The 144,179-nt window shown below is 39.2% G+C and overlaps 6 protein-coding genes across 7 annotated transcripts in view; 2 read left to right on the top strand and 4 right to left on the bottom strand.

The window, feature by feature from the left end:
- The window catches only part of ubtfl (upstream binding transcription factor, like), a 20,664-nt gene extending 8,085 nt beyond the window's left edge, over positions 1 to 12,579 (top strand). The window contains exons 8-20 of one of the 2 annotated variants that reach the window (XM_080777969.1): positions 1 to 59; positions 1,044 to 1,168; positions 1,593 to 1,734; positions 3,296 to 3,337; positions 4,184 to 4,288; positions 5,155 to 5,301; positions 6,516 to 6,626; positions 7,154 to 7,236; positions 7,867 to 8,056; positions 8,835 to 8,882; positions 10,524 to 10,658; positions 10,918 to 11,010; positions 11,997 to 12,579. The exon at positions 1 to 59 is cut by the window's left edge and continues 52 nt beyond it. In XM_080777969.1, the coding sequence (XP_080634095.1) occupies positions 1 to 59; positions 1,044 to 1,168; positions 1,593 to 1,734; positions 3,296 to 3,337; positions 4,184 to 4,288; positions 5,155 to 5,301; positions 6,516 to 6,626; positions 7,154 to 7,236; positions 7,867 to 8,056; positions 8,835 to 8,882; positions 10,524 to 10,658; positions 10,918 to 11,010; positions 11,997 to 12,092 (1,376 nt within the window). In that variant the 3' untranslated portion in view covers positions 12,093 to 12,579. Of the gene's footprint in view, positions 60 to 1,043; positions 1,169 to 1,592; positions 1,735 to 3,295; positions 3,338 to 4,183; positions 4,289 to 5,154; positions 5,302 to 6,515; positions 6,645 to 7,153; positions 7,237 to 7,866; positions 8,057 to 8,834; positions 8,883 to 10,523; positions 10,659 to 10,917; positions 11,011 to 11,996 lie in introns of both variants that reach the window. The other variant, XM_080777968.1, reaches the window with a different exon arrangement.
- A 53,988-nt stretch (positions 12,580 to 66,567) lies between these two features.
- riok1 (RIO kinase 1 (yeast)) lies at positions 66,568 to 89,583 on the bottom strand. The gene is made up of 17 exons (XM_080778832.1): positions 89,401 to 89,583; positions 88,610 to 88,790; positions 87,579 to 87,657; positions 86,706 to 86,775; positions 86,223 to 86,265; positions 86,047 to 86,139; positions 85,823 to 85,935; positions 85,588 to 85,668; positions 85,367 to 85,453; positions 84,982 to 85,119; positions 84,129 to 84,232; positions 83,174 to 83,280; positions 82,283 to 82,348; positions 79,466 to 79,585; positions 79,287 to 79,340; positions 68,996 to 69,118; positions 66,568 to 66,976 (listed from the first exon to the last, which is right to left on the bottom strand). The coding sequence occupies exons 1-17, from the start codon at positions 89,484 to 89,486 to the stop codon at positions 66,875 to 66,877; spliced, it is 1,647 nt and encodes a 548-aa protein (XP_080634958.1). The 5' UTR covers positions 89,487 to 89,583; the 3' UTR covers positions 66,568 to 66,874.
- A 717-nt stretch (positions 89,584 to 90,300) lies between these two features.
- On the top strand, positions 90,301 to 91,694 carry lyrm4a (LYR motif containing 4 a). The gene is made up of 3 exons (XM_080778061.1): positions 90,301 to 90,396; positions 91,181 to 91,301; positions 91,405 to 91,694. The coding sequence occupies exons 1-3, from the start codon at positions 90,311 to 90,313 to the stop codon at positions 91,453 to 91,455; spliced, it is 258 nt and encodes an 85-aa protein (XP_080634187.1). The 5' UTR covers positions 90,301 to 90,310; the 3' UTR covers positions 91,456 to 91,694.
- Positions 91,695 to 94,271: 2,577 nt separating this feature from the next.
- On the bottom strand, positions 94,272 to 99,841 carry rpp40 (ribonuclease P/MRP 40 subunit; the record flags this gene model as incomplete). The annotated part of the gene is made up of 8 exons (XM_080777802.1): positions 99,606 to 99,841; positions 98,017 to 98,161; positions 97,463 to 97,531; positions 97,026 to 97,121; positions 96,053 to 96,172; positions 95,703 to 95,928; positions 94,998 to 95,129; positions 94,272 to 94,470 (listed from the first exon to the last, which is right to left on the bottom strand). The coding sequence occupies exons 1-8, from the start codon at positions 99,720 to 99,722 to the stop codon at positions 94,272 to 94,274; spliced, it is 1,104 nt and encodes a 367-aa protein (XP_080633928.1). The 5' UTR covers positions 99,723 to 99,841.
- A 3,012-nt stretch (positions 99,842 to 102,853) lies between these two features.
- On the bottom strand, positions 102,854 to 121,511 carry cdyl (chromodomain protein, Y-like). Its single transcript, XM_080777517.1, has 10 exons — positions 121,316 to 121,511; positions 114,942 to 115,139; positions 114,241 to 114,574; positions 110,548 to 110,817; positions 109,761 to 109,892; positions 107,299 to 107,600; positions 106,356 to 106,528; positions 105,583 to 105,793; positions 105,076 to 105,219; positions 102,854 to 103,850 (listed from the first exon to the last, which is right to left on the bottom strand). Exons 1-10 carry the CDS (start codon positions 121,337 to 121,339, stop codon positions 103,692 to 103,694), a joined length of 1,947 nt encoding a protein of 648 aa, XP_080633643.1. The 5' UTR covers positions 121,340 to 121,511; the 3' UTR covers positions 102,854 to 103,691.
- Positions 121,512 to 123,278: 1,767 nt separating this feature from the next.
- Positions 123,279 to 136,427, bottom strand: LOC308326084 (protein disulfide-isomerase tmx3a-like; the record flags this gene model as incomplete). The annotated part of the gene is made up of 17 exons (XM_080778894.1): positions 123,279 to 123,497; positions 125,678 to 125,746; positions 125,962 to 126,091; positions 126,198 to 126,254; positions 126,991 to 127,044; positions 127,449 to 127,506; positions 127,627 to 127,725; positions 129,178 to 129,244; positions 129,765 to 129,842; positions 129,948 to 130,047; positions 131,187 to 131,267; positions 131,387 to 131,432; positions 133,153 to 133,206; positions 133,733 to 133,856; positions 134,128 to 134,170; positions 135,120 to 135,168; positions 136,238 to 136,427. 17 exons carry the CDS (start codon positions 136,425 to 136,427, stop codon positions 123,279 to 123,281), a joined length of 1,518 nt encoding a protein of 505 aa, XP_080635020.1.
- Between the last annotated feature and the right edge of the window lie 7,752 nt (positions 136,428 to 144,179).

Raw genomic sequence — 144,179 nt, 5'->3', positions numbered from 1 at the left:
CGGATAAGAGGCGTCTCAAATGGATCAGCAAAGCTCTGGAACTACAGAAATGCTTTGAGGTAAAAAAAAACCCTGATCCATAACAACTAACAGACCCTTCATTAAGAAGTGGTTTATGTCATGGCCTATGGTTGATGATGTCGGGCAGAGAAACCTCATGCGTTGTCTTAATCAACGCCATACTTTATCACACTACAGCGTCACAAAAGTATCAAAGGTAGGAGATCTACAAGCTCAAAACGCAGCGCGATACTTCAGAATTTGAATCCTGAAAAGTAACAGTTTTGGACATGAGGTTTCCACCCGACAGAGACGATTATGCTGCACAGCATATATGTTACACCCAAACTGGTGACCCCAGTGTCTGTTGTATTTCTCCGTTTGTGTTTGATTTAAGTGGTTAATAAAAAAAAAGTATTTTATCAAACTGGAATCTTCATCAGCAGGAAGAAGGAAACAAAATTATGAATCTGTCTCTCTCTCTCCCTCCCCCCACCTGTCTGTCTCTGTCCCTATCGCTCTCGTTCTCTCTCTCCCTCCCCCACCTGTCTGTCTTTGTCCCTATCTCTCTCGTTCTCTCTCTCCCTGCGTGTGTCTCTCTCTCCCTCCCCCCACCTGTCTGTCTCTGTCCCTATCGCTCTCGTTCTCTCTCTCCCTCCCCCACCTGTCTGTCTCTGTCCCTATCGCTCTCGTTCTCTCTCTCCCTCCCCCACCTGTCTGTCTCTGTCCCTATCGCTCTCGTTCTCTCTCTCCCTCCCCCCACCTGTCTGTCTCTGTCCCTATCTCTCTTGTTCTCTCTCTCCCTCCCCCACCTGTCTGTCTCTGTCCCTATCGCTCTCGTTCTCTCTCCCTCCCCCCACCTGTCTGTCTCTGTCCCTATCTCTCTCGTTCTCTCTCTCCCTGCGTGTGTCTCTCTCTCCCTCCCCCACCTGACTGTCTCTGTCCCTATCTCTCTCCCTGCGTGTGTCTCTCTCTCCCTCCCCACCTGACTGTCTCTGTCCCTATCTCTCTCGTTCTCTCTCTCCCTGCGTGTGTGTGTGTAGGAAAGTATGAGAGTGTATCATGAGGCTCACCCAGACGTGACCACGGATCCGGCCAAGTCGGTTCTCACTAAAGCTGAAAGACAACTGAAGGACAAGTTTGATGGACGGCCGACAAAACCACCTCCGTAAGAATAACGCACCCACACACGCACGCACACACACATGCACGCACGCATGCAAGGTGGGGGGGCCGCCAGTTGCCCATGCATGGCCTATATATCAATTTACCTATTTACAAGCTCACAATGCACAAAGGGCTAAGCATAGTAATTGTTTCTTTTGTCTTTATATCACTAATAATCACTCAGGTAACCAGTCAGACAGAATACATGTGAGCAGTGAGCAGAGTTGATTTGATTTCAACCATAGTTTGAGTCCTCTGTAGAACACATTAACATCCGTCTCTAGTTTTAGACCCGTAGGTAAAGGAGTTCCAAAAAAGGTTCCAAAGGTTTGCCCCCTTTACTGAGAAGGCAGACTCTCCGAAATAATTGTTACACCTGGGAACAATACAGTTAACACTTTGCTAAATGTGTTGTATTATTCTAGGAACGGCTACAGCCTGTACTGTGCAGAGCTCATGGTCAACATGAAAGACGTTCCGTCCACGGAGAGGATGGTTCTGTGTTCCAAACAGTGGAAGATGATGACCCAGAAAGAGAAAGACATGTTCCAGAAGCGATGCGAACAGGTACCCTGTCTCTGTCTGTCTGTCTGTCTGCAGGCTGATCTGTAGTAAGAGTGAGCGGATGCTGGTGAAGGGGACGGGCTTCCATCTGGACTTGTTGATAATCGTGATAGTGGGCGGGGTCTCTGCGCTAGGGCTGTCAGTTCACCTCTATAATCCAATTCGAATTTCATTGCTTCATTATTTGTAATTTTCGAATATATTCGAATATTTACATTGTTTATTTTAGTTCATATTTAGCCTATAATAATACACAGATTGACGATGCACGTTCTGTCCACTAGAGGGGCCCCCCTTCCAAACGACAAAGCAGCCCATGTAATAATGGTTTTCAGCACAAAATAGCGTTTAAACTGTTGTTTTATTGAGCACAGTGCACTCAGCACGGTAAGATTGTTGTCTGTCTATAGTGCAAATGCATTTTACAGTGAACGTTGTATACTTCTGATACAGTATAGTCTGAGTAGTGAGTAGGCTTAGGCTAGTCAGGAATCATGAACAGGACATTTTCTTTTTTCTTTTTAAACAGAATGCTGTCACGATGAACAGGCCATCATTAGTAAATAGCAATGAAGAAGAAGCCTATATTTTGCGCTAAAGTAATTGTTGAATAACACATAAATGTAGGTTTTAAGGCTAGAATGGCATTGTAGTGGACTATAGTGAGAGGCGAGATTGTCTTTCCTTCATTGCGGGACTGCAGGACTAGTCTGGAGATAGTCGTGGATGATCAGCTTCAGACAGTCAGTGTTTTGGTTCGTACCTGGAGTTTTGCATTATCTCCGCTGTGCACAGCAGCACAGGGGAACTGTCTTTAATATATCCATGGTCGTTTTCAGTTGCTTTCCCGTGTGCAACACAAAAGTAGGCTACCATGTGTTTGTTTTGGTAATAGCCTACTGCAGGCGCAGCCATGCTGATTCACGTAATCGCGTAGGACAAAATGAAACCAGCCGGACCAACGTTAATGGTTTAATGCACGTAGGACCCGCATTTTCAAACTGTCCACAATTTGCGACAGACTCGACGGTACTAATAAAACATGTGAGTGATTCTTCTTAGTTGCAGCGCGCTGTGCGACTGTGCGTGTGTGCATGCGTGCAGAGGAGGGAGGAGGTGACGAGGCGCGCGTGTGTGCGTGCGTGCAGATGGGAGATTTCACAGCGGTAGATTCGTTACTCAATACATTTAGTGAGCGGATAAAATAACATAAAACAAAATAAAAATATTAAATAGAATTAATAAATGATAAAAGCTCCATTCGAATGGCAATTTTAGCTTTCGAATATATATATATTTTTTAATATTCGAATTTCTTTCATATTATGAAATTCGTTCTGACAGCCCTACTCTGCGCTGTTCAACTTTGACAACCATTGACTCACTCACTGTTCTGTTCTATTTGTCCTTAACCAATGAGGCTTTAGTTCCGACATACTGACGGGTGATTTCCTTATGTTGGACCTTTGGTGTGTCGGATTTTGTGTATGATTTGGTATCAATGATGAATGGTATGCAATATGATCTTTATTATTGTATGTTCTTGTTTTATCCCGGTCATCAGAGGAAAAAACAATATGACATCGAGATTCAACGGTTTCTGGAGGTAAAACATTACATTACATTTGATGAATGTAGATCTATTTTAGAAATATAGTGAAAAGTTGAGTCAATCTTCTTATCAATATGCAATACTTATTTGTTTTATTTTAAACATGATACTGTATACTGACATCAAACTGGACTTTACTGAAAAGTTAACGTTATTGTCAATTTCTTGTTAGTAACATATCTTTGTCGGGTGGAAACATCATACTGTATGTAGGGATGGAGCTCGCTGATTGTTATTGATCATTTATCTAGCCCACTATTGAGCTTTTACTATTATTCTGTGGAAGGACGTGAGGGGACAAAGTCTGAACTCAACCAGTATCTTTTTTTATTGGCCAGTTGTTGACCAGAATTATGACTTTTCAGAATTCAAAAGAAAAAAAATAGCAGATCTACACGCTCAAAACACATCACTTCACGCCACGTTTTGAACTTGTGGATTTGTGTGACGCTGTAGTACTTCTCAACCTTTTCAGGCCACGGCCCCACCAAAAGAATCACAACCCCCTACCCTGACAAACTCTTGGAACTGTAGGAACTGTGGCATTACAATTAGTCTGACCCGGTTCCACAGATAAATATTGTGGAAAAGCCTCGCAGCGAGAGGCATTGTGAGCTTGTAGATCGGCTATTTTCATTTTGTTTGCCTCTTTCTTATATTATTTGACAATTTGTCCAATGTTTGTTGATTACTTTTGATGCAGTAATTCAATAAGTCCTTACAGTCCCTGTAATCTGGTGAAACTAAAGTTAGAATATGGAGATGGGAGGTTTCTACCCGACAGGAACAATAAAAAGATCCACTGTCCTAGATGATTGACAGGTGTTTTTCATCTTGCAGAGTCTTCCAGAGGAGGAGAGGGATCGCGTTCTGACCGAGGAGAAACTTGGCGGGAAACTAGGCGTGGGCGCAAGCCCTCACAGAGCCAAGAGCCCCTCCTCCAAGGTATGGCTCCGCTCTTTGTCATTGGTCCGTGTTCTGTGACAATAAAAATAAAATGTTGTTTTCTAAGAAAGCTTAACGATTATATTCATATATAATATGTTCATACGTATAATCGTATATATGCATTTACTAGTTCATATTTAATCTATAAGGTCATACATGTTTTATGGATCAAACATATTAGTTTATGTTTTTCACACTTTTAGAGTATGCATACCTAACAAATTACAAGTGATGTCAAAACAATGGGATATTTTCCAATGTTGTGTATTTTATATCAAAAGTCCATAAAAAGCCAATTTTAATTACTTTGAAATGAAAACAAGCTGCGTGATTACGTACCGCTAACACCTATGACTATAAATGTATCTTTATTGCATTCACCTGTTTGAATCCCATAGCTGTACGTTCAGCTGTACGTCCAAACACAACTGATTTTTATTACAGAACCACTCCGTTTGAAATCTCATTCAAGATGACATCCAGACAGTGTATTACTCATTTTAATCTTAATCAGCATGCTAAAATATGTAAAGCCACGTAGTAGCAAGCATACTTGGCTGGCTGTCTTCTCTCACTTGTAAACAAACGGTAGCGCTGCTACACACGGGAGAGATTCTAACGTCCCATAGCCTGAGGGTTGGTCTGCTCTTATTGGTTCAGAAGCATACAGGCTTCCGTTTTCCCAAAACAGCCATTGCAGTCCGACTAACTGTTACGTCTATGATCACTCAATACCAAACATTGCACGCATGGCCACAACAAACGTTCCTGACCTGGTGGAGACCTGTGCTCCGAGGAGTTGGATGTGTGCATTCTCATCGTGTGTGTGTGTGTGTGTGTGGGTCCGTGTGCTTGCGTTCCAGGCGTGTGTCACGGAAGTGGAGCAGTGGACGGCACTTCCCAATAACAAACGGGATGCCAAGAAGAAAAACAAGCTCCCTGAAACCCCAAAGACGGCAGAAGACATGTGGCAACAGAGTGTGATAGGAGACTACCTAGTCAAATTCAGAGTGAGTTGTAACACCCTTTAATAACTTTTAGTTACAACCATTACTATAAGCTACTTATAACATTAGTAATCTAGTGTAAAGTATAGTATTAATAACTTAGTTATAACCGTCTTATAAGAGATTACCTGGTCAAATTGTTAACCCGTTAAGACTTTAGGCTGGTTCTACAAATGCTTTCTAAATCGGTGTGACAGGTTCAGTTGTTGGACAGACGACAGCTATATTTAAAGATAACAAAGTCCCAGTAGCCATACAGGATTACACATGCTGCTTGTCATTCTGTGGTATGGATCTCACAATCCTGTAGCTACACACACTTTTCACAAGGGAGAGCAGATGGTAACTCTTCTGTCCGGACGAGTCTGGCACTCCCTGAATGTTTGTGGAGATGACCGAGTTATCCTGTTGTGCCTCGATCAACCCAGCCACACCCAGTTCTGAGGCCAGTTGTAGTTTGACTCAAGCCAGTTATCCTCCATCTCACAATTGGTATTGCTCAGGAGGACTCATTTGATAGGGCTGATAAAAAAATCAGCGATCCGATCCGATCCCGATACCACCATTTCTGTGTTAGCCAATACCGAATACCGATACCAGAGAATAATATTTATAATGATTTAAAAATAAAATATATTTATTACATCTCTTATTTTGAAGTCCACCGACTGGAAGTCAAGGGTTGACATTCGTCTAACTTGACACATACATACATACTGTACATACATACATACATACATGCTTTGACCGTTCAGCTGTGTTGTAGTTTTCACATATCTCGTGTTGTGTATCTAGCTATATCGTGTTGTGTTCATAGCAGACTTCTCAATCAAACGTGGACTTGCAGTTTGGGCAACTCTAAAACAAACTCCACATGCCCAAACATTTTATTTACCTGCCATAGTGTCAACCCCTTACCCCTGTGTCGGATCGGTGGTTAGACTGGAATATTCGTAGAGCCCGATATGGCCTGATATGGGCATATCGGGCAGTGTTCCATCTCTAATATGTAGCGACTTGTTCGAATGCCCCTGTCAAAAATAGCTACATTTGTTAAAATGAAAGAGAGCAGCAAATGAAACAATAACCTAAAACATGAACCTTGGTTGAAAAAAACAACAAAGTTGTCCGTTAACCTGGTTATAACCCTGGTAGCAGCATGGTACTGGAAGCAGTACCAGGTGTATTCATGTTGTGTGTGTTCGTTGGTATTTCAGAACGATAGGAAGCGTGCCCAGGCAGCCATGGTGACAGCATGGAAGGCCATGGACAAGAAGGAGAAGATTCCATGGATCAAGAAAGCGGCCGAGGACCAGAAGAGATATGAGGTTCTGTACCAGCCTGTGGTCAGTGAGAACCCCTCGTACTGACCTGCTAGTGAACACCCCCCCCCCCCCCTTAACCCCTCGTACTGACCTGCTAGTGAACACCCCCCCCCCCCCCCCGCTTAACCCCTCGTACTGACCTGCTAGTGAACACTAGCTAGTGGCAACGTAATGCGCAATAAACTAAGACAAAATACCCCATTGAAAGTCAATGGGGAGACCTGGCTCACATGTAACCAAATGGACCCTTCTGAGAGGCTAAATGTCATCAAATGGTGGTCCGTGGCTCAAATGCTGCACAGACTTGGCGAGCTTCAGGCACCCAGAAAAAAATCTTGAAATTTTGTTTCTAGTTCTTTTTTAATTCTGTATAAAAGTTTTAGGGTTCCTGCGACGTCATGTGGGTCAATACATCATCATCATAGCCTACATCATAATATTGTTTGTACTTATGCAAGACTCAAAGCTTGAAATTGTAAAATAAAATATGGTTTAACAGTGTTGTTGTAATGTATCTGTCTAACCTCTAGAGGGAGCTGGTGGAGATGAGGGCGCCTCCGGCAGGACCGCAGAGGAAACCCAAGTTTGAGGGAGAGCCCAAGAAACCTCCTGTGTGAGTACATTTGTCCTTCTATAAATGGCCTCCTGTGTGAGTCCATTTGTCCTTCTATAAATGGCCTCATGTGTGAGTCCATTTGTCCTTCTATAAATGGCCTCCTGTGTGAGTCCATTTGTCCTTCTATAAATGGCCTCATGTGTGAGTCCATTTGTCCTTCTATAAATGGCCTCCTGTGTGAGTCCATTTGTCCTTCTATAAATGGCCTCCTGTGTGAGTCCATTTGTCCTTCTATAAATGGCCTCCTGTGTGAGTCCATTTGTCCTTCTATAAATGGCCTCCTGTGTGAGTCCATTTTTCCTTCTATAAATGGAATTAGTTGAAGCACATATAGCTTAAGTTGTTGCTTGGCAGAAAAGGGTGCTTTTGAGAGGTCCACACTCTATATAGCATAAAGATTGTTGAATAGTTGTCCGGCTACGCGATAACATAATAATGACACAATTAGCATAATACACAATTGGCATCATATTCAGTGATATTATTCCAATAGCAACATTCAAAATAGTATGAATCATGTGAACAGATTTCTAGATTGTCTTCATGTTTCAGTTCTGAACACCTTGCACTACCCTACTATAAAACTAACTCTCTCTCTCTCTCTCTCTCTCTCTCTCTGACCAATAGGAGCGGCTACCAGATGTTTTCTCAGGAGCTGCTGACCAATGGGGAGCTGAATCACTTCAGCCTGAAAGAGCGCATGGTGGAGATCGGGAAGCGGTGGCACAAGCTGCCACAGAGCCACAAAGACAAGTACAAGAAGCAGGTGGAGGACGCCCAGCTGGAGTACAAGGCCGAGCTGGAGGCCTGGGTCAAGGTGAACGGCAACGGCAACACACCAACTAGGGATAGGATCATTAGGGATGGGACCTTAATCGCTGCATGTAGTTTATCGTGACACAATAGTTTAATACATTGTGAAATTGTCCTCCGTCATACACTGGGATCAATTCATCTTCGCCGAGCTGAATATACAGTACTACTTAAACCCTATTTATTTGGTAAAAAAAATGGACTTATAATAATACAGTAATACAGTCTTTCACCAAATCTTGTTGCCAAAAATAGGCAATTTATGGGCAAGCTCAAAACGCGTTGCAATCTGCTTGTAGATTTGCTATTTGGATTATCGTGATCATTTTGTAAATCGCAATATGTTTTTGTTACGTGGCATTTTCATATCGTCCCATCCAGGACAATAATTATTATCGTTTATAATAATTGTTATTATAGTTTATCGCGATAGAAACACTCACAATAATCATATGGCGGAGATTTAAATGTATCGTGAAATCGTGGACCTGAGTTGTCTGTACTTTCTTCTTCACCAAATCACTTCATAAAAAAAAGCTGATCTACAAGCTCACAACACGTCGCATTGTGAGCTTGTGGATCTGCTATGTTTGGCTAATGCTCCCCTTTTTTATAATTTTAAGCATTATTTTTATAGTCGCAATAATATTAACCACATTTTAGCCACAGTAATCGTGAATTTTCATACCGGTCCCTAACAACAAATAAATAAATGAATCTGCGTGTGACACAAAGATCAAACTATTGAACCTTCCATCTCTCCTCTTCTTTCCCTCCCACAGTCTCTTTCTCCTCAGGAGCGAGCCGTTTATAAAGAGTTCTCCTCCACAGTGAGTACACCTCCTCCTGACTCTTTATGCTTAACTAACAGGCCTGTTCACACCAGGGGGGCAGTCAGACAGATATTTCGTGAAGCCACTAAGGAAATCGGGACTTCCTGAAAGTTCATATAATGGCCTGTTGTGGCGCTGTCATTGGGCCCAAAAAAACCCATAGCTCCATAGAGGCCATGTATTTGGGCCCAACTTCACCTAGACTGTATTGCCTTAATAAACATGTTCATGAATACTTTCTGCTTCCAGAAAGTTTAAAGTCTCATTTCTCATGTCATAATATTCTTTTTGTAAAATTATGGTCCCATTTATCATCATCATACTATAATTCAGTCAATATTTGTCTGTCTGTCAGAAACACTGCCGTATCTCCTCATTGCCTGCACCAATCACTCCCACTTTTCACACAGGCATTGACCATATGAATATGGAGGTCTTAACGAAGCCCTTTTTTCGATTTGACACATTAATGATTAATAATGAATTTATTAGTGAATTAACCTCGCACCCTCACACACCTCCGCCCCTTAGCGACACTTGCATCACAGGCCACCGTTCTCACGTTACCCCACTGGCATGCTTCCTCTAGCTACCGCCGCAACACAACAAAGAGTGCCCTATACAATTTGGCACCGCTGACTGTGTGTGTGTGTGTGTGTGTGTGTGTTGCATCCTTTGGCCGTCTTCTCCTACTAAACTACACCGTTTGCACACATCTCACCATGCACAACAGCAACAGCTAGCCTGTTACTAGCCACTACTTTGCATTCATATTCATGTCATATTTACAGTACTACGGCCTTCACAGTGACCGGGATATTTCCAACCCCCTCAATGTCCAAACTTTTGTTTTTATTATTTATTTGCACGATTCACCAGTAGCCATTAGGGTTATCGCTTGGACACCCAGCAACATATCCATCCATCCATATCCATCCAACTTCCCAAGACCATCTGTAAACAATTCCCCACACTGAACATAATTTGCTGTTCATATTCTGAGGGGCGTGGCTACCGTTACAGTCTATGAACAGGAGCCACCCCCCGTCCTAAACTGAAAATTTCTGACTAGCCGAAATCATTTCGGCACTACAGCGCCGAAACAGCTGTAAAATAGGAGTATGAATCGGCCCTAACAGTGCAAGGAATTACAGGCTTCATTTTACGTCCATGTTAGACCCGGGGAACACTTTGTCCATATTTTTTACAGTCTATGGTTCACACTCAAGTTTTCCAATTATTTGGAGGCCTTATACATGTATATGCAATATCCCCATGGCCCACAGGTTGAGAATCGCTTGACTAAATCAGTGGTTCTCAACTGTGGTGCCTCCCCAGTCAACTAAATGTTGTGAAATGAGCTATTCTACAAGCTCACAATGCCTCGTGGTGCAAGCCGTTGTGTGCTTTTGATTGGCTATTTTCAAAAACTTTCTTATATTATTTGACAATTTGGCCAATGTTTGTTGATTACTTTTCATGCAGTAATGGTCTTTTTTTATTATTAAAAGGGTAATAAAAGTCCTTAAATTGTGATTTGGGGGACACCCCCAAATCACATGGGGACCCACAAGTTGAGACTGGACTAAATCATCAGTAACGTATTTGCTTCTGCCTCCTCCTCGTCCTCCCTGACAGAAACGTCGCAGTACGGCCAAAGTTCGCAGTCCGGTGTCTAAAGTCCGCGTGGTGGCGAAGGGCAAGGCGGTGGGATCCAGACCCACTGCGCCAGGGGTCGCGGTGGGCAAAAGGGCCATGGCGTACAGAGCCAAGGTAACACAACACTCCTGACTAGAACCTTTTAGCTCAGGACCCAAAAGATAAATTAGACGTTTGCCCATGAAATACTTTTGAAATGTATTTGTATTTATTTTAAATGGAAGACACAAAAAGGGGATATTTACTGCAACCCCAACGCGGGTACCGACCCACTGTTTGGGAAGCAGTGGACTAGAACACTGTGTGGAAAGTAGTAATCGTGTGTGTGTGTGTGTGTGTGTGTGTGCGTGTGCATGTGCGTGCGCGTTTCCAGCAGGACACATCAGAGTCGGACGACGAGGAGGAGAAGAGTGACTCTGACGATTCCGATGATGAGACGTCTGGAAGCACCGACAGTGAAGACGAGGTCACTGCTTTCTACATTAGACCTACAGCACTTTATTAGCCTGGTTTCCAGCCTGATTCGCTGTGTTCTATGAATTTTTTTGTCACTTCGCTAGTCACTACTCAGACAGGTCAGCCTCCTGTTTGACTTGTATTTCATAACGTCACCTGTTACGTAGGGGCGGTGTTTCTGATTGGACGTGGTTCCAACAAATCAGAGTAGGGTTAGTCCATGCTTTTCTCACTGTTAAAATTTGCGCCAGTTATACGCCTTTTCCACCGGTTGGTTCCCAAAAGAAAACGGTTCCATTGGGAACCAACTGGTGGAAAATGGGTCTTAGAGACTCGAGAGTAATACCTATGGTAAAAAGTAAAGTATGATTCAGTAGTCCACTATATCAGATTCAGTAGTACAAAAAACCTTCCGGCTGTGTGGGGTGAGTTTAGCGAATAATAAGTTGACGTTCAGGGCAAGCAGTTGCTGCGCATTGATATGACGTCAAACTGTTTTTTTTGTCCCAACCAGCACCGCAGACCAATCGGAAGCCTCAAGTGTATTCTCTCGGTTGGCATGTTCCGCCTCCTTTGGAGATAGGAGGCTGGCCAGACTGAGTAGTGAAGTGACAAAACAATTTTACAGAACGCAGCGAAGCAGGCTGGAAACTAACTAGCGCTTTACCATTGTGTTGGATTACATTACACACATACAGCACATTTTTATCACACGTTAGTAGGCATGTAACGATAGCAACTCGATTCAAACTAGTGACAATTTCAATTGCGATTATATCACAATGTGTAAAAAGAATGTAAAAGGAAGAAAATACAGGATCTTTGTAAGATAATTGATTAAAAAGAGTTTTCAGTCATTTGCTACTGTATTGAAAAGAGGATAAGAGAAACAAAATTAAGAGAAAGAAAATACTGGATTGATGTCTTAATTGCATATCATTATATTTTGTTTATTTTCAGAGATGTATAAATTGATTGTTTGTTTTTTCCGGTTAGGGTGAGGACGATGAAGATGATGAAGATGACGACGAGCACTCGGGCGACAGCAGCTCAGGATCATCGGACGACTCCACCGACTCGGAGTCTGACTAGCTCCGCCCCCTGCACACGGGGGAGACTTATGCGGGCCACGCCTCCTGTTCTGGCAGACCAATGGGGTTGTCAGACTGGCCCCGTCCACATCTTTCTAACGAAAACAAAAAAGAGGCTTCTCGCCTAATTTATGCTCCGTCGCCCACTGAAAATGTGCGACTTAACAAAATGTGCGACATAACAACCAAAAATCGGTGTCCTTACAAGCTCACAAAGCGCAGCATGTGGTGCTTTTTGAGCTTGTGGGAGGCCGATTTTTTCCGTGCGATTTTCGTAGGAATCGGGTGGGGCTTCAGAGCAAAGGAGAGGAGCGAATCAGATGGACGGATGTCATCGACAAAATAAGACGGACGCATTTAAAGGAACGGAGCGGCTAGTTTTTATCTTGCTACCAAACTCGCGATTTTGGTGTTGTTTTTTATCTTCGAGAAGGAAATTTGAACTGAGATTTTTAGTTGGGGATTTTTTGAGTGGAGGGGATTTATTTTGGAGCGGGGTCGGGTGGGTGGGGCTTGTACAGTTTGGCAGGGAGGAGCCTGTTGGCGCTCGCTGCTGATTGGTTGCTTGTTATTTTTTTGTTGGAGGGACTGGTGGTGTTGCCAGGCCACTAAACTAAAATAAAGATGCACTTTTCTCATCAAAGCTTCTTGTTGTCCTTGTGACTTTACAGCTGATCTGAGATCTGGTCCAATGGCAGTGGTTCTCAAAGTGTCTGGGGACCCCCAGGGGTCTTTAGGGGGGGTTCCAGGAGGTCCCCAGCACTGTGGTAATATTGCATCATAGAATCAGTTTTAACCACTTTAAGCCTATAACGCAGGGCTGTCCAAAGTGCGGCCCGGGGACAGATTTTACGGCCCTCTGCTTCATACCTGAATTGTATTACTCCAACATATTTAAAATATATATATATTGACCTGGGCATTTCCAGTATAACTTGTCAGGATTCCTTGTTCCTTGTCTCATTCTGAAGGGGTCAAATAAGGCTATTTTATTTCATGTTTTACCTTGCACGTCTGGCTACATTATTTTGTTAATGTGAAATAAGGCAGAGATATTTTTGTGTTTTGTTCACAGCACGCCTAACAAAAGACCATTGATATTGATGATAGTTATATAAAGTCGTTTAAATGAGATGCATATTTAATATGTGACTTTGTTAGGGTCGATTCATACTCCTATTTTAGAGCCGAATAAAAGTCGGTTCGGCGCTGTAGAGCCTACAATTTGATGTCATTTGAGGTTCGGGGGGGCGGGTACCGTCCTAAAGTCGGCTCTTCGGTGCTACTGAAATTTTCTGACGAGCCGAAATCATTTCGGCACTACAGCGCCGAAACAGGAGTAAGAATCGGCCCTTATAGTCCGAAGGCGAGGGGGCACTGTGGGCTGTATTTTGCCTATCTTAAGTACCAGGTCTTATTCCCTAACTTGAGTAAACTAAAGACCTGGAGGCGTGATCAATGCTCTTTGGACACTCAGAATAGCCAAATGGCATTGACCAGGTCTTTAGTTTACTCAAGTTAGGGAATAAGACCTGGTACAAAATACAGCCCATTATGTCAGTCGATAAGACGTTGTTGGCCCTTGAGTGTTTTAATATTGAAAAAGGTTTGGACACACCTGCTATAACATGTTGCATTGTGGTAGGATATTGTAGATCTGTTAAAAAAAATGCGGAAATTGCGGAAATTGAAAATTGCGGAAATTGAAAATTATTTAGGCACGAACCAAGTACTGACAAAGAACAATGTTGATGTAACTAAGGGATTCGCTGAGTCATTGATATTTTAAATACAGAGATTTAGAAGGAATAAGCAAAATCGTGAGGCTCCAATTCCTCTCCTTCCTCGTTTGTCTTCTAACCTGACGCTGCCAGATGAGGGCGGTATTGGGGAAACATATTCCCCAACACAACACTCATCTGGGATCTCTGACAGAGTTGAGCCTGAGACAGATCTGCTTCGTACCGAACCAATCAGCGTGAGCTAAAGGCGGGATATGTGCAAAAGCGGATGTGACGGTATATAGAAGCTGCTGTGTTGTTGTAGTTGTTTCACACTTTCACTAGTCAACATGGCCGCTACCATGAGCGATATGACGATAGAAGCTGCAATAACATCAGTTATTTCTCAACTGGACAATATTTCTTCGTTGAAAGAAGAGCAAAGTATGGCACTGAAGGCTTTTTTGCGTGGAAAAGATGTTTTTGCGCTCCTCCCGACTGGCTTCGGCAAGAGTTTAATTTACCAACTAGCTCCACTGGTAGTGAAAGAACTGGGGACGCCGAAGCCTATATTGATCGTCGTTTCTCCTTTGACTGCCCTCGTAGCAGATCAAATCAAAGAGGCTACGAATCTTGGACTCTATGCTGCGCAACTCGTAGATAATGCAGCACACGCCGACATCCTCGACGGCCGATGTCAGCTGGTCTTTGGCAGCCCGGAATCTTGGTTACTTAACGATAAATGGCGTGATATGCTTTCATCACAAGTGTATCGTGAAAACCTACTGGGCATTGTCGTCGATGAAGTTCACGTCGCATACAAATGGTAAGCTAAACACCGTTAAATGGCTGTATAATGTAATTGTTACACTACACATTAAACTGTAAAACAAAACAGTAACAGAGCAGCGTGTTTCTAAATACGGCTACAGTAGTTCCAAGACGAAGTGTTGTAACATTTATGTCAAATATTATATTGTAAACAATAAGCTAACACACACAAACAGACCAAATGTTAAACAGATCTTACTGTTACTGTATTGCTGTAATGCAACTATGCATGTTACTATTGCTGCTACCTAGACTCAATTTAGAATGTCTTTTTCTTTCAACCAGGGGGCTGGGTCATGTTTTTTTAAATTAAAAAAAAAAGGTTATCCTCGTTTCTCATCATTTTGGACCATGGGCTATAGCCTATATGGTACGGCATACTATAGTACGCAGTTTTTCATCATTTTTGACGATTTGACAAAAATTAAAAAATTAAAAAAACGATGGGTTATAGCCCATGTTTTTTTAATTTAAAAAAAAAAGGTTATCCTCGTTTCTCATCATTTTGGACCATGGGTTATATAGCCTTTCGCTTTTCCACGATTTTCACCTTTTTTAAATTCCTCAACAATGATGAAGACTATAGAGCGCGGCAGTCCCTCCCCCTTTCAGAACAACGAACGGCCCAGGAAATGAAACCCCAATGCATTCTCCCATCGGCACTTTCTTATTTAATTTATTTAAAGACTTACGCCGCGGACAAAGCCAACTCGGATCGTGACAAATCATGACAATGAACACAATGTTTTGGGCCGATCAAATCATTAGAAAGAAGAAAAGAAAGTCAGGCGGCTTTGTCCGCGGCGAATATGTTGGGGACACATGCCTACATATTTTATCTGAGATTTGGGAACAATTTATTGATTCAGCATGAAGACTAAAGCCTTCTGAATAAATCTATACGCAAGTGTATGCCTCCGCAAATGTCTACGCCACCTAAAGAGGATTTGACGGAGTTTCCGACCAACCTACGTGAGCGTCAAGTTCACGGCCATTTCCTTGAATTCCAAATTAAAATGTGGGAAATCCACGTAAATTCCGCTAGCACGTCACGTCATGTTATCATCGTAAACGCCGTTGTGAATTTGGACCATGGTGTTGCAAAGCAAAAGAAAGCGCTGGTAGTGTATCCAAGCTTCTGCCTGGATATAGGGTTCGAAGCCCTACAGCGCTGTAACCTGCTAACCTTAGTCCTGTTGTATGTTCACATTAAATATGAAATTCACTATTTCACCAGTGTGAAGTCAACTTGGAGAAATGGAGAGCAAAGGGTTAAATCTGGACTGACAATCATTGCCACTGACACTCTGCTGATTGTCACTCACTCACTCACTCCCCAATTGCCTCACTAATCAGCATCAGTGCATTCACTGCACCTGAGAGTAGGGCGTTGGCCAAACACAGGAAACACACAAACCTCCATGAGAAACAGCAGTGTGCATCCAAACAGGAGCAACACACACAAACAGCAGAGCAGAACGGTGCAGCCATATAAATGCTGGAGAGACAGCCGGTGAGAGAACTGTATATCTGTGACAGATCATGCCAGTTGCATGCCAGTTCATGGACACTTGTTATTGTTTGTTGTTGTTTATGATGACTTGAGTTGAAGTTAAAGGAAACATGATGGCCAATTGGACATGAACAATGAACATGATCATTTGATTTAAAATACATTTGAATTGATTATTGATTGATAAAAACGTTTCAATTATGCTAATTAATTCAGTTTATTTAATTTACATTTCATGAGTTTATTATGTTTAAAAACTGTTTAGAAACGAATTGAGCAAAAAATGAATTGATTTAGAAATGAGTTGATTAAGAGACACTTAAGTAAAAATGATATTTAGGTGTTTAGAACATGTAAAGTATGTGTATTGATTGAATGTGCATTATACTTACATTAGTTCTTTTTTATTTTCCCTTTAAGGTGTTTCACCTTACCTGACTTACCCACTAACTGACTTACACAATACCTGTACAACTGTACTCAACTACAAAGTAAAGAAGAGTAAAAAGAAGGAAACTGTGTGGTCATTGTATGAGTGAAACCCAGTAACAATCTCCATATGGTCTGTGCCATCCCTTTCAAGCAGGGAAACTGCAAAAAATACTAAATAGCTTGACAACCAGTGTTAAGATGCTGTGTTTAGATTACCCCACCTGAAACTAATCTATAATACGATATGGGCTATAGCCCATGGTCCAAAATGATGAGAAACGAGGCTAACTCTTTTTTTCAAAATTTCAAAAAACATGGGCTATAACCCATCGTTTTTTTATTTTTTCATTTTTTTCAAATCCTCAAAAATGATGAAAAGCGGCGTGCTATAGTATGCCGTACGATATGGGCTATAGCCCATGGTCCAAAATGATGAGAAACGAGGCTAACTTTTTTTTCCAAAATTTCAAAGAACATGGGCTATAACCCATCGTTTTTTTATTTTTTCATTTTTTTCAAATCCTCAAAAATGATGAAAAGCGGCGTGCTATAGTATGCCGTACGATATGGGCTATAGCCCATGGTCCAAAATGATGAGAAACGAGGATAACTTTTTTTTTCAAAATTTCAAAAAACATGGGCTATAACCCATCGTGTTTTTAATTTTTTAATTTTTGTCAAATCGTCAAAAATGATGAAAAACTGCGTGCTATAGTATGCCGTACGATATGGGCCCATGGTCCAAAATGATGAGAAACGAGGATAACTTTTTTTTTCAAAATTTCAAAAAACATGGGCTATAACCCATCGTTTTTTCAATTTTTTTCAAATCCTCAAAAATGATGAAAAACTGCGCGCTATAGTATGCTGTACGATATGGGCTATAGCCCATGGTCCAAAATGATGAGAAACGAGGCTAACTTTTTTTTCAAAATTTCAAAAAACATGGGCTATAACCCATTGTTTTTTTCATTTTTGTCAAATCGTCAAAAATGATGAAAAACGGCGTGCTATAGTATGCCGTACGATATGGGCTATAGCCCATGGTCCAAAATGATGAGAAACGAGGATAACTTTTTTTTTCAAAATTTCAAAAAACATGGGCTATAACCCATCGTTTTTTAAATTTTTAAATTTTTGTCAAATCGTCAAAAATGATGAAAAACTGCGTGCTATAGTATGCCGTACGATATGGGCTATAGCCCATGGTCCAAAATGATGAGAAACGAGGATAACTTTTTTTTTCAAAATTTAAAAAAACATGGGCTATAACCCATCGTTTTTGTCATTTCGTAATTTTTTTCAAATCCTCAAAAATGATGAAAAACGGCGCGCTATAGTATGCCGTACGATATGGGCTATAGCCCATGGTCCAAAATGATGAGAAACGAGGATAACTTTTTTTTTCAAAATTTCAAAAAACATGGGCTATAACCCATCGTGTTTTTAATTTTTTAATTTTTGTCAAATCGTCAAAAATGATGAAAAACTGCGTGCTATAGTATGCCGTACGATATGGGCTATAGCCCATGGTCCAAAATGATGAGAAACGAGGATAACTTTGTTTTTCAAAATTTCAAAAAACATGGGCTATAACCCATCGTTTTTTCAATTTTTTTCAAATCCTCAAAAATGATGAAAAACTGCGCGCTATAGTATGCTGTACGATATGGGCTATAGCCCATGGTCCAAAATGATGAGAAACGAGGCTAACTTTTTTTTCAAAATTTCAAAAAACATGGGCTATAACCCATTGTTTTTTTCATTTTTGTCAAATCGTCAAAAATGATGAAAAACGGCGTGCTATAGTATGCCGTACGATATGGGCTATAGCCCATGGTCCAAAATGATGAGAAACGAGGATAACTTTTTTTTTCAAAATTTCAAAAAACATGGGCTATAACCCATCGTTTTTTAAATTTTTAAATTTTTGTCAAATCGTCAAAAATGATGAAAAACTGCGTGCTATAGTATGCCGTACGATATGGGCTATAGCCCATGGTCCAAAATGATGAGAAACGAGGATAACTTTTTTTTTCAAAATTTAAAAAAACATGGGCTATAACCCATCGTTTTTGTCATTTCGTAATTTTTTTCAAATCCTCAAAAATGATGAAAAACGGCGCGCTATAGTATGCCGTACGATATGGACTATAGCCCATGGTTCAAAATGATGAGAAACGAGGATAACTTTTTTTTTCAAAATTTCAAAAAACATGGGCTATAACCCATCATTTTTGTCATTTCGTCATTTTTTTCAAATCCTCAAAAATGATGAAAAACGGCGCGCTATAGTATGCCGTACGATATGGGCTATAGCCCATGGTCTAAAATGATGAGAAACGAGGATAACTTTTTTTTTCAAAATTTAAAAAAACATGGGCTATAACCCATCGTTTTTGTCATTTCGTCATTTTTTTCAAATCCTCAAAAATGATGAAAAACGGCGCGCTATAGTATGCCGTACGATATGGGCTATAGCCCATGGTCCAAAATGATGAGAAATGAGGATAACTTTTTTTTTCAAAATTTCAAAAAACATGGGCTATAACCCGTCATTTTTTTCAAATCCTCAAAAATGATGAAAAACGGCGCGCTATAGTATGCCGTACGATATGGGCTATAACCCATCATTTTTGTCATTTCGTCATTTTTTTCAAATCCTCAAAAATGATGAAAAACGGCGCGCTATAGTATGCCGTACGATATGGGCTATAGCCCATGGTCTAAAATGATGAGAAACGAGGATAACTTTTTTTTTCAAAATTTAAAAAAACATGGGCTATAACCCATCGTTTTTGTCATTTCGTCATTTTTTTCAAATCCTCAAAAATGATGAAAAACGGCGCGCTATAGTATGCCGTACGATATGGGCTATAGCCCATGGTCCAAAATGATGAGAAACGAGGATAACTTTTTTTTTCAAAATTTAAAAAAACATGGGCTATAACCCATCGTTTTTGTCATTTCGTAATTTTTTTCAAATCCTCAAAAATGATGAAAAACGGCGCGCTATAGTATGCCGTACGATATGGGCTATAGCCCATGGTTCAAAATGATGAGAAACGAGGATAACTTTTTTTTTCAAAATTTCAAAAAACATGGGCTATAACCCATCATTTTTGTCATTTCGTCATTTTTTTCAAATCCTCAAAAATTATGAAAAACGGCGCGCTATAGTATGCCGTACGATATGGGCTATAGCCCATCGTCCAAAATGATGAGAAACGAGGATAACTTTTTTTTTTCAAAATTTAAAAAAACATGGGCTATAACCCATCGTTTTTTAAATTTTAAAATTTTTGTCAAATCGTCAAAAATGATGAAAAACTGCGTGCTATAGTATGCCGTACGATATGGGCTATAGCCCATGGTCCAAAATGATGAGAAACGAGGATAACTTTTTTTTTCAAAATTTAAAAAAACATGGGCTATAACCCATCGTTTTTGTCATTTCGTAATTTTTTTCAAATCCTCAAAAATGATGAAAAACGGCGCGCTATAGTATGCCGTACGATATGGACTATAGCCCATGGTTCAAAATGATGAGAAACGAGGATAACTTTTTTTTTTCAAAATTTCAAAAAACATGGGCTATAACCCATCATTTTTGTCATTTCGTCATTTTTTTCAAATCCTCAAAAATGATGAAAAACGGCGCGCTATAGTATACCGTACGATATGGGCTATAGCCCATGGTCTAAAATGATGAGAAACGAGGATAACTTTTTTTTTCAAAATTTAAAAAAACATGGGCTATAACCCATCGTTTTTGTCATTTCGTCATTTTTTTCAAATCCTCAAAAATGATGAAAAACGGCGCGCTATAGTATGCCGTACGATATGGGCTATAGCCCATGGTCCAAAATGATGAGAAACGAGGATAACTTTTTTTTTCAAAATTTCAAAAAACATGGGCTATAACCCGTCATTTTTTTCAAATCCTCAAAAATGATGAAAAACGGCGCGCTATAGTATGCCGTACGATATGGGCTATAACCCATCATTTTTGTCATTTCGTCATTTTTTTCAAATCCTCAAAAATGATGAAAAACGGCGCGCTATAGTATGCCGTACGATATGGGCTATAGCCCATGGTCTAAAATGATGAGAAACGAGGATAACTTTTTTTTTCAAAATTTAAAAAAACATGGGCTATAACCCATCGTTTTTGTCATTTCGTCATTTTTTTCAAATCCTCAAAAATGATGAAAAACGGCGCGCTATAGTATGCCGTACGATATGGGCTATAGCCCATGGTCCAAAATGATGAGAAACGAGGATAACTTTTTTTTTCAAAATTTCAAAAAACATGGGCTATAACCCGTCATTTTTTTCAAATCCTCAAAAATGATGAAAAACGGCGCGCTATAGTATGCCGTACGATATGGGCTATAGCCCATGGTCCAAAATGATGAGAAACGAGGATAACTTTTTTTTTCAAAATTTCAAAAAACATGGGCTATAACCCATCGTTTTTTAAATTTTTAAATTTTTGTCAAATCGTCAAAAATGATGAAAAACTGCGTGCTATAGTATGCCGTACGATATTGGGCTATAGCCCATGGTCCAAAATGATGAGAAACGAGGATAACTTTTTTTTTCAAAATTTCAAAAAACATGGGCTATAACCCATCGTTTTTTCCATTTTTTTCAAATCCTCAAAAATGATGAAAAACGGCGTGCTATAGTATGCCGTACGATATGGGCTATAGCCCATGGTCCAAAATGATGAGAAACGAGGATAACTTTTTTTTTCAAAATTAAAAAAAACATGGGCTATAACCCATCGTTTTTGTCATTTCGTCATTTTTTTCAAATCCTCCAAAATGATAAGAAACGAGGCTAACTTTTTTTTCCAAAATTTCAAAAAACATGGGCTATAACCCATCGTTTTTTTATTTTTTCATTTTTTTCAAATCCTCAAAAATGATGAAAAGCGGCGTGCTATAGTATGCCGTACGATATGGGCTATAGCCCATGGTCCAAAATGATGAGAAACGAGGATAACTTTTTTTTTCAAAATTTCAAAAAACATGGGCTATAACCCATCGTTTTTTAAATTTTTAAATTTTTGTCAAATCGTCAAAAATGATGAAAAACTGCGTGCTATAGTATGCCGTACGATATGGGCTATAGCCCAGGTCCAAAATGATGAGAAACGAGGCTAACTTTTTTTTTTCAAAATTTAAAAAAACATGGGCTATAACCCATCGTTTTTGTCATTTCGTAATTTTTTTCAAATCCTCAAAAATGATGAAAAACGGCGCGCTATAGTATGCCGTACGATATGGGCTATAGCCCATGGTTCAAAATGATGAGAAACGAGGATAACTTTTTTTTTCAAAATTTCAAAAAACATGGGCTATAACCCATCATTTTTGTCATTTCGTCATTTTTTTCAAATCCTCAAAAATGATGAAAAACGGCGAGCTATAGTATGCCGTACGATATGGGCTATAGCCCATGGTCTAAAATGATGAGAAACGAGGATAACTTTTTTTTTCAAAATTAAAAAAAACATGGGCTATAACCCATCGTTTTTGTCATTTCGTCATTTTTTTCAAATCCTCAAAAATGATGAAAAACGGCGCGCTATAGTATGCCGTACGATATGGGCTATAGCCCATGGTCCAAAATGATGAGAAACGAGGATAACTTTTTTTTTCAAAATTTCAAAAAACATGGGCTATAACCCGTCATTTTTTTCAAATCCTCAAAAATGATGAAAAACGGCGCGCTATAGTATGCCGTACGATATGGGCTATAGCCCATGGTCCAAAATGATGAGAAACGAGGATAACTTTTTTTTTCAAAATTTCAAAAAACATGGGCTATAACCCATCGTTTTTTAAATTTTTAAATTTTTGTCAAATCGTCAAAAATGATGAAAAACTGCGTGCTATAGTATGCCGTACGATATTGGGCTATAGCCCATGGTCCAAAATGATGAGAAACGAGGATAACTTTTTTTTTCAAAATTTCAAAAAACATGGGCTATAACCCATCGTTTTTGTCATTTCGTAATTTTTTTCAAATCCTCAAAAATGATGAAAAACGGCGCGCTATAGTATGCCGTACGATATGGGCTATAGCCCATGGTCCAAAATGATGAGAAACGAGGATAACTTTTTTTTTCAAAATTTCAAAAAACATGGGCTATAACCCATCGTGTTTTTAATTTTTTAATTTTTGTCAAATCGTCAAAAATGATGAAAAACTGCGTGCTATAGTATGCCGTACGATATGGGCTATAGCCCATGGTCCAAAATGATGAGAAACGAGGATAACTTTTTTTTTCAAAATTTCAAAAAACATGGGCTATAACCCATCGTTTTTTCAATTTTTTTCAAATCCTCAAAAATGATGAAAAACTGCGCGCTATAGTATGCTGTACGATATGGGCTATAGCCCATGGTCCAAAATGATGAGAAACGAGGCTAACTTTTTTTTCAAAATTTCAAAAAACATGGGCTATAACCCATCGTTTTTGTCATTTCGTCATTTTTTTCAAATCCTCAAAAATGATGAAAAACGGCGCGCTATAGTATGCCGTACGATATGGGCTATAGCCCATGGTCCAAAATGATGAGAAACGAGGATAACTTTTTTTTTCAAAATTTCAAAAAACATGGGCTATAACCCATCGTTTTTGTCATTTCGTCATTTTTTTCAAATCCTCAAAAATGATGAAAAACGGCGTGCTATAGTATGCCGTACGATATGGGCTATAGCCCATGGTCCAAAATGATGAGAAACGAGGATAACTTTTTTTTTCAAAATTAAAAAAAACATGGGCTATAACCCATCGTTTTTGTCATTTTGTCATTTTTTTCAAATCCTCAAAAATGATGAAAAACGGCGCGCTATAGTATGCCGTACGATATGGGCTATAGCCCATGGTCCAAAATGATGAGAAACGAGGATAACTTTTTTTTTCAAAATTTAAAAAAACATGGGCTATAACCCATCGTTTTTGTCATTTCGGCATTTTTTTCAAATCCTCAAAAATGATGAAAAACTGCGCGCTATAGTATGCTGTACGATATGGGCTATAGCCCATGGTCCAAAATGATGAGAAACGAGGATAACTTTTTTTTTCAAAATTTCAAAAAACATGGGCTATAACCCATCGTTTTTGTCATTTCGTCATTTTTTTCAAATCCTCAAAAATGATGAAAAACGGCGCGCTATAGTATGCCGTACGATATGGGCAATAGCCCATGGTCTAAAATGATGAGAAACGAGGATAACTTTTTTTTTCAAAATTAAAAAAAACATGGGCTATAACCCATCGTTTTTGTCATTTCGTAATTTTTTTCAAATCCTCAAAAATGATGAAAAACGGCGCGCTATAGTATGCCGTACGATATGGGCTATAGCCCATGGTCCAAAATGATGAGAAACGAGGATAACATTTTTTTTCAAAATTAAAAAAAACATGGGCTATAACCCATCGTTTTTGTCATTTCGTCATTTTTTTCAAATCCTCAAAAATGATGAAAAACGGCGCGCTATAGTATGCCCTACGATATGGGCTATAGCCCATGGTCCAAAATGATGAGAAACGAGGATAACTTTTTTTTTCAAAATTTCAAAAAACATGGGCTATAACCCATCGTTTTTGTCATTTCGGCATTTTTTTCAAATCCTCAAAAATGATGAAAAACTGCGCGCTATAGTATGCTGTACGATATGGGCTATAGCCCATGGTCCAAAATGATGAGAAACGAGGATAACTTTTTTTTTCAAAATTTCAAAAAACATGGGCTATAACCCATCGTTTTTGTCATTTCGTCATTTTTTTCAAATCCTCAAAAATGATGAAAAACGGCGCGCTATAGTATGCCGTACGATATGGGCTATAGCCCATGGTCCAAAATGATGAGAAACGAGGATAACTTTTTTTTTCAAAATTAAAAAAAACATGGGCTATAACCCATCGTTTTTGTCATTTCGTCATTTTTTTCAAATCCTCAAAAATGATGAAAAACGGCGCGCTATAGTATGCCCTACGATATGGGCTATAGCCCATGGTCCAAAATGATGAGAAACGAGGATAACTTTTTTTTTCAAAATTTCAAAAAACATGGGCTATAACCCGTCATTTTTTTCAAATCCTCAAAAATGATGAAAAACGGCGCGCTATAGTATGCCGTACGATATGGGCTATAACCCATCATTTTTGTCATTTCGTCATTTTTTTCAAATCCTCAAAAATGATGAAAAACGGCGCGCTATAGTATGCCGTACGATATGGGCTATAGCCCATGGTCTAAAATGATGAGAAACGAGGATAACTTTTTTTTTCAAAATTAAAAAAAACATGGGCTATAACCCATCGTTTTTGTCATTTCGTCATTTTTTTCAAATCCTCAAAAATGATGAAAAACGGCGCGCTATAGTATGCCGTACGATATGGGCTATAGCCCATGGTCCAAAATGATGAGAAACGAGGATAACTTCTTTTTTCAAAATTTCAAAAAACATGGGCTATAACCCGTCATTTTTTTCAAATCCTCAAAAATGATGAAAAACGGCGCGCTATAGTATGCCGTACGATATGGGCTATAGCCCATGGTCCAAAATGATGAGAAACGAGGATAACTTTGTTTTTCAAAATTTCAAAAAACATGGGCTATAACCCATCGTTTTTTAAATTTTTAAATTTTTGTCAAATCGTCAAAAATGATGAAAAACTGCGTGCTATAGTATGCCGTACGATATTGGGCTATAGCCCATGGTCCAAAATGATGAGAAACGAGGATAACTTTTTTTTTCAAAATTTCAAAAAACATGGGCTATAACCCATCGTTTTTTCCATTTTTTTCAAATCCTCAAAAATGATGAAAAACGGCGTGCTATAGTATGCCGTACGATATGGGCTATAGCCCATGGTCCAAAATGATGAGAAACGAGGATAACTTTTTTTTTCAAAATTAAAAAAAACATGGGCTATAACCCATCGTTTTTGTCATTTCGTCATTTTTTTCAAATCCTCCAAAATGATAAGAAACGAGGCTAACTTTTTTTTTCAAAATTTCAAAAAACATGGGCTATAACCCATCGTTTTTTTATTTTTTCATTTTTTTCAAATCCTCAAAAATGATGAAAAGCGGCGTGCTATAGTATGCCGTACGATATGGGCTATAGCCCATGGTCCAAAATGATGAGAAACGAGGATAACTTTTTTTTTCAAAATTTCAAAAAACATGGGCTATAACCCATCGTTTTTTAAATTTTTAAATTTTTGTCAAATCGTCAAAAATGATGAAAAACTGCGTGCTATAGTATGCCGTACGATATGGGCTATAGCCCAGGTCCAAAATGATGAGAAACGAGGCTAACTTTTTTTTTCAAAATTTAAAAAAACATGGGCTATAACCCATCGTTTTTGTCATTTCGTAATTTTTTTCAAATCCTCAAAAATGATGAAAAACGGCGCGCTATAGTATGCCGTACGATATGGGCTATAGCCCATGGTTCAAAATGATGAGAAACGAGGATAACTTTTTTTTTCAAAATTTCAAAAAACATGGGCTATAACCCATCATTTTTGTCATTTCGTCATTTTTTTCAAATCCTCAAAAATGATGAAAAACGGCGAGCTATAGTATGCCGTACGATATGGGCTATAGCCCATGGTCTAAAATGATGAGAAACGAGGATAACTTTTTTTTTCAAAATTTAAAAAAACATGGGCTATAACCCATCGTTTTTGTCATTTCGTCATTTTTTTCAAATCCTCAAAAATGATGAAAAACGGCGCGCTATAGTATGCCGTACGATATGGGCTATAGCCCATGGTCCAAAATGATGAGAAACGAGGATAACTTTTTTTTTCAAAATTTCAAAAAACATGGGCTATAACCCGTCATTTTTTTCAAATCCTCAAAAATGATGAAAAACGGCGCGCTATAGTATGCCGTACGATATGGGCTATAGCCCATGGTCCAAAATGATGAGAAACGAGGATAACTTTTTTTTTCAAAATTTCAAAAAACATGGGCTATAACCCATCGTTTTTTAAATTTTTAAATTTTTGTCAAATCGTCAAAAATGATGAAAAACTGCGTGCTATAGTATGCCGTACGATTTTGGGCCTTAGCCCATGGTCCAAAATGATGAGAAACGAGGATAACTTTTTTTTTCAAAATTTCAAAAAACATGGGCTATAACCCATCGTTTTTGTCATTTCGTAATTTTTTTCAAATCCTCAAAAATGATGAAAAACGGCGCGCTATAGTATGCCGTACGATATGGGCTATAGCCCATGGTCCAAAATGATGAGAAACGAGGATAACTTTTTTTTTCAAAATTTCAAAAAACATGGGCTATAACCCATCGTGTTTTTAATTTTTTAATTTTTGTCAAATCGTCAAAAATGATGAAAAACTGCGTGCTATAGTATGCCGTACGATATGGGCTATAGCCCATGGTCCAAAATGATGAGAAACGAGGATAACTTTTTTTTTCAAAATTTCAAAAAACATGGGCTATAACCCATCGTTTTTTCAATTTTTTTCAAATCCTCAAAAATGATGAAAAACTGCGCGCTATAGTATGCTGTACGATATGGGCTATAGCCCATGGTCCAAAATGATGAGAAACGAGGCTAACTTTTTTTTCAAAATTTCAAAAAACATGGGCTATAACCCATCGTTTTTGTCATTTCGTCATTTTTTTCAAATCCTCAAAAATGATGAAAAACGGCGCGCTATAGTATGCCGTACGATATGGGCTATAGCCCATGGTCCAAAATGATGAGAAACGAGGATAACTTTTTTTTTCAAAATTTCAAAAAACATGGGCTATAACCCATCGTTTTTGTCATTTCGTCATTTTTTTCAAATCCTCAAAAATGATGAAAAACGGCGTGCTATAGTATGCCGTACGATATGGGCTATAGCCCATGGTCCAAAATGATGAGAAACGAGGATAACTTTTTTTTCAAAATTAAAAAAAACATGGGCTATAACCCATCGTTTTTGTCATTTCGTCATTTTTTTCAAATCCTCAAAAATGATGAAAAACGGCGCGCTATAGTATGCCGTACGATATGGGCTATAGCCCATGGTCCAAAATGATGAGAAACGAGGATAACTTTTTTTTTCAAAATTTAAAAAAACATGGGCTATAACCCATCGTTTTTGTCATTTCGGCATTTTTTTCAAATCCTCAAAAATGATGAAAAACTGCGCGCTATAGTATGCTGTACGATATGGGCTATAGCCCATGGTCCAAAATGATGAGAAACGAGGATAACTTTTTTTTTCAAAATTTCAAAAAACATGGGCTATAACCCATCGTTTTTGTCATTTCGTCATTTTTTTCAAATCCTCAAAAATGATGAAAAACGGCGCGCTATAGTATGCCGTACGATATGGGCAATAGCCCATGGTCTAAAATGATGAGAAACGAGGATAACTTTTTTTTTCAAAATTAAAAAAAACATGGGCTATAACCCATCGTTTTTGTCATTTCGTAATTTTTTTCAAATCCTCAAAAATGATGAAAAACGGCGCGCTATAGTATGCCGTACGATATGGGCTATAGCCCATGGTCCAAAATGATGAGAAACGAGGATAACTTTTTTTTTCAAAATTAAAAAAAACATGGGCTATAACCCATCGTTTTTGTCATTTCGTCATTTTTTTCAAATCCTCAAAAATGATGAAAAACGGCGCGCTATAGTATGCCCTACGATATGGGCTATAGCCCATGGTCCAAAATGATGAGAAACGAGGATAACTTTTTTTTTCAAAATTTCAAAAAACATGGGCTATAACCCATCGTTTTTGTCATTTCGGCATTTTTTTCAAATCCTCAAAAATGATGAAAAACTGCGCGCTATAGTATGCTGTACGATATGGGCTATAGCCCATGGTCCAAAATGATGAGAAACGAGGATAACTTTTTTTTTCAAAATTTCAAAAAACATGGGCTATAACCCATCGTTTTTGTCATTTCGTCATTTTTTTCAAATCCTCAAAAATGATGAAAAACGGCGCGCTATAGTATGCCGTACGATATGGGCTATAGCCCATGGTCCAAAATGATGAGAAACGAGGATAACTTTTTTTTTCAAAATTAAAAAAAACATGGGCTATAACCCATCGTTTTTGTCATTTCGTCATTTTTTTCAAATCCTCAAAAATGATGAAAAACGGCGCGCTATAGTATGCCCTACGATATGGGCTATAGCCCATGGTCCAAAATGATGAGAAACGAGGATAACTTTTTTTTTCAAAATTTCAAAAAACATGGGCTATAACCCATCGTTTTTGTCATTTCGGCATTTTTTTCAAATCCTCAAAAATGATGAAAAACTGCGCGCTATAGTATGCTGTACGATATGGGCTATAGCCCATGGTCCAAAATGATGAGAAACGAGGATAACTTTTTTTTTCAAAATTTCAAAAAACATGGGCTATAACCCATCGTTTTTGTCATTTCGTCATTTTTTTCAAATCCACAAAAATGATGAAAAACGGCGCGCTATAGTATGCCGTACGATATGGGCTATAGCCCATGGTCCAAAATGATGAGAAACGAGGATAACTTTTTTTTTCAAAATTTCAAAAAACATGGGCTATAACCCATCGTTTTTGTCATTTCGTCATTTTTTTCAAATCCTCAAAAATGATGAAAAACGGCGTGCTATAGTATGCCGTACGATATGGGCTATAGCCCATGGTCCAAAATGATGAGAAACGAGGATAACTTTTTTTAAAAAAATAAAAAAAAACATGGGCTATAACCCATCGTTTTTGTCATTTCGTCATTTTTTTCAAATCCTCAAAAATGATGAAAAACGGCGCGCTATAGTATGCCGTACGATATGGGCTATAGCCCATGGTCCAAAATGATGAGAAACGAGGATAACTTTTTTTTTTCAAAATTTCAAAAAACATGGGCTATAACCCATCGTTTTTGTCATTTCGTCATTTTTTTCAAATCCTCAAAAATGATGAAAAACTGCGTGCTATAGTATGCCGTACGATATGGGCTATAGCCCATGGTCCAAAATGATGAGAAACGAGGATAACTTTTTTTTTCAAAATTTCAAAAAACATGGGCTATAACCCATCGTTTTTGTCATTTCGTCATTTTTTTCAAATCCTCAAAAATGATGAAAAACGGCGCGCTATAGTATGCCGTACCATATGGGCTATAGCCCATGGTCCAAAATGATGAGAAACGAGGATAACTTTTTTTTCCAAAATTTCAAAAAACATGGGCTATAACCCATCGTTTTTGTCATTTCGGCATTTTTTTCAAATCCTCAAAAATGATGAAAAACTGCGCGCTATAGTATGCTGTACGATATGGGCTATAGCCCATGGTCCAAAATGATGAGAAACGAGGATAACTTTTTTTTTCCAAAATTTCAAAAAACATGGGCTATAACCCATCGTTTTTGTCATTTCGGCATTTTTTTCAAATCCTCAAAAATGATGAAAAACTGCGCGCTATAGTATGCTGTACGATATGGGCTATAGCCCATGGTCCAAAATGATGAGAAACGAGGATAACTTTTTTTTTTCAAAATTTCAAAAAACATGGGATATAACCCATCGTTTTTGACATTTCGTCATTTTTTTCAAATCCTCAAAAATTATGAAAAACGGCGTGCTATAGTATGCCGTACGATATGGGCTATAGCCCATGGTCCAAAATGATGAGAAACGAGGATAACTTTTTTTTTCAAAATTTCAAAACACATGGGCTATAACCCATCGTTTTTGTCATTTCGTCATTTTTTTCAAATCCTCAAAAATGATGAAAAACGGCGCGCTATAGTATGCCGTACGATATGGGCTATAGCCCATGGTCCAAAATGATGAGAAACGAGGATAACTTTTTTTTTCAAAATTTCAAAAAACATGGGCTATAACCCACCGTTTTTGTCATTTCGTCATTTTTTTCAAATCCTCAAAAATGATGAAAAACGGCGTGCTATAGTATGCCGTACGATATGGGCTATAGCCCATGGTCCAAAATGATGAGAAACGAGGATAACTTTTTTTTTTCAAAATTTCAAAAAACATGGGCTATAACCCATCGTTTTTGTCATTTCGTCATTTTTTTCAAATCCTCAAAAATGATGAAAAACTGCGTGCTATAGTATGCCGTACGATATGGGCTATAGCCCATGGTCCAAAATGATGAGAAACGAGGATAACTTTTTTTTTTCAAAATTTCAAAAAACATGGGCTATAACCCATCGTTTTTGTCATTTCGTCATTTTTTTCAAATCCTCAAAAATGATGAAAAACTGCGTGCTATAGTATGCCGTACGATATGGGCTATAGCCCATGGTCCAAAATGATGAGAAACGAGGATAACTTTTTTTTTCAAAATTTCAAAAAACATGGGCTATAACCCATCGTTTTTGTCATTTCGTCATTTTTTTCAAATCCTCAAAAATGATGAAAAACGGCGCGCTATAGTATGCCGTACCATATGGGCTATAGCCCATGGTCCAAAATGATGAGAAACGAGGATAACTTTTTTTTCCAAAATTTCAAAAAACATGGGCTATAACCCATCGTTTTTGTCATTTCGGCATTTTTTTCAAATCCTCAAAAATGATGAAAAACTGCGCGCTATAGTATGCTGTACGATATGGGCTATAGCCCATGGTCCAAAATGATGAGAAACGAGGATAACTTTTTTTTTCCAAAATTTCAAAAAACATGGGCTATAACCCATCGTTTTTGTCATTTCGGCATTTTTTTCAAATCCTCAAAAATGATGAAAAACTGCGCGCTATAGTATGCTGTACGATATGGGCTATAGCCCATGGTCCAAAATGATGAGAAACGAGGATAACTTTTTTTTTTCAAAATTTCAAAAAACATGGGATATAACCCATCGTTTTTGACATTTCGTCATTTTTTTCAAATCCTCAAAAATTATGAAAAACGGCGTGCTATAGTATGCCGTACGATATGGGCTATAGCCCATGGTCCAAAATGATGAGAAACGAGGATAACTTTTTTTTTCAAAATTTCAAAACACATGGGCTATAACCCATCGTTTTTGTCATTTCGTCATTTTTTTCAAATCCTCAAAAATGATGAAAAACGGCGCGCTATAGTATGCCGTACGATATGGGCTATAGCCCATGGTCCAAAATGATGAGAAACGAGGATAACTTTTTTTTTCAAAATTTCAAAAAACATGGGCTATAACCCACCGTTTTTGTCATTTCGTCATTTTTTTCAAATCCTCAAAAATGATGAAAAACGGCGTGCTATAGTATGCCGTACGATATGGGCTATAGCCCATGGTCCAAAATGATGAGAAACGAGGATAACTTTTTTTTTCAAAATAAAAAAAAACATGGGCTATAACCCATCGTTTTTGTCATTTCGTCATTTTTTTCAAATCCTCAAAAATGATGAAAAACGGCGCGCTATAGTATGCCGTACGATATGGGCTATAGCCCATGGTCCAAAATGATGAGAAACGAGGATAATTTTTTTTTTCAAAATTTCAAAAAACATGGGCTATAACCCATCGTTTTTGTCATTTCGGCATTTTTTTCAAATCCTCAAAAATGATGAAAAACGGCGTGCTATAGTATGCCGTACGATATGGGCTATAGCCCATGGTCCAAAATGATGAGAAACGAGGATAACTTTTTTTTTTTTAAATTTCAAAAAACATGGGCTATAACCCATCGTTTTTGTCATTTCGGCATTTTTTTCAAATCCTCAAAAATGATGAAAAACTGCGCGCTATAGTATGCTGTACGATATGGGCTATAGCCCATGGTCCAAAATGATGAGAAACGAGGATAACTTTTTTTTTTCAAAATTTCAAAAAACATGGGCTATAACCCATCGTTTTTGTCATTTCGTCATTTTTTTCAAATCCTCAAAAATGATGAAAAACGGCGTGCTATAGTATGCCGTACGATATGGGCTATAGCCCATGGTCCAAAATGATGAGAAACGAGGATAACTTTTTTTTTCAAAATTTCAAAAAACATGGGCTATAACCCATCGTTTTTGTCATTTCGGCATTTTTTTCAAATCCTCAAAAATGATGAAAAACTGCGCGCTATAGTATGCTGTACGATATGGGCTATAGCCCATGGTCCAAAATGATGAGAAACGAGGATAACTTTTTTTTTTCAAAATTTCAAAAAACATGGGCTATAACCCATCGTTTTTGTCATTTCGTCATTTTTTTCAAATCCTCAAAAATGATGAAAAACGGCGTGCTATAGTATGCCGTACGATATGGGCTATAGCCCATGGTCCAAAATGATGAGAAACGAGGATAACTTTTTTTTTTCAAAATTTCAAAAAACATGGGCTATAACCCATCGTTTTTGTCATTTCGGCATTTTTTTCAAATCCTCAAAAATGATGAAAAACTGCGCGCTATAGTATGCTGTACGATATGGGCTATAGCCCATGGTCCAAAATGATGAGAAACGAGGATAACTTTTTTTTTTCAAAATTTCAAAAAACATGGGCTATAACCCATCGTTTTTGTCATTTCGGCATTTTTTTCAAATCCTCAAAAATGATGAAAAACTGCGCGCTATAGTATGCTGTACGATATGGGCTATAGCCCATGGTCCAAAATGATGAGAAACGAGGATAACTTTTTTTTTTCAAAATTTCAAAAAACATGGGCTATAACCCATCGTTTTTGTCATTTCGTCATTTTTTTCAAATCCTCAAAAATGATGAAAAACGGCGTGCTATAGTATGCCGTACGATATGGGCTATAGCCCATGGTCCAAAATGATGAGAAACGAGGATAACTTTTTTTTTCAAAATTTCAAAAAACATGGGCTATAACCCATCGTTTTTGTCATTTCGGCATTTTTTTCAAATCCTCAAAAATGATGAAAAACTGCGCGCTATAGTATGCTGTACGATATGGGCTATAGCCCATGGTCCAAAATGATGAGAAACGAGGATAACTTTTTTTTTTCAAAATTTCAAAAAACATGGGCTATAACCCATCGTTTTTGTCATTTCGTCATTTTTTTCAAATCCTCAAAAATGATGAAAAACGGCGTGCTATAGTATGCCGTACGATATGGGCTATAGCCCATGGTCCAAAATGATGAGAAACGAGGATAACTTTTTTTTTTCAAAATTTCAAAAAACATGGGCTATAACCCATCGTTTTTGTCATTTCGGCATTTTTTTCAAATCCTCAAAAATGATGAAAAACTGCGCGCTATAGTATGCTGTACGATATGGGCTATAGCCCATGGTCCAAAATGATGAGAAACGAGGATAACTTTTTTTTTTCAAAATTTCAAAAAACATGGGCTATAACCCATCGTTTTTGTCATTTCGTCATTTTTTTCAAATCCTCAAAAATGATGAAAAACGGCGTGCTATAGTATGCCGTACGATATGGGCTATAGCCCATGGTCCAAAATGATGAGAAACGAGGATAACTTTTTTTTTCAAAATTTCAAAAAACATGGGCTATAACCCATCGTTTTTGTCATTTCGTCATTTTTTTCAAATCCTCAAAAATGATGAAAAACGGCGCGCTATAGTATGCCGTACGATATGGGCTATAGCCCATGGTCCAAAATGATGAGAAACGAGGATAACTTTTTTTTTCAAAATTTCAAAAAACATGGGCTATAACCCATCGTTTTTGTCATTTCGGCATTTTTTTCAAATCCTCAAAAATGATGAAAAACTGCGCGCTATAGTATGCTGTACGATATGGGCTATAGCCCATGGTCCAAAATGATGAGAAACGAGGATAACTTTTTTTTTCAAAATTTCAAAAAACATGGGCTATAACCCATCGTTTTTGTCATTTCGTCATTTTTTTCAAATCCTCAAAAATGATGAAAAACGGCGCGCTATAGTATGCCGTACGATATGGGCTATAGCCCATGGTCCAAAATGATGAGAAACGAGGATAACTTTTTTTTTCAAAATTAAAAAAAACATGGGCTATAACCCATCGTTTTTGTCATTTCGTCATTTTTTTCAAATCCTCAAAAATGATGAAAAACGGCGCGCTATAGTATGCCCTACGATATGGGCTATAGCCCATGGTCCAAAATGATGAGAAACGAGGATAACTTTTTTTTTCAAAATTTCAAAAAACATGGGCTATAACCCGTCATTTTTTTCAAATCCTCAAAAATGATGAAAAACGGCGCGCTATAGTATGCCGTACGATATGGGCTATAACCCATCATTTTTGTCATTTCGTCATTTTTTTCAAATCCTCAAAAATGATGAAAAACGGCGCGCTATAGTATGCCGTACGATATGGGCTATAGCCCATGGTCTAAAATGATGAGAAACGAGGATAACTTTTTTTTTCAAAATTAAAAAAAACATGGGCTATAACCCATCGTTTTTGTCATTTCGTCATTTTTTTCAAATCCTCAAAAATGATGAAAAACGGCGCGCTATAGTATGCCGTACGATATGGGCTATAGCCCATGGTCCAAAATGATGAGAAACGAGGATAACTTCTTTTTTCAAAATTTCAAAAAACATGGGCTATAACCCGTCATTTTTTTCAAATCCTCAAAAATGATGAAAAACGGCGCGCTATAGTATGCCGTACGATATGGGCTATAGCCCATGGTCCAAAATGATGAGAAACGAGGATAACTTTGTTTTTCAAAATTTCAAAAAACATGGGCTATAACCCATCGTTTTTTAAATTTTTAAATTTTTGTCAAATCGTCAAAAATGATGAAAAACTGCGTGCTATAGTATGCCGTACGATATTGGGCTATAGCCCATGGTCCAAAATGATGAGAAACGAGGATAACTTTTTTTTTCAAAATTTCAAAAAACATGGGCTATAACCCATCGTTTTTTCCATTTTTTTCAAATCCTCAAAAATGATGAAAAACGGCGTGCTATAGTATGCCGTACGATATGGGCTATAGCCCATGGTCCAAAATGATGAGAAACGAGGATAACTTTTTTTTTCAAAATTAAAAAAAACATGGGCTATAACCCATCGTTTTTGTCATTTCGTCATTTTTTTCAAATCCTCCAAAATGATAAGAAACGAGGCTAACTTTTTTTTTCAAAATTTCAAAAAACATGGGCTATAACCCATCGTTTTTTTATTTTTTCATTTTTTTCAAATCCTCAAAAATGATGAAAAGCGGCGTGCTATAGTATGCCGTACGATATGGGCTATAGCCCATGGTCCAAAATGATGAGAAACGAGGATAACTTTTTTTTTCAAAATTTCAAAAAACATGGGCTATAACCCATCGTTTTTTAAATTTTTAAATTTTTGTCAAATCGTCAAAAATGATGAAAAACTGCGTGCTATAGTATGCCGTACGATATGGGCTATAGCCCAGGTCCAAAATGATGAGAAACGAGGCTAACTTTTTTTTTCAAAATTTAAAAAAACATGGGCTATAACCCATCGTTTTTGTCATTTCGTAATTTTTTTCAAATCCTCAAAAATGATGAAAAACGGCGCGCTATAGTATGCCGTACGATATGGGCTATAGCCCATGGTTCAAAATGATGAGAAACGAGGATAACTTTTTTTTTCAAAATTTCAAAAAACATGGGCTATAACCCATCATTTTTGTCATTTCGTCATTTTTTTCAAATCCTCAAAAATGATGAAAAACGGCGAGCTATAGTATGCCGTACGATATGGGCTATAGCCCATGGTCTAAAATGATGAGAAACGAGGATAACTTTTTTTTTCAAAATTTAAAAAAACATGGGCTATAACCCATCGTTTTTGTCATTTCGTCATTTTTTTCAAATCCTCAAAAATGATGAAAAACGGCGCGCTATAGTATGCCGTACGATATGGGCTATAGCCCATGGTCCAAAATGATGAGAAACGAGGATAACTTTTTTTTTCAAAATTTCAAAAAACATGGGCTATAACCCGTCATTTTTTTCAAATCCTCAAAAATGATGAAAAACGGCGCGCTATAGTATGCCGTACGATATGGGCTATAGCCCATGGTCCAAAATGATGAGAAACGAGGATAACTTTTTTTTTCAAAATTTCAAAAAACATGGGCTATAACCCATCGTTTTTTAAATTTTTAAATTTTTGTCAAATCGTCAAAAATGATGAAAAACTGCGTGCTATAGTATGCCGTACGATTTTGGGCCTTAGCCCATGGTCCAAAATGATGAGAAACGAGGATAACTTTTTTTTTCAAAATTTCAAAAAACATGGGCTATAACCCATCGTTTTTGTCATTTCGTAATTTTTTTCAAATCCTCAAAAATGATGAAAAACGGCGCGCTATAGTATGCCGTACGATATGGGCTATAGCCCATGGTCCAAAATGATGAGAAACGAGGATAACTTTTTTTTTCAAAATTTCAAAAAACATGGGCTATAACCCATCGTGTTTTTAATTTTTTAATTTTTGTCAAATCGTCAAAAATGATGAAAAACTGCGTGCTATAGTATGCCGTACGATATGGGCTATAGCCCATGGTCCAAAATGATGAGAAACGAGGATAACTTTTTTTTTCAAAATTTCAAAAAACATGGGCTATAACCCATCGTTTTTTCAATTTTTTTCAAATCCTCAAAAATGATGAAAAACTGCGCGCTATAGTATGCTGTACGATATGGGCTATAGCCCATGGTCCAAAATGATGAGAAACGAGGCTAACTTTTTTTTCAAAATTTCAAAAAACATGGGCTATAACCCATCGTTTTTGTCATTTCGTCATTTTTTTCAAATCCTCAAAAATGATGAAAAACGGCGCGCTATAGTATGCCGTACGATATGGGCTATAGCCCATGGTCCAAAATGATGAGAAACGAGGATAACTTTTTTTTTCAAAATTTCAAAAAACATGGGCTATAACCCATCGTTTTTGTCATTTCGTCATTTTTTTCAAATCCTCAAAAATGATGAAAAACGGCGTGCTATAGTATGCCGTACGATATGGGCTATAGCCCATGGTCCAAAATGATGAGAAACGAGGATAACTTTTTTTTTCAAAATTAAAAAAAACATGGGCTATAACCCATCGTTTTTGTCATTTCGTCATTTTTTTCAAATCCTCAAAAATGATGAAAAACGGCGCGCTATAGTATGCCGTACGATATGGGCTATAGCCCATGGTCCAAAATGATGAGAAACGAGGATAACTTTTTTTTTCAAAATTTAAAAAAACATGGGCTATAACCCATCGTTTTTGTCATTTCGGCATTTTTTTCAAATCCTCAAAAATGATGAAAAACTGCGCGCTATAGTATGCTGTACGATATGGGCTATAGCCCATGGTCCAAAATGATGAGAAACGAGGATAACTTTTTTTTTCAAAATTTCAAAAAACATGGGCTATAACCCATCGTTTTTGTCATTTCGTCATTTTTTTCAAATCCTCAAAAATGATGAAAAACGGCGCGCTATAGTATGCCGTACGATATGGGCAATAGCCCATGGTCTAAAATGATGAGAAACGAGGATAACTTTTTTTTTCAAAATTAAAAAAAACATGGGCTATAACCCATCGTTTTTGTCATTTCGTAATTTTTTTCAAATCCTCAAAAATGATGAAAAACGGCGCGCTATAGTATGCCGTACGATATGGGCTATAGCCCATGGTCCAAAATGATGAGAAACGAGGATAACTTTTTTTTTCAAAATTAAAAAAAACATGGGCTATAACCCATCGTTTTTGTCATTTCGTCATTTTTTTCAAATCCTCAAAAATGATGAAAAACGGCGCGCTATAGTATGCCCTACGATATGGGCTATAGCCCATGGTCCAAAATGATGAGAAACGAGGATAACTTTTTTTTTCAAAATTTCAAAAAACATGGGCTATAACCCATCGTTTTTGTCATTTCGGCATTTTTTTCAAATCCTCAAAAATGATGAAAAACTGCGCGCTATAGTATGCTGTACGATATGGGCTATAGCCCATGGTCCAAAATGATGAGAAACGAGGATAACTTTTTTTTTCAAAATTTCAAAAAACATGGGCTATAACCCATCGTTTTTGTCATTTCGTCATTTTTTTCAAATCCTCAAAAATGATGAAAAACGGCGCGCTATAGTATGCCGTACGATATGGGCTATAGCCCATGGTCCAAAATGATGAGAAACGAGGATAACTTTTTTTTTCAAAATTAAAAAAAACATGGGCTATAACCCATCGTTTTTGTCATTTCGTCATTTTTTTCAAATCCTCAAAAATGATGAAAAACGGCGCGCTATAGTATGCCCTACGATATGGGCTATAGCCCATGGTCCAAAATGATGAGAAACGAGGATAACTTTTTTTTTCAAAATTTCAAAAAACATGGGCTATAACCCATCGTTTTTGTCATTTCGGCATTTTTTTCAAATCCTCAAAAATGATGAAAAACTGCGCGCTATAGTATGCTGTACGATATGGGCTATAGCCCATGGTCCAAAATGATGAGAAACGAGGATAACTTTTTTTTTTCAAAATTTCAAAAAACATGGGCTATAACCCATCGTTTTTGTCATTTCGTCATTTTTTTCAAATCCACAAAAATGATGAAAAACGGCGCGCTATAGTATGCCGTACGATATGGGCTATAGCCCATGGTCCAAAATGATGAGAAACGAGGATAACTTTTTTTTTCAAAATTTCAAAAAACATGGGCTATAACCCATCGTTTTTGTCATTTCGTCATTTTTTTCAAATCCTCAAAAATGATGAAAAACGGCGTGCTATAGTATGCCGTACGATATGGGCTATAGCCCATGGTCCAAAATGATGAGAAACGAGGATAACTTTTTTTTAAAAAATAAAAAAAAACATGGGCTATAACCCATCGTTTTTGTCATTTCGTCATTTTTTTCAAATCCTCAAAAATGATGAAAAACGGCGCGCTATAGTATGCCGTACGATATGGGCTATAGCCCATGGTCCAAAATGATGAGAAACGAGGATAACTTTTTTTTTTCAAAATTTCAAAAAACATGGGCTATAACCCATCGTTTTTGTCATTTCGTCATTTTTTTCAAATCCTCAAAAATGATGAAAAACTGCGTGCTATAGTATGCCGTACGATATGGGCTATAGCCCATGGTCCAAAATGATGAGAAACGAGGATAACTTTTTTTTTCAAAATTTCAAAAAACATGGGCTATAACCCATCGTTTTTGTCATTTCGTCATTTTTTTCAAATCCTCAAAAATGATGAAAAACGGCGCGCTATAGTATGCCGTACCATATGGGCTATAGCCCATGGTCCAAAATGATGAGAAACGAGGATAACTTTTTTTTCCAAAATTTCAAAAAACATGGGCTATAACCCATCGTTTTTGTCATTTCGGCATTTTTTTCAAATCCTCAAAAATGATGAAAAACTGCGCGCTATAGTATGCTGTACGATATGGGCTATAGCCCATGGTCCAAAATGATGAGAAACGAGGATAACTTTTTTTTTCCAAAATTTCAAAAAACATGGGCTATAACCCATCGTTTTTGTCATTTCGGCATTTTTTTCAAATCCTCAAAAATGATGAAAAACTGCGCGCTATAGTATGCTGTACGATATGGGCTATAGCCCATGGTCCAAAATGATGAGAAACGAGGATAACTTTTTTTTTCCAAAATTTCAAAAAACATGGGATATAACCCATCGTTTTTGACATTTCGTCATTTTTTTCAAATCCTCAAAAATTATGAAAAACGGCGTGCTATAGTATGCCGTACGATATGGGCTATAGCCCATGGTCCAAAATGATGAGAAACGAGGATAACTTTTTTTTTCAAAATTTCAAAAAACATGGGCTATAACCCATCGTTTTTGTCATTTCGTCATTTTTTTCAAATCCTCAAAAATGATGAAAAACGGCGCGCTATAGTATGCCGTACGATATGGGCTATAGCCCATGGTCCAAAATGATGAGAAACGAGGATAACTTTTTTTTTCAAAATTTCAAAAAACATGGGCTATAACCCACCGTTTTTGTCATTTCGTCATTTTTTTCAAATCCTCAAAAATGATGAAAAACGGCGTGCTATAGTATGCCGTACGATATGGGCTATAGCCCATGGTCCAAAATGATGAGAAACGAGGATAACTTTTTTTTTCAAAATAAAAAAAAACATGGGCTATAACCCATCGTTTTTGTCATTTCGTCATTTTTTTCAAATCCTCAAAAATGATGAAAAACGGCGCGCTATAGTATGCCGTACGATATGGGCTATAGCCCATGGTCCAAAATGATGAGAAACGAGGATAATTTTTTTTTTCAAAATTTCAAAAAACATGGGCTATAACCCATCGTTTTTGTCATTTCGGCATTTTTTTCAAATCCTCAAAAATGATGAAAAACGGCGTGCTATAGTATGCCGTACGATATGGGCTATAGCCCATGGTCCAAAATGATGAGAAACGAGGATAACTTTTTTTTTTTTAAATTTCAAAAAACATGGGCTATAACCCATCGTTTTTGTCATTTCGGCATTTTTTTCAAATCCTCAAAAATGATGAAAAACTGCGCGCTATAGTATGCTGTACGATATGGGCTATAGCCCATGGTCCAAAATGATGAGAAACGAGGATAACTTTTTTTTTTCAAAATTTCAAAAAACATGGGCTATAACCCATCGTTTTTGTCATTTCGTCATTTTTTTCAAATCCTCAAAAATGATGAAAAACGGCGTGCTATAGTATGCCGTACGATATGGGCTATAGCCCATGGTCCAAAATGATGAGAAACGAGGATAACTTTTTTTTAAAAAATAAAAAAAAACATGGGCTATAACCCATCGTTTTTGTCATTTCGTCATTTTTTTCAAATCCTCAAAAATGATGAAAAACGGCGCGCTATAGTATGCCGTACGATATGGGCTATAGCCCATGGTCCAAAATGATGAGAAACGAGGATAACTTTTTTTTTTCAAAATTTCAAAAAACATGGGCTATAACCCATCGTTTTTGTCATTTCGTCATTTTTTTCAAATCCTCAAAAATGATGAAAAACTGCGTGCTATAGTATGCCGTACGATATGGGCTATAGCCCATGGTCCAAAATGATGAGAAACGAGGATAACTTTTTTTTTCAAAATTTCAAAAAACATGGGCTATAACCCATCGTTTTTGTCATTTCGTCATTTTTTTCAAATCCTCAAAAATGATGAAAAACGGCGCGCTATAGTATGCCGTACCATATGGGCTATAGCCCATGGTCCAAAATGATGAGAAACGAGGATAACTTTTTTTTCCAAAATTTCAAAAAACATGGGCTATAACCCATCGTTTTTGTCATTTCGGCATTTTTTTCAAATCCTCAAAAATGATGAAAAACTGCGCGCTATAGTATGCTGTACGATATGGGCTATAGCCCATGGTCCAAAATGATGAGAAACGAGGATAACTTTTTTTTTCCAAAATTTCAAAAAACATGGGCTATAACCCATCGTTTTTGTCATTTCGGCATTTTTTTCAAATCCTCAAAAATGATGAAAAACTGCGCGCTATAGTATGCTGTACGATATGGGCTATAGCCCATGGTCCAAAATGATGAGAAACGAGGATAACTTTTTTTTTCCAAAATTTCAAAAAACATGGGATATAACCCATCGTTTTTGACATTTCGTCATTTTTTTCAAATCCTCAAAAATTATGAAAAACGGCGTGCTATAGTATGCCGTACGATATGGGCTATAGCCCATGGTCCAAAATGATGAGAAACGAGGATAACTTTTTTTTTCAAAATTTCAAAAAACATGGGCTATAACCCATCGTTTTTGTCATTTCGTCATTTTTTTCAAATCCTCAAAAATGATGAAAAACGGCGCGCTATAGTATGCCGTACGATATGGGCTATAGCCCATGGTCCAAAATGATGAGAAACGAGGATAACTTTTTTTTTCAAAATTTCAAAAAACATGGGCTATAACCCACCGTTTTTGTCATTTCGTCATTTTTTTCAAATCCTCAAAAATGATGAAAAACGGCGTGCTATAGTATGCCGTACGATATGGGCTATAGCCCATGGTCCAAAATGATGAGAAACGAGGATAACTTTTTTTTTCAAAATAAAAAAAAACATGGGCTATAACCCATCGTTTTTGTCATTTCGTCATTTTTTTCAAATCCTCAAAAATGATGAAAAACGGCGCGCTATAGTATGCCGTACGATATGGGCTATAGCCCATGGTCCAAAATGATGAGAAACGAGGATAATTTTTTTTTTCAAAATTTCAAAAAACATGGGCTATAACCCATCGTTTTTGTCATTTCGGCATTTTTTTCAAATCCTCAAAAATGATGAAAAACGGCGTGCTATAGTATGCCGTACGATATGGGCTATAGCCCATGGTCCAAAATGATGAGAAACGAGGATAACTTTTTTTTTTTTAAATTTCAAAAAACATGGGCTATAACCCATCGTTTTTGTCATTTCGGCATTTTTTTCAAATCCTCAAAAATGATGAAAAACTGCGCGCTATAGTATGCTGTACGATATGGGCTATAGCCCATGGTCCAAAATGATGAGAAACGAGGATAACTTTTTTTTTTCAAAATTTCAAAAAACATGGGCTATAACCCATCGTTTTTGTCATTTCGTCATTTTTTTCAAATCCTCAAAAATGATGAAAAACGGCGTGCTATAGTATGCCGTACGATATGGGCTATAGCCCATGGTCCAAAATGATGAGAAACGAGGATAACTTTTTTTTTCAAAATTTCAAAAAACATGGGCTATAACCCATCGTTTTTGTCATTTCGTCATTTTTTTCAAATCCTCAAAAATGATGAAAAACTGCGCGCTATAGTATGCTGTACGATATGGGCTATAGCCCATGGTCCAAAATGATGAGAAACGAGGATAACTTTTTTTTTTCAAAATTTCAAAAAACATGGGCTATAACCCATCGTTTTTGTCATTTCGTCATTTTTTTCAAATCCTCAAAAATGATGAAAAACGGCGTGCTATAGTATGCCGTACGATATGGGCTATAGCCCATGGTCCAAAATGATGAGAAACGAGGATAACTTTTTTTTTTCAAAATTTCAAAAAACATGGGCTATAACCCATCGTTTTTGTCATTTCGGCATTTTTTTCAAATCCTCAAAAATGATGAAAAACTGCGCGCTATAGTATGCTGTACGATATGGGCTATAGCCCATGGTCCAAAATGATGAGAAACGAGGATAACTTTTTTTTTTCAAAATTTCAAAAAACATGGGCTATAACCCATCGTTTTTGTCATTTCGGCATTTTTTTCAAATCCTCAAAAATGATGAAAAACTGCGCGCTATAGTATGCTGTACGATATGGGCTATAGCCCATGGTCCAAAATGATGAGAAACGAGGATAACTTTTTTTTTTCATAATTTCAAAAAACATGGGCTATAACCCATCGTTTTTGTCATTTCGTCATTTTTTTCAAATCCTCAAAAATGATGAAAAACGGCGTGCTATAGTATGCCGTACGATATGGGCTATAGCCCATGGTCCAAAATGATGAGAAACGAGGATAACTTTTTTTTTCAAAATTTCAAAAAACATGGGCTATAACCCATCGTTTTTGTCATTTCGGCATTTTTTTCAAATCCTCAAAAATGATGAAAAACTGCGCGCTATAGTATGCTGTACGATATGGGCTATAGCCCATGGTCCAAAATGATGAGAAACGAGGATAACTTTTTTTTTTCAAAATTTCAAAAACGATGGGTTATAGCCCATGTTTTTTTAAATTTTGAAAAAAAAAGTTATCCTCGTTTCTCATCATTTTAGACCATGGGCTATAGCCCATATCATTTTTGGGACAGCAGGTATGAGTTGAGAGGGAATTCTCTTAAACTCTTACCACTAAATTGTCACTCAGAAAAGAGAAAGAATTGAAAAAAATGACGAAATGACAAAAACGATGGGTTATAGCCCATGTTTTTTTAAATTTTGAAAAAAAAAGTTAGCCTCGTTTCTCATCATTTTGGACCATGGGCTATAGCCCATATCGTACGGCATACTATAGCACGCCGTTTTTCATCATTTTTGAGGATTTGAAAAAAATGACGAAATGACAAAAACGATGGGTTATAGCCCATGTTTTTTTTTGAAATTTTGAAAAAAAAAGTTATCCTCGTTTCTCATCATTTTGGACCATGGGCTATAGCCCATATCGTACGGCATACTATAGCGCGCCGTTTTTCATTATTTTTGAGGATTTAAAAAAAAATACGAAATGACAAAAACGATGGGTTATAGCCCATGTTTTTTAAAATTTTGAAAAAAAAAAGTTATCCTCGTTTCTCATCATTTTGGACCATGGGCTATAGCCCATATCGTACGGCATACTATAGCACGCAGTTTTTCATCATTTTTGACGATTTGACAAAAATTTAAAAATGTAAAAAACGATGGGTTATAGCCCATGTTTTTTGAAATTTTGAAAAAAAAAGTTATCCTCGTTTCTCATCATTTTGGACCATGGGCTATAGCCCATATCGTACGGCATACTATAGCACGCCGTTTTTCATCATTTTTGAGGATTTGAAAAAAATGACGAAATGACAAAAACGATGGGTTATAGCCCATGTTTTTTGAAATTTTGAAAAAAAAAAGTTATCCTCGTTTCTCATCATTTTGGACCATGGGCTATAACCCATCGTTTTTGTCATTTCGTCATTTTTTTCAAATCCTCAAAAATGATGAAAAACGGCGTGCTATAGTATGCCGTACGATATGGGCTATAGCCCATGGTCCAAAATGATGAGAAACGAGGATAACTTTTTTTTTCAAAATTTCAAAAAACATGGGCTATAACCCATCGTTTTTGTCATTTCGTCATTTTTTTCAAATCCTCAAAAATGATGAAAAACGGCGCGCTATAGTATGCTGTACGATATGGGCTATAGCCCATGGTCCAAAATGATGAGAAACGAGGATAACTTTTTTTTTTCAAAATTTCAAAAACGATGGGTAAATTTTGAAAAAAAAAGTTATCCTCGTTTCTCATCATTTTAGACCATGGGCTATAGCCCATATCGTACGGCATACTATAGCGCGCCGTTTTTCATCATTTTTGAGGATTTGAAAAAAATGACGAAATGACAAAAACGATGGGTTATAGCCCATGTTTTTTTAAATTTTGAAAAAAAAAGTTAGCCTCGTTTCTCATCATTTTGGACCATGGGCTATAGCCCATATCGTACGGCATACTATAGCACGCCGTTTTTCATCATTTTTGAGGATTTGAAAAAAATGACGAACTGACAAAAATGATGGGTTATAGCCCATGTTTTTTTTTGAAATTTTGAAAAAAAAAGTTATCCTCGTTTCTCATCATTTTGGACCATGGGCTATAGCCCATATCGTACGGCATACTATAGCGCGCCGTTTTTCATTATTTTTGAGGATTTAAAAAAAAATACGAAATGACAAAAACGATGGGTTATAGCCCATGTTTTTTAAAATTTTGAAAAAAAAAAGTTATCCTCGTTTCTCATCATTTTGGACCATGGGCTATAGCCCATATCGTACGGCATACTATAGCACGCAGTTTTTCATCATTTTTGACGATTTGACAAAAATTTAAAAATGTAAAAAACGATGGGTTATAGCCCATGTTTTTTGAAATTTTGAAAAAAAAAGTTATCCTCGTTTCTCATCATTTTGGACCATGGGCTATAGCCCATATCGTACGGCATACTATAGCACGCAGTTTTTCATCATTTTTGACGATTTGACAAAAATTTAAAAATGTAAAAAACGATGGGTTATAGCCCATGTTTTTTGAAATTTTGAAAAAAAAAGTTATCCTCGTTTCTCATCATTTTGGACCATGGGCTATAGCCCATATCGTACGGCATACTATAGCACGCCGTTTTTCATCATTTTTGAGGATTTGACAAAAATGAAAAAAAACAATGGGTTATAGCCCATGTTTTTTGAAATTTTGAAAAAAAAAGTTAGCCTCGTTTCTCATCATTTTGGACCATGGGCTATAGCCCATATCGTACGGCATACTATAGCGCGCCGTTTTTCATCATTTTTGAGGATTTGACAAAAATGAAAAAAACAATGGGTTATAGCCCATGTTTTTTGAAATTTTGAAAAAAAAAGTTAGCCTCGTTTCTCATCATTTTGGACCATGGGCTATAGCCCATATCGTACGGCATACTATAGCGCGCCGTTTTTCATCATTTTTGAGGATTTGAAAAAAATGACGAAATGACAAAAACGATGGGTTATAGCCCATGTTTTTTTTAATTTTGAAAAAAAAAGTTATCCTCGTTTCTCATCATTTTGGACCATGGGCTATAGCCCATATCGTACGGCATACTATAGCACGCCGTTTTTCATCATTTTTGAGGATTTGAAAAAAATGGAAAAAACGATGGGTTATAGCCCATGTTTTTTGAAATTTTGAAAAAAAAAGTTATCCTCGTTTCTCATCATTTTGGACCATGGGCTATAGCCCATATCGTACGGCATACTATAGCACGCAGTTTTTCATCATTTTTGACGATTTGACAAAAATTTAAAAATGTAAAAAACGATGGGTTATAGCCCATGTTTTTTGAAATTTTGAAAAAAAAAGTTATCCTCGTTTCTCATCATTTTGGACCATGGGCTATAGCCCATATCGTACGGCATACTATAGCACGCCGTTTTTCTACATTTTTGACGATTTGACAAAAATGAAAAAAAACAATGGGCTATAGCCCATGTTTTTTGAAATTTTGAAAAAAAAAGTTAGCCTCGTTTCTCATCATTTTGGACCATGGGCTATAGCCCATATCGTACGGCATACTATAGCGCGCCGTTTTTCATCATTTTTGAGGATTTGACAAAAATGAAAAAAACAATGGGTTATAGCCCATGTTTTTTGAAATTTTGAAAAAAAAAGTTAGCCTCGTTTCTCATCATTTTGGACCATGGGCTATAGCCCATATCGTACGGCATACTATAGCGCGCCGTTTTTCATCATTTTTGAGGATTTGAAAAAAATGACGAAATGACAAAAACGATGGGTTATAGCCCATGTTTTTTTTAATTTTGAAAAAAAAAGTTATCCTCGTTTCTCATCATTTTGGACCATGGGCTATAGCCCATATCGTACGGCATACTATAGCACGCCGTTTTTCATCATTTTTGAGGATTTGAAAAAAATGGAAAAAACGATGGGTTATAGCCCATGTTTTTTTAAATTTTGAAAAAAAAAGTTATCCTCGTTTCTCATCATTTTGGACCATGGGCTATAGCCCATATCGTACGGCATACTATAGCACGCAGTTTTTCATCATTTTTGACGATTTGACAAAAAATTTAAAATTTAAAAAACGATGGGTTATAGCCCATGTTTTTTGAAATTTTGGAAAAAAAAGTTATCCTCGTTTCTCATCATTTTGGACCATGGGCTATAGCCCATATCGTACGGCATACTATAGCGTGCCGTTTTTCATCATTTTTGAGGATTTGAAAAAAATGACGAAATGACAAAAACGATGGGTTATAGCCCATGTTTTTTGAAATTTTGAAAAAAAAAGTTATCCTCGTTTCTCATCATTTTGGACCATGGGCTATAGCCCATATCGTACGGCATACTATAGCGCGCCGTTTTTCATCATTTTTGAGGATTTGAAAAAAATGACGAAATGACAAAAACGATGGGTTATAGCCCATGTTTTTTTAAATTTTGAAAAAAAAAGTTATCCTCGTTTCTCATCATTTTAGACCATGGGCTATAGCCCATATCGTACGGCATACTATAGCGCGCCGTTTTTCATAATTTTTGAGGATTTGAAAAAAATGACGAAATGACAAAAACGATGGGTTATAGCCCATGTTTTTTTAAATTTTGAAAAAAAAAGTTAGCCTCGTTTCTCATCATTTTGGACCATGGGCTATAGCCCATATCGTACGGCATACTATAGCGCGCCGTTTTTCATCATTTTTGAGGATTTGACAAAAATGAAAAAAACAATGGGTTATAGCCCATGTTTTTTGAAATTTTGAAAAAAAAGTTAGCCTCGTTTCTCATCATTTTGGACCATGGGCTATAGCCCATATCGTACGGCATACTATAGCGCGCCGTTTTTCATCATTTTTGAGGATTTGAAAAAAATGACGAAATGACAAAAACGATGGGTTATAGCCCATGTTTTTTGAAATTTTGAAAAAAAAAGTTATCCTCGTTTCTCATCATTTTGGACCATGGGCTATAGCCCATATCGTACGGCATACTATAGCGCGCCGTTTTTCATCATTTTTGAGGATTTGAAAAAAATTACGAAATGACAAAAACGATGGGTTATAGCCCATGTTTTTTTTAATTTTGAAAAAAAAAGTTATCCTCGTTTCTCATCATTTTAGACCATGGGCTATAGCCCATATCGTACGGCATACTATAGCGCGCCGTTTTTCATCATTTTTGAGGATTTGAAAAAAATGACGAAATGACAAAAACGATGGGTTATAGCCCATGTTTTTTGAAATTTTGGAAAAAAAAGTTATCCTCGTTTCTCATCATTTTGGACCATGGGCTATAGCCCATATCGTACGGCATACTATAGCGCGCCGTTTTTCATCATTTTTGAGGATTTGAAAAAAATTACGAAATGACAAAAACGATGGGTTATAGCCCATGTTTTTTTTAATTTTGAAAAAAAAAGTTATCCTCGTTTCTCATCATTTTAGACCATGGGCTATAGCTCATATCGTACGGCATACTATAGCGCGCCGTTTTTCATCATTTTTGAGGATTTGAAAAAAATGACGAAATGACAAAAACGATGGGTTATAGCCCATGTTTTTTGACATTTTGAAAAAAAAAGTTATCCTCGTTTCTCATCATTTTAGACCATGGGCTATAGCCCATATCGTACGGCATACTATAGCGCGCCGTTTTTCATCATTTTTGAGGATTTGAAAAAAATGACGAAATGACAAAAACGATGGGTTATAGCCCATGTTTTTTTAAATTTTGAAAAAAATAGTTAGCCTCGTTTCTCATCATTTTGGACCATGGGCTATAGCCCATATCGTACGGCATACTATAGCGCGCCGTTTTTCATCATTTTTGACGATTTGACAAAAATGAAAAAAAACAATGGGCTATAGCCCATGTTTTTTGAAATTTTGAAAAAAAAAGTTATCCTCGTTTCTCATCATTTTGGACCATGGGCTATAGCCCATATCGTACGGCATACTATAGCGCGCCGTTTTTCATCATTTTTGAGGATTTGAAAAAAATGACGAAATGACAAAAACGATGGGTTATAGCCCATGTTTTTTGAAATTTTGAAAAAAAAAGTTATCCTCGTTTCTCATCATTTTAGACCATGGGCTATAGCCCATATCGTACGGCATACTATAGCGCGCCGTTTTTCATCATTTTTGAGGATTTGAAAAAAATGACGAAATGACAAAAACGATGGGTTATAGCCCATGTTTTTTTAAATTTTGAAAAAAATAGTTAGCCTCGTTTCTCATCATTTTGGACCATGGGCTATAGCCCATATCGTACGGCATACTATAGCACGCCGTTTTCTACATTTTTGACGATTTGACAAAAATGAAAAAAAACAATGGGCTATAGCCCATGTTTTTTGAAATTTTGAAAAAAAAAGTTAGCCTCGTTTCTCATCATTTTGGACCATGGGCTATAGCCCATATCGTACGGCATACTATAGCGCGCCGTTTTTCATCATTTTTGAGGATTTGACAAAAATGAAAAAAACAATGGGTTATAGCCCATGTTTTTTGAAATTTTGAAAAAAAAAGTTAGCCTCGTTTCTCATCATTTTGGACCATGGGCTATAGCCCATATCGTACGGCATACTATAGCGCGCCGTTTTTCATCATTTTTGAGGATTTGAAAAAAATGACGAAATGACAAAAACGATGGGTTATAGCCCATGTTTTTTTTAATTTTGAAAAAAAAAGTTATCCTCGTTTCTCATCATTTTGGACCATGGGCTATAGCCCATATCGTACGGCATACTATAGCACGCCGTTTTTCATCATTTTTGAGGATTTGAAAAAAATGGAAAAAACGATGGGTTATAGCCCATGTTTTTTTAAATTTTGAAAAAAAAAGTTATCCTCGTTTCTCATCATTTTGGACCATGGGCTATAGCCCATATCGTACGGCATACTATAGCACGCAGTTTTTCATCATTTTTGACGATTTGAAAAAAAATTAAAAATTTAAAAAACGATGGGTTATAGCCCATGTTTTTTGAAATTTTGGAAAAAAAAGTTATCCTCGTTTCTCATCATTTTGGACCATGGGCTATAGCCCATATCGTACGGCATACTATAGCGTGCCGTTTTTCATCATTTTTGAGGATTTGAAAAAAATGACGAAATGACAAAAACGATGGGTTATAGCCCATGTTTTTTGAAATTTTGAAAAAAAAAGTTATCCTCGTTTCTCATCATTTTGGACCATGGGCTATAGCCCATATCGTACGGCATACTATAGCGCGCCGTTTTTCATCATTTTTGAGGATTTGAAAAAAATGACGAAATGACAAAAACGATGGGTTATAGCCCATGTTTTTTTTAATTTTGAAAAAAAAAGTTATCCTCGTTTCTCATCATTTTAGACCATGGGCTTTAGCCCATATCGTACGGCATACTATAGCGCGCCGTTTTTCATAATTTTTGAGGATTTGAAAGAAATGACGAAATGACAAAAACGATGGGTTATAGCCCATGTTTTTTTAAATTTTGAAAAAAAAAGTTAGCCTCGTTTCTCATCATTTTGGACCATGGGCTATAGCCCATATCGTACGGCATACTATAGCGCGCCGTTTTTCATCATTTTTGAGGATTTGACAAAAATGAAAAAAACAATGGGTTATAGCCCATGTTTTTTGAAATTTTGAAAAAAAAGTTAGCCTCGTTTCTCATCATTTTGGACCATGGGCTATAGCCCATATCGTACGGCATACTATAGCGCGCCGTTTTTCATCATTTTTGAGGATTTGAAAAAAATGACGAAATGACAAAAACGATGGGTTATAGCCCATGTTTTTTGAAATTTTGAAAAAAAAAGTTATCCTCGTTTCTCATCATTTTGGACCATGGGCTATAGCCCATATCGTACGGCATACTATAGCGCGCCGTTTTTCATCATTTTTGAGGATTTGAAAAAAATTACGAAATGACAAAAACGATGGGTTATAGCCCATGTTTTTTTTAATTTTGAAAAAAAAAGTTATCCTCGTTTCTCATCATTTTAGACCATGGGCTATAGCTCATATCGTACGGCATACTATAGCGCGCCGTTTTTCATCATTTTTGAGGATTTGAAAAAAATGACGAAATGACAAAAACGATGGGTTATAGCCCATGTTTTTTGACATTTTGAAAAAAAAAGTTATCCTCGTTTCTCATCATTTTAGACCATGGGCTATAGCCCATATCGTACGGCATACTATAGCGCGCCGTTTTTCATCATTTTTGAGGATTTGAAAAAAATGACGAAATGACAAAAACGATGGGTTATAGCCCATGTTTTTTGAAATTTTGAAAAAAAAAGTTATCCTCGTTTCTCATCATTTTGGACCATGGGCTATAGCCCATATCGTACGGCATACTATAGCGCGCCGTTTTTCATCATTTTTGAGGATTTGAAAAAAATTACGAAATGACAAAAACGATGGGTTATAGCCCATGTTTTTTTTAATTTTGAAAAAAAAAGTTATCCTCGTTTCTCATCATTTTAGACCATGGGCTATAGCTCATATCGTACGGCATACTATAGCGCGCCGTTTTTCATCATTTTTGAGGATTTGAAAAAAATGACGAAATGACAAAAACGATGGGTTATAGCCCATGTTTTTTGACATTTTGAAAAAAAAAGTTATCCTCGTTTCTCATCATTTTAGACCATGGGCTATAGCCCATATCGTACGGCATACTATAGCGCGCCGTTTTTCATCATTTTTGAGGATTTGAAAAAAATGACGAAATGACAAAAACGATGGGTTATAGCCCATGTTTTTTTAAATTTTGAAAAAAATAGTTAGCCTCGTTTCTCATCATTTTGGACCATGGGCTATAGCCCATATCGTACGGCATACTATAGCGCGCCGTTTTTCATCATTTTTGAGGATTTGACAAAAATGAAAAAAACAATGGGTTATAGCCCATGTTTTTTGAAATTTTGAAAAAAAAAGTTAGCCTCGTTTCTCATCATTTTGGACCATGGGCTATAGCCCATATCGTACGGCATACTATAGCGCGCCGTTTTTCATCATTTTTGAGGATTTGAAAAAAATGACGAAATGACAAAAACGATGGGTTATAGCCCATGTTTTTTTTAATTTTGAAAAAAAAAGTTATCCTCGTTTCTCATCATTTTGGACCATGGGCTATAGCCCATATCGTACGGCATACTATAGCACGCCGTTTTTCATCATTTTTGAGGATTTGAAAAAAATGGAAAAAACGATGGGTTATAGCCCATGTTTTTTGAAATTTTGAAAAAAAAAGTTATCCTCGTTTCTCATCATTTTGGACCATGGGCTATAGCCCATATCGTACGGCATACTATAGCACGCCGTTTTTCATCATTTTTGAGGATTTGAAAAAAATGGAAAAAACGATGGGTTATAGCCCATGTTTTTTGAAATTTTGAAAAAAAAAGTTATCCTCGTTTCTCATCATTTTGGACCATGGGCTATAGCCCATATCGTACGGCATACTATAGCGCGCCGTTTTTCATCATTTTTGAGGATTTGAAAAAAATGACGAAATGACAAAAACGATGGGTTATAGCCCATGTTTTTTTTAATTTTGAAAAAAAAAGTTATCCTCGTTTCTCATCATTTTAGACCATGGGCTATAGCCCATATCGTACGGCATACTATAGCGCGCCGTTTTTCATCATTTTTGAGGATTTGAAAAAAATGACGAAATGACAAAAACGATGGGTTATAGCCCATGTTTTTTGAAATTTTGAAAAAAAAAGTTATCCTCGTTTCTCATCATTTTGGACCATGGGCTATAGCCCATATCGTACGGCATACTATAGCGCGCCGTTTTTCATCATTTTTGAGGATTTGAAAAAAATTACGAAATGACAAAAACGATGGGTTATAGCCCATGTTTTTTTTAATTTTGAAAAAAAAAGTTATCCTCGTTTCTCATCATTTTAGACCATGGGCTATAGCTCATATCGTACGGCATACTATAGCGCGCCGTTTTTCATCATTTTTGAGGATTTGAAAAAAATGACGAAATGACAAAAACGATGGGTTATAGCCCATGTTTTTTGACATTTTGAAAAAAAAAGTTATCCTCGTTTCTCATCATTTTAGACCATGGGCTATAGCCCATATCGTACGGCATACTATAGCGCGCCGTTTTTCATCATTTTTGAGGATTTGAAAAAAATGACGAAATGACAAAAACGATGGGTTATAGCCCATGTTTTTTTAAATTTTGAAAAAAATAGTTAGCCTCGTTTCTCATCATTTTGGACCATGGGCTATAGCCCATATCGTACGGCATACTATAGCGCGCCGTTTTTCATCATTTTTGAGGATTTGACAAAAATGAAAAAAACAATGGGTTATAGCCCATGTTTTTTGAAATTTTGAAAAAAAAAGTTAGCCTCGTTTCTCATCATTTTGGACCATGGGCTATAGCCCATATCGTACGGCATACTATAGCGCGCCGTTTTTCATCATTTTTGAGGATTTGAAAAAAATGACGAAATGACAAAAACGATGGGTTATAGCCCATGTTTTTTTTAATTTTGAAAAAAAAAGTTATCCTCGTTTCTCATCATTTTGGACCATGGGCTATAGCCCATATCGTACGGCATACTATAGCACGCCGTTTTTCATCATTTTTGAGGATTTGAAAAAAATGGAAAAAACGATGGGTTATAGCCCATGTTTTTTGAAATTTTGAAAAAAAAAGTTATCCTCGTTTCTCATCATTTTGGACCATGGGCTATAGCCCATATCGTACGGCATACTATAGCACGCCGTTTTTCATCATTTTTGAGGATTTGAAAAAAATGGAAAAAACGATGGGTTATAGCCCATGTTTTTTGAAATTTTGAAAAAAAAAGTTATCCTCGTTTCTCATCATTTTGGACCATGGGCTATAGCCCATATCGTACGGCATACTATAGCGCGCCGTTTTTCATCATTTTTGAGGATTTGAAAAAAATGACGAAATGACAAAAACGATGGGTTATAGCCCATGTTTTTTTTAATTTTGAAAAAAAAAGTTATCCTCGTTTCTCATCATTTTAGACCATGGGCTATAGCCCATATCGTACGGCATACTATAGCGCGCCGTTTTTCATCATTTTTGAGGATTTGAAAAAAATGACGAAATGACAAAAACGATGGGTTATAGCCCATGTTTTTTTTAATTTTGAAAAAAAAAGTTAGCCTCGTTTCTCATCATTTTGGACCATGGGCTATAGCCCATATCGTACGGCATACTATAGCGCGCCGTTTTTCATCATTTTTGAGGATTTGAAAAAAATTACGAAATGACAAAAACGATGGGTTATAGCCCATGTTTTTTTTAATTTTGAAAAAGAAAGTTATCCTCGTTTCTCATCATTTTAGACCATGGGCTATAGCCCATATCGTACGGCATACTATAGCGTGCCGTTTTTCATCATTTTTGAGGATTTGAAAAAAATGACGAAATGACAAAAACGATGGGTTATAGCCCATGTTTTTTGAAATTTTGAAAAAAAAAGTTATCCTCGTTTCTCATCATTTTGGACCATGGGCTATAGCCCATATCGTACAGCATACTATAGCGCGCAGTTTTTCATAATTTTTGAGGATTTGAAAAAAATGCCGAAATGACAAAAACGATGGGTTATAGCCCATGTTTTTTGAAATTTTGAAAAAAAAAGTTATCCTCGTTTCTCATCATTTTGGACCATGGGATATAGCCCATATCGTACGGCATACTATAGCACGCCGTTTTTCATCATTTTTGAGGATTTGAAAAAAATGACGAAATGACAAAAACGATGGGTTATAGCCCATGTTTTTTGAAATTTTGAAAAAAAAAAGTTATCCTCGTTTCTCATTATTTCGGACCATGGGCTATAGCCCATATTGTACAGCATACTATAGCGCGCAGTTTTTCATCATTTTTGAGGATTTGAAAAAAATGCCGAAATGACAAAAACGATGGGTTATAGCCCATGTTTTTTGAAATTTTGAAAAAAAAAGTTATCCTCGTTTCTCATCATTTTGGACCATGGGCTATAGCCCATATCGTACGGCATACTATAGCGCGCCGTTTTTCATCATTTTTGAGGATTTGAAAAAAATTACGAAATGACAAAAACGATGGGTTATAGCCCATGTTTTTTTTAATTTTGAAAAAAAAAGTTATCCTCGTTTCTCATCATTTTAGACCATGGGCTATAGCCCATATCGTACGGCATACTATAGCGCGCCGTTTTTCATCATTTTTGAGGATTTGAAAAAAATGACGAAATGACAAAAACGATGGGTTATAGCCCATGTTTTTTGACATTTTGAAAAAAAAAGTTATCCTCGTTTCTCATCATTTTAGACCATGGGCTATAGCCCATATCGTACGGCATACTATAGCGCGCCGTTTTTCATCATTTTTGAGGATTTGAAAAAAATGACGAAATGACAAAAACGATGGGTTATAGCCCATGTTTTTTTAAATTTTGAAAAAAATAGTTAGCCTCGTTTCTCATCATTTTGGACCATGGGCTATAGCCCATATCGTACGGCATACTATAGCGCGCCGTTTTTCATCATTTTTGAGGATTTGACAAAAATGAAAAAAACAATGGGTTATAGCCCATGTTTTTTGAAATTTTGAAAAAAAAAGTTAGCCTCGTTTCTCATCATTTTGGACCATGGGCTATAGCCCATATCGTACGGCATACTATAGCGCGCCGTTTTTCATCATTTTTGAGGATTTGAAAAAAATGACGAAATGACAAAAACGATGGGTTATAGCCCATGTTTTTTTTTATTTTGAAAAAAAAAGTTATCCTCGTTTCTCATCATTTTGGACCATGGGCTATAGCCCATATCGTACGGCATACTATAGCACGCCGTTTTTCATCATTTTTGAGGATTTGAAAAAAATGGAAAAAACGATGGGTTATAGCCCATGTTTTTTGAAATTTTGAAAAAAAAAGTTATCCTCGTTTCTCATCATTTTGGACCATGGGCTATAGCCCATATCGTACGGCATACTATAGCACGCCGTTTTTCATCATTTTTGAGGATTTGAAAAAAATGGAAAAAACGATGGGTTATAGCCCATGTTTTTTGAAATTTTGAAAAAAAAAGTTATCGTCGTTTCTCATCATTTTGGACCATGGGCTATAGCCCATATCGTACGGCATACTATAGCGCGCCGTTTTTCATCATTTTTGAGGATTTGAAAAAAATGACGAAATGACAAAAACGATGGGTTATAGCCCATGTTTTTTTTAATTTTGAAAAAAAAAGTTATCCTCGTTTCTCATCATTTTAGACCATGGGCTATAGCCCATATCGTACGGCATACTATAGCGCGCCGTTTTTCATCATTTTTGAGGATTTGAAAAAAATGACGAAATGACAAAAACGATGGGTTATAGCCCATGTTTTTTTAAATTTTGAAAAAAAAAGTTAGCCTCGTTTCTCATCATTTTGGACCATGGGCTATAGCCCATATCGTACGGCATACTATAGCGCGCCGTTTTTCATCATTTTTGAGGATTTGAAAAAAATTACGAAATGACAAAAACGATGGGTTATAGCCCATGTTTTTTTAAAATTTTGAAAAAGAAAGTTATCCTCGTTTCTCATCATTTTAGACCATGGGCTATAGCCCATATCGTACGGCATACTATAGCGTGCCGTTTTTCATCATTTTTGAGGATTTGAAAAAAATGACGAAATGACAAAAACGATGGGTTATAGCCCATGTTTTTTGAAATTTTGAAAAAAAAAGTTATCCTCGTTTCTCATCATTTTGGACCATGGGCTATAGCCCATATCGTACAGCATACTATAGCGCGCAGTTTTTCATAATTTTTGAGGATTTGAAAAAAATGCCGAAATGACAAAAACGATGGGTTATAGCCCATGTTTTTTGAAATTTTGAAAAAAAAAGTTATCCTCGTTTCTCATCATTTTGGACCATGGGCTATAGCCCATATCGTACGGCATACTATAGCGCGCCGTTTTTCATCATTTTTGAGGATTTGAAAAAATTACGAAATGACAAAAACGATGGGTTATAGCCCATGTTTTTTTTAATTTTGAAAAAATAAGTTATCCTCGTTTCTCATCATTTTGGACCATGGGCTATAGCCCATATCGTACGGCATACTATAGCACGCCGTTTTTCATCATTTTTGAGGATTTGAAAAAAATGACGAAATGACAAAAACGATGGGTTATAGCCCATGTTTTTTGAAATTTTGAAAAAAAAAAGTTATCCTCGTTTCTCATTATTTCGGACCATGGGCTATAGCCCATATTGTACAGCATACTATAGCGCGCAGTTTTTCATCATTTTTGAGGATTTGAAAAAAATGCCGAAATGACAAAAACGATGGGTTATAGCCCATGTTTTTTGAAATTTTGAAAAAAAAAGTTATCCTCGTTTCTCATCATTTTGGACCATGGGCTATAGCCCATATCGTACGGCATACTATAGCGCGCCGTTTTTCATCATTTTTGAGGATTTGAAAAAAATGACGAAATGACAAAAACGATGGGTTATAGCCCATGTTTTTTTTAATTTTGAAAAAAAAAGTTATCCTCGTTTCTCATCATTTTGGACCATGGGCTATAGCCCATATCGTACGGCATACTATAGCACGCCGTTTTTCATCATTTTTGAGGATTTGAAAAAAATGACGAAATGACAAAAACGATGGGTTATAGCCCATGTTTTTTGAAATTTTGAAAAAAAAAGTTATCCTCGTTTCTCATCATTTTGGACCATGGGCTATAGCCCATATCGTACGGCATTATAGCGCACCGTTTTTCATCATTTTTGAGGATTTGAAAAAAATGACGAAATGACAAAAACGATGGGTTATAGTCCATGTTTTTTGAAATTTTGAAAAAAAAAGTTATCCTCGTTTCTCATCATTTTGGACCATGGGCTATAGCCCATATTGTACAGCATACTATAGCGCGCAGTTTTTCATCATTTTTGAGGATTTGAAAAAAATGACGAAATGACAAAAACGATGGGTTATAGCCCATGTTTTTTGAAATTTTGAAAAAAAAAGTTATCCTCGTTTCTCATCATTTTGGACCATGGGCTATAGCCCATATCGTACGGCATACTATAGCGCGCCGTTTTTCATCATTTTTGAGGATTTGAAAAAAATGACGAAATGACAAAAACGATGGGTTATAGCCCATGTTTTTTTTAATTTTGAAAAAAAAAGTTATCCTCGTTTCTCATCATTTTGGACCATGGGCTATAGCCCATATCGTACGGCATACTATAGCACGCCGTTTTTCATCATTTTTGAGGATTTGAAAAAATGACGAAATGACAAAAACGATGGGTTATAGCCCATGTTTTTTGAAATTTTGAAAAAAAAAGTTATCCTCGTTTCTCATCATTTTGGACCATGGGCTATAGCCCATATCGTACGGCATACTATAGCGCGCCGTTTTTCATCATTTTTGAGGATTTGAAAAAAATTACGAAATGACAAAAACGATGGGTTATAGCCCATGTTTTTTTTTTTTTTTGAAAAAGAAAGTTATCCTCGTTTCTCATCATTTTAGACCATGGGCTATAGCCCATATCGTACGGCATACTATAGCGTGCCGTTTTTCATCATTTTTGAGGATTTGAAAAAAATGACGAAATGACAAAAACGATGGGTTATAGCCCATGTTTTTTGAAATTTTGAAAAAAAAAGTTATCCTCGTTTCTCATCATTTTGGACCATGGGCTATAGCCCATATCGTACAGCATACTATAGCGCGCAGTTTTTCATAATTTTTGAGGATTTGAAAAAAATGCCGAAATGACAAAAACGATGGGTTATAGCCCATGTTTTTTGAAATTTTGAAAAAAAAAGTTATCCTCGTTTCTCATCATTTTGGACCATGGGCTATAGCCCATATCGTACGGCATACTATAGCGCGCCGTTTTTCATCATTTTTGAGGATTTGAAAAAAATTACGAAATGACAAAAACGATGGGTTATATCCCATGTTTTTTTTTATTTTGAAAAAAAAAGTTATCCTCGTTTCTCATCATTTTAGACCATGGGCTATAGCCCATATCGTACGGCATACTATAGCGCGCCGTTTTTCATCATTTTTGAGGATTTGAAAAAAATGACGAAATGACAAAAATGATGGGTTATAGCCCATGTTTTTTGAAATTTTGAAAAAAAAAGTTATCCTCGTTTCTCATCATTTTGGACCATGGGCTATAGCCCATATCGTACGGTATACTATAGCACGCCGTTTTTCATCATTTTTGAGGATTTGAAAAAAATGGAAAAAACGATAGGTTATAGCCCATGTTTTTTGAAATTTTGAAAAAAAAAGTTATCCTCGTTTCTCATCATTTTGGACCATGGGCTATAGCCCATATCGTACGGCATACTATAGCACGCAGTTTTTCATCATTTTTGACGATTTGACAAAAATTTAAAAATTAAAAAAACGATGGGTTATAGCCCATGTTTTTTGAAATTTTGAAAAAAAAAGTTATCGTCGTTTCTCATCATTTTGGACCATGGGCTATAGCCCATATCGTACGGCATACTATAGCGCGCCGTTTTTCATCATTTTTGAGGATTTGAAAAAAATGACGAAATGACAAAAATGATGGGTTATAGCCCATGTTTTTTGAAATTTTGAAAAAAAAAGTTATCCTCGTTTCTCATCATTTTGGACCATGGGCTATAGCCCATATCGTACGGCATACTATAGCACGCCGTTTTTCATCATTTTTGAGGATTTGAAAAAAATGGAAAAAACGATAGGTTATAGCCCATGTTTTTTGAAATTTTGAAAAAAAAAGTTATCCTCGTTTCTCATCATTTTGGACCATGGGCTATAGCCCATATCGTACGGCATACTATAGCACGCAGTTTTTCATCATTTTTGACGATTTGACAAAAATTTAAAAATTAAAAAAACGATGGGTTATAGCCCATGTTTTTTGAAATTTTGAAAAAAAAAGTTATCGTCGTTTCTCATCATTTTGGACCATGGGCTATAGCCCATATCGTACGGCATACTATAGCGCGCCGTTTTTCATCATTTTTGAGGATTTGAAAAAAATGACGAAATGACAAAAACGATGGGTTATAGCCCATGTTTTTTGAAATTTTGAAAAAAAAAGTTATCCTCGTTTCTCATCATTTTGGACCATGGGCTATAGCCCATATCGTACGGCATACTATAGCGCGCCGTTTTTCATCATTTTTGAGGATTTGAAAAAAATGACGAAATGACAAAAACGATGGGTTATAGCCCATGTTTTTTTAAATTTTGAAAAAAAAAGTTATCCTCGTTTCTCATCATTTTAGACCATGGGCTATAGCCCATATCGTACGGCATACTATAGCGCGCCGTTTTTCATCATTTTTGAGGATTTGAAAAAAATGACGAAATGACAAAAACGATGGGTTATAGCCCATGTTTTTTTAAATTTTGAAAAAAAAAGTTATCCTCGTTTCTCATCATTTTGGACCATGGGCTATAGCCCATATCGTACGGCATACTATAGCGCGCCGTTTTTCATCATTTTTGAGGATTTGAAAAAAATGACGAAATGACAAAAATGATGGGTTATAGCCCATGTTTTTTGAAATTTTGAAAAAAATAGTTATCCTCGTTTCTCATCATTTTGGACCATGGGCTATCGCCCATATCGTACGGCATACTATAGCGCGCCGTTTTTCATCATTTTTGAGGATTTGAAAAAAATTACGAAATGACAAAAACGATGGGTTATAGCCCATGTTTTTTTTAATTTTGAAAAAAAAAGTTATCCTCGTTTCTCATCATTTTGGACCATGGGCTATAGCCCATATCGTACGGCATACTATAGCACGCAGTTTTTCATCATTTTTGACGATTTGACAAAAAATTTAAAATTTAAAAAACGATGGGTTATAGCCCATGTTTTTTGAAATTTTGAAAAAAAAAGTTATCCTCGTTTCTCATCATTTTGGACCATGGGCTATAGCCCATATCGTACGGCATACTATAGCACGCCGTTTTTCATCATTTTTGACGATTTGACAAAAATGACAAAAACGATTATAGCCCATGTTTTTTTTAATTTTGAAAAAAAAAGTTATCCTCGTTTCTCATCATTTTAGACCATGGGCTATAGCCCATATCGTACGGCATACTATAGCGCGCCGTTTTTCATCATTTTTGAGGATTTGAAAAAAATGACGATATGACAAAAACGATGGGTTATAGCCCATGTTTTTTGAAATTTTGAAAAAAAAAAGTTATCCTCGTTTCTCATCATTTTGGACCATGGGCTATAGCCCATATCGTACAGCATACTATAGCGCGCAGTTTTTCATCATTTTTGACGATTTGACAAAAATTAAAAAATTAAAAACACGATGGGTTATAGCCCATGTTTTTTGAAATTTTGAAAAAAAAAGTTATCCTCGTTTCTCATCATTTTGGACCATGGGCTATAGCCCATATCGTACGCCATACTATAGCACGCCGCTTTTCATCATTTTTGAGGATTTGAAAAAAATGAAAAAATAAAAAAACGATGGGTTATAGCCCATGTTTTTTTACATTTTGAAAAAAAAAGTTAGCCTCGTTTCTCATCATTTTGGACCATGGGCTATAGCCCATATCGTACATCATACTATAGCACGCCGCTTTTCATCATTTTTGAGGATTTGAAAAAAATGACGAAATGACAAAAACGATGGGTTATAGCCCATGTTTTTTGAAATTTTGAAAAAAAAAGTTATCCTCGTTTCTCATCATTTTGGACCATGGGCTATAGCCCATATCGTACGGCATACTATAGCGCGCCGTTTTTCATCATTTTTGAGGATTTGAAAAAAATGACGAAATGACAAAAACGATGGGTTATAGCCCATGTTTTTTGAAATTTTGAAAAAAAAAGTTATCCTCGTTTCTCATCATTTTGGACCATGGGCTATAGCCCATATCGTACGCCATACTATAGCACGCCGCTTTTCATCATTTTTGAGGATTTGAAAAAAATGAAAAAATAAAAAAACGATGGGTTATAGCCCATGTTTTTTTTAATTTTGAAAAAAAAAGTTATCCTCGTTTCTCATCATTTTAGACCATGGGCTATAGCCCATATCGTACGGCATACTATAGCACGCCGTTTTTCATCATTTTTGAGGATTTGAAAAAAATGACGAAATGACAAAAACGATGGGTTATAGCCCATGTTTTTTGAAATTTTGAAAAAAAAAAGTTATCCTCGTTTCTCATCATTTTGGACCATGGGCTATAGCCCATATCGTACAGCATACTATAGCGCGCAGTTTTTCATCATTTTTGAGGATTTGAAAAAAATGGAAAAAACGATGGGTTATAGCCCATGTTTTTTTGAAATTTTGAAAAAAAAAGTTATCCTCGTTTCTCATCATTTTGGACCATGGGCTATAGCCCATATCGTACGGCATACTATAGCGCGCCGTTTTTCATCATTTTTGAGGATTTGAAAAAAATGACGAAATGACAAAAACGATGGGTTATAGCCCATGTTTTTTTTAATTTTGAAAAAAAAAGTTATCCTCGTTTCTCATCATTTTAGACCATGGGCTATAGCCCATATCGTACGGCATACTATAGCGTGCCGTTTTTCATCATTTTTGAGGATTTGAAAAAAATGACGAAATGACAAAAACGATGGGTTATAGCCCATGTTTTTTGAAATTTTGAAAAAAAAAGTTATCCTCGTTTCTCATCATTTTGGACCATGGGCTATAGCCCATATCGTACGGCATACTATAGCACGCCGCTTTTCATCATTTTTGAGGATTTGAAAAAAATGAAAAAATAAAAAAACGATGGGTTATAGCCCATGTTTTTTGACATTTTGAAAAAAAAAGTTAGCCTCGTTTCTCATAATTTTGGACCATGGGCTATAGCCCATATCGTACGGCATACTATAGCACGCCGCTTTTCATCATTTTTGAGGATTTGAAAAAAATGAAAAAATAAAAAAACGATGGGTTATAGCCCATGTTTTTTGAAATTTTGAAAAAAAGAGTTAGCCTCGTTTCTCATCATTTTGGACCATGGGCTATAGCCCATATCGTATTATAGATTAGTTTCAGGTGGGGTAATCTAAACACAGCATCTTAACACTGGTTGTCAAGCTATTTAGTATTTTTTGCAGTTTCCCTGCTTGAAAGGGATGGCACAGACCATATGGAGATTGTTACTGGGTTTCACTCATACAATGACCACACAGTTTCCTTCTTTTTACTCTTCTTTACTTTGTAGTTGAGTACAGTTGTACAGGTATTGTGTAAGTCAGTTAGTGGGTAAGTCAGGTAAGGTGAAAAACCTTAAAGGGAAAATAAAAAAGAACTAATGTAAGTATAATGCACATTCAATCAATACACATACTTTACATGTTCTAAACACCTAAATATCATTTTTACTTAAGTGTCTCTTAATCAACTCATTTCTAAATCAATTCATTTTTTGCTCAATTCGTTTCTAAACAGTTTTTAAACATAATAAACTCATGAAATGTAAATTAAATAAACTGAATTAATTAGCATCATTGAAACGTTTTTATCAATCAATAATCAATTCAAATGTATTTTAAATCAAATGATCATGTTCATTGTTCATGTCCAATTGGCCATCATGTTTCCTTTAACTTCAACTCAAGTCATCATAAACAACAACAAACAATAACAAGTGTCCATGAACTGGCATGCAACTGGCATGATCTGTCACAGATATACAGTTCTCTCACCGGCTGTCTCTCCAGCATTTATATGGCTGCACCGTTCTGCTCTGCTGTTTGTGTGTGTTGCTCCTGTTTGGATGCACACTGCTGTTTCTCATGGAGGTTTGTGTGTTTCCTGTGTTTGGCCAACACCCTACTCTCAGGTGCAGTGAATGCACTGATGCTGATTAGTGAGCCCCCCCCCCCCCCCAGCCTGCTGTTATTTGAGACCCTTTCAAATCTCATGCCCTGAGCCAAGTGTGCTTATGAGATCAAAAGATGAGCAGTGGTTCTCAACCTGATTTTTTCAATCGACAGTGCAAGTGACAATTTAGAACTTTCAAGACCTTTTTAATATCTATTTTTGTTTTACCATTACTGCATCAAAAGTATTCAACAAACTATACTATACAAACTGGTCAAACATTGGCCAAATTGTCAAATGATATAAGAAAGGCAAAACATTGAAAATAGCCAAACTACAAGCTCACACGTTATGAGCTTGTAGATCAGCTATTTTCACAATATTTATCTAGGGTGTCCCTAGTTCAAATATGATTATTTTGGGGGGTCACGGCCTGAAAAGCAATTCAGTCATTAATGTTAAGATGGTTATATTTTTTAATGAACTGCTATAGAATGAGCATATGTATACAATTGCAGCAGCGCAGCTGGATTAGCGCGAGTTGGCAGCATTAGGTTAGACACAATTAGAAATAGTTTCACAATATGAACTTACCTCCAATAGGCTTCGCCGTACGGGCATCCCAGTTGATGGTTTAGACAGCCTACGAGAAGGGGTCGTCGCCGTTGTTGGGTAATCAGTCGATGTAGGGGTGTAAGTGTGAGATGGAGTGCGAGGTTTTTTAATCCGCCGTGGTGTTTTAGAAGGCGTAGGCTCTCTGTAACGTTTATCTGTCCTCGGTCCAGTTGCCTCAGGTGGCGTCCGTGGTTCTGCTGTAGCTGTAGCCGTTTCTGCTGTAGCGGTAGCCGTTTCTGGTCTTCTGTCTTTGTCCTCTTTTTGCCAGTGCCGGAAAATGGGATAAACGACTTCCATTCTTTGAAGCAATGTAATACATATGGCTTACACATCCGAGACGATACGGCGGGGTCTTTAAACAGTGTTAAACCTAACGCTATCAGGCGTTCGTTAACACTTTTTACAGGCTTAGTACTAACAAATATATTCTTTGAATTCGTAATAGTACCTTTTATGCGCAGATTGGCGTTACAAAAACGACACAAATCTCCGACATCCATGATAACTTTTTTAGCAACAAGTTGTTCCGTGAAATACAGTGGACTACATGTTTACATCCTGCTGTCGCATCCAAACAAACGTCACGTAGACACGTCAATATGATTGGTTGTGTTTGCACGCCCACACGGTGATAGACAGACGCTCCCATCCAATCATCTACCATGTATCTTGAAAAAAAGGAACTGCCCCGTCATTGAATTTGCTTCCGCGATCCCAGATCCAAATAAGCTGTGAAACAAATTTGTGTAGCAAGCTTTTTGGATCTGGCAGCGTCAGGTTATTTGTCTTCTCCTGCGTGAGATCAGATTTTGAGACTGTGAAAGCTAGTGTGGGCGTAATACTCTATGGTGTGGGCCTATTAGAAGACAGGGCAGTGTTGCCAGGTTTGCGAATTGTAAGCGAGTTGCAGTGTGTGTAAGTAGCGTGGTTAAAGGCCTTGTTTCTGGGCCTGTTGGGGCAACAGCATAGGCAACAGTGGTTAGTGTTCCGTGTAGGGAAGCCTCAGGGGTGTGGGTGATTGGGGCGATAGTGTTTGTAGTAAACAAATGCATTGCCGGCGTGAGTGTGGAAGGGAGGCAGTATTGGTGCCAGTGCAAAGACCATTGTTTGGCGGCTGGTGTTCAGTGTTGGCGTTGGGCGACATAGGAGGAGATAGCGTTGGAACACTGCGAAGGGTAAGTGTGTGACGTCACTGCCTGTGTGAGTGTGTGTGAGTGTAGTGTGTAAGATGGTGTTGTGGGCGTTGCAGTAGCGACGTAGCTGTTCGTGGCTTTGGGTTTCTTGCCATGTGTTGGGTACAACTTCTCCAATATAATAATAGATCAGGCTTCTGACGGACAGCAACAATATGTTTATTTAGTTTTTATATGTATATTATTGCAACTGTTCTATAATGACATTGCTGCATGGAGAGTTTACCATGCCATCGTCATACCAGTGACGCTTGACAAACTGATTCCTGTTAAAACACATCACCCTCTGTTGTAATAATGTTAAACAACTTATACCTTCTCCAGAGACAGCCAATCTACAAGCTGTTTTGGTTTGATTGGCTGTTTCTGGCGAATGTTTCCTCCATAATGTATATGGATGGCAGGGTTCAAAATGATTAAATATGTTGTGTTCATATCATTATCAAACCACATCACTTTACTTTCTTCACTTTCTCTTTTCTTTTCTTGACGTGTTTGGGAATTTTGCTCTTTCTCTTTTCCCTCTGGGTTTCTTTTGAAATCTTCTTTCTTTCCTAAAAGAGACAATCAAACAGAGAATAAATTAAAATGCTGATTATATTTAGATGTTTTTATTTTGTATTAACACTTATGACGCTGCCAGAGATCTTCAGAATAAAGGTGCCAAGCAGATGGGCAGATTTTACTCTGAAAAGCCCTGCCTTCCATTTCCCTCCAAAACCGGAAGGTGAAATGTTCAATTACTACCTCACGCTGTCAAGTCTGATCTCTCTTTAGAAGCGTTACTATTCCAAACGAGATGCTTGGTTAAGTCACAAATTAGGACAGAACATCAGCATTCTGATCAAAACCATGGAGAGAGCCGTAGATTTAGGGATGAGAGCAACATTTGTCGGCCTGTAAATAAGGAAATGAACGGTTGCGCGCATGCACAAAACATGTCTAGGAGCTCTGTGAAAGGCATTGCCTAGCAACATGAGCTGTCAAAAAATGGATTACAGCGATCCCGTTTTATATCATTAAAAAGGACCAAAAGACGTGTATACACGTCCGAGGCACGCCACATTTTAATTGAGAGGACAACAATACAAGTTTTTAGCATCATACTGTAGGTGTTAAGATGGTTCAATACACTAACGTGAATACTAACGTGTTTCAATATATTCACAATCAACATTAACATGGTTCAATATCGATGCTGTCGGGTGGAAACCTTGCATGTCCAAAACTCTTTTTTCTTACTTAAAAAACATTTTAAGATAGTGAAAATAGCAACTCCTTTTGTGCGCCGCTCTTGTGATGGATATTTTGTGTTTGGTGAATGAAAGAATCATTTTCCATGTTATTATAGTCTTCATCATCATACTCCCGTCCAAAAGGGGCCGCTGTAACTCACTGTTTGATAACCTCTGAACTCAAATTGTGCACTTCACATTCATCATATGAAGTGACACCAAAGAGATTCTATATAAAGAGGCGACACTCTCATTAAACCCCATAGTAACAACCAGCGCCCAGTGCCTCCGCCATATTGGTGTGATGACGCAACTTCCGGTTGCTCTAAAAAACATGGGTGCGTTCGCAAATGCTCACCGGGAGCTCTCTCTCTTGAAGTCATTCTATTCCACTTCTAAGATTATTCTCTCCCGCCGCCATCTTGGTGTGATGACGTCAAAGCGCTACCGATGCGCCATCTAGTGGTGATTCCAAATATTTGAGAGTGTCGCCTCTTTATATAGAATCTCTTTGGTGACACGTCAACTTAGTGGTCCTCCCCAGCCATAGGGGTCGCCAATATTCCATTTTATTAGCCTATGAACCCAAAGTGAATTGTTTCCTAGGTCCATTCTGATTGTTATGTTTTCATGCCATATATAATGTAATCCCGGACTTCGTCCGGGGGAGACTTTTCAAGATGCTGTCTCTGTAAATCCATTCTGCTCCCCGGAAAATATTAATGGCGAATATAATCCTTTGAAAAGCCTTCGCTGATCTGGCTGTGTCTCTGTTTATTGCGTCACGTCATTCTGGTTGTAAGTAATATGCTATCTTATACTCTTCTCCTTAAAGTATTGCCTTTACCCTAAAGTATTTATCTGTAAAAGGTTAATTTATATAAGATTATAGTTTATCAGTTTAACCTTATAACATTAAATATAAAGTTTAAATATACATATGGTGTGTAAAGGATTACAACCCTTTACCATATAGTAATTCGACTTGAGTACTTTTACCCGAGTACATTGCTAGCATCTCCTCCACCGGAGTCTCCACGATTTATTAGCTTCTAGTTCGGAGGTTATCTGGGAAGTTGTAATTCATAACCCGGTATGCCGTATGCTTCCCAAAGCAGCTTATAGTTAGCCTGCTCATCCAAACATTAAAGTCTTTAAGGCTATTAGACATTATTTACTTTGTCTATTTTGAGGGACAAACCCTCAAAATTATTTATCATCTTGTACAATGATTAGGACCTTACATTTACGAAAAGATGAAATATGGAGGTTTCTGCCTGACAGTAACGATATATGAATATGATATACCAAAGTGATAAAGTGAAGATCAAAGCCAACCTTTCTGTCCAATAGGCTCTCTCCTTCTTCCCCTTTGACGTGTCTCTGCTCTTCATCCTCCTCATCAGTGGAACTGTCACCATCGTCATCCTCGCCTCCACTCTGCTCCAGGAGGGCAGGAACCTAAAAGGTAAATGTCACTCTGTTTAGAAGTAGTAGCAGTAACTCATGGAGCTCTTCACGGCCCCAAAATGACAGACCAGGACCCACATTTCTTTCTCGTTTCCGAACGATAGACCCGAACCCTAATTGGACCTGTGAAATTAATTCTGAGATATTACAGAACAGACTCCGACTGTCATGTATCATATGGGCCTGGCAAACCTAATAATTGCAATAGAATGTGTTCAACTTCCAGATGCAAAAGGTTTGTAAGCACGAACCAATCAAATTGATTTGTTCTACAACTCTGCTTAAGACTGAGCAGAGTCGGCTGAGAGGCTAGCAGTTTGCATGGGATATTTGTGGCCGTAGTGGCTAAATCTGGCATTCAAAATTATGGTTTTCTATCGGATGTCTTAGTTACAATGAAATTAGTTGACATGGTTTTTTTAAGGGTAACTGTTGTGTAATCGCAATATTCCACTCGAGGTTGTGCTTTACTGTGATTATTTCAGTGACACTTCTGGAAATCGGCATCCTCCAACACGCTTGATGACACCAATGACCGTGTGAGCAACACAGATACAAAGCGCAAATCTTCTGTGTATCTTTGCATCTGCTTGTGTGAACGTATTATGGAGTGCAGTACATGCACTCCATAATGGCATCAAGCAGCTACACAGGCAGCCTACAGTAAGAGACACTAACACTACATATCATGTTAGTGTGGGTCATGAATGAGTAAATACCCCTTTTTGTTTCTTTTTAGATAATTAGTGTGGTTGCAACCAGACTCTAGTAACTGTAACACTTTATTATTATTAGTGTGGTTGTCCAAAGGGCAACCAGACTCTAGTTACTGTGACACTTTATTCCGTATTATTATTTTACTGGAGTAAGACAAAGTTTGCCGCATTATACCTCCCACAGTTTTGACTGTACGCACTTGAGCCATATGTCAAATTGACCGGGAATCGTGTGCTTTCAGAGAAATGTTGTGTAGTTTAATTGATATGAATTTATTAGTGAATTAAACTTTCCCATTGACATGAATGGTAAAATGCAAAAATTCACATTCAAGTATTTTTTCCTCAGAGACTGTGAGCACTATAGTTACAAAACTGGAGGATAAATTCATACTTATCACTAAATTTATTTAACCTATAAATTTATAATTTTATCGGTCGGCCTCATGGTGGCGCTAGAACTTTACGTTTTGGCTTATAACTCTTGAACCGTAGGTCGTAAAATCAAAATAATTATTTCCCTGGATTCCTTGGGTCATGACGTATCTCCACCATTTCCGCCATGATAGATTTCCCGCCATTTTGAATTTTGTCCAAAACACACTTTTTGCTTTTCCTCCTACAGATGTTTTCCAAATCTCACAAAAATCTGTACACGTGATCTCTGGACCCATCCAATTAAAACACGAACTGCAGAATTTTGATAGTGCGTATCGTTCGGCCGTAATCGTCGTCCGAAGTTAGTAGGAGGGGCCTATATCACAAAAAATGCCATAAATCACGAAGGGAATGTCCAATCCATCCCAAATTTGAATCACATGTCCGGGGTGGTTTAATCAACCAAGTTGATGCGAGAACATGTAACCGTTTGTCGCAAAAACATGAATTTTGGGGGTTAAATCCCCTCCGAATTACTTACACATGATCTAAGGTGTGACTTGAAATTGTAATTGGCTGGCAATATTAGTGGGAGGGGCATATGTAAGCCACTGCGGCAACCACACTAGATTTACGAACAAACATTTTTCTAAAATACATTCCACAAATGTAACTTTCAAAGTCCAGAAAGAAATGACAAGGACTGGTTATATCAGAGTGGTGATCGAGGCTCAAACCATTAGAAATAACTTTGAGGGACATAGACAATATGATATTAAATATTAAAAGCAGTTTTAAAATGCATGTTATTTGCGCTTTAAGAAGAAATGAAAAGAGCTGATCTACAAGCTCACAACAAAGCGTTGTGAGCTTGTAGATCTGCTACTTTCACTAATTTGGGTCCCGGAGAGACTAAAGGGTTTGTGAACCCCTGCTCTAAACAAACCCAGAGCTGATTGACCAAAATAAAACACAGAAACTATACAGGTCTATTGTCATACAACCCAGGCTATTGTCGGTTCTTTTTGGTTTGGATGAACTGTGAAGACCTCTAGTGGTACTAAAACAGTGTTAGTAATTATAATTGTACTAGTAGTAGTAATAGCATTTTTGGCTGCCATATTTTCTATATTGTCTATTTACTATTTTCTATATTATCTATTTACTATGTAAACTATGGTTATAATGACCAGGCTTCAAGTTCACTTATGACGCCCATTTCCGTTACGTCAATATATAGGGCGTAGACTCACAGCGTAGACTCACAGCCTCAGAACAATCATGGCGTTTCCGCCTGTCAGACAGGTTAATGTTTGAGACGGAGCAGTCGCTGTTTAGCGTGCAGAGCGTGTCACAATGCAAGGTTCGTTTTGTTATTTTGGTGTCATGTCATTCTATTATTTGTCAACATTTGAGTTCCACATTACAAAACATTACAAGGTTTATTGATCGTTTTTGTTTATTATGTTTCTTTACAGTCCTGGTTTTTTATGATGCAGTATACGGTTCCCTTCCTCATGCCCTTTGAAGCTATGGGCAGCCAGTGAGGTAAATGGCGTTTGTTTTGAGCATTTGTTTGGTATGTTATTATTTATTTCGTTATGTGTTTAATTTTGTTACTCATGTTAATCATGGTTTATTTGTGTTTTCGTCAGTTTGACGTAGGCTTCAAGCCATCCACATCGGCATAAAATAAAAGCCTCCAGTATCCAGAACACTGTCTCTTCATCGTTCATTCCATGGTCAAAGGGCGTGACAGTCAAACTCAATGCCACAGCCACAGACGACTTCACCCACGGCAGCCCCGGGTCGCTCGTAAGCGACGGGTCCAGCAGACGTCAGCCACCGCGAGCGGGCCCCGCTGGGCCGTAGAGAACCGCGACGCGGCCGGCGTCACATCAGCTGCTGCCTGCCTGCCTGGTGAAATACGCTAAATGCATCCATACAGACTAAAGATCCAGGCTTGATCAAGGACACGATCATTGTCGACTACGACAGGTAATCGCATACGCACACATGACACTTTATTCGTTCTGACGGACAATTGAACTGTGCTGCTAAGTGCGAACCACAAGACACTTTAAAGACATTTTTTGCACAAGGAAACTGAAGAAGGAAATCACATTACAAACAAACAGGTTTCGAGGGAACTGTGTTTTATGTGTTGGTTTTATTTTTGACTTGGGTTTCACTGCATTAATGTTTAATTAAATTCATGGAACTGTTGAAAATGGGTTTTTAATTGGTTTTTAAGTGTAAGGTTATACGTGTGTGAGCTAAGATGTCGGCCAAAGGGGAAGCCACTGCCACATCAAATGAGCAAACACTATTCGAACCAGCACCAGTAGAGGAACCAGTTATAGAACCAGAACCCATTCAAGCAACAGTAACAGACAAATCGTATAAGGATGCAGAAACGGATCCTTATGGTTCTCCCGATCCTCCTCGTAGAGGACGAAGAGAACGCACTCTTACAGAAAAAGGAAAAGCCTTACAAGATGAAAAAATTGATAGTTGGTTGTATAATTCTCAATGTGTTTATGAGCACTGGAAAATCCAGGCAAAAAGAACAAAGAAAGGTGTGATAAATAACATTCCTGATGATGACTTGCAGAAGTATAGAAAGGCTATGGAAAAAGACATGGATGAATTGAATGACATTTATAACAAATACCGGGCAGTTGAAATGCCACCAAGCGACATGCGTCGCAGAGTGGATAAAGCCAATCAGGTGACGACAAATGTAATTGCAAATGCAGTAGCTCACGGCCAAGGGAAAGAAGGGCTAAAATGGCCCGACGTGAGCTCTGTGTTTGATACCAGCATCAGTGGCTCTCTAACAACCAGCCATCATTCAATTCACTCTGATAAATCCCAGGCCGTTTCAAATGCACAAACGGGTGAACAAACCAACCTAGACTTTGCAGCTCCACAAGCCTTTCAAAAAATGTCAAACTATGCACCAGAAATTCACCGGCAATACCCTGATAACTCCCAGGTACAAACAAACGTAGAGTTTACAGCTACTCAAGCTTTCCTAAAAATAATGTCTGAACAAGAAAGTCACCGGCAAAGCTTAATGAAACTAGAAAAGGAAAATGATGCAAGGAAACGGGCTATGGAGGAGCTACAAGGCAAGATTGACCACTTGGAGGCGCTGAAGAAGGCAAATGCCACCAAGGCCAAACTACATCTTCATGACGCAACCCAGGGGCATTGGCAGTCTTCACAGCACCAACCATCACCACCTGAAAGACAACATGTAAATCACAATGACCAAATAATCCAAGGACTAGCCCAAGCAATGTCATCCAACAGACTTCCCATCCCAGAGCCTACTGTGTTTTATGGAGATCCTCTCAAGTTCAACATTTGGAAAACCTCATTTCACACTCTAATAGACAGAAAGAATATCCCCACAGTAGAAAAGATTTTCTTTTTGCAGAAATATATTGGAGGGGCAGCCAAAGAGGCTATTGATGGGTACTTTTTGTTGGACACTGATGAATCCTATTTTGCAGCATGGGGCTTATTGGATGAAAGATATGGGGATCCTTTTATTATTGCTAAAGCTTACAGGGATAAATTACACAGTTGGCCAAAGATTAACCAGAAGGATGGTACAGAGTTAAGGAAGTTTGTAGACTATCTAAGGAGTTGTGAGACAGCCATTATTCACAACAGTCACTTACGCATATTAAACGATCCCATGGAGAATCAAGTACTTGCCATAAAACTGCCAGACTGGTTACTGACCGGATGGAACCGCTCAGCCACCACTTATCAACTACAACATGGACAGTTTCCCAAATTCAGCTACTTTGTCACCTACCTCAACCTCGAAGCCAACATCGCCTGCAATCCAATCACCTCATACACAGCACTGAAACAAAGAGAATATGACAACCGCGGCAATGACAACCGCGGCAATGACAACCGTGGCAATGACAACCGTAGCAAGGTCAAGAATCCAACTGCAAAGATATTCACTACAACTACCACTGAAAACCAACAGTCTAACACATGCCACCTATGTAATAAACCGGGACATGGTCTTTATAACTGTCGTGCATTCATAGCAAAGCCACTTTCTGACAGAATCAAGTACATTCGAAATGAAAATCTTTGTTTTGCCTGTTTGAACTCTGGTCATCAATCAAAGGGGTGTGGCCACAGAATGACATGTGAAAGATGCAATAAACGTCACCCAACCTGCATTCACGACGACAACTTCAGTATGCAACCCAGGAGAGAATCAAATTACAATAAGGAGACAAGGTCACAGGCAATATCAATCCCAACAGTTACAAAGATCTCTAACAGTGTCGTTCAACATGAGAGCAATGCTCAAACTTCCTCAATTGTGCCAGTATATGTATCTACACTGACTGACCCCAAGGAAGTTCTGGTTTATGCAATGCTCGATTCACAAAGTGACTGTTCTTTTATCCTCGAAGAGGTAGCACATATGTTGAACACTCCTGCAGAACCGGTTACTTTGAAGTTGTCCACCATGTCCTCTAAGGGGACAACTGTACCGTGCAAGAGACTTAAGGGCATACAAATAAGGGGTTTCTTTTCAAACAAGAAAATCACTGTACCCACCACATACACCCGTGAATTTATTCCAGCCAACCGGTCTCATATCCCAACCCCAGAAACCGTTATGTCATGGCCACATCTGAGGCATCTGTCTGGTCAGATTGCACCATATCAAGACTGTGAAATCGCTATGTTGATCGGGTATAATTGCCCACAGGCCCTCATGCCTAAAGAGGTGTGTGGTGAGGACAATTGTCCCTATGCACAAAGAACAGACTTGGGGTGGAGTGTGATAAGTTATGGAGAACCAGGGGAATACTACAGCGACGCTATTGGCATGAGTCATCGCATATGTATAAAGGAAGTAATCCCTGACACACCCCCAACAGCAAACATTAAGAGAGAGGTGCATTATCTTTGTAAGAACCAAATCAAAGAAATTATTGCTCCAAATGACATACTCAAGGTCCTTGAATCTGATTTTAACGAAAGAGATAACGACGATGTGATGGTCTCTCAAGAGGATCTTCTTTTCTTGTCAAAATTGAAGAGTGAGATAAACCAGAAACCAGATGGTCATTACGAAATGCCTCTACCGTTTAAGAAGGAGCGTCCAAACCTCCCGAATAACAAGATATGTGCCGTTCAACGCCTCAATAGCCTGGAAAGGAAGTTCAGAAGAAATCAGAAATACTATGACGACTATGTAAAATTCATGGAGAACATAATAGCTCATGGCGATGCAGAGAAGGTCCCTAAGGAGCATATAGACAATCACCCATCCTGGTACATACCACACCATGGCGTATATCATCCCAAGAAGCCTGGTAAAATACGTGTGGTTTTTGATTGCTCGGCAAGATACAGAGACACCTCCTTGAACGACCACCTTCTCACTGGGCCAGAGCTTACTAACTCCTTGGTGGGAGTCCTTTGTCGGTTTCGCAAAGGCCCTATAGCCCTTATGTGTGACGTGGAACGAATGTTTCATCAGTTCCACGTCAAACCTGAAGACCAAGATTACTTAAGATTCTTATGGTGGGAGGAGGGCAAACTTAATTCTCCACCATCAGTTTACAAAATGAAGGTTCATCTTTTCGGGGCAGCTTCTTCTCCGGGCTGTGCCAACTTTGGTCTCAAGCATCTTGCAGCCAACGGTCAGGAGCAGTTCGACCCATCCACAGTGAAATTCATACAAAGAAACTTCTATGTCGACGATGGGCTCGTGAGTGTCTCAACTGAAGCAGAGGCAATCAAGCTCATACAAGAAGCAAGAGCACTTTGTCGCACAGGTCAACTCCGACTGCACAAATTTGTCTCAAACAGCACAAAAGTATTGACATCTATCCCAAAGGAGGAATGTGCAGAAAGCGTCAAAGACTTGGATATGGACCTTGGAGAACCACTTATGGAGAGGGCTCTTGGCGTTCAGTGGTGCCTGTCTTCTGATGACTTTCAGTTTCGAGTCACGATCCAAACATATCCATTGACCAGAAGAGGTATTCTTTCTACGGTAGCCTCTGTCTATGATCCCTTGGGCTTTGTAGCACCTTTTATCCTCCTGGGTAAACAGATCTTACAGCAAATGTGTAGAGAGAAACTTGATTGGGACGATCCACTCCCAGAAGAGCTCAGAACCCAATGGGAATGTTGGCTACAAGACCTTAAGACACTGTCTTCTATTAAGATCAAGAGATGCTTTGTTCCAGCAGATTTCACTGTACAGCAGTATGAGCTTCACCACTTCTCAGACGCCAGTGTAACTGGTTATGGGGAATGTACTTACCTCAGAGCTATCAACACCAATGGAGACGTCCATTGCTCACTAGTTATGGGGAAAGCCCGTGTCGCTCCTACCAAGATAACCACCATACCACGACTTGAGTTATCTGCTGCAGTTGTCTCAGCAAGGATCAGTGTTATGCTCAGGAATGAGCTCGAGATCGACAGTCTGACAGAATACTTTTGGACAGACTCGAAGGTTGTCCTTGGTTACATAAACAATGATGCAAGACGATTCCATGTATTTGTTGCCAACAGAATCCAAAGAATCAAGTCTCTTACAGATCCAAAGCAGTGGCACTTCATCCAATCCGAAATGAACCCTGCAGATCATGCATCTAGAGGCTTAACTGCTGATCAGCTTATTGCTTCAGATTGGTTCACTGGCCCAGACTTCTTGTGGAAAAGAGAGCTACCCAAAGGAGAAACCATGTTGGAAGAGATCACTGACGATCCAGAACTTCGCAAGGCCCAAGTATATAAGACAGAGGCAAAGGAAGTAAGGACGTTGCTCGACCGGTTGAATAAGTTCTCTGATTGGAAAAGAGCTGTCAAAGCCATCGCCTGTCTGAAACGCCATGCTCGAAGAATCAAGGGTCTCACACTCTCAGATGGAGCCACAAGTATCGAGCAACGGCAAGAAGCGGAACTGTTCATAATCAAGTTGGCACAAAGGGATGGATTCAGCACCGAAATCCAAGATGTTAATCAAGGCAAAGGGCTCAAGACAGAAGGAAACAAGTTGCACAAATTATCTCCATTTATTGATGAATATGGTGTTCTCAGGGTTGGAGGGCGGTTGACCAGGTCCTCTCTCCATCCTCATGTTAAACATCCTTGTATTCTACCCAAGAAAAGTCATATCTCTGCTTTACTTATCAAACATTATCATGAGAAGGTACAGCATCAAGGAAGAGGTATAACTATGAACGAATTAAGATCCAGTGGCATCTGGATCACTGGATGCAGCAATGCAGTTGCCTCTCACATCTACAGATGTACAAAATGCAGAAGGTACAGAAGAACCACTCAGGAACCAAAGATGGCAGATTTGCCAGAAGAAAGAATGGAAATGACCCCGCCCTTTACTTATTGTGGCATTGATTGCTTTGGCCCTTTCCATGTGAAAGAAGCGAGAAAGGAGCTAAAAAGATACGGTTTACTGTTCACATGTATGTGTTGTCGTGCCATACACATTGAAATGCTGGATGATCTTACCACAGATGCCTTTATTAACGCTTTACGCACGTTCATTGCCATACGTGGTAATGTCAGACAATTGAGATGTGATCAGGGCACCAATTTTGTTGGTGCAAAAAGAGAGTTCATGGATGCAATGAAGGATCTGAATAAGGAACAGTTAAAAGAATACGGCTGTGAGTTCATCCTGAACTTTCCTTCTTCCAGTCACATGGGAGGCGTATGGGAGAGACAGATCCGAACCATCAGAAGTGTTCTAACAGCCATTCTTGACAAATCACCCCAACGACTCGACTGTACTTCATTAAGGACCTTCTTATATGAAGTTATGGCAATCGTAAACAGCAGACCATTAACGACAGAACACTTAAATGATCCGACCAGTCTCGAACCACTCACCCCTAATCATATACTCACCATGAAATCCAGTATCATCATGCCTCCTCCAGGTCAATTCATCAGTCAGGACGTATATCTACGCAAAAGATGGCGCCAAGTACAGTTCATGACTAATGAGTTTTGGACAAGATGGAAAGGAGAATATCTCCTCAATTTGCAACAAAGACACGTATGGCAGAAGGACAAGAGAAACACTAAAATCAATGACATTGTCATCTTAAAGGAGGAGAACTCTCCCAGGAATCATTGGAAGGTGGCAAGAGTCACCGAAGTCTATCCTAGCCCTGACGGCACAGTCAGGAAGGTCAAACTTCTAATCGGAGATTCAACCTTGGATCAACAGGGAAAACGGAATAACAAACCAGTTTATCTGGACAGACCAGTACACAAGATTGTGGTACTAGTGGAAGCAGACTAGGGTCTAAATCAGAAATGCTTTATTCTGGAAAATCAAATTTCTGATTTGGTGGGAGTTTGGCTGCCATATTTTCTATATTGTCTATTTACTATTTTCTATATTATCTATTTACTATGTAAACTATGGTTATAATGACCAGGCTTCAAGTTCACTTATGACGCCCATTTCCGTTACGTCAATATATAGGGCGTAGACTCACAGCGTAGACTCACAGCCTCAGAACAATCATGGCGTTTCCGCCTGTCAGACAGGTTAATGTTTGAGACGGAGCAGTCGCTGTTTAGCGTGCAGAGCGTGTCACAATGCAAGGTTCGTTTTGTTATTTTGGTGTCATGTCATTCTATTATTTGTCAACATTTGAGTTCCACATTACAAAACATTACAAGGTTTATTGATCGTTTTTGTTTATTATGTTTCTTTACAGTCCTGGTTTTTTATGATGCAGTATACGGTTCCCTTCCTCATGCCCTTTGAAGCTATGGGCAGCCAGTGAGGTAAATGGCGTTTGTTTTGAGCATTTGTTTGGTATGTTATTATTTATTTCGTTATGTGTTTAATTTTGTTACTCATGTTAATCATGGTTTATTTGTGTTTTCGTCAGTTTGACGTAGGCTTCAAGCCATCCACATCGGCATAAAATAAAAGCCTCCAGTATCCAGAACACTGTCTCTTCATCGTTCATTCCATGGTCAAAGGGCGTGACAGCATTAATATATTGTTTTACCGTCTGTACACCTGAAAGATCCTTCTTCATTCCCGTCACTGTCTGGTACAGAATCTACACAAAACACCAAGTCATCATTAAACATATTAACATATCACTAAACGTAACTAAACATATCATTAAACATAATTGACATAGTTAACATATTAATATTATTAAATATATCGCGCTGTGTTTACATTATCATTCTGGACGTTGATCGACGCCTCCTCTTCAGTTCTCTGGTTCATCAGCTCAACGTCTCTCTCAAAGTGGCTGACCTCCGTCAGCGTCCTGGGAATGTAAGCCTTCTTAAACACCTGCACATGAAAACACAGTGAATGTAAGCCTTCTTAAACACCTGCACATGAAAACACAGTGAATGTAAGCCTTCTTAAACACCGGAACATGAGAACATAGTGAATGTAAGCCTTCTTAAACACCGGAACATGAAAACACAGTGAATGTAGTATAGGGCTCCTTAAACACCTGCAAACAACACTTATTAGAGAGACAGACAGTTAGGACAGCTGAGAGGGAGACAGTGTAGGAGACACAGACAGACAGAGTAATAATGATTGCAAAGTTTGAGATGAGACGAGAGATGAGATGCTTTATTATCCCCAAAGGGATATTGAGGTGTTACAGCAGCATAATCTGATGAAAAAACTAGAAAAAGTGCCCCTCACAGGTCTCATTGGATTATAATAGCGCCACCAGGAGGCCACAACCTGAACTGCCCTGGTGGCGCTATTATAAGCCAATGTGAAAAGGGTGTCATTTCTTCTTACGCCTTGGATGGCAATTAGCCTGTCGCTAAGTCCCACCCAAGCCCGTTGTTGGCCAATACCACATTAGCAACGGTTACTAGGTTAGGATACTCGGTCAAGCTTGCAATGCTGGTCAAAATGGTTAAGCAGTGTCAATACATATATTTGCTGTACAGCATGTGTGGGTTTGTTTTCTTACCTTATGAGCAAACTAGTCCATTCCATGAATTATTTCGCTCCGTTGTGCAGTTTAATAGTAGCCTACATATTATAAAAATAGGCTCTCATTGACTTCCATTGTAACAGGGAAACAACTCTCAAACTCACTCTTTTAGAACACTAAGCTGATTATGACCGTTTATAACATCAGGAAAACTCATGCGGTTTTCTTTTTAATAAAAATCAACTTTGTAATGTTTTTGTTTTGACTTCGGTGTTGCCACATTGTGTGAGATATAAGCCAACCCACCTCCAAAAACAAGCCAACTCTTAAAGCCAAATCAAGAAAAACAAGCCAAAACAAACACAATAATATGACCATATATAATCCTAATAAAGATATTGCATGCATATCATTATAAATACTATGTAGGCCTATGTCTATGATAATTAATGTTTTGGTAATGTATTACAGTACTAATTATTAGCCTTAAGCCAAAAGTAGCGGGAAATAAGCAGACTTGGCAACCCTGTCAAGTTTGTGTGGAAAGAAGTTCATGTTTGCCTACAAAACGATCTGATTGGTCCAAATCTGTACACACACTCCTGAAGTAGGCTTACCATCCAGACCGTTGGATGTAAACAAATGCATTTGATCTCGTCCACTTGTCGCAAACACCATACACAATTTTGGACGTGTTTGAGGGAGACGCTTTAGGAGAAATGTCTGGGACTGCAGCTGGGTGCATCTCAAACAGCATGGCGACTTGTTTACAAACGAGGAACACCAGAACCGCTTCACTGTATATCTCCAACCAATATAGTTACTTTATAAATCTATCAAAAGACGAAAATAAGACGGCATGAGTTTTCCTGATGTCATAAACTGTCAGAATCAGCTTTTGTTGTGTTCGCTTATGTGCTAACTGACTGATTTTGAGAGCTGTTTCCCGTTACAATGGAAGTCAATGAGAGCCTATATTTTATAGATACTATTAAACTGCACAACGGAGCGAAATAATTCATGGAATGGACTAATTTGCTCATAAGGTAAGAAAACAAACCCACACATGCTGTACAGCAAATATATGTATTGACACTGCTTAACCATTTTGACCAGCATTGCAAGCTTGACCGAGTATCCTAACCTAGTAACCGTTGCTAATGTAGTATTGGCCAACAACGGGCTTGGGTGGGACTTAGAGACAGGCTAATTGGATGATTTGAGGCATTTTGTTCCAAAAATGTGTATTGCAAAAATGCACCTGTTGGTGGTGCTATAACAGGCCAATGTGAAAAGGGTGGGTATTCCTCAGCCTAGTAGAAAAGTCTGTGAAAGATTTCACGTAAATTGCACGCTGAATTATTCATGATTTGAGGCTTTTTGTTCAAAACAGGCCAATCCTGCAAACTTTGAAAGCCAATGTTAGCCAATCAGGATGGAATATGAAATATTGGACAGATCTGTCTTGAGCACATGACTATAGAGATACTGTGTAACGATTTGCGGGATTTTTGGACAAATTATGGAGGAGTAATATAAAAACATGTTTTACAAAAGTCGGCCTCCTGGTGGCGCTATAACAGGCCGTTCTGGAAAAGTTGGGGCAGAGGTTCATCGTTGGCATGGGAGTGTGTGGCAGGGAGTGTGTGTGTAAAGTTTGGCATCGGCCGGGTTAACGGTGCCGGAGATTAGCTGTACACGGCCGGACAGATGGACACAAAACATACTCTCTCGCCATGCCTTCGGCCTGGTGAAGACAATAAAATATACCAGCTAAACAGAAACACAACAGACAAATATGTACATAATCACACAAGACCATGGACCATGCATTGAGGGAGAGAGTCCTAAAGCATTATAGTTAAGAGTTATGCATTATACAGTCTCATGGCAGTTGGTATCTCTCAATGTGCATATCCGGGGGGAAAGTAAGCCTTCGGCTGAAGGTGCTCACCCCATCCTGCATCTGGCCATAGAGTGGATGGGAGGGGTTATGATTATGCAGTATAGGGGTTAGCGCGGAGGGGTTAGCACGCTCTGCTTGTGCAAGTAATAACATTTGTTGTAAAGTATTTATCCCTCACCTCCTCATCTACTCTGTCCTGATTGGTCCGTTCCTCTGAGGTTCTGTCGACAGCGATGGACATCGCCTGCAAACAATTTAACCCAATGAGTAAATACAACCACAATTCAACCCATTTCAACACAACCCTGTTGAGCACAATGAAACGCAAAACACACATCCACACAATCCAGTACAACTTAACTCAGAAAGAATAGCTATTTCAGATATCTTTTATTTAGCATAGATGGAGAGATAACTCCACCTAACATGTTCTGTGGATGGATACATGGATGGATGGTGGATGGATGGATATCTATCTGTCCGTCTGTATCCTCCCCAACATTTTCCATAGGTGATGAGTCATCATCACCACCTGGCCGTTAGATGAGCCTTCGTCATCATTACAGTGTAATGTAAAGGTTCTGTAAGTGATATTTTAGAGTGTATGTAGAATGTTTGTTCAGTAGTCTCCCTGTCTCTCCATCTCTATGATAAACTGTAAAATCACACCATGTGTAGTGAGTGCGCTTTACCAACACTTATCATCTTACATCATCGCGATATCATAACATAACATATATGCCAATTTGCTCAGTGACAGACAAAACAAACTTTAAACTCTGTTCATTGTCAATGGCATTTTTAATGTTTGTCTAGACCAGGGGTTCTCAACGTCTCGCCACCCTTGCCCCGCCCCTCCTCCCCACCCCAATACAAACTGGTGCAAAAATAATCTTAATAAAAGAGAAAATATATCATAAATTAATACTGAAACCAGATATAATCATTAAGGAAAGTTTATGCATGTACTCTGTGTACTATGTAAACAAAGTACATTTCCATTTTCCAACCATTCAGTTGCAAAATTTTTTTACAAGGACTGCAGAGTGAAAGGTCAGGGGTCAGTTACCTTGTCCAGGTACTGGTTGATATTGTCAGAGTTGATGGACGGGTCAGTGATGAACTCAAACAGCTCTCTGACCGTCATGGCGGGCACTCCGTTCTTTAAGAAGAAATCTGTTTAAATAAATCATAAATAAATCATGAAAAATGAATGAATTAGACTTAGTTAATTAACTGAGTTAATTAACGAATAAAGTCATACAAACTATGGCTTGTTAATCTTTCCATTGTTACTATTGTAAGCGTTGCTGCAGTCTGCAGGGTTCAACTGTGGTGTTTAGTAGGTTAATTTAACAGCTTATAAACTAGTAGTTGTTACAGTTTCTGTAGTGTTAAATAGGTTATAAACTAGATTAGCAGGTTATAAACTAGTTTACGTGACACTTCTTTGTTAAAATAAGTGCTCTATATACTGATGTATAGGGATGTCCTGATCACGTTTTTTTGCTCGAGCATCTGCCGATGCCGATTTTTCCCGATCCAATATTAAAATGTTATAGAACACATAGCCATATCACAATAGTACAATATCCCAAATCACAGACAATTTCCAGTCTAATATCATGATATAATATTGATACTAGGGATGTCCCGATCACGTTTTTTTGGCTCCCGATCCGATTACGATCATTTGAAAATGACGTGAGCGGCGCCCAAATCACCCGATCCGATCGGGACAACCCTACTGATATTATAGCTGACTTTGAGGTCGGGATACCTATTTTATCCAATCAGGAGAGAGAATTTGCACATAATACAGATGGAACAAGTGAAATTGGAAGTGATGGCACTAAGAAATGAGCAGACAAAATTGGAACTGGAACACTAAAACCACCTACAAATGTGTTAAAGAGCTGGAGAGACAGGGAGGCCTCTGTTATTGAGCAAACACTCTATGCTTACAATTACAATATAGAGCTGTAATGTTTTAATAAAACAGGTTATAAACTAGTAGTTGTTACCGTTGACATTGTTGCAGTCTTTCCGTAGGAACTCCAGAGCGTGAGGATGGTCATGTTCCACTGACTGGCTGACATCAATGATGAAGGCATCTCCTTCATGGTACCTACAACAGCATGACATCAGCTGTGTTAAGCTGTGCATCAACCCGAGTACCGTTAAATGGCTGGGTAATAAATAAACATACACTGCCTTGCCAGAAGTGACGTGGTCGCAAAAACTTGCCTCCCATCCACTCCCATGTTAGAGCAATTGCGAGAACGCTGCGACTACCATTACATTTTCAATGGACTCTTAACTATTGAACAGATGGATGGTTTCACACACAAGGCTGCGGTTTGGGGTGTGATCGTAGTGGAGATTCTTCACATTCTGCGACTACTTAAAAGGAAGTAAATACGAAAAAAGCCTGGCACTGGGTGGTAATTTAGATTTTTACTCTATTACTGTATTAGTTACTGTAAGATAAATACTGTACCCCGGTCGGTACGGTACTTAAAGTTTGTGTGAGAGGTGTCTATAAGCACATGATGAGACCCTTAGCTATTTTGGTACAAACAGCTTGTGTCGTCTTCAGACTACAGTTGGAAATTGTGCGTGAGTCTGCAGTTCTAACAGTGTGTTTTAGGGAAGGGATAAGAGTATAGGATGTGTGGATCATTCTCCAGGGGTTTTTAGGGAAGGGAGAAAAGTCTAGGACGTGTGGAGCGTTGTCATGGGGGTTTTAGGTAAAGTCTGGACATATATATAAATATTTGCCAATTCAAAAATAAATATCCTGAATGTTTATAACAGGACAATATTCAACTTACGAGATCCCATTATATACTTATAGACAGACAACATTATACATACAACATGTTGAACTCGCTGAGGTCGGCGTGGACCAGGCGTGCGTCTTGGTACATCCTCCTCATGCAGTGGATCACCTGCAGGTAAAGTTCTCTGGACTTCGACTCGGACAGAACCGCGTTCTTCAGCAGAGGAGCCGGTCTGGAAGACATCAACACAACTAACAACATCAAGATCAATAACTCCAACAGAACTAATTTTAAGAGAAAAATAATCACACTTGTGTGAAGTGAGGGGCACCCCTATTTATATCGGCCACATGACGTCTTAGGTCGTCCATTAGTGCCCTATTGGTTGTCATTCATGTGATTGGTTATCTTACATGTCATTCTAACACATGTGATTGGTTGTCTTACATGTCATTCTAACATGTGATTGGTTGTCTTACATGTCATCCTTGCCGATGAAGGTCATCAGTAGAACGTGACTCCTCAACATGAGAGGCTCTGGACTCTGAATGCCTGCAGTCTGCAGCCTGAGAAAGATATACAAATATTATGTTTACATGTTTTATGTCATATGTTGTATGTATGTAAGTGTGTGTGTGTGTGTGTGTGTGTGTGTGTGTGTGTGTGTGTGTGTGTGTGTGTGTGTGTGTGTGTGCGAGACCTGATAAGGTTTCTCATTTCTTTCTCTGCCCAGGTCCTCACCATCTTCCTGGGGTTACCTTTACAGTAACCATGACGAAACCTGTAATCACACACACACACACACACACACACACACACACACACACACACACACACACACACACACACACAATCTTTTTAAATGACATCTTTCAATAATGTGTTATTAGACATGATAACCATTTTAACAAAATGGTACTAACACACACACACACCTGAATTCTCCACTGACATATTTGTCCCTGTCTTTAAACTGTAGAATGGATGTCTTGTAAATCTTGATGGCTCTGCTCTCTCCGGTGGCAGTACTAGCATGGTACACGTTAGCCTGCACACACATTAGCATGGTACACAGTTAATTAAAAAAAACCACACACACACACACACACACACACACACACACACACACACACACACACACACACACACACACACACACCTCCTTCCCAGTGCTGATACATCCGTTGATCTCTGAAATGATTCCACGATTCAACATCTTGAACAGAATCATACGAGTCCGTGGATCTAGAACCTATAAGACAGCAAACACAACAAATAGCTTGAGAATATTATTATTTTCTCATTTTAAAACCTAGTGTTCCTGTTGTACTCTACCTGCTCCACTGTGGCTCGGTCCGATTTGTCTTTCACTCGATACCTGCACACAAGAAACCACACATGATCATTAATCTAGGAAATATATTGTCACTGTCAGGCTTTTTTTGCTACTACTACTACGTGATCCCACTACTACAGCGTAACACAAAAGCATCAAATGAAGCAGATCCACAAGCTCGAAATGTGGCGTGAAGCGGCACCTTTCGATCTTGTAGTTCTGCTGCATTTGAATTTGAATCCTGAAAAGTAACAGTTTTGGACATATGAGTTTTCCACTCGACAGAGATAATATTTAATAACATTACTAGGAAATACATTATCTCTAGTGTGACAAACATGACGCACTTGTACCTTAAAGCACATTCTATTAATCTGATATTGAATCCCTCCCCCTGAACCTTCCCCATTGTACACCCACCATGACACAAACACATAGCTTATGATGTATGTACGTGTGAAGCACAGAATCGTAATACGTACGTGTCAGCTTCTCTCTGTCTCTGCATCGCTTTCACTTTGTTGATGACCGAGTCTGCATAGTTCAGTTTATCTACAACACAAAACAGTCATACAACAGTCAGAATACAGCAAGGATAACAAGAGATGTTACTACTGTAAGAGGCATGTCTAACAGTACTGTAAACTATGTCCATTTAGTGACATGTCTTACATTAAACTATGTCTATTTAGAGACAAGTCATTACTGTAAAGTATGTCTATTATATTTAGAGACAAGTCTAACATTAAAGTATGTCCATTTAGAGACAAGTCATTACTGTAAAGTATGTCTATTAAAGGACAAGTTGAGAGAAATGGCTAATGCTGCATTGCTGCGGCAGATGCAAAGATAGTCTACCATTCATTGTCAATGGAAGCCAGCGACATGACGATGAAAAGAAGCAATAATGCATGTAGCTTCTCCTGGAGGTGTTAGTCTGCGTCTTTGCGTCTGCCCGTGTGAACGCACCATTACATCACTATAATAAACCATGTGTTTTCATCTGACTATTATTAGTGGACACCGGACTGGAACATTATCATTGCTGTCGGGCAGACCTACTTGATGATACTACAATGTCACACAAAAGCATTCTTGAGCTTTTTCACACCACATTTCAAGCTTGCAGATCTGCTATTTTTGATGCTTTGAAATTGAAAAACTGTTTTGGACATCAGGTTTCCGCCCAACAGAGACGATAACATTACTAGTGGATTAGCACATGTTAAAGGGACTATAATAACATTTATTTTAGTATTATTTAATTTGATTGGAGGTCTACCCAGGTTGATATTATAAAATATATATATATATGTATTGTACCGTAATAGTATTTAGTTTGAGTGGAGTTTTACCCAGGTTGATCTTATGTTCATATTTCCTGAGAGCTTTGTCGTTTGGAGTTGATGACCTCCCAGCATTGATGGAGGGTTTCTGAAATAAAGACAATTAATTAATTATTAGAGGCTTTTGTTTTTTAAACAAGAGTGACATAATGATAAATGCAAGCATAAAAATGAAATACATATTTACACACACATACATAGGACCACATGGGAAACAAGTCCCCGGGACTTTTTTGTGTTACCTTTTAGCCCAAGTGTTACTGTACATGTGCCGTTTAGAGCTTTGACTGACTAATCAATCAATCAATAAAATACATCATAACACATTCAGTTACTGTTCCTTGGTTGGATCAGAAACGATTTGAGCGACGTTCAACATTGAAATGCTTCATTGAACATTTTCCTTTTGATGAACAGATGTATCTGAATTAATAAATGCTGCTTAATAAAGTAATGAATGAATCAGACCTGTGTCATAACCAGCAGCTGTTTTATGAATGAATGAATGAACAAATGTAGTAATGAATGAATGAATGAATGCGAGCTGTGCGTCTTCAGATCAGCTCTGTTTGCAAATAAGAAATACCACTCTGGTTTAATGTGTGAAGGAGTGGGTTTGCAGGCGTGAAATTAGCCAGTTTCATGAATGAATTAAGTAATGATGAATGCATGTAGTAATCAATGAATGTAGAAATGACTAATTAATGTAGTAATGACAAATTAATGTAGTAATATGAACCTTTGTCGAAAGGGATATCCCCTTGAGATGTATCATCTCGTTTTCAAGAGGGTCCAACAAAATACAGCAAATACAGTAGACAAAACAATACAATAAATACATCCATGCATACACAAACGAGGAAAAAACAGAAAACAAAAGCTCTCCTGAAACTGGCTGCTCCCACCCCACATGATCACCCACAAAATAACAGACTTCATGCATTGCAATGTACCCATGAAAAGCTAATGAACATAAGCAAAAGCAGACGAATAAATGAATGAAGAATTAATTAATGTAGTAATGAATGAATGAATCAGACCTGTGTGTTCAGACCCGCTCTGTTGGGTTTCATGGAGTGGAATCGAGTTTCACTCCAACCCCAGTCCTCATCTTCATCATCATCATAATCTTCATCATAGTCATCCTCCTCCGGCTGGTTGGATGATGGAGGCTGCAGTGTGACACCATTTACTTGATGCTCTAAGACACACACGCCCAAACTACACACGCACGCACGCGCACACACACACACACACACACACACACACACACACACACACACACACACACACAGACACAGACACACACACACACACACACACACACACACACGGTTTATATGAGAACACTTCAATTATACGCAAACGTTTTACAAAATAACTAACAAACAACGTGTAAGCCCTATTCCAAAAAGAAAAAAAGAAAACTGTTTCCTCATGATGACAAGCTCAGGTTGGAAGTTGGAATATATCAACCCTGGTGGAAGAGGGGTCTCAGACTTACAGACCTATAGGGTCCATTTGGCAGGCTCTTAAGTCACTAGTCTATTAGTAAGCATAACACCCCCCCAACAGCCCAATTATGAACAAAACCTTCCAGATTATTTGTTAACTTGTAGTAAGCATGCTCAACTCTCAGTCTGGCAGCCACCATCCCTGTTAAAACTTGCACTGGATCTGTAGACCCAGGCCCCTTAAAAAAATGTTAGTGAACAAATGTGCAAGAGAGAGAGACAGACAGACAGACAGACAGACAGACAGACAGACAGACAGACAGACAGACAGACAGACAGACAGAGAAAAACATTTCATTGTATTCTTTTCAACTGACCTGTCTGATTCATCTGCATCATCAAACTGTCCTGGGATGACGTCAGCCATGGACACCATGACGCAACCCGGTAAATGTCGGTACATGTTCTGTATGACTCAAATTAAACTAAATTAAGGTTTAAACCAATATAAATGTGAAAACACAACACACCCGTTGAGCTCAACGTGTTGTGCTTGTGCTGTAAACACTTCCAGGTTCAGCCTCCTGTTACGGAGAGCGTTGCTGTTGAGGCTCAAAATAGAGCAAAAAGCGGAGCTGCGCTGCCCTCTGTTGGGTGAACCGTGGAACTACAATCTGACAAGAATATGAATATACGGTAGTTTATAATTCCACAATGATTCAAAACAATTCCCTTGAATTGGAAAGTTAAGTCTCCAACATTTAAAACGAACTTTCCCAGTGTCAATGTTACATTTAGGCATGTGTATGTATGTATTTATTAGTTAGTTGTATTAATAAGTAGGCCTGGGCCTATTCATTTCCTTTGCTAAAACACCGTTACACCTGTGTCAGAATTAATGGTCAGAAGACCCACACATCGAAATAAATAGTAGGCTATAGGCCTACCTAAAGTTAATTAAGGGCAAAAACTTGGTCTTGTCCGTGGCAAGTTTTAGATTTTCTATTTTTTGCACCATTATAATGTTCTTATTTTAATCATAAGATTGTCTCCAGGTTTTCGTCAGAATATGTATAGGCTATGACAGTTAATATTGTTTACTATGACACATATTAGGAGTATAGTAGTGGTTCTCAAATGTTATATTTGCAAGGACCATTCACCTTTTGAATGAAGTAAGGAAGAGGCCCTATTTCTTTCCATTGTTGCTGCTGTCTGTGCATATATTGTAAAGTGCAAACAGCAGAGGGCAGCAGAGCAGCACTGTTGTTGTGTAAAGTAACCAACATGGCGTCTCTGAGCAGAAGGCAGGTTATTAACCTGTACAGAATGATGATCAGAGAGAGCCAGAAGTTCCCTACTTACAACTACAGGTAAATACATAGCATTCATTTACTAATAAAACAACACTTTGTACTGAAACTGAAACGGATGTTTTATGATAGTTTATTGAAGGCTTGCAGTGCACATGTCAAGAGGCGCCCGATCCTCCTGTAAAACGAATGTGTTCACTTTTACTGTTACATTTGTGCATCATTATAATGCACCTTGAGCTCTACGTTCAACGTTTGATACAAATTAAGTTTATTTATGAATATTGTTTATTCTCCGGAGCAATCATGAGCTGTTAACAGCTGATGCAACAATTGTTGCATCAGAAGTTCTTCATCCCATTGAAATAAATGTGTTTTATATACTTATTAATCCTGATGGTAATGAATCCATGCATCATTTATGAACACCAACATTTATTGATATTGATATTCACGAAGTAAAATGTAATAGCCTATCCTATATGTATGTAGGCTAATAATATTAGGTTGAAGATGTATTGCAGACATGTACGATATATTATTATGGTGGACCTTTGGATCATATATGAAAACCCCAAACAAAATAAAATGCAGGCCTACTATGATAATAATAACACCAATGACAAGATAGTGATACATTACATAATTTGGGCCAAATGCTTGTAGATTGCATTCAAGTGCAGATGACTGAAAAAAGAGAGATAATTAACAGTAGCCTATACATAACTGTAAAGTTATGGGGGAAAATAAATTCTGGCTGTATGTCCATTTGTTTAAAACCTGTTGGGATACAGTAGGCTAATAATGGATTGTGTTTTTCTGCTTTTAAATGTGTCTGTTGAAGGACTTACACACTGCGCAGAATCAAAGATGGTTTCCGGGAAAACATGAAGGTCGAAAACCCCAAAGCACTGGATGTGCTGTTGAGCCAGGCACACGAGAGTCTGGCGCTCATCAAGAGACAGGTACTGTACGTGTGTGTGTGTGTGTGTTGCATCTTTATGAAATGACTACAAAAGTTCTATGATTTTGAAAACTGGTCTTAACTGCCTGTGTGTGTGCTCGCAGGTGTCGGTGGGCCAGATGTACTCCAGTCAGAGGACCATATTGGAGGACTAACCACTGAACCTGAACCACTGAAACCCTCTAATCTTGCCTACTTGGAGCTTCTTTTTGGGAATGTTCCTCCCAGAATAGGGATGGGTTCAAGTGCATATTAGAAGTGTACCGTACACAGAATGCCACAGGTTCAATCCCAGCAACAATATCAATGAAAAGAAACCTTCCACTTCTTGTAAACAGGAAAGTGTTCATTTAATGTGAAATGTTTTACATTTATCACCGCAGATGCAGCCTAGATTCTGCAAAAAAGGGTTTAAAGATTGCGTTACTACAGGAAGTGGAAATCCGGAAAAGGCAGAGCAAAGCCGGAGCAAGCGTTGCCTAGCAACTGGGCCGCTGATATAAAATGGATATTAGCGAGACCATTCTGAATCGATATATAACGATATAAAATGAGATCTCGGCAGCAGTAACATTAGCGTTTTCTCCGTCAGTTGATTCTTCATATCCATGAGTGAAACCACCGGGATAATTTGTGTATTTTTCAAACACAGTTCTGATATGAGGCGATCTAAGATCCCACTATGGGGATTATAATACAAATAAATAAACACACAAACCCTTGGATTTAGCGTACTCTAGCGATATTGTCATCAGACTTCGGTGCTCTATTTGGCAGCCCACGGGTGTAAATAATTATGATAGAACGAGTTATTTGCCAGCCAATGTTTTAAGAGCTCCGGCAGAGCGCAGGCTGAATAAAAACACGTCCCTGCAAGGGATGAATGTCGACAAAACCAAAATACCTTACAGCCAGAGGGATGTCTTTCTGCAAGGAAACACACGAGCGCAATATAGTGGCTGAGGGAAATGATGGCTAAAATATTTATATGCATATATTAATAAATAAATAAAATTGACACTTGTACACCTTTAAGTGTATTTGTGTTAAAGTAATTGTAACAAATTGTGTAAAAAATAAAGCCTTTACTCAACCCAATAGTTTTTCTTTTCTTTTTATGTCTCTTCCAAACATAATGCAAATCGGTACACATTATATCTTTATAGTCAAGTAATCAAGACGGATCCATCTGATTTTTCCTATCTCATCCTGATTAGTGAATTCCGAACTCACAATTCCTGGCTCACAGTAACCTACCTGACCTGGCTCTGAGCAGCACTTTTCTAGTTTTTTACTTTACGTCCATTCTATTCCAATACATCACAGAGGCAAAAGTTTTACAATTATTTGAACATGTTAGTTACAAGTTACTTTGCTGATTTAATTATTATAATACAGACTTATTTTATACTGAAAATAGCTGATCTACAAGTTTTTGAAAACATAAAAAAAAAAGAAAATTCTACTTATATACTAACTAGAAGTATCAAAGAAAATCACTTGCACTAAAGTGATTAGTGTAATTGATTTTCTTTGGTGTGAAAATAACTAAACAAAGGATCGTGATGCCTAACGCATCATGATTAGTTAGGACTAGTGCTCGGACCTCAGAGCCCAGTTCTGAGACAGTGTAAATAATATTAGAATTGACACTAGTACAGGGGTTCTCAACCTGGGGGGTCGTGACCTCTCAGGGGGTCACCAAATTATTTTGGGGGGTCCCCATATTATATAAAAGATCGAATTGAATGGCTGGAAAATGGAAAGGAAGAGTTTACATGTACAGTAAGGTTATTGTAGCGGTTAATTTGTATTGGGGGTGGGGAGGGCAGGACGGGGCGACGGTCGCAATACATGGCCAAAGCATTTCTAGCATATCCCTAATGTGTGTGTGTGTGTGTGTGTGTGTGTGTATTTTGTTATTTGTATAGACTACTTTTCAATTCTTAAGGTTATATTTATTTTTTAACCCTAGAACACTAAACTTAACTTTTGTCAATCCATAGCGAGGAGGCGGCATCAGTGAATCCAGTAATCCATGGTATGAGTGGCCAAACCAGGCTAGTCTTCACACACATCCAGTATTGTTTATTCTCAAACAGAACCCAGGTTATAGTTATAGATATGGTGGACTAGGACCGGGCAACAGTCAAATCAATAGCATGACTATTTACCACTTTTCCCTAGACCATTATTAATGTAAGATTATAAAAAAAAACTAAAATTAAGTAGAGAAAATAGCCAACCTTGTAGGTTGGCTATTTTCTCTACTTAATGTGTTGTCATCTTATAGATTGGCTATTTTCTCTACTTAACGTGTTGTCATCTTGTAGATTGGCTATTTTCAGTATGTTTGTACACTACCAATGTACAACATGTAATGCAGAGTTAACACATTAAGACTGGGAACGCATCTGTATCACATTAGCTTTTAACCACTTCAACCATTATTCTAAACTTTGGAAATTAAAAAATAGGAAGGTCATAGCACGCCACTTTGTGGCACACTACGAGCTTGTAGATATACTATTTTAACTCAAATCCTTGCTTTTGGGGGTCCCTGGAACAAAATATTTTGAGATGGGGGTTGACAGCCAAATACATAGCATTCATTCCTTGACATGAAAAAGTTTGAGAACCACTGATATAGAAACTTTTCAGGATACTGTTAGGATTTAGAAAACATTTGTAGAATCGACCTCAGTTGGTTAATCAGACTTCTCAATGGATCCAATGAAGTTATTAGCTCTTGTTAATACTTGTCATTCGTTCAATATTTCTAAAAACACAGACAATACATACCGGTAACCACTTCTAAAAAAGAAAGAAAAAGTTGTTGATTTGTCGATATACAAAATAAAAACAAATTCATCTGCTTCTCGATTAATCTTTTAATCTACGTGAGCAAGATGAAGGCAGTTACTGGTTCTAAATATGGGTTTAGATATTATTTGGGGTTAACTGCCCCACACTATGGTGGACAGTTATCATTAGGTCCCGTCATCATACACACCCAGTATTGTTTGTCTTCAAACAGCAGCACGCTGTACAGGTTCTCCCCTCCCTGTAGGAAGCCGTGTTCCGCCGTCGCCCAGGCGACAGGACTGTCGGCGAAGCCCTTAACCGTCAGTGCCAGCCACGAGGTTCCTCCGGGCTGCTCGATGTACAGCCTGATGGAAAATAACAAAACAAAGAGGATCATGATACGTTCTTAGGGTCGAGTGTTTGGAACTCAGAGCCCAGTGCTGAGACAAGTGTAAATAATATGGAATTAATAGAATATATAAATAACACTGTAGTCCTCTAGTCTAGGAAGCTTCTTCAAGAGCCCTTTGAAACCGAACAAAGATAGTCATTAGTTGGAGGATGCAGCAGCTTTTTAGGGTTTAACCCGTTAAAACAGGGAAGCTTCTTTATCATTTTAGATGTATACGGTATACTATATAGCATCATACGTTTTTCAGAAACAAAATATATGCAAGCTCATATTCGTAGCTGTCCGGCAAAAAACTGCATTTTCCAGGATTTGATTTATTGATGACAGTTGATAAAGTATTGATTACTTTAATAGTTTGATTATTGATTACCTCAGTAGTTTGATCAGCATATAGTATTGATAACAGTAGATCACATATTGATTACCTCAGTAGTTTGATCAGCATATAGTATTGATAACAGTAGATAACATATTGATTACCTCAGTAGTTTGATCAGATTGTAGACATCTTCAGGTAGGATGAGTCCGTTCAGCCTGCACACTAAGGTGTTGTCAGATACACAATATGGTTCTGGACACACATATGTAGACAGGAAACTTGTGGTGTCGTCTCTAAAATCAAAACCAAACAATAAAAACATCCATATGAGATCATCGCTAGGGCATGATTACAAATTTAAGTTGACGATTAATTGTCGTACAAATAATTGTGAATAACAAAGTAATTGTGCACAAATTGCACAGGGCAGATCACTGACTCAAATATACCAAGAAATTATACTGACATATTTATGTCCTCCATTTCATAATGCACTACCTCCTCCATTTCATAATGCACTACCTCCTCATAACCTCCTCCTCCATTTCATAATGCACTACCTCCATAGAGTTATAGAGGATAGAGGACGGACAGCCCAGCTATTAATTTCAATAAAGTTGCTCAGTGGTGTTTTGAAGCACCCGGAAGAACGTTCTACTTCCTCATTTGACCACCAACAGTTGGTGGTCAAATGCGGAAGTGCAAACGAGTGCTCAATGTTAAACCCCAGCGATGTGGGGTTTCCTCGTGCTAAATTCAGTGGCCCGCCTGCAGTCCCAGCTTTCACCACTATGTCTCGCAGCTTCAACATCGGCAAGCCTTTCTGGGGGCATGACTACCTCCTCCTCCATTTCATAATGCACTACCTCCTCATAACCTCCTCCTCCGTTACGGTGACTCCGCCCTCCACACAGCCCAGCCACTCCAGGAGGCTCTGGGTGTCACATGACTTCAGCTCCTCCCCCAGCAGGTGATGTGATTGGAGGGTTGGGCAGGGCAGGTTGGCCAGGAGGCGTGTCCTAACTTTAGGTCTGTGTATTGTCCAATCACAATGAGACAGGAGACTCTGCAGGGCTCCTCCCCCATCTGGACCTAAAACAAAAACAAAACTCAATGTTAAAGGACAATTAAAACATAATAGAATTGTATTGTTGTGATACAAAGTGATGCGTGTGTGTGTGTGTGTGTGTGTGTGTGTGTATGTGTGTGTGTATACCATGTCTTGCTAACAGGAAGTCAGTCGTCAGTTGGACTCTGTCTTTGAGCGCTGTCAAAACTCTCTGATAAAACTTCTGTCCAGGAGACATTTTTCCATCTTTTAAATTAATATTCACCACTGTAAAATACACGTATTTGCATTAATATACACCACTGTAAAATACACATTAAAATTAATGTTCACACCACTGTAAAATAAACATTTAAATTTACCATATATTCACCTGTAAAGATACACACTGTAAATAAAAGCAGAACTATGTCATTTGGGGTATCAGTGTCCACTTTGGACACATGGGTGCCAAAGTCTTTGACTTCATTACCCAAGAGTCTCTTGCAAGCATGTCCGTCGAGGACACCCTGTGATTGGCAGTGGCGTAAATATAGACAGTGCAACCGGTGAAGTGCACCGGGGCCCAGAAGCTGCGGGTGCCCATGAAGAAAATAAATAATAAAATAAAATAAAAAAGCCAAGGCGATTACATTTTCTCTGTAGCGTGAGCTACAGCTAGAGCTAAAACGTGTTCTCCGTCCCGTGATACATCTGGCCTATCCTATGTTACGCCACTGGTGATTGGCCAGTCTTCACTTTTACTGGCAGTTCTGCCTTGGTGTCTTGGCCAATGCCAGAACTCATTGTCTCCCCTACACATACAGTCAAGCCCCCTGGGTCTATACATTAATGGAAGGATGATTGTTATTGCTTAAACATGCAACTTAAACTTCATACTTTTGTGGGACATAATATGCTATATATTTGTTAAAAGTTTACATAGCGCTGCTTTATATTCTAAAGAGAAGAGAGTAAAGAGAAGTATTTAGCACTACTGTAAATACTACCGTTTGCTGATGACAGTAACTCACCGTGTCCGTATCTTTAGATTAATCTAATTAATGAAATGTCTCATTGTGCGTTGATGACAGTGCATTTTGCTGTTATAAATGTGTGTAGATGACGGACAGGAACTCACCGTATCTGCCGGCGTGCCTGTGGTTGTAGCGAGACGCTTTGCCTTCCAGTCCAAGCATCTCATACGTGTCCTTATCTACAGACAGTATTAAATGACCTGAAAACAACATAATAATCATTCATTATATTGTTGCTGTCGGGCAGAAACATCTCATCTCCATATTTTAACTTTATTGTGTTTTTCGAAAATCTACGCCCGGCTTGATCACACTACAGAGTCACACAAAAGCATCAAAAGTAGCTGATCCGCAAACTCTAAACTCGTTTCGTGCTTGTCGATCTGCTACTTTTGCTATTTTATTTTATTTGAATCCTGAAAAGGGCATAATGAGATTTACACCTGACAGAGGCGATATACAAAAATGACACAATAATATATATACTGTAAGTCAAGGTAAAAAAAAGAAAAAGAAAATAATAACACAGAAGTCACGAGACCTGTAGGAAGCAGTGCAACTGTGTTGTCTTCATCTATCCTGGTCTGATGGGAGAGACCGTATGTTCCTCCTAGAAAAACGTTAATAATTATTAATAAAACACGTTCCTCCTAGACACAATAATTACCAAGGCCATTAACAACAATTCATAATGCTGTGTTTGCATGAAGATACAAAGCTAGTCTACCATTTACTTTCAATGGAAGCCTCAAGCCAGCAACATGAAGATACAAAGCTACACAGGATACCTTTTATTTTCAATGGAAGCCAGTGACACGAAGGTAGAAAGCTACAGGCTACCGTTCATTTTCAATGGAAGCCAGTGACACAAAGATACAAATGGCACATTCACACATGGAACAAGGGAGAAAGAGTGTCTTGATGCGGTGCATTGAACGCACGGCAGCGCGACTAGGAAATTAATGCCGCGTCTTTCACTGCTGCGTCTCTCAATCAGCCAAGGGCCCGGGGTTCTTGGCCAGAACACATTTGAAGAACGCTGGTGTTATTAATGGTGTCATTGGTATGGTGTGTAACTTAGCGGGGTTATGTCACCATTGCAAACGGCGCTCTGCAGGAACTGCGGGTCCAGCAGTCTGTAGACAGGAAGTTGCGTGAGCAGGTAGAAGGAGTTCAGGTTGTTCAGGAAGTCTGACAGCTCAGGAGGCAGCCGATCACACTCTGGAATCAACAGTGACACCTGTTGGACAGTCACAGCCATCACGCAAACAGCATCTGAACAAGCTCATTGTTGATCATATGCATGGTTTCAAATGTAGGTGTTTCATTTTTTTTTAAACTAAAATGTTATTCATTTTTCATAAACAAACAATAAAACAGACAAATAGACATCACATATGTTGCCAGACATAATCTTATAATAATATAAAATAAAAGTACAAATGCTGCATGTAAATTAGATGACTCTGAACAGTCCGATTGGCGTAGAACAAATGTATTTATTTGCAACACCTGTTTGGTCCTCATGGCAGGTGTAGGACTACATCTGAAACCCAAGGGCGCTTTACAATACAGGAAAAAATAATAATAATGGACCCACAAGATGTGATGATGGAGGCTGCAAAGATGGCCAATTATTCCAAGTGCCAGACACTCTGCAACCTCTTGTTTGCAAATCTATTCATAAGTTTAGGGAGTTTCTCCTGTCTGGATTCTAAACACAACTTTGTTTGAGAGCTGGGAGATCGTAGCACCGTATACTGTTGATCCTGCTGCAGTTACTCGACACCTTCTGGAGTAAAAGTCTAAAAGTTTAATCTGCCACTCAAGGGTCCATTTTGGTTCCATTTCTACACTCTCAGAGGTAAATTAGCACAGAGGATAGTACAATGCAGATTGGGGTCCTAGGGATAAAACAAATGGTATAAAATGGAGTGAGGGGCGCTCTTGTCATTGTACATCATCATGAGATAAAATAGACACTATATGTCTATTTGTTCAGACACCATGATGTAAAATTCTTGATCATTGTCAATGGGAATTTAACGTTTGTGTAGGACAAAGATTGTGGACAGACACCAAAAGCTGGATATAGAATGGAAAATGAGAGGCTGTAATGTGTAGGCTACTAGGCTATCGAATATGTAGGCTGTGTGACACAGCAGAACTGCAATAATTAGATGTGAATTCATGTATTTAGCCCATTACATGTATATAATCCATCTCTATATGCCTATGTATGACTGTGGAGCTTTAGCTCATGTCTGTGAGACTGTGACTAAACCTCTTTTATTTTTTGAGGGGTGCTATAGCCCCTCCTATACAGCTTTTTGTCCTTAACTTGTGTTATAGAGGGTTATATGATATATATCACATAAATTCAGTTGTCAGCTTACATGATCATGGTGAAAAGATTAGTTTTTTTTAATTAATTCATGAAGAAGTATAGGCTATTCATTGTTTATTGGATGCTGTACGACAAGAGCGCGGCACCACTCACTTCACACGTGTGTGATTTTTTAAATAAGCTGTCATGTGTGCAAACCATGCAAACTGCAAAGTAGGCTATATGAAGTTATAGCCTACCATTTTATTAACAAGCCTTTATTTACGTGTGTACTTGTACATACATATGCATAAATATATAACTACCGGTATATTATGTTAAAATATGATATCTTTACCTGGTAGTTGAAGTAATGGTCTTGGATCTGCTTGCTGATTCTCGACTTTTCATTTTCAAAACTGGATTTTTCACAAACCAACAAACTTCTAGGAGTCGTCTCTAACTCTAGAGCCATTTGTATGCAGCAGTGCACTACTAAACGGTTATTGTGTTGTATAGATATTAATGATGATGATATAAGTAGTCGAATAGATAGCGTACAAGTCACGTTGTTTTTGCAATAGATTCACTTCAAACGCGAAACAGGAAACACAACAAATCTGTTCACCAAATACTTCCGGGTCGTGCGTCGATTTTGTTCAATCGATGAAAATATTCCCAACACCAATTGTTCATACTATTTTCACTGCATTTCTGTAGGAGACTAACCTCGCGTCACCAGGCTTTCCACGGGATAGTATAGTATTTCTCTCTTTAATGAACATCTTTATGAAGGGTAGGTAGTAAACTTGTAAAAGTTGAATCTGCAAGTGCAACACAGTTTTGTAGAGGGGCCCTGGCTGCTTTCTCTCTCTCACTAGCTCTTAATTCCTTTGGGCTGAAAAACATTGAAGACCCCTGCTCAATAGCAATTATACTATCAACAAGCTTTACGAAAAACGAAAACAAAAACAGCATTATGTTTCATAATTCATATCAATTAGTAGTATTAATTGTAACACCCAATTTTGCGATCAAATGGATACCGTCATACCCTGCAGTGGGCAGTAGGGGGCGTCCATCGACTTTGAATTAATCAATTCCTTGCATCTTGACTTTCATCTTTCTGTTCATCCATGGTGGAAGATTCTAATAAGTACTTGAACCCTAGCATCCATGCTGGGGGCAGGAGGGGGTCATTCACCAAAATAATAGCAGCTCCACAAGTGTGGAGTCGCTTGGTCTTCAACCAGCCAAAATTCTCACATGTCTCCCCCCTGCTCCGCTCCCTCCACTGGCTCCCAGTCGCTGCCCGCACAGAATACAAAACTGATGCTGGCATTCAAAGCAACCAAAGGTATGGCTCCCCCATATAAGTATGATCGAACCCTACAAACCCTCCCGCGCACTCAGATCAGCCAACGCAGGGAAGCTGGAAGTACCCTCACTAAAAACGCCGGGACAACGCTCCACACGTCCCAAACTCTTCTCCCTTCTGGCTCCAAAACTGTGGAATGCACTTCCCATTGCAGTCAGAACTGCAGCATCACTCCCAATCTTCCGCCGTAGTCTGAAAACCCACCTTTTCAGACTCCATCATGCACTTACCCCACCCCCTTAGATAGCATTTCTGTAGACTTGGATAGCATTTGATACAGACTTACATGTTATGTAGTAAAGTAAGTAGCCTTGCCGAGCCATGAGGCCCATAGGGCAGGAGCCTATCTCCTGTTTCTGTAGTGTGAGGCAGCTTGATGTACAAGTACACCCCCTGGACATGACGCTAGTATGTCGCAGGGACTTATACCCCCCAATCCAACCCTTCATGCTGAGTGTCAAGCAGGGAGGCACTGGGTCCCATTTTTAGAGTCTTTGGTATGACCCGGCCGGGGATCGAACCCCGACCTCCCAATCTCAGGGCGGACACTCTAACCACAAGGCCACTGAGCTGTGTTATGTAGACAGCACTATAATTGCATTGTATGTAGTCATAGTACAGATGTATAGCATAGTAGTATAGATGTATAGTTTACATCATTATATAGATATTCCACTGTTACTTTCTTAGCTTACGCATGTTTCATGATAAATGTTTTATGTGATGTATTCCCATGCTTTTTTGTTCTTGCTTAATGTAAATCAAACTGGATTAAGAGCGTCTGCTAAATGCCTAAATTGTAGAGATCAATTAGGGACCCCATAAAATTGTGATGCAGATTTTTTGTTGTAGTTTGAATTTCATCACAATCTTCTAATTCTTCTATTATGTTGGATTCATGTAAATGTTCAGACATTTAACCTATGGGTCATGCATTTAAAAATTTGAGATTTGGCTCTGTACTGTACCCTACTTGGCCGGCGCTTCCCCCCCCTACACCAAACCTCTTTGCAGACAATAGCCGATCTACAAGCTCACGTGCTACGCGTTGCAGTCAAATTCCCCAACGCAGTCTGCCAGGCGAAGTGTGTAATTTGATCAGTTCGTTCATGACTGATACACCACTAGTTGTGAGCTTGTAGATCTGCCATCTTTGGCTAATGTTCTCCTCAGAATAGGGACGCTAGGGTTCAAGTGGTTAATGTAAAAAAGTTCCTATCACACAAAGATTTGGTGGGCCCCTTGTAGTAAACTGTCAACTGAGGACCCCTAGAGGTCCCGGAACCACTGTTGAAGACCCATAGGCCCCTTTTCCACCAAATGTACTTCTAGAACTGGTTCCGTTCTATATTTTTTATGATGGTTTATATCATGATCTGCATCTTCCAACCTGACTTTGGTTCCCACTTCAGGGCAAGAGTCTTTTTTGGTTATAGTTCCAAACCAACATTTTAGGGATCTGAACGAATTACCATTCATCTGCAGGCTACGCATCAATCTGTTCAAATCGTTCATACATTAAAAAGAAATAGTCAACATAACATATTTGCGTGTTTTAAATGAATTGATCGATCTTGTTCCCTTGCCCCCCCCCCCCCCCCCCTTCCTTTCTGATGAACATTATGGAAATAACACAAACAAGGGAGCTTACACAAAACAAATTTCACAAAGTTTTACACCTTACACCAAGTTGATTCTTATTCTATGTTGATTTAAAATTTGATTTAGTTTTAGTCCATTATTGTATACCATTTAGTTTTAGTCACATTTTAGTCATCTGAAATGTTTTAGTTTTATTCGACTAGACAAAACATTTAAGGTGGGCCTTGAATTTGATCTGTTCGTAATGGCTGATTTTATACTTGGTTGCATGCTGAAAATAGCTCATCTACAAGCTCACATGTCACACTGTGATGCGTTGTGAGCTTGTAGATCTGCTCTTTTCAGTGCGCAACTAAACATTAAATGACATTAAATGACGTAGTTCTACTACTTCCTCCCTAACACGTTTGTCCGGTTTTTATTTGTTATATATTTAGTCTTAGTCAACTTCGTTTTTACCCAAGCCACATGTAGGAGGGGAAGCCAAGAGGTGCACCACCTATGTACTGTGTAGATAAACTGCGGTGTGACAGCAGAGCCAGTATGTGCACCATCTCTGTTAAAAAAAGGACAGGAAAAAAAAAAGAAAAAAAAAAGGACCACTCCCAAGTCATGAAATCACCAGAGTGAGTTTATTATTTTAGACAGAATGTTCTATATTAGAAAATCTTTTACAGCTTAGCTACAAATATGAAAATACAGTGTGAGGATTTGATATGAACCATATAATACATTAGCCCCTCTCGGCACCCTCCGTAAATCTTTTCTGAAATTTGGGTCCCTTCTAAGTTCGTAAGCACACAATATAACGCAGCTGTACATACCCTCCGTTGTGGCCGTTACGAACTTAGAAGGGACCCTACGTAAAGCGATCGTCCAAATTTCAGAAAATCTTTACGGAGGGTTCAGAGAGGGGCTAATAATACATGTGACTCAGTTCATAACAGTTCTGTGAAACCCTTCCATCTCATTCCAGGGATTCAAACCCGCAACATTTGAGTTACAGGCCAAATGTTTAGCCTTCACTTGGGAAGCCAGATGTTACTTGTGAAAACCTAATAAAAAATAAACAGAAATAAAATGAACTTGCGACAAGCAGTGATTCAGAAACTAAGAAATGTTTGAAAACGCTGAGTCCGTTTTCTACATGTGGAAGATAAATGAAATCTTTACTAAAAGTCACTTTTGTCTCCGTTGTTGTGAGTCAGCAACTTGTCTTCAGCCAAGTTCGCTGCCTTGCCCAACAGTTGTACGTGCTGCTGTGGGGTTTCATTCCCCAAACTGTAGCTGTAGTGACTCGGGTCAAAGTCCACAGGAAGTGACACTTCTGGGTTTGTCCCGCTGGGATACTATGACAGGAAGTGAGCCTGTGGCTGAGTCCAGTTGAACCGTATGAGAACTTCCTGTTTTCAAATTAAAAGCCGTCAATCTTCTTGCGGGTACTGATAACGTCCTGCTTTCAAATTAAAAGCCATCGATCTTCTTCTGCAGGTACTTGAGAATGGAGTCTGTTCCCTGGGAAGAACCCCAGATTCTTTTAAGGGCTTCACACTCACGCTCGTTGGCTTGCTCGAGGGCACTCCGGCTGGTATTTCGCATCAGAGCTTTGGACTCTCGCAGCACCTGGAGGACAGGAAGTAGAACCATTTTTAAATCAAGTATTTCAATGACTCCAACATTAATTAGGAGGACAATATGAGTCACCAGAAGCAGGGACACATGATTTAAATTATTCTAACATGGTTCAAAAGGAGTTACACTGGATTTCTATAGGCCATAGCAGTGGGCGTGGGTCCACTGAATATTTAAATAAATTAAAACCGCTAAACAAAGGGAATTTATTAAATATATAGGGCACACCATTATTTTGGTAAATAATTACTTTATTGAACAAACGACAACGTTTCGATCTTGATAGATCTTCGTCAGGTCAGTATGGACGTAAATAGGTATGCATTAAATATATAATATCATACAATTAAATATTAAATTATTTATTTTTCACAGAATCATAGGTTTTATGGTCATGAATCACCAGGATCCTGGATGGCTTGATTCTAGGCTTAAAATAATTTTAATCATATTATTCTTAGTAAATCCCTTTTCTTGTGTTTGGGCACCTGTCCCCTCAGTGCTCAGTGTTTGTTCAGTAACAGCATTAAATAGCTCTATATTGTCATAGTAATCATTGCTATAGTGTTTGTTTAGTAACAGGAGTCTCCTCGTCTCACTAGCTCTTTAGTAAACAGAAAATACATTTTCAAGTGGGACACCAAATTCACCCAACCAGTATAGAGAACAAAGATCATTTATCAGCTTGTGTTCCAGTTCCAATTTTGTCCGCCATTTGTGTCATCACTTATAATTATGTAGACGTGTACTGTCAGTGTAGATCTTCTAGTTCCTGTGAATCTTCCCAGAGTAGGGATGCTAGGGTTTAAGGCGTTCAAACATCAGTAGCCCTCGGATGGCACAGTGGTAAAGCACTTGCCCAGCACCGCGGAAGTTGTGGGTTTGAAATCCACCATGGTGCGTCCCACTTTGTTGAGCGTTTACACAAACACAATTTGCCCTTGTTGTGGAGAGGGAAGCCGGGCGGGGAGGGTGATATTTGTCAACGTATTCCCATGTCAGCAGGGAGTGTTGGACGGGAGGAGTAGGACGTAGTGAAACACGTGACAACACAGGAATGTGTGTGGGGAGGAATCAACTCAACGCGGAGGGGGAAAGGGCTAAAAGGAAAAATACGTATACTGTATACATATATACATAGTAATAGTATATAAACTCGGGACTTATCAGACACTGATCAAAAAAGACCAAACCGATGGATGGATGGATGACTTACGAGTGAGTTACAGGAGCAGAGTTCTCGGATGCGGAGCATGACTTCCTGTGTGAAGGTGGCAGGCCACAGAACCTGCGACACAAGGCCCTTAAGACACGCCTCCTGAGCCGTCAGTTTCCTGCCGCTCAGCAGCATCTCATTGGCCTGCAGACCAGATTAAAGGGAAGATAAACAAGTGCTTTTCAAAGTGGGGTCCTTGAGGGCGTTCCTGGGGGTCCCCAGCTAAATGTGTTAATACCTCAAAACGAGTTTAACCAATTTAACCCCTATTTTTTAAATAGCTGATCTATAAGCTCATGACACATCCCAGTGTGACCCACTTTGAGCTAGTAGATCTGTGATGAAAATGTAAAACAATATTGCACTGCCATTGGCAGTCAATACATCACTTTTGTTAAGTGTCAAAAGTTTAAAGCTAAATTTTGTCATAGTAATCGTGTGTCGGCAATGGGCAGCAGACCAAACTAAAGGCCATAATATCCAGTATACAGTAGCTGTGGGACTCACCGAGGCGAGGCCCATTATTCTGGGGAAGGTGAAGGTCGAACAGGCGTCAGGGGTCTGTCCATACGTGGTGTAAGGCGTCTGGAACCAAGCCTTCTCATTGGCCCACACCACGTCACACAGAGGCAAGATGGCCGCCCCCAGGCCCACCGCCGGCCCGTTGACCGCCGCTATGATGGGCTTCTTAAACTGGATGAACGTGTTGACAAATGTCCTTTGAGAGAGAGCGCGCGCACACACACACACACACACACACACACCGTCATATAGGTTATTCATTCATAAAATTCACACCTCAGGCAGTCCGCTAACTTTCGGTTAAGGGGGTTAATTTTGCTCGAACCCTGATGCTCTAACCACTGTTCATGTGAAGGCCACTGTTCATGTATGACACTGTTAGGAAGATCCATACTGTACGGTATGCATGTTCATGTATGAGTCACGAGTTATTAAATCGTTGATGTTGGGTGGAAAGCCTGTAGGACATAGGATCCATTGCAACCTGTGTCGTTATTATTTAGTCACAAGCTGTAGCGCACAAGCACAAACGTGAGCTATTACCGGTAGATGGCAATTCTCACTACCTTTTTTGTGATACTGCTGCACTAGCCATTATCCAGTGGTGTAAAGTACTGTACTGAAGGCATTTTTACTTTCTTCTGTATTTAAAAGAAAGTCCCCACCAAATATTGTATTTTAGGCCCCATTTACAGACACAGTGATACACACAGATGTGGGCACACACACACACACACACACACACACACACACAATACCTGATGGTTTCAGCCATTTTCAGTCCCTCTCTCTTCCTGTCGTCAGTGAGTCGTCTGATGAAGTAGAGGAAGTCCAGGCCGTGACAGAAGTACGAGCCCACAGCTCCCAGCACGACCAGTTTGCTGTCATCGCTGGCAGCTGTGGCCATGGCACTCTGAATCTCCTTCATCACCTGAAACAACATGCAGTACAGTGGTTTTCAACCCTTTCCATATCAAGGTCCTTTATTTATTCAGCATTTGAGCCACGGACCACCATTTGATGAGATGTAGCCTCTCAGACCCAAAACTTTTAATATATTTTGTCCACAATTCTATGCTGTATTGATGTTGATACCATAGATACAAAATAGCAATTCTCTAGACTCTTCTGGAAAATTAAGTAATTCAGATGTTTAACAATTTAACTCTTGATAGCATAAAATGAAACCAAATGAACGGTAATATAATAATAATTTAATTTTATACTCTGAAAATAGCAGATCTACAAGCTCACAACACTTAGATTGGCTATTTTCAGCATGCAAGTGTAAAATCAGTCATACGACGTCATCAAGGCCCGCCAAAATAAGAATGTGTTGATTAAATCACTAGACTAAAACTAGCTTCTGTACCCAGGCTTTTATTTTCGTTCACATTCGGCTCAAAAATGAAAGCCTGGGGGAACGAGACATTTCGTGGTCTAGGAGTGGGATGGATGATGTGCAGAGGGGCGAAATTTGATGACGTCAGTTTTCTCCGCTGTTTTCTACCAGGGAGGGGAGGGGCGGCGGGGGCAGGCACTCAGATTGGTGAACTGATATTATCCAGCGCATTGCTCCATGCTGCACCCGCCCCTCTATACCAGAAAGCCCGGCTAGACTAAAACCTTCCAGATGACTAAACTGTCAAAATCCACACCGGTTCCCAACCTTTTCAGGCCGAACTGATCCCATTTGATTACCTCAGGGTTGAGTGAGTTGTTCTCGGATGTTTTGGTAGACAGCAGTATGTGAGTGAAGCCGTCTTGCTTCTTCACCACGATGTCTCGGTAGCGGTACGCACTCTCCGTCTGCCGCACACTGAAGCGCAGTCGCTTGTCGAACGCAGACCGTTCCTCCAGCCGCCGCTTGCCCGACGAGGAGCCGCTGATCCCGCCTACGGGGCCGTGTGAGCCACCCATCCCGCCCATGACACCGCCATGTGACCGGCTGGTGCCGTTGGCGGCCATGTTGGCGGCCATGGCCTCCATCAACACAGACGTACCTGCAAAGAATATTTTCCGGTGGATTGATGGCCACATTATGACAGATGAGAATAATATCACGGAAGATCACACAATACAATTAATCGTGATATCGAGCATGTGTAATTTGTGTAATACTGTCTTTTGCTTTGTTATGCTATTTGTTATGCTCTGGTTATGCTATTTTGTTTTTCTGGTTCTCTGAATGCTTGCTTTCTTTTATCTGAAAATTTAGACATTTAGCTCTTAATCTAGAGCGATTTACAGTAAGCAAGAACAACACATGGTAATACATCAAAATACATAGAAATAGACATCAAGAATCATAAGCAACAGAATATCTGTACAGTGAAGCTATGAGTATACATTAGGCATGTAACGATTCACTCAACTCACAATACGATTCGTATCACGATATGAGGTTCACGATACGATTTTTCACGATATTAAAAATAAATATATATTTTAAAGAAACATTACTGTTTTTTTATTTTATATCATTTATCTTCCCCCATGAGATTTTTTATTTAACTACATTGCAAAAGTTGCAGCATTACTTTTCACAGTGCAGAAACATAATTGCCTTCCTTGATGAGCATCAACGACCATCATCACCTGGGCACAGTCACAGACACACACACACAGCTCCCCTCTACAGTGCTCTACTACTGAAAGTGACTATCATTTCTCTCCAAAAGCACTTGAATATGATGGAATATGACTAAAGCTAAAAATATATTTCTAAAACGGGTAGTCCCAATACTTCATTCTAATTGGCTGGTTACCGTCACGATTTTGTCTCCTCGCAGCGGATTTCCGCATCACGTGTACATGTTTTTTTTCCTTCTCCAGTGACATAAGTCCGCCTCCTCCACGTGTGGCACAGAAAACACTGCTTGAAACCCGATACATGCACCCCCCCCCCCCCCATCTACCGGCCGGCTGAGTCGCTGACCCAACACACACATGCACCGCACGCACAGTGCCGTGAAAGTGAAAGGACCACAACAAGCCACTGGCTTTATTGCGTTGTGTGATATAAGCATAATAAAAGTAGGATATATAAATTAGGCCGGCTATATTGTGCGCACCTCAAAAGCTATAGTTAATTTATCTCTGTGCATGCCTGAATGCACAGACTGCTATGAATGACAAATGTATTTATTTATATGTGGACTGTACTGAATATGTAAGTCAGAGAGACTATACCTAATTCCTGTTATAGTGTCCGTTATTTGCAAAGACTGTCGGAGGAGGACTGTCTGTCAGGAGGGGGGGGGGGGGGGATTTATACGTGTGCGCATCCTGGCGCTTATTCACTATTTCAGGAATAAATAGCCTTGCCTTGCACATGTTACCAATACATACACATTGGCCTCGGTTACATGCACAAGATGATGAATTGTCTATTCTGTAGACTGTACTGCTCTGTTCGGAGTTCCAGTGATCCAGCTGTGTGACACTGTATTGTTCCACCACTTTTCCTTTGGCAATGTAAACGTATGTTTTCCCATGCCAATAAAGCCCTTTGAATTGAATTGAATTGATACACGTCATTAGTGATTGCGGAATGTGCCGTCGCTTTGAAATGACAGCGTAGTACATTCCGATTATAGAGGAAAATTAGACCACCACTCTGTCCTCGCATCGAATCCTCTCCTCCTCCTCTCCTCCTCGCTGGGGGCGGAGCCGAGGAGCGAGTGGAGGACGCGAGGAGAGTGAGCGAGTGTGAAAGTTGCGGTATTGGAATTTAGCTATAGGCTACTTGCCGAGCAAAACAAGGAAGTGTTGTGGCTCTGGCTCGCTCGCTCTGGTGGTGCAAAGCGTAGCTACTTTTGTGAATTGAATAGTTTTATTAGGTTAATATTGTGTTAATGTGTGTTAATGTGTTTGTAACCGTTTTAGAAAAGCAATAAGCCACTCGAGGCCCCAGCTTACCGGGTAAAATACCCGGTAACCTGAGACCTCTATATATTTTTGAAAATCATTTTTTTTATTTCAATGAATCAATTCATATCATCGGGATTAATATCGATATACGATATATCGTTACATGCCTAGTATACATTATAGAGTGCTAGGTCTACCCTAGGTCTGACCTTGTACAGCACTTTGGTTGACCACTGGTCTTTGTAAATATGATCTATAGATAAAGTTTGGTTTGATATGTGTGTTCTTACCGGTGTCGTTGAGTGTGCGCATGGCGGCAGGCGTGATGGGAACTTGTAGAGGCGTGTGGAGGTTCATCTGGCTGTGGGGGCGGGGCCTGATCCCCATGCGAGCCCTCTTCTCTCCGGGGCCCAGTGACAGCGCTGTGTTAAGAGTTCGAGTTAAGTTAAAGTTAATCAAAGTGCTTTTCAACCAGTGGTCCTTCAGGGGTTCCAGGTGGTCCCCAGCTAAATGATGGAGAGTCGGTAAGCAAATGGACTCTAAATGGACCGTAACATTTAAATAATGGACCTTGATATGAAAAGGGTTGAAAATCACTGAACTAAACTAACAAAATGAGAAATGGGGGGGAGAAAAACAAGAAAACAATTGTACTACCTGCTGGAGAACCACTATGCTACACTAAATGGAACAGAGCCTTAATTAGTATAATAATAATAATATGAATTAGTATAGCAAGTGATATAGACAATTTCGTTGCAATATGGCTGCTGTGCAAGTGTGCATATAGTCTATAGGCCAGTGCTACTCAACCCGTGGCCTGTGGGCCGCACGCGGCCCCTGCTTAATGTGACTGCGGCCCGTCATGGTCATACAAATGAAAACAATAAGTTATTTTCATTGTTTTTAACAAGATTGTAGGTAGAGTATTAACCAGATAGATAGATAGATAGATAGATAGATAGATATTTTTTGAAATGAATGGGGTTTCTATCTTTGGAACCACAAAACTAAACTACCTAAGAATTAACTAAGAATAAAAACCCATGCATGGAAAGAATTCAGATCTATAACAACCATCTTGGGGCGAGTCCCTCTTCCCTCCAGGAGACCGGGGCGATATGAGCGTGGGGGTGGTGGGTGGCGGTTTCTCCAACAGTGCCACCTCTGGCAGCTCCAGGTGGTCGCCCTGCCCCCCCGCCTCGCTGGGAGAGCCCTCTGCGTCGGGACGGCTGTTCATGGGACTCTTGGGAACCAGGATCTTGATTCCACTTCTGGCCAGATCCATGCTGCGGCGAGACGCAGTGCTGGCCGCAGACGGTGCTGCTGTGCTGAACTGTGTTTTACCTTGAACAGGACAAACACACGTAGTTAGTGAGTGAGTAAACACATCTTACTGTGATAGTACTACTACATAATATGTTATGTAGTAGTACATAATATGTAATTTGTAAAGTACTGAACATACACCAGAGAGAGAGAGAGAGGGTGAGATGAGATATACTTTATTAACACATAGACTGCTACAGGTTCTAGCGGACCAAGGCTTACTGGTGCTGAAGGCTTAACATGGGCTTTTTGAACTTTTTGGGGGGCCCACAGCGAGGGGCCTCTTATAGCGAGAATCACAATCGCATAAATAAAAAGAAAGCCCAACTTGTCCACTTCAATTTAAAAAAAAAATTATGATTCTACCATCTTCCATTCTGGAGATATTGACCTTTTTCTAACACCTGCTTTTGCCTGCACGCTGCTTGTGAAAAAAAACAACAGAGATATGGAGGCCTGAAGTTGACAGACATTTCAGTTCAGTTTTTTTAGTTCAAAAGACCGATATAAAATTGAGCACAAATAATATCCTATACAAACCATATACCGAATGAAAGCCCTGAATGTCTACTTTTAGGAGGAAAACAGTACACATTGTACACATATACAGTTTGTCACTAATTGGCTATTGAATGCAGCTTGCGCCCACCAGAGAACTTTAGAGAAGGCATGGACCCGAAGAACTATTATTCACAAAATAAGGCCTATAGCGACATGTACATACTATATACCGTATGAAACAGTAGACTCTCTGCTTTCATAAGAAAAATACCACCCAGAAAAATCACACCCCTGTGAAGTGAGCAGTGCAATTGCACTGCTCACTTCACAGGGGTGTGATTTTTATTATTATTACAGTATTAGTATTTTTCTTATGAAAGCAGAGAGTCGACTGTTTCATACGGTATATAGTATGTACATGTCGCTATAGGCCTTATTTTGTGAATAATAGTTATTCAGGCCCATGCCATCTCTAAAGTTCTCTGAAAAAGATAATTTTAGAGAGCATGGACCTAACAACTAAATATTCACAAAATAAGGCCTATAGCGACATGTACATACTATATACCGTATGAAACAGAATACTCTCTGCTTTCATAAGAAAAATACTAATACTGTAATAATAATAGAAATCACACCCCAGTGAAGTGAGCAGTGCAATGTTGCACTGCTCACTTCACAACATTGCACTGCTCACTTCACAGGGGTGTGATTTTTATTATTACGAGTAAGACGCGCGAACGCGGAAGGCGAACGCAGATCGTAAATTGCAATAACAATTAGAATAAATTACAGACATGATCTGCAGGGTGTCATAGTTAGTGCTTGGACCACGCCAGCTCCATATATGGTCACAAAAGACGCCATCACACTCATGTCACCATGACTCAGCCATAACCATATAAGGAGTCCCCAAAGCAGGACCACGCCATCACACTCATGTCACCATGACTCACAAATCACTCAGCTCCATATATGGGCACAAAAGGGCCAGGTCCACATATACAGTAAGCGGGACAGACAGACACACACACACACACACACACACACACACAGACAGACAGACAGACAGACAGACAGACAGACGTGATCTGCTAGGTCTCATAGTAAGTGCTCATTGCATTCGCAATTACAGTATTAGTTTTTTTCTTATGAAAGCAGAGAGTCTTGATGCACATTATCTGATCATAAAACGGACTTGGAAACTTTCTTCAATCGTAGCCCCATATGTGCCCTCTCCCTACGCTCATTTAACTCATTCTGTGATTCGAGCTACAAACAATCGCAGTAACGGGGGGGGGGGGGGGGGCAACTAGGCTTTGAGGAAATGATCTTGCATAATCAACATTATTGTCGATTGTCGTGTGCCGCTCCAAACATGTCCAGACATACCACTAACCTCATCGACCCAGTCTCGCGTATCTATAAGGTGAGACGCGAGACTGGATCGGATTGTGTCTGGACATGTTTGGGAAAAAAACAAGAAAAACAACGAGATGGATGCGGCAGCAGCAGTCAGCAGAAGCAGCACGTCAACGTATTTGGAAGAAAAAAAACGAGAAAGCACCACCTGTCGTTGCAAGACAAACACCCGTATGTTGCTGATAGACAGATAATAATCGATCCGATTTTGTCCTGCCGTTCATTTTATCACATTAGGTGCAGGGCAGGCTGCTCGACGGTGAGTTTATAATAGCCTGTTGTAACGAGAAAGGGGGATGGATTGGATGGTTGGATGCCAGCAGCGCAGCAGCAGTACGGCTTGCGATCAGCGACCAACGTATCATGGCGGGCCCTCGATAATGATGTGCAATCTGTCCATGACTAACTCCACATGTGTCTGGCAAACGTTACGTTATGAAATCAAATGCCGATCGTTGCAGGTTTATATACGGGCAGAGAGCAAATCGCGTTGTATCTTGTTCCGAGAATGAGAGTGCAGGGGGACTCGGGAGTGGGGGGGGAACTGCCAATGCGATCCAAGAGGAAGAGACCCCCCCCCCCCACCATTCTCCCTCGGGAGAAACCATGTAGAAACAGGAGGGGAGGGGGAATCGAGTGTATTCACACAAACAAGAGCATTGTCCCATCCATTTTAGATCCCCTGACATCTGCGTTGGTCTATGCCGGACGGCCGTATCCATTACGTCGTACGTCCTCGCATAGACCAACCAATAGGCGGTGCCAGACGCTTCTCAGACCAACACCTCTTTTCAGCAGGGGGGGGTTTTAACTCTTTTTAGAGCCGATCGGTGTTACATTATGAGTTGTCCGGGCGCAAATATAGTTGAACTATATTAATCAATAAAAAAACGTTTTTTGGACCATAAAACGTATAAAGACGTTATGCGCTTCTTGCGCTTGGCTATAATAAAACGTTTAAAAACGCTTTCAGCATTCTATGAGTTAATCCCCAAAGGGGAATTGAAACGTTACAGCAGCATAGTGTGACACACAAAAATAAAACTAAAGGGCCTGGATCAACGACAGGTTGATCATCATAGGACAGTATATGCATTGGGGGAGACAGACATTAATGTAAATCTTCCAAAATGTCCAGCCCATATCAAAATATATTGATTACTAATATTGAGTATTAGTACTTACTTGATTACCTCAGGGTTGAGTAGTGGTGCTTGTTTAAAGTATTGATTACCTAAGGCTTTAAAAGACACATGATCAATGTTTGTTTATTTATTTATTTCCTTGACTTGTATCGTAGCGCGCCACTCTGTGTCACTTGTAGATCTGCTATTTTTCAATAGCTAAAGCATAACATGATGCTAACACCAAAAGGGGTTCCCGCCCAGAATGGGTTAACCTCAGTGGAAATAAGTCTCAGGACTTTCTTGTGTAATCCTCGAAATGCTGTACCGTCATGGTTTCTGTGTTTTTCAAAATAAATCGAATCAAATCAAATGAAAAAGAATAAAGAATTACCTGGAGTCGTCTCTGTAGTTTTAGTGTCTGCGGGGGTGAAGTGGGGAGATGCTGGAGTTTTGAGAGGAACTCGCTGGTCAGCGTGGACGTCAGCAGGAGGTCTGGAGGCTCTCTGGTCACTGTGGACTTCGTGCTGAAGAGCAGCAGACGACCTGGAGGGTCGGTGCTCTGTGTTCTCAGTGTGAACGTCGGGCAGGAGAGCAGCAGACGACCTGGAGGCTCTGTGCTCCGTGTGCTCAGAGTGAATGTCAGGCAGAATGGCAGCAGGAGGTCTGGAGGAGAAGACTTGTTTTCTGGCATTGCTTCCTGGACTGCTGGGCTCCTGCATGTACGGCTGTTACCACCATGATGATAGGATATTTGACCATTAATCAAATAACTGCCATTCAGTCAGAGAGAATAATACCTGGGCACTTCAGGATGGACCCTATGCAAATTAAAAATACTGGAGCACTCGACTGGTCTACTCTGGACATCTTTATTATTCAGCATGGGTGACTGGCGTTTCGTCAAAATGTAATTTCTATTCATAATGTTCCAATTTCCAACGCCAAAACACAATTAAATCGTTAATGGCAATGATTTGTATGACAATTAATCGTCAACTTAAATGTGTAATCGTGACAGCCCTAATGAGGACTCTCCACCTTGTTTATATAGGCTTTAGCAGCAGTACGGTGCTAGCTTCTCTCATTGCGTACCTGGATGGTGGTGATGGTGTTGGAGCTTCGGGTGGAGCGCAGTAGGGAGGAGGTGTTGAACTGGTGGATGAACACCATGCAGCTGGACAGGTGGCCCTCGGGCTCCCACGTGTCGTCCTCGTGTCCATAGCCACGCCAACGCACCAGGTACTCCATCTTCCCCTTCTTGTTCCTCCGCTTGTCCACGATCTTCTCCACCTGGTAACGGCGTTAACATTAATTGATATCAATAACGATAGTTTATTAACAATCTTCTCCACTCCACCTGGTAACATTAATTAATTAATTACATTAATTGATATTAACAATGTTTACTTTATTAACAATCTTCTCCACCTGGCAATGTTAACATTAAGTACGGTAATATTAACAATCTTTACTAACAATCTTCTCCACAATGCACATTATCATTAATTGTCTCTGCGAGGCCGAGACTTTGTTTTGCTGCATTGTCTGTCTTTCCGTCCGTGTGTCCGTCCTTCCATCTGTGAACAAATCATCTCTGAACGACGTGACACTGTGCACACACTCCTTGGATAAAAGATCTGCCCCAAAATGTGATTGCCGTGAAACTTTTCAAACATATTCCCACTAAATCCGCCTCATGTTGGTGCTATAACAGGCCGATTTGCGTTTTATTGCCTACCAATCTGCAATTTGGCATGAAACTTTGTGCGCTCCCTAGATGCCAAGGAAAAACATCTCTCCTAATAATGATCTTTATAGCCATACCAAGAAGTTTTCATAGACAGAGGAAGAACCACCCCATGTCAGTGTCATGGAATTGGTCTTGCTTTACTATGTATTATTACATGGCTTGGTTGAATTGATTCTGATTGGTCAATCACTGAATTCAACGGTCTGAGATTAAGGTCAACGGTCAAGACTCAAGAGTTAGATTATTGTTAAACAACATCAACCAAAATCAATAAAAGATTCTTTCGTTTTGGGTCTTGAGACGCTAAATCTCATCAAATGGTGGTCCATGGCTCAAATGCCAAATAAATAATTGGACTTGAAAAGGGTTGAAAACCATTGCCGTAATCAATGAAATCCTCCCTCTTGTTACTTCTGGTTCAATGTATTAATTTCTCGATTAAGTGTAGTCGGCTAATATTAGGATAATCTTTATTCTTTATCACCCTGAAGTGGTTTATTTCTCAATGATAAGCTTATCCCTTGCTTAGGAACTCATCACACGTGGAGAATCCTACGGCATGCCAACACACGTCTCATACAGTATACCTTTTTAAAGTCACATGAGAGCACACAAGAACAGCTTATACAGTATGGCAATGTAATACTACATCGCACCATAAAGCAGACTACACACAGTACACAGAAGGACAGTTGAACATGAGTCAGCTGTTCGCTGACAGGGTTTGTCACAGAACTGTACTCTCAACAAAGGAGTAGCCATGTGACAAATTCACACCACAGGGGAAAGATATGTGACAGCTGCATCTCTGCAGGAATTATTTAACTAAAGGAATTGAAACATAGATTAACCCATTAAGACCTGACACTGATTCTAAAACTGCCTTCTTAATCCTCAAATTTTATGAAAAACCTAACACTTTTCAGAATTCAAATTCAAAATAGCAAAAGTAGCAAAGCTACATGCAAGCTCAGTTTCGAACTTGCAGATGTGCTACTTTTGATGCTTTTGTGTGTGACGCTACAGTAGTATGATCATGCAGGGCATTAATTTATGGGGGGAGAAAAACACACTTGTAGGCATTTCCAGATTGAAAGGTATGACAACTGGATTAAGAGCTGCCAATGCCACATCGGTTTTCTCCTCTGTGTCCTCAATAAACATGTGGCATTGGCAGCTATGAGTGTGCGGCCAGGCTATACATTAAATTCATTCAGTGTTTTTCCCGTTTGCTGGCACCTCACAAGGACAGGTGTGCTGTGCACTTTTTGCCTATAGAACTGGATTAAGAGTGTCTGCTGAATGCCTAAATTGTATAGGTGTAACAGGTCTAAATGGGCCAAGTTAGTATAATCAATACCACAATCAAATGACTATATTTTCCGCTACCGTACTCAAGCTGCAACACTGCATTGTGCGACTATTGTAACAACAACCACTCTGTTCAGATGTCATAACATTGAATTGATTAACTAAGCTTACTTTCCTTATTGATCTGCCTCAGGCTGGATAATTGGAACAATTGAAAAGGTTGAAAAGTGGTTAAAATGTGGTTGTACAACTGCCAATACCGATGTCGTCAGACTCAGAACAAGTATCCAGGTAAGATTGTGCTTTTTAAACTGCATAATAAAAAATAAAGAATAAAAAAATAAAAACAAAATGCAGATAGATAGAAATCAGCAGGATGGGGGGAGCTTGATCTCCTGGGGAAGAGCATTCCAGAGTTGGAGCTCTGATTAGCAAACTCTCAGGTAATGAAACAGTAACAATGATCATTACATAATTGTCTATTCACAAATTATTTGAAATAATCACAATTATTTTGCACATTTAAAAAAAAGTGAAATAGATGATCTAAATCCTAAAGTGATGCTATTTCCAATATGTATACCGTAATTGTCTCCACCAGGCAGGGGTGCAGTATTTTGTTTAGACAGTTTTTGGTTTAGACTAGTCATTGGTTAGACCAGTCATTAGTCCTACAACTACAACCTATCTCAAACCCTCATCCCTAAACCTAACCTCCCACGGGGCGGGGTGCGCACGCTTTTCCGACACACCGAAGATCCGAAGCAGGGGGACATGCGATGCGATGCGAAAAAGCGATGGTCCGACATGCGCTGCTCCCGTGCTTGCGGTTAGGGTTAGGTTAGGATTGAGGTTTCGGATCAATAGTATGTCGGAACTAAAGCCTGCACCCCCACGGGGCAGCACACCTAAACATAACCTTAACCCATGTCTAACCAATGACTAGTCTAAACTAAGTATGCACCCCCCAGGGAGAAGGCGGGGTGCATACTTAGTTTAGACTAGTCATCGGTTAGACATGGGTTAAGGTTAGGTTTAGGTGTGCTGCCCCGTGGGATGTTAAGTTTAGGGTGAGGGTTTGAGATAGGTAGTAGTTGTAGGACTAATGACTGGTCTAACCAATGACTAGTCTAAACCAAAAACTGTCTAAACTAAGTACTGCACCTGAGAAGGCATGGGGAGAGAGTATGTTTTGCACTTCTTCCGTCTGTGTACACGTACAGCTAATCTCCGGCACCGTTAACCCAGTCAATGCCAAATTTGCACACTAGGGCTGCAACTAACGATTAATTTCATAATCGGTTCATCGGCCGATTATTTAAACGATGAATCGATTAATCGGATTATGGCACCTTTTTGCAATTACTTAAAAAAATTAGCTTCAAGTTATTTTAGGCATGTTGTAACTAACAATAAAGATAATAAAAATGAATACTCCTTCAAAATTAATATGTTACCCCCTTTTTTATCCAATTTGATTTCATTGCCATTCCTACTTGTAATGATACTGTAATCTGTAATGTTGACCGTGTATAGCTGACTGTCTTTCTTTCCATTTCTATCTCTGAGACCCCAATTTTTATATTTTAATTTCTATTGTAAAATCAATTTTGACAATTTTTGTACTCTCTGTTACAGACCCTTTAGGGTCCACTTGGTTTACTTCCTAACTATCTATAATGTAGCTGCAGAACTCCCACTATGAGAACCACTGTCCTACACAGTCTGTGTGGACACGCACACACGCGCACACACACACACACACACACACACACAGTGTGCACACAAGTTTCAAGTAGCATGCTAGCTGATAGGGGAATCCGTTCTTATTTAGCAGCCATATTGGCATGTTCTCTAGGGTCTAGGCTCTAGTATCACATATTGCCAAAGTTAAACAGCACTGAATAAATCATTGTTAAGCAAAAACGTTCACAGATATTCTGCTTTTGCCCTGTGCCCACTTCAATGCGCTTCTGTGATTACACAGGTGGAACAAATTTGAGAAGCTAACGATCGTTAGCAAGCTGCTATAGTGCTCGTTGTAGCCAGCCTGCAAGCTCACAGATTCAGACATCGGGGAGCATTCTTTGTCATAAGACAAACAAATATGGACAGTGGCCGTGCTCACAAATTACATGTTTTGGGACCTGTTTGGGGCATTTTGCAACCGGTTGATGAGTTTGCAGATCAGCTGTTTTGAGCGCGTCGCAGCCACAGAGCCACTTGGCTGACGCTCTCCCTCTCTGTGTGTGTGTGGGAGGGGGGAGACTGAAGTTGGGAGAGAGAGGGGTAGATGCGGAGCGCAGTCACGTTCAAGACAATCTTGTGTTGTGTTTATACGGACCCGTTGCATATTGTTCGTTCAGCCTAGTGCCGTTACTGAACGGTAAAAAGAAAGCAGCTTTATGTTACATTTTAATGTTGGAAAACACCCGCGATAATAATCGCTAAGATAATTCGTTGGCAACGAATTTGATTATCGATTTTTATCGATTTAATCGATTCGTTGTTGCAGCCTTATTGCACACACACCAACGACGAACCTCTGCCCCAAAATTTCCAGAACGGCCTGTTATAGCACCATGAGGCAGACTACCATTTCACATTTTTACCTATAACTGAACCGATCTACGTTAAACGTTGCATGCACACTCCATAGAGGCCAAGGAAAAACCTTTGACCTGCATGTTTCACATCTGCCTTTTATAGCACCACCAGGAGGCCGACTTTTGTAGAACCCATTTTTGGATACTACTCCTCCAGATTCTGGCCAACAAGTGTGTCATGTGCTCAAGACAAATCTGCCCGAAATGTCACATTCCATCTAAATTGCCTACATTGGCTTCCAAAGTTTGCAGGATTGGCCCGTTTTGAACAAAAAGCCTCAAATCATGAACACAGCGTGTAACTTACGTGAAATCTTTCATGCACTTTCCTACTAGGCTGAGGAATAAATCCCACCCTTTTCACATTGGCCTGTTATAGCGCCACTAAAAGGTGAACCAAATGCTTCAAATCATCCAATTGCCATCAAAGGCATAAGAAGAAATGGCACCCTTTTCACATTGGCCTATTATAGCACCAACAGGAGGCCACAATAATCTACCTGACCTGGTGGAGACCTGTGCCCCAAGGGGAACTTTTTCTAGTTGTTTTTTAAACTGTCAAATGATTAAACATCAGATTTTATATATATATTTACTTCTCATGTCCTGTGCAGTTTTGGCTTACGGAGACTAAATGGCTCCGATGTTCAACTTCATTGCCATAAACACAATTAAATCGTCAATCACAACATTTATTTATACGACAATAATGAATCACCTTAAATGCCGTAATCGTGACACGGACCTAATGATGTACAGGTATGCCATTTAAAGGCATTTCCTGAGCATGCCATGTGACTACTGGACACAGTGGACAGATCACATTTTGACCAGTTGATCAACAAGTTTCACAACATTCTTACCATACAGGTCCACTGAATATTCATCATGTTAGTTGTTTGTTTAACAGACAAATATCTAGTAAAGCTGTGGTTTTCAACCAGTGGTCCTTGGAAGGCATTCAAGGTGGTCCCCAGTTAAAAGTTGGTAACCAAATTATCTTTAACTCTCGAGAGAATAAAATTACATTTATTATTTGTTAAACATCTGCATTACTTAATTTACAAGAAGTCTACACAATAAGAGAATTTAGAAGAATTGTTATTTTGACCAACATTTGCCTGTTATCAGCATGGAATTGAGGACAAAATCCCAAAAGTTGAGAGGCTAAATCTCAAATGCCAAATAAATATGGACCTTGGTATGAAAAACATTGAAAACCACTGTAGTAAAGCATCAACCAAACTTCAACCACGCATTCACTATTACATGTTATTACTGTTGCCTAGTATGAGAACATTGCAATAAGCCTGATGATAAGGAACCCTCAAGCATTAGAACAATATTTAATCACTGGGGCCCCAATCTGTTTTGATAGACAGTGAGGAAACCAAATGGACCCATACAGGTCTCAGGTCCGTACTTCTTAAGTCTACAAATGGAACCAAATGGATGGATAAGAGTCCATTTGGTATATAACGCTGAAAGTGTACAAAATAAATGAAACGATCGCGGGTCCATTTGGTTCTTGTAGGCCTACACTTAACTCTCAATAGTTGCATTGTATGGGTCGGGACCGCATGAGGGTCCCCGGACCTCACGTTGGGAACCATTTGTATTAAAATGACGTTATGTTCACCTGCAAATTACGTCATGTTGTGGCCAGGTCGTGCTAAGAAGTATTTAATTAAGTAGTATCCCCATTTTAATCTTCGCATCGTTAGGGGCGTCACTAACAACTTTTTAATTCAAGTTATTTTGTTTATCCACTAGTTAGCAACTTAGCATCCTTTAGTTACCTCGTACAGCTCTTCCGTAGCCATGGCGGCGCTTTTATCTTCTTTAAAAAGTACGCAGATAGTTTGTATTCCCGGCCGTTGCGCTCAGATGATTAATTGATAAACATAAACATCGGATTAGAGCTAATTAACGAGTCTCCCAGTGAACTACAAACATCCACCGCTTCACGTCACTTCAGCCGCTAGCATGCTAACTGTTAGCCTCCGAACGGAAACTTTATGTTCCTACACTTCCGCTGTGGGCAAAATAAAAGCTCTTTGTTTGGGGAGGACCGTGCAGTGTGAAGATCCGGTGTAGAGCGGATACGATATTCTTGTTGGCTACACGAGACTAAACATCGATAGGAAATGATCCGGATAGTAGCCGGGCTCTAAACAGGATGTAAGCACTGAACACTAAATGGAAACAAGGCTTTCCTCTGGTACTGTAGAAATTCTGCTGACAAAGAAAATAACAATTTAGTGTACTACCTTGTAAATCGGCTGTTTTCGATACTTTTGTAGCCTCGGTACGCAGGCTTTCATTTTCTGACACTCTTTTGTTGTAGCCTAATGTACGTATGATAAGTCAGGGCAGTAATTTTCAGAAGAAAAACTTTACATTTAAGTTGAAATATGGAGATACAAGGTTTTATACCGGTAACTATAGGCCTACTGTATTTGCCTACCAACAGAATGGCAATTTAGTAATTTATCAGGCACTACACCAAAGGGTCGAGACTGTTTTAGCGTTCTTCCCAACGGTGTGATAATGTTCCTGTTGCATGTCGACCCAAGTGATTCAACTGCAGTTCCAATTCCGATTTAGTCTTATCCAGAGTGATTTATAGGTGACTTATCAGTATATAAGCAGAATAAATATGAACTCTAATAAAGTGTATTGAATATACATATGTTTATTCTGCTTAAACAACAAGTAAAATAGTCACACATTGACCAATGTATTGATTGATTGATTTTATTTCTTAGGAAATGTATACAAGTACAAACAATATAAATCTGCACAGCACAGCATAAATACTAAAGTGGTACTGTCATAGTGTAACAATGCTAGGTGGCAAGGCACCAGTAAAATAAATTCGTTTATTAAGGGCTTAGTTAGTTAACAGATGTTTAACAATAATCTAAGTCTACAAAGTAAATAGTGTAAATTTAAAAAGTAAATTTGCGCCTGAGATGTAGTGGAGTACAAGTATTAAACTCTGTGTTAAAGTATCAGAAGTATAGTACTTGAATACATTTACATTTTAACCGAATGTTGGCCCTATAGTAGGATGCTATAGGTTTCATGTATAGTTAATGCATGCTAGGTGTCACGTGGGCCTTCAGCACCATGGACAGCGGCTGTTATTACAACACTGGCCACCAGGAGGAGCAGCTGATACAAGTGAGACTGTTGAAATAGTGTTGGTTTTGTGTGTTGTAGAATAGTGGTTACCATACTGGGAGTTACATTATTTTGGGAGGTCCCTAGATGATTATCTTAATGTGCAATTTGTTGTTTGTTTTCTCACTCTACAGTAAACAAACTGACATGGGGTGGGGGGGGCAGCCCCTTGGGTTTCTGACAATGTGGCCCCTGAACAATTTAGTTGAATAGCACTGTAGTAGTGGTTTCTGTTTGACTATGAAATTACTTTGACTGAAAAGTTTGTAATACAAAAATAGTTCCAATGGTATATCTTATAGGTGTTGTGAGGATTAGGTGTACTTTTCGGCCATTTGAAAATAGGTGATCTATAAGCTCACAATGTGTCGCATAACGACGCATTGTGATTTGTATTGAAAACTTGAAATGAGACATTCTGCATAAAGAGTACTCTCTACTTTTACTTGCAAACGATGATTTCTACAGTGCATTATATTGGTACTTTTACTCAAGTACAAAATGTGAGTATTTTTTTCCACCACTACTTGTGTTATTGGCCCCCTGGGTCTTCTTGCCGGTGAATGGGGAAATTAATTAATTGGTCTTCTTGCCAACAGGTCTCTTGTGTGGTTGGTTCCTGCTGTTGGTCCCGCTGCTCTTTGGGGGAGGTGACGACGATGGCAGTTCATCGTGGTCCTCCACCTCCCTGCTCTTCCTGTACACGTGTACACAGACCCGCACAACAATGATGAATATGCCCACTGGGAGGCTGAGCACCACGGTGGTCGCGTACGGAGCTTCTGTGTACATTTCCTGAAAAGGACAGACAGACAGACAGACAGACAGACAGACAGACAGACAGACAGACAGACAGACAGACAGACAGACAGACAGACAGTCCATCAAATACACACCAAATAAAGGCCCTGCTTAGTCGCAATTTGCAACACTAGAGGTTTTATAATGGGTTGAATCTTTAAAAAAAACTTACCAACATTGCAGCTGTAGGGCAAGTTTAAATTGCCCTCTTTCAATCTGCATATAGTATTAATAACCACTTGGTTATATATCTTATACAAAGTTCACAAAAGGTTTCTCTTCCCCAGCTCTTCCCCAGCTAATGATGACCCTTAGGTGATGGCTGTTCCAGGGAATGTTTCTTTAGCTGGCCTGCTATAATTAAGACTTTGTGTCCTCAAGACACAAAAAAGTTTGCTGCTGATACAGATCTGTTTCTCTTGTCACCTAGACAAAAGGGCTTTGTCATGTAGAGCCCCTGTAGAGCAACCAGGAACATCCCTAGTGTCTAATTTGATTGAAGTAAAAGTTTCTATTTCTCACTGAGTAACTGTATCATTGATGACTTTCTTAATAAATTACTTGTAACAATCTTCTGTCAAAATAAAATAATAGGAAACCGTTATGAACTTGTTACCAGTGAGCATTCTAATGCTGATTTAAAATGTACCAGAGACAGGGTATTTATTTAAGTATTATTTTCTGTGACTAAAACAGTTGGATTCATGCCTTAGTATTTTATTTTATCTATTTTAATTTGTGCCTTTAACTATTTTTTATTATACCTTTATTTCATCACTATCTGTTGTTTAAGTGTAACACCATGTAAAGAGTTTCTTTGATGAGAGAACCCGCCTCTCTATCGGAACAGCTGCTGACTTTTGCATCATTTTGCATGTCCGGTAAGAGGATGGATTTGAGTCGTGGTCTTTGTGTATATAACCAATTGTTTTTTGTGAAGACGGGGCTGATTTCAACCCTGTCTCATATTGGCTCCAGAGACTTTGTTGAAACAGTCAAACTTGCACGCAGAATTTCTTGACAAAAAGTAGCTAATAACATGTCGGTGGCGGATTTTTATGAAACAAAAAGGCTTTGCAGATTGAAAGAGGATAATTCAAGCTTGCCGTACAGCTGCAATGTTGTTGACTTTAACGTTGTTTAATACAAGCAGATCAGGAATTCGATTTGGATCAAAGGGCTATCAATGGAGGGTATTGCAACTCTAGATTCAACCCATTATAAAAAAAGATCTAGTGTTGCAAATTGCGGCTAGGCCCTGCTATAGAGGGTATGCACATGCTTAAAGTGAATGGCACATCGAGTGGCAAAGCAACATGCAAAGTGAGTTTAACATTGTTTAACGTTGTTTAATGCAATCAGATAGGACTTTTCTGTTTGGATGTATGGGCTGTCAAGGCCAGAAAGTAGTTTTTTGCCACTCAGTAGGCGTTCCTGCATAACTTCCTGGTTTGATGATGATGTTACGCGCATACCCTCTATTAGTCTTGGTTTCCAAAACAGTGGTTTGGGATAAAAAAAATTGTTTCCTACATTTTGTTTTGAATTATTATTATTTAACTCATTTGGCACCACAGCTGCCATCTGGTGGAGGGCTCAGACCCACGCATGTATTTTTAATGGCTAGCACCATTAGTTTGAAAGCCGACTTTGTCACTGAGTCAGTAAGTAAAAATCTGCTATGTGAAATGTCCTGTGAATGTTTAATCCACCCAAAACATACTTTTTGTAAGCTAGGATCATTTTTTTTTGTAAGAAGAATCCGAGCTATAATAGCATTCTAAAATCTGCGTCCCTATAGACAGCATAAGCCAGCAGGAATTTCCATTTAAGTTTTATCCTGTTTTTTATTTTTTCAATGGACCGCTACTGTTATGAGCGCAATCAGCGCATACAGAACACAATTGATCATCGTAATCAATTGATATTAAAATAGGCGTCCAAAGGTGATCTCTGTGCCCGGGGGCCTTCAGGAAACAGGTGTCAAGTGTCGCATTTTTCACACCTTTAGACCACTAGACTTGAACGTGCCCGTCGGCCACCAGCCTACTTGAGAACGACCCTAACTATAGATAACTATAGAACTAAAAATAAAATGGACAAAAAAAAGACATTTCCCCAAATCATTAAAGACTATAGACTGCCCGAATGACACACTTAAGTTTATGACTTACCTTAATGGTGTTGATAAATCCATAATATAACCTCTTCATGCGCTGGATTCCGCCATTCCCTCCTTGACACTGAATTAAAAAAAATAAAACATACATGGCATTAATTGGCTAACATTAGTAAGCTAATATCCTAAATGAGGTTTAATCATCTTAATTGCTTTCAGCATAATGGAGTGTTATTATGAAATAACACAAATAACGAGACCATAATCATAGCTGAGAAGTGAGAACTTATGACATAAAATAATTAATATGTTTGCATATTGATCCTAATGACCTCTGACCTCTATAGTGTTGTTCAGGACTCCGTTCAGAAAGTTGAGCAGCTGTTCCTGAGTGGCCACATCCTCCGGAGGCAGGAAGTAGCCGTCATTGGACAGATTGAGTACGATGAAGGACGGCATGGCTACCTCTCTGTTAGACAGCAGGGAACGATAATAATGATGTTGTAACCAATTCATTACTTCAATGCTGTCATAAATAGTTCATAACACGTGTGCATGCGTGTGTGTGTTCTCACCTCATCACCAGACCCTTGACGTACTCGTTTCCCTCCATGAAGCCAAAATGGAAATATCTGGGAGACAAGAGGCGGGGCAATCAATCACTGAGACAGCCAATAGAAACACAGACAGTCATCAATAGAGCACCGAAGTCTGACGTAATTTACACATCCTACCTGGGTCGCGTTCTTTTCCCCCATTCTGAAGTCCCATAGACTCTTTTTAGATTGCGTCAAATAAGAACTGTGGTCCAAAAATAAACAAATGATCCTGGCGGATTCAGTCATATGGACATGAAGAATTAACTGATGCTGAGAAAACGCTAATGTTACTCCCGTCAAATTAGATGAGTGTCTGATTGTCATAAACGTTACAGAGCCACCTCTCGGCAATATCGCTGAGACAGTTTGTTTATTTTTGGAACACAGATGACCCTTTTTGGAACACAGATGACCCAATGTTATTCTCCATAGAGACTTAACTTCCGCAACCCAGGGGGATGAGCAATTCATGTCAGGACTTTGGTACTCTATACAGAAACACAATACTGGGGGTGTTGCATAGGGCAGATCTCCAAGCTTGTACATCTGCTATAGAAAGTAACATGTGCGTGCGTGCGTGTTCATGTGTATGCAGATGCACGTGTGTGTGTGTGTGTGTGTGTGTGTGTGTGTGTGTGTGTGTGTGTGTGTGTGTGTGTGTGTATGTGTGTGTGTGTGTGTGTGTGTGTGTGTGTGTGTGTGTGTGCGTGTGTGTGTGTGTGTGTGCGTGCGTGTGTGTGCGTGCGTGCGTGCGTGCGTGCGTTGTTACCTGCTGTAGAGTTCTCTATAATCTGTAACCACTGTCTCCAACAACCGTTTATACCTGAGTAAGGAACAGGACATTACATTATAATTATATCGTACAGAAATGGGTTGTTGTTGTTGTTGTGGTTGTTCTAGGTCAGAGAACTTTAATTTCACCTAAAATAATTCTGTGTTTTGTTAAACGTTTTTGTTCATTGAGTTCACACATTTTAAGCATTTAGCAGACGCTCTTAATCCAGAGCGATTTATAATGAGCAAGAACAAAAAGCATGGCAAATGGATCCCAACAGTAGCCTACTGCTGCCAGGCATATGCACAGTAGTACGCACTGTGCGGCAACTTGCAGAGGGGGACAACAAACATATCATGTGTGGTGCAACCTATAGTCAGTGGTCCTAACCCAGCGTTTGGGAACCAGTGGTTTAAACGATGACATCATAGCATAATGTAATGACATCATACCTTATACTCTCCTGAGATGGACGTCTTTCATCTACTAGAGCCAGAGCCACCAGTTTACCTTGAAACAAACACACAGTATGTTAACAATAACATACGTGTGTTTGTGTGTGTGTGTGTGTGTGTGTGTGTGTGTGTGTGTGTGTGTGTGTGTGTGTGCGTGCGTGCGTGCGTGTGGTACCTGTCTCTCCCATGAAGTACAGTGTATATGTATCGATTTTGAAGTAGTTTGGAAAGCGTTCCTGGCTGATCCAAGTCTTCAGATCTCCGTACTGCTCTTCTGTACAAAATAGACGTTCAATCATTAAATAGACATTCATACATTAAATAAACTTTCATTCATTAGATAAACTTCCGTTCATATAAAAGTAGAAACAAATGTTCATGTCATTTCTAACACATGTTCTGACACATGGCACATGGCGGACACGCACGCACCCACGCACGCATACCAGTGGCGGAACAACATTGGGCTGGGCCGGGGGGTGAGACAGCACGACCGGGCCTCACCGAACCAGACTCCCAACAGCACCCCCCCCCCCCCCGAACGGAAGAAAAAATAATTACGTTAACAGTTGCTGCTGAGCTGATCACAGTCACAGATAGAGGCCGGGAAAGTGTTATATTTGGTTGATCGCGTCAATGCAATGCACACACGAGAGAGAGAGACGTAGATGTGTGTGAAGAGCTGATCACAGTCACAGATAGAGGGAAAGTGTTATATTTGGTTGATCGCGTCTGTGTCTGTGACATTGCACAGCAATGCACACACGAGAGAGAGAGAGAGAGAGACGTATAGAGAGAGAGAGAGAGAGGTGCTGCGTGTTAAAAAATAAATAGGCTACTACTCATCTTTGTGTTCTGTTTCTATTGCTGAGTGATCGCACACAGGGAAAAGCAACAAGAAGGGGTTTAGAATCGAAGCCCTGGACCGCTTATACAGCGAGTCTCTCTCTGACGCCCTGTGGAAGTCCCTTCTGCAGCAAATAAACAAAACGTAACTACTCACCGAAACAAAGCCTTTTACCTTTGTAAAAGTCTATTATCGTAGCTGGGAAGCGTCTCAGGTCCCCAGCTTCTCTATAAAATGCACTATTTTAATCATTAAATAAAACTAATCCAACCAGATCGGCGCAGGCAAACCCCCGAAAATGCCATAGTAGAAGAAATGACTGCCCGGTAAAATGCAGGGTACATTGCGTTATTAAGATGGCACAAAGTGTATTTTAGAGAAGCTGGGGACCTGAGACGCTTCCCAGATACGAAAATAGACTTTTAACAAGGTCTAGCAGGCTTTGTGTTGGTGAGTAGTTACGTGGTTTTGTTTATTTGCTGGGATTTGAAAACCCGCGCACGGGAGTGAGAATATCACCAGAGGGCTGTGGAAGGGACTTCCACAGGGCGTCAGAGAGAGACTTGCACTTTTGGAGCGTGGCTGGGATGTCTGTTGGAGAGAGTGTGAGACAGACTCCACGGTGCTTATACAGTCCAGCGCAGTACATTCTCATCAGACATGATATTTTGCTAAAGTGTAGGCTATTATAGGCTATATAAGCTCTGTATCTGGTTAATTGCGGGATTCGTGGGGGCCCGCTGGTTTTATCAGTCGTGAGTGACTGTGTAAAAAAATCATCAATCGATCACCTGACAGCCCGGGCCCCCCGGAGGTCCGGGCCGGGGTGTGACCACCCCCCTCACCCCCCCGGTAGCTCCGCCCCTGACGCATACTTACCATTGTAGGTAAAGTACGTCCCGTCTTTAAAAATGGCCACGGTAGGAAGCTTTGCGATGCTTACTGCCTGGAGAAACATTACACAAATGTAGGACAAATTATAAACAGCAAAAGATAAAATAAAGAATGACAAAGCTTCAAGGAAAATCTTTGAATACAGATTGTGGCCCCTAGATGTGTTACGGAGACAACATTTGTTTTGGGAGCGTTTTACCCATTTCTGGCTGTCTGAATACAAAAAAAAGGAAAAGAAAGTTCATGAAATATTTGAGAAATACAGAATATTGCTTATAGTAGCTTAAAATTGGCTTAACATTGGCTTAAGGGAGGACCTGCGGGCGGGCAGGAATATCTAGAATGTTTGGAAACTGTTGAATGAATTATAATTTGTACCAAACATTTTCAGATGGGGCTCCATGGCCAAATACATATCAATTTGGGGGTCCTTGGTATGAAATAGTTTGACAAATTGACAACCAATGATACAAAAGATATGTAAAATAATAGTTAATAAATTAATAATAAGTAATAACAACACAGTATGTATATAATATTAACGATATAGGCCTATATTACAGTAAAGTCACCTTGGGCAGGACGTCTCGTGAAGCGGAGAAGAAGGAGCAGTGCACAATTAACTCCCGAGCTGCTGCCGTATAATTGCCCTGTCAATCAATCAATCAATCAATCAATCAATAAAAAAAAACAATCAATCAATCAGAGTGTGTGCGTGCGTGCGTGCGTGCGTGCGTGCGTGCGTGCGTGCGTACCTTCAGAGGAGAGGAGGCTCCTATGTAAACGATCAGCACGTCGTGTCGCCTCATGACGTTTTGGAACAGCTGTGGACTGTTCAGAGTTCTGACAACAGGACTACACACACATACGCACACACATGGACGCACGCACGCACACACACACACACACACACACACACACACACACACACACACACACACACACACACACACACACACACACACACACACACACACACACACACACACACACACACACACACACACACACACACACACACACACACACACACACACACACACACCTCATTTTCAATGTAGCCGAGGTTACAATATTACACAATACAAATCAAAGTACATCCATTTAGTTTACAATATAAAATCAGGGTAAATTACAAAGGAACTAAGCAGAACAGCCAGTCAATCAAAATAACTCATTCGAAACAGGAGCAATCATGGTTAGAAATGTTTTGGAGCATTCCTTTTGAACGGACCAAACCCCTCATTCAGTTTCAGCCTGGAGCAAATATAGGCAGGGTGCATCCCAGCAATATAGCTTGATATAGAATTAGGTATACCAGTGTTTATGCCGCCTCTCAGTCAGAGAGGATAAACCTGAATTCAGTGCATTGGGTACCGTAACTATCACCAGTAGTCCACCTTAAAGCTGGACTGCTTTTTTTCCACCCTAAACATGATCATCATGCCTGGTGGGTGGTGATGGGTGGTGATCCACCTGAACTGAAGCGGCACCCACAGCTGTTGTTGTATGATAAAAGGGGAGGGGATGATATTGTGATGTCACTAAATCACTTTGACTGTCAAGGTTTCAGCCTCCAGGAACAAACCCTAAATTCGGAAAACAGAACTTATTTCTGTAGGCCTACAGAAAACCACGTTGATCAACGGAATATGGAATTTAAAAGAAAGTTTGTCATCAAGCCAGATGCCAAGATATTTCAAACAAACGGGTCAACGTCCTGTTATCCACATTCTTTTGGGCGGCGCCCCCAGAGTAAAAACACAAACAGCATAGGGTGCTGTTTTTGTGGTCAGACACACGCGTGCACACTGCACTGCACACACACGCGCACGCACGCACACACACACACACACACACACACACACACACACACACACACACACACACACACACACACACACACACACACACACACACACACACACACACACACACACACGCACGCGCACACGCACACGCACACACACACACACACACACACACACACTCACCCTGTGATGCGATCAGCAAATTCCATGATGGAGTCTTTACGTCTGTCTCCCTGGTAGTTAAACTGACCATCATTCTTTAACCTGGTTAAAAACAACACATTACTGTCCCATTCATTGACACACAGCAACACAGTATGCATTCATATGAACACGGACGGACGGACAGACAGACGGATGGACGTATAGACAGACAGACTTACATCAGAATGGTAGGATATCCTTTGACTTTGTATTTTCTGGTCACGGCTGAAAGACATCAACAATCTGTTTCAAATGTGTTCATTAAGTACACTCTTACACTGACCAGTACAACCATAGTCTATGAGCTGACCAGTACAACCATATAGTATATGAGCTGACCAGTACAACCACAGTCTATGAGCTGACCAGTACAACCACAGTCTATGAGCTGACCAGTACAACCACAGTCTATGAGCTGACCAGTACAACCACAGTCTATGAGCTGACCAGTACAACCACAGTCTATGAGCTGACCAGTACAACCACAGTCTATGAGCTGACCAGTACAACCACAGTCTATGAGCTGACCAGTACAACCACAGTCTAATGTTGTTGTACTGGGAGCTGACCAGTACAACCACAGTCTAATAATGTTGTACTAGGAGCTGACCAGTACAACCACAGTCTATGAGCTGACCAGTACAACCACAGTCTAATGTTGTTGTACTGGGAGCTGACCAGTACAACCACAGTCTAATAATGTTGTACTAGGAGCTGACCAGTACAAACACAGTCTATGAGCTGACCAGTACAACCACAGTCTAATGTTGTTTTACTGGGAGCTGACCAGTACAACCACAGTCTAATAATGTTGTACTAGGAGCTGACCAGTACAACCACAGTCTAATAATGTTGTACTAGGAGCTGACCAGTACAACCACAGTCTAATACTGTTGTACTAGGAGCTGACCAGTACAACCACAGTCTAATACTGTTGTACTGGGAGCTGACCAGTACAACCACAGTCTGATACTGTTATGCGCGCGCACACACACACACACACACACACACACACACACACACACACACACACACACACACACACACACACACACACACACACACACACACACACACACACACACACACACACACACAGTGACAAAGAGGTTCGGTAAATCTTGTAATCTCCTTAGAGTGATTCTAGAAAATGTATGAGTCTGATCTCTCTCTCTAAGTGTATCTGTCTGTCTGTCTGTTGGCATTTGATGGTGTCTACACAACAATGCTACGAATGTCTCTCCATCTGTCTGTCATTATTATTATTAGGGGTCAAGCCCGAAGGCCGTAGACCCCTTATTGTTTCCGTACGGATTCTGCCATTTTTAGTAGTTTTGGCTATTCTATGTTGTCGTTTTCCACAAAGTTCGGCAATATGGTAGAGGGCCATGAGAATCCCTCAGTAACTGAAGCTGAGCTCACAGTCATTGGTCAATATGGCTCTATGTCTTAATCCTATAGAGGTTCATTCTAGGTGGTCCTTTTAAGCTGATCCCTACCCTTTTTCACTGACGAAAACTAAATAGAAACTAAGCTATGATGACTAAAACTAAGACTAAATATATTGACAATTTTGTCAACAATTAAAAACTAGACTAAAATGTTAGGGAGGGACTAGTGGAGAGGATATCCAGTAGAACTACAGTAAAATTAGTCATTTTATGTTTGGTTGCACTCGGGTGTTTTGAAAATAGCAGAGCTTGTATATCGGCTATTTTCAGCATGCAGCCAAGTATAAAATAAAAATCAGGCATTACGATGTCATCAAGGTGAGGGGAGGGGGTTGGTGATCTCAGATTCTGTGCCATGCTTGCATAATATCTGTATTATCACAGGAGCGGAGTGAAGGCTCACGCATACTCCAGTTTTAGGTAATGAGATGACGTCAGTGACCTGCGGTGATAAGAAACTCACCGCTCACCTCATCACTTCTCTCTGTTTTTACGAACCACCGTCACCACGTACACCCTGGCTCGCTTCGGAGGGAGGCGGGGCCCTCCTAAACCATATCAAAACCACTGTTTGGGTGAAAACTTTCCCACTGAAAAGGTGAGTAGCTTATCGCCTAAAACTGGAGTATGCGTGAAATTGAAAATGGAAGATAAATGTGGCCAAATTTGACTGAGGGACTGCCATTGGATTTCTGACACGCTCTAGTATGTGAAGAGTCTGCCTGTGCTATTAACTCATTTTGGATTAAATCAAATCTGGTCACACATGGTTGATCCAAATGAAAGTGTCTGACTGAGACAGAGCGGGAACCCAGACGCATGCATGTATGTAGGTACAGTATACACAGTACAGTTTTTGATATGATCTCTGTCCGGTGGAGACCTCAGATAAGTAGCAGATCCAGAAGCTTGAAACGCGTCGCTCCACACCGTGTTTCGAGCTTGCGGATCTGACAACTTTTGATGCTTTTCTGTGACGCTGTAGTATGATGAACCCACAAAAAAGGTAGAATATCGAGATAAAATAGATAAAACAATATATATATATATATATATTAGTGATGTCATACTGACCAGCGTGCTTGTTTCCATCACATATTCCTACATTGACAGGAGAGCCCAGACTCCTCAGTTCAGCTCCAACTTCGCGCCAGACCGGATCCAGTTTCTGACAATACTCACAATTGTGACCAAAGAACTGTGGGAAAACATGCCATGATACATGGTTACCATAAAGGGTGTGCTTTACCATCATTAATGGCATGCCTGTGTTGCTGCAGTAGGCAGCGTTTTTTGGTGAGTTAAATGATTTAACACACTATAACGCTGTTTCAATGCAAACGCCATATTATATCAGTAATATGTAATGATACAAAAATTATTATATCAATAATGATATGAATAATAATACATCAATAATGATCAAGTGATATTCAAATGATATTCATAATGACATTGTGTTAACATACCATTATCAACCATATTTCGTCAGGCCGTTTAGTATCCAGAAACCTGAAAAAACCCAAACACAATTAAATGGAACTCATTGTTGTTTTGTGTTTAGTTTTTACACTAGATGGCACTCTTAGCTAACCTATGCAAAACATCGCATGTTAGAGAGATTTCTAGCATGCTCATATCTCCCTGTATCATTCAACTTCACCCCCGGCCACCATTACATTTTCAATGGATTAACTATATGAACAGATTGAGCGTTTTATTTATTTATTCGCAGCGAATGGCTCTCTCCTTATCAATGGCCCGGGGTGCGATCGTAGTGAAGATTAATATTCTGGGACTACTTAAAAGCTAATTAAATACAATAAATTGTGTGGTAAAGGTATTTAATCTGGCAGTGAATGTTAAACCACGCAAACCACCAGAAGAGTTGTTTTAAATGTTGCGTTAAATCACAAAAATAGCCTACTGGAATTATAACATAGATGTGAACAATTACAACCGTTACTATTGGCAACAACATTATAGTTCAGCGTGTGTGTGTGTGTGTGCGTGCGTGCGTGCGTACATGCGTGCGTTATACATATTGTTAATGTTATGTTACTTTACATAGCCCCCAGCCAAGACCCATCCCGCAACAGCCCTGCCAATCGGGCTCGGCCCTATTGGCACGGTATAGGTTGCACGTTGGTCTGGCGAGTGGGAGCCCCGGGTTCAATCCCCACTTCTGCGTAATGCTACAATTATGTAGCATTGTACCAATTATGTTGTGTTTCGGCATGCAGATTCTGAACAGTTATTTCTTATAATGAAGATTTGTTTGGTTTCCCATGGCACCAAAGGGGGAAATAATAATAACACCAAAAACTAAATAAACAAATATCGGTATCAGTATCGGCTATAGACTAAATTGTTATTTTAAACATTGGTATCGGCCAAGAAAATCCATATTGGTGCATCCCTAATAGATATGGTTTATGTAGCCTACATGAAACAAACTCACGTGTAATCCAGCTCATCCACGTAGGCTGACACTCTGAAACTCGACACCACTGTGAAAAATATATGACATTTGAAACAAAAACACCACATTTTACTATATTACATATTTAATAATAACCCAGTGGTTCTCAGACTTTTTCATGTCAAGAACCCCAAAATTAATATGTATGTGGACCCCCATCTGAAAATATGTTGTGCCAAGGATGACGGATCCCCAGAAGATAAAATATCAGATCTTGCACGGTCACACATGCATCCTTATGACTGTAATTGTGAGCTTGTAGATCAGCTATTTTTGAATAGCTATAGTTAAAGTGGTTAAAATCTATTTTAATGTATAGGCTATAAACTAATTTAGCTGGGGACCCCATGGAAACCCCCCCAAGGACCCCTGGGGTCCCAGGAAACCACTTTGGGAACATATATAATATATATTTCAGATGGTTGTACGATATAAATTAACTTATATATCGGATTTATAGGCTAGTAGAACTAAATTAATCAGAACTATAGATATAGCTAGCCTTCAACAAAAGCACACCTATAGTTGCATGTAATTACAAGTAGGAGGCCTATAGGCTATCACAGAATAAAATAACTGATAGGCCTATATACCATCATAGGAAAGAACTTTATAGAATTTAGTATTTGCTTACCTGTGCATATAACAGCAACATTAAAAAGAAACATCTTTCTTTAGTTGATTAACCCCAACCAGTCAACCTGCACGCGTGTACTTGTGCCTTCAAACGCTGTTACACGAATACTGGTGACCTGTACAATGTTGTGTCTCCAGAGGGTTGATTTAAAGATTATTAGAAAATAGACGCATGTTGGGTTGGTGTTTACTAGGCCTATTTTATTGTAAATTGAAGACAGATATCACCAACTGTCCAGCTGGGAAAACATTGTTATAGAGCAGAGCCTACTAACAGGTGATGTGTATCTTAAATCGACGGGTAACTAATTTCGCTGTGACATGCAGTGACGGCATTTCAATCCACATGAAGCAGGAGGGGATTTGAGGCAGATGGTGACCGACTGACGGTTAAGTTAAGTTAAGCCAATTAAAGCCTCCACCACGCATGCTTTGTAACAATCTTGCCGTTACATACTTACTGGCCTCTTCATCCCCTATATGAATATGTTTACATAAGGCTTCAATTCCATTGCATCCGAATCCGATCCCATGGCAGCATGTTGCCTCTCTCCAGGACAGGTTCATCTGTTCCAGGCTAGCTCCTGCGTCACAGTTCTGCGCCATGTGGTTTTGGGCCTCCCAGGTTTTCTTTTGCCTGGTGGTGTCCATCTTAATTAAGGCCATGCACCTTTGTGATGCAGTCCTGCTCCATCCTCAGTAGGCCTACATGCCCTAACCATCCTGCTCCATCCTCAGTAGGCCTACATGCCCTAACCATCTCAGGCGTCTGTGTGTAATGTCCTTGGTAATGCTCCGGCTCCCTGTTTGTTTGCAGTTCATTGTTTCATATTTTATTCGGCCAAAAGATCTGAGGCATCTGTTGTGGAACACTTCTATTCTCCTATCTGTTTTGACCACTCTCCAGCTCTCAGAACCATACAGCAGAACTTAGAAGAGACTTGACATGTCATTGCTGTTGTATAGGAGCATCTTCTTATAAGGCTATATTGTTTTGATCTCCAGATGGAACGGAGTTGGGAGAAGACAATCTTGCCGTAAGCATGCCTTTTAACGTTTTTACTGAGAAACATAACATTGCATTGGCCACATTGTCATGGCTATTTGTAGACAGTATAGACAGTAGACCTGGGGCTCCATCTTGCGCACAGGTGGTGAAAAACAACCATGCTGTTTTCGTGCTCATACCCAGCCCGCCACCCAGCCACCCACCCACACACACACACACACATGCACCACTCAAAAAGAAAAAGTGCATTATTATTATTAAGAGACCAAGAAGTCCCAAAGGGACTTTGGTCACTTATTGTGAAGGGACTTTGGTCACTTATTGTGAAGGGACTTTGGTCACTTATTGTTTTTGTGTTTTCTTCTCTCCTTCTTCCGCCAAAAATAGGACTTTTGGCTGAACCGTGCAGTCGGTTTTCGCAAAACGCAGGAATCTGGTAGAGGGCTATGCCAAATGGTGACTATGCAAAGCCCATGCATGACCATTGACCAGGGCGGCGGTGGCTCAGGGGTATAGTGGCTGTATGGTAACCGCAAGGTTGCCAGTTTGAACCCGGGCTCCCCTTGAGCAAGACACTGAACCCCTAATTGCTCCTGATGTGCTGGTTGGTGCCTTGCATGGTTTCTGCCGCCATTGGTGTATGAATGTGTGTGTGAATGGGTGAATGTAATGCACAATCTATATGTAAAGCACCTTGGATAAAGGCCATTTGGTTTACATTTTCACTCTCAATAGTTGTTAATAAATAAGAGTCCATTTGGTTACTACAATTTACAATTTACAATTTAGGCATTTAGCAGACGCTCTTAATCCAGAGCGACTTACATTAAGCAAGAACAAAAAGCATGGGAATACATCACATAAAAACATTTATCATGAAACATGCGTAAGCTAAGAAAGTAACAGTGGAATATCTATAATGAAACTATACATATAAGCTATACATCTATACTACTATGCTATACATATGTACTATGACGTGCTATGACAATAGCACATACAATGCACTTATGCTGTCTACATAACATGCTATAAGTCTGTATCAAATGCTATCTAAGTCTACAGAATTGCTATCTAAGGGGGTGGGGTAAGTGCTATGGGCCATGATGGAGTCTGAAAAGGTGGGTTTTCAGACTACGGCGGAAGATTGGGAGTGATGCTGCAGTTCTGACTGCAATGGGAAGTGCATTCCACAGTTTTGGAGCCAGAAGGGAGAAGAGTTTGGGACGTACTGGAGTGTTGTCCCGGCGTTTTTAGTGAGGGTACTTCCAGCTTCCCTGCGTTGGCTGATCTGAGTGAGCGGGAGGGTTTGTAGGGTTCGATCATACTTGCAAGATATGGGGGAGCCATACCTTTGGTTGCTTTGAATGCCAGCATCAGAGTTTTGTATTCTGTGCGGGCAGCGACCGGGAGCCAGTGGAGGGAACGGAGCAGGGGGGAGACATGTGAGAATTTTGGCTGGTTGAAGACCAAGCGAGCTGCGGCTTACTAATACCAACTCATTTAGCTGGGCACCACCTAACCCTGGTCCAGCCTCTGCACCCTCTAGAGATTTCTGAGATCTGGTCAATGGGTAATCTATGTTGACCAGATCTGTAGATGGCGCTCTAAAAAAAATAATGTTTATGCCCATCCTGGAGAATAGACTTTCATCAAACACAAAACAGGCTTTGTTTTGCAGAGTAGTTTTGTTAATTTTGGGTAAAGTGGATTTTTTTACCCGTGGGCAGCAGAGTCTTTCCTGACAGGGTGTTAGTGAGAACTCACTAACGCACTGGACCAATATTTGGTCGGGACCACCTGGAACAACCCCAAGGACCACTGGTGGTCCACGGACCACTGGTTGAAAACCACTGTCACCATCACCATCATCTTCATTATTCATCATCATCATGATAAAAGGCACAGTTCACTTCACACAAGTGTGACTTTTATCCACTTAGGGGTGCTATTTTACCTGTATAGGCCTACCTTTACATATACAGGCATAAGCTGAAAGCTATATTACAGTACACATTAGTGTTATAGGCTATAGTGACTAGTCATTCAACTACTAATATAGACTGAATTAAAGTAGGTTATGTTTGCATGTGTGAAATTGTAACAGCTGAAATCAACACTAGTGTTGTTTCGTGGTTACTACAAGTCGAGTCACTGCCAGCTGAGCTTACGTCAACGTGGAATCTCAGGAACGCAATGTGTTGACAGCTGGGCGTGACGTATATCAGCAGCGACATTGCTTTCATACCCTTGTAGTTTCAAGGCTTTTGCGGCCACATTAATTCCATTTTCTCCAGAAACTGGCTGTATCAAATATGAATGGACATCATTAACAACGCACAGCCACTCCCCTGACAGAAAGGCCGGGTTGATCGGTTTCTTTTTCAAACACAGTTCTTATATGAAGCGACCTAAAATCCCATATGGGGATTTCAATGCAAATAAAAAAAATACATGAACCTGTGGACCTACAAGCTCACAATTGTGAGCTTGTAGATCTGCAAACGTGTGACATTCTGCGTAATGAGTAGCCTACTTTCTACTTTTGGTAGGCTACTTCAAATACATTTTGGTACCACTACGTTTGTACTTTTACTCAAGTAAAGGACTTCTACTTTGTTCTAAATTGCAGTATTTTTACATTAGTATTTATATGCTGTACTCGACGACAGAGTACAGCATCTTGCAATGGGTCTGGTCCACAAGATTCGATACACCACCAAGATACCCATGTAGGCATGTACCTGTCTTAATACTTCCTTAATGTAAACGAAGTCCACACCCACAACAGAGGGAGTGCAACAAACAGTCATTAAGACATGTGAATCCCTTGACTCCTTCAAAACCACTCTCAAAGGTCACCTACGGACGGCTGCAATTCTAAACTGGCCCCCGTAAAATCTGAATCCCCCCCCCCCTTTTCCCCTCACTGTATATGTTTCTTTTCCCTTTTTGCTTCCTTTATGATGAATTCCTGTTCTGTTCTTTAACTATATAGAAGTGTCTATTTGTACGTCTCTAAATGTTTTGATGAATTGAACATGGTGGACCCTCTCTCTCTCACACTCTCTCTCTCTCTCTCTCTCTCTCTCTCTACCAGGATGTAGAAACCAGTCATCAGCAGAGCCGTTTGTGTCACACACTTTACATAATGAGCACACTGCCACACGCACGCACGAACACACTCGCACACACACTCGCACACACACACGCACACACACACACACACACACACACACACACACACACACACACACACACACACACACACACACACACACACACACACACACACACACACACACACACACACACACACACACACACACACACACACACACACACACGCACACACACACACACACACACACACACACACACTGTTCCTGTCGCAGCAGGAAAGACATTATGTCAGACATGTGTACAATGCCTGCTGTGAAAGAATATATATTCAAAGATTTGCACACATTTTCAAGATTTGCAGCACTATGAGCTTGTATCTCTGCTATTTTTCCAATAGCTAAAGTTTAAAATAATGGTTAAAGTGGTTAAAAGCTAAGGTGACACAGACGCGTTCCAGGTTAAAGACTTAAGGTGACCATGCAAGCCTTCAGGTGTTTTGCCCCCAAGCCTTATGGAACAACTTGAACAAGCTCCTATTTGACAATTTTCAAAAGTCTGTTGAACACTCACCTGTTCAGACAGGCTTTTCCATAGTTGTACAATGTATTGTGAATGTGATTGCAGCTCTGAGTTGTAGTGTATAGGCATATTATCATTTGCTGGTATTGGCATGTTTTTGTGTTTTCTTTTTGAACTTTTGACTGTCACAGCCTTCAATGTCTGTGAATGGCAGCGGTGGAAGAAGTAGGTTACACAGATTTCTTTACTTTAGTAAAAGTACAAGAGTATTGACACCAAAATATACTGTAGTTAAGTAAAAGTACGCCTACTTAAATGTTTCCAAATCTGTCGAAGATAGCAGATGATGCAGATCTGATAGATCTGCTATATTTTCTTAAAGCCAACAGCTAAGTTTAAAATAGGGCTTAATGTACGTGTATGTTTTGTAATATAATTATAATTAAAAAAGTAACTAATGTTTTCAAAATGATTGCAGTGGCGTAAAAGCACAATATTTGCCTCGGAAATGTAATGGAGTAGAAGTAAATGAACTGAAAATACATCCGAATTGTTCTCAAGTGCACGTACCTCTCACCAGGATGGTGAAATGTGTTCTACGAATGCATTTGTTACTCTTTTCTGCATGCGTTCTTTTCAGTGGTGGAAAAAGTAGGCCTACTCACATTCTTTACTTAAAGCTGCTATATAGAGCGCCGAAGTCCTGACGTCACTCACTCGTCCCCTCGATTCCCCTGGTTCACGGCAGTAAGTTATCTATGGAGAATAACATGGGGTCATCTTAAAATCGTTTAAGCATTGTGGTCCAAAAATAAACAAGCTGTCTCGGCGTTATTGTCAGGGAGGTGTCTCTGTATCGTTTGCGACAGTCAGTCACTAATATATGATAGGCCTATAGTCTGTTTCTAGCGGAAATGTAACTAATTCAGTAGCAGTAACAATAGTGTTTTCTCTCAGTCAGTTGATTCTTCATATCCATATATGAGTGAAACGGCCTGGATGACATATATGACATACATGACTATAGGTTGCAATCCGACCCCCTGGTAGGTCCGCCTCTCAGGGTTATACAGCAGGAAATGAGCTATTTTCTGTCTCTTTTCTCTAACAACTTACTGGGGAAACGTCCCACAGTGAATGAGACCAGACTTAGATTAGGCCTTGCAGACAAGAATTGAGCCGTGTAAACACACGTTCTAACATCTAAAATTCTAAATGGACTAACGGTATGTTCATTCTATAATAATTCTACAATACCAGTTAAATATAGCTGTAAACATAATGTGCTATTTGCTCTGTTTCCTTGTCATCCATACAGGTTTTAATTACATGATCTGATCTGATCTGATTACTAACTAACAGGTTCTAACTGTTTAGACCACAGTCTAACTAACTACCAACTATTACTGTATTGTTTTAGTCTAGCTATTCTCACAATCTAGGGATTAGGCCAAACAAGGCAAACTGAATCCATTTGTAATCCTACCAATCTGTGCATTCATTATATGTGTAATAATGACCAATAAATAATGTAAAAGACACTGGTTTGGATGATTTAAACACTGGAATAACAGTTTCAGGCTTTAGCATTAAACAGTATATATCTGTGTAATTCGCCTAGTAGTAACTATTTAGTTATTATAGGCCTTCCCAGGGGCCTTAGGTCTGATATAATTACCTCAATTGTGCACGATTGAACAAATCAATTAAGTAGGCAGCAATAAAGGTGAAAATATTAGATTCCGGGACAATAATGCAAATAAAAAGTACATGAACCTGTGTATTTGCGCCCTCTACCGATATCGACGTCATACTAAAAATAATTTAGTCTCTGACACATATAGGAGCCACAATCTGCATTCAAAGATGTTCCTATAAGCTTTGTCATGTCAATCAGTCGCAATGACTAACCAATCAGGAAGTAGACAGGCAAATTGACCAATGACAAAGCTTCTAGGAAAATCTTTGAATGCAGATTGTGGCCCCTATAGATGTTGATAGGAATAATTCTACCATATACTGGATAAGACTAAGGACTGTATAAATTAATAAATATATAATAGGATCGAGAGCTAAAACACCTTTTTAGACTATAATGAGTAAAAGTCAGAGTATAACAGAGTTAACCAAAATACCTTAGAATTAATTTGACAGACACAAGGAAGACAACTTCAGACAAGCCTCGTTTACCAGTCGGCTAGAGCGAATACTAACTTCAAGGGCAAAAAACACAGAAGCTGGGTGTTATGGCAAACGGAAACAAAACAATTCTTATCTACCAACGCTAGCTAGGGGAGCAGTGTTACTATCTAAACTCTGGCGGGGCCAGAACCATACTATTTTACAGTCAGTGGGACAGCGTGACATCAAATGTCAGTCACAGGGCAATTCATAATCCATGATTCTGCAAGACCATAGGGGACACCGGGTCACAGATCACATGAAAACCGTCATCCACCAAAATCACAGATCTACAAAAGAAAAATACCTAACAGATGTGTCACAGAGACTACATTGCCACGGAATGCCTGGATCAACCTCAACAGACTTCGCTCTGGAGTAGCTAAGACCGAACTCTACCTGCACATGATTGGAGTGTCTGCCACTGATCTCTGTGAATGTGGAAAACCAATCTTCAAGTCACCACATGGAGTCAGCTGCCTAATTGAACTGGACGATGATACCACTTCTTGGGCTTGGCTGATGTCCACATTGCCTGTGTAGCCCTACACGAACGAACGACTCGTTGCTGGCTGTCTGAACACCAAATAAATACATAATTAATGTTATTACATTTTTGACTGCAGTATAGAAATACAAAATGTACATTTGCATCAAAATGTACTTAAAGTATAGCAATTATCTATTATGTAGAATGTATACATTATGTATACAAATCTTTTGCAAAGAGCAGATACAAGCTCACAATGCATCGCATCGTATTCGTGACACATTGTTTTGTAATAATCCACAAAGTAAAGTAGTAACTAAAGTTTTCAAATAGGCTACATATAGTGGAGTAAAGTATGCAATATTTGCCTCTGATATGTAGTGGAGTAGAAGTACTGAAAGTCAAAATACCTCAAATCAACAAAAGAAAAGTACAGTCTGTCTGGTTCCTGGCAGAGTCCTGGGGCTATTCGCTGCTGCCCCCTCCCACATTCCAACAACCTACAAACACCAACCAGCTCCTATGTAAAGTTCAGTGTAAGAAACCTATACATACATGTTCCACGCATGTGACATGATGAGAGCAAAGACAGTTTAAACTTTAGGGTTTACACAGTCATGTGGAGAAAGCATGTCATGAATTGCTTAAAACTGTACATTTTGTAATTTCTCATTTTGCATCGTAGTCTGTTGTTGTTGGTATCAGTCGTTTTTGTGTTAATGGACCACCATACGGAAAACAGCCTTTGAATTATTTTGTGAAAAATCTCTAAATGCCTCGCCCAACTATAATAAACAGCTCACAATTAAACATATGGTTATCAGTCAGACAGACAGACAGACAGACAGACAGACAGCCTTGCGCTTGACCTAGCAGAGATAATAACACGCTAACTAGTATCAAAATAACAAAAAAATGTGAATACAGTATCTCCATAACTGAACTACTATCACCATAATGAAGTACCATAAGTGACAAGAACGCATAAAGGAGACATGATTGCTAGGAGGTGAGCTGGAGTCTGAAGAGGTGAGTGCTATAGGGGGTTAGGTGGAGTCTGAAGAGGTGAGTGCTAGGGGGT

The sequence above is a fragment of the Protomyctophum bolini genome (genome assembly GCF_963924005.1).
Source record: "Protomyctophum bolini genome assembly, chromosome: 12".
Taxonomy (NCBI): Eukaryota; Metazoa; Chordata; class Actinopteri; order Myctophiformes; family Myctophidae; genus Protomyctophum; species Protomyctophum bolini.
Note: the sequence above shows the minus strand (reverse complement) of the source record. Positions and strands in the feature narration are given on the sequence as shown.

Excerpts from the sequence above, each read along its gene's own strand:
- riok1 (XM_080778832.1), bottom strand. The coding sequence starts at position 89,486 with ATGTACCGACATTTACCGGGTTGCGTCATGGTGTCCATGGCTGACGTC. Across the intron at positions 86,266-86,705 it reads AGACAGAGAGAAGCTGACAC|GTATCGAGTGAAAGACAAAT; the intron begins GTACGTATTACG and ends TCTTGTGTGCAG. Across the intron at positions 84,233-84,981 it reads CTCAGCGAGTTCAACATGTT|GTACCATGAAGGAGATGCCT; the intron begins GTATGTATAATG and ends ATGCTGTTGTAG.
- lyrm4a (XM_080778061.1), top strand. The coding sequence starts at position 90,311 with ATGGCGTCTCTGAGCAGAAGGCAGGTTATTAACCTGTACAGAATGATG. Across the intron at positions 90,397-91,180 it reads TTCCCTACTTACAACTACAG|GACTTACACACTGCGCAGAA; the intron begins GTAAATACATAG and ends TGTCTGTTGAAG. Across the intron at positions 91,302-91,404 it reads TGGCGCTCATCAAGAGACAG|GTGTCGGTGGGCCAGATGTA; the intron begins GTACTGTACGTG and ends GTGTGCTCGCAG.
- cdyl (XM_080777517.1), bottom strand. The coding sequence starts at position 121,339 with ATGGCTACGGAAGAGCTGTACGAG. Across the intron at positions 107,601-109,760 it reads GCGCACACTCAACGACACCG|GTACGTCTGTGTTGATGGAG; the intron begins GTAAGAACACAC and ends TATTCTTTGCAG. Across the intron at positions 105,794-106,355 it reads AAAATGGCTGAAACCATCAG|GACATTTGTCAACACGTTCA; the intron begins GTATTGTGTGTG and ends TCTCTCTCAAAG.